The sequence below is a fragment of the Oryza sativa genome, chromosome 5, assembly GCF_034140825.1.
Source record: "Oryza sativa Japonica Group chromosome 5, ASM3414082v1".
NCBI classification, from domain to species: domain Eukaryota; kingdom Viridiplantae; phylum Streptophyta; class Magnoliopsida; order Poales; family Poaceae; genus Oryza; species Oryza sativa.
In genome coordinates, this window is record NC_089039.1 from 15,108,077 (window position 1) to 15,247,756 (window position 139,680).

Sequence of the window (139,680 nt, forward strand, 5' to 3'; positions counted from 1 at the left end):
TCATATGTGAATCGATCGGCAATCATGAATAAATAAGAAATAACTAAATCTATCGGCTGTAGATATTAACAATATATAATCTTTATGTCGATATATACTTAAATCAAGTGATTGGGATAGATCGGTCACCATGCTGAGACAGTATAAATCACTTAGATCGAAATATATATTAACAACAAGATTATATATGTTCATAGCATAGCCGATCAGATAGATCTAGCATGTATCGGCTAATACTCCGATACTACTCTATATTAAGATATTAAAGCAAGTAGAATATACTAAACAAAAGCCTAACACTGGTGGAGAAACCATCTTTGGTCGGTCGGCCCAATTCCACGATAGTCCCGGTTCCAATAAAAACCGGGACTAAAAAGAATCTTTAGTCCCGGTTTAAAAACTTAGGGGTATTTTTTGATCTTTAGTCCCGGTTGGTAACATTTTTACTCCCGGTTGAAGAGGTTGTCAGGTCGTGTCAGGCCCCAATTATTTTTAGTCCCGGTTGGTATAAACAACCGGGACTAAAGATCCATCTTTAGTCCCGGTTGTTTAGAACAACCGGGACTAAAAATCACCCCAAGCCGAGCGCGATGTTTATCTCTTCGTGTGTCCATTGTCTGACCCTGCTCCTCAGTCTTATCCTTAGCTTTTCTTCCCCTCCACTCATTCTCCTCCTCACTCCTTCTCCTCTTCCTCCTTCTCCTCCTCCCCTTCCTCTCTCCCCTGTCTTCCTGGCGGCAGCGGGCGGCGGCCGGCGTGGAGGGCCGGCGGCGGCAAGCGCCGGCCGGCGCGGAGGCAGGTGGTGGAGGCGCTGGCGGCCGGCAGCGGCGGCTGCCCCGCGCGGAGGGCCCGGCGGCGGCGGCTGCCCGTCCGGAGGGCCGCGCGGAGGCGGCCTGCGCGGCGGCGGCGGCGGCCGGCCGGCGCGGCGGCGCGGGAGGCCGCGTGGGGGCGGCGGCAGCGGTGCGCGGCCGGCGCGGCGGCGCCAGGGGCCGCGCGGAGGCGGCGGCTGCGGTGGGCGGCCGCTCGGCGGCGACCGGCGCGGCGCCGGCCGGCCGGCGCGGAGGGGAGGCGGCAGTGGCCGCCGGCCGGATTTTTTTTCTTTTTTTTTTAGATGTGAATCTGTGATGTATTTTTGTGTGAGATGTGAATCTGTGATGAATTTTTTAGAATCCTGTGATGTAATTTTTTTAAGAGTTTGTGATATATTTGGAGATGATTTGTTTGAGGATTTGGAGATGTTCTGTAATATGTGATGATTTGGATATGGGATGGGATTGTGTGAAATCAATATTCAATATTAAAAGCAGAAAAAAAAGAAAAAATATCTTTCGTCCCGGTTGGTGTTATCAACCGGGACTAAAGATGCTCCCATCTTTAGTCCCGGTTGGTAACACCAACCGGGACTAAAGATTGATTTTTAGTCCCGGTTATTTGAACCGGGACTAAAGATAGCGATCTTTAGTCCCGGATTCGTAGTCCCGGTTGGAAAACCGGGACTACAGGGGGGTTATGAACCGGGACTAGAAAGCATTTCTCCACCAGTGTAAATATACTTAAATGCAACAAGATCTTAATATAAAGGGCATATTTAACATGTCAATCAAGCATATAGGATAAAAGTAGTTAAATCAGGTAAGATCGGCTGAAACCCCGATTCTACACTAATCGACAACCAAAAGCAGGCTAGAGATTGAGATTCTAATCACGACTTATAAGATCAAACTCAACTGATGCAGCTACAAGTATGAAAAGAAGAACAATATCTAGACAATCAAGCCGCTGGTTATTTCATAGAGTGGTGGATATCCTATATAATTTAAGTCAACGTTGGTATTTAACCTGATCGGCTGCCTTCTAGTAGCAGACGTTAGCCGATTGGAGGTTAAATAATGATATTGCCAGAGATTATACAGAATATATGATAACTCGACAAATTACATAAACAAGATTAGAGTATCATAAAGATGGAAGCACTAATCCCGAGAACGCAAGTCGCCATAACAAGTTTTACCTCTTAGTTGAAGATCGAAACCGATGCAGCTCAACCCGAAAGCAAGAACTCGTCGAAACAAAACGAAAGTAAAAGGGTGGCGATGCGCCGAAATTGTATTGAATGTGTGTTATTGTATTACATGGGGCTCGGGGTCTATTTATACCCGAGATTACAAAATATGTCCGTGTCGGACACGACTCTTCTCTCTAACAAACTCCAAGATACCATAAGTCTTTGCGGCAGACTTTTGCCTAAACATATCTCTAAAGAAATTACATGAAATATCCTAATTAATAGATACAATTGCCTTCTCAGGACTCAATCCATGCACGGCAATATCCTCATGAAGCATATTAACTCAACCCGACAACATGTACCACGTCACATTGTCGGTATCGGCTGAATCGGCCAACCTAGTCCGACTCGAACTCTGCCGATCCTAGTCATAGCCGATTCGGACTTTAGCCGATCCTCGCTCTGTTTCCGGAACAATTTCCATCTTGAATTCTGCTTCGATCCTATCTTCATCTCTGATACTTGGATTACCAAATTTGGTCGTTAACAACCATCATGTGCGAACACCAGGGTTAGGAAAGCCCTGTCGACTAACAAGCTTGCTACCCAGCCCTAGAGAAAAACTCAAAGGGTAAGGTCCTACTTGAGTCATTGTTGCCAAGCACGCACCTGTTGGAAATTTAGTCATAATTAGGTATATTTTAATCCAATAATTCGGCATATTTGCCAAGCTCGCAAGCGAACCGTTTCCCATCTACAAGGAGGAACCTCTCCCGACCTGATAAGAAGAAAACAGGGAAATGTCAGCACACACATGAATATTAGCACCAGTATAAACCCACCAATCAAGTGAGTGAAAAACAGAGAAAACTGTAGGTAAAAATTTACCATACCCCAATGTTTCTCCGCCCTCGCTAATAACCATGTTTGCAGACTTCTTGTCCTTACGCTCAGGACAATTCTTGACCCAATGCCCAGGCTTACCGCACACAAAGCAGTCGCTCTTTGCCTTTCCCTTGCCTTTCTTCTTAAAATTAGTTGTAGCCTTGGGTTTGACGTCAGGTTTGACTTTCTTCTTGTTGTTGTAGGATGCATGAGGGTTCGTCTTTTGCACCAAATTGGCGGTAGAACCTCCCTCGATCACTTTGCCCCGATTGTCCTTTGCCCTCCCCTTCTCCTCAACACCCAAAAAGCCAATGAGGTCAGTAACACTGAACCCTTGTCTTTTATGTTTTAGAGAAGTAGCAAAGTCCGAACAAGAAGGTGGCAATTTGGCAATAATGCCTTCCGCCACAAACTTGTCCGGCAACTCGCAGTTGTTATTCTCAAGTTCCTTTGCCAGCATCTGAATCTCATGAGCCTATTCTACTACAGTATGGTCATCGACCATCTTGTAGTCATAGAACTGCTCCATGATATATAGCTCGCTGCCGGCATCGGAAAGTCCGAACTTGGCCTCAAGAGCATCCCACATGTTCTTCCCCAAAGGCATGTGCATATAGACGTCCACTATGTTATCGGTGAGCACACTGATCAATGCTCCACAGAACAAGCAATCCGCAGCCTCGAACTTAGCCTCCTCCTCAGGCGAGAGAGGCGGTTTGGGCATCTTGCCCCGTGAAACAAATAAGCATTGCATTGCCGTCAACCACAATAGTACACGTGCTTTCCATCTTTTATAATTTGAACCATCGAAAGCGTCTGGTTTTAGTGATGCAGCAAATCCAACTACTGAAAAAGACCTATCAAGTTTTTGGATTGTTGAAAATTTCATCATAATTCGGCATATTTTAATTCAAAATATTAAAACAATAAACATGACATTTGCAATATGAGTAGATCTAGTGACAGTGCTAGATGTAAAAAACTTGAGCATGCTTAATATAAAATAAGCATCAACATTTACAGAGTAACGCAATGCTACCATTGTGAAGAATATTAGCAAAGAAACATCTAATAGAATCGGGAGAATGAAAGTATACCCCGAGAACGTCCCACCGCTAGATTTTGAGACAGTATTGCCTCCATTGATGTCGTTCACCTCCTAGTATCCAATATCCGTCGACATGTTGGTGAAGGCACCGATGCAGCAGCAGTAGCCGCGAAGAACAGGAGCAGTCGTGCTTGAAGCGCTACCCAAAAACTTGATCGCCCGCCTACCCGTGCAGGTTCTCAAGCGGACGAAGTTCCGGAGGCACCTGCTCGTCCCGTACACCTATGCAAGCAGGTGAAGAGAACCGGGGAAGGATTCTGCAACACATGAACAGAGGAGGAGGAACTCGAAGTGCAAGAAACATCAGGAAGAACGGAGCTTCTATTCGTCTGTTGTCCGTCTGTGGAGTTTATATGCGAGCACGGGAGTAACGTGCAGATCATCAACCGCGGTGTTTAATTTGGTAACCGACGCGCTCGTTAATATGGAATCAATTCACGGCGTTTAATTCCGTAAACGACGGAATCAATTCATGACATTTAATTCTGTAACTGACGCATTCGTTAATACAGAATCAATTCTCCGTGTTTATTACCGTCTGCTACAAAACGAGAGAGAGCAGCAGCAGCAGCAGCCGCTTGCCTGCCTCGCCTCGCCCCGCCACGCCGCGCGCGTGGTTGTTCGCCCACCATCTCAACCGGTCAACAGAGACTCTTCATTAGCTCCGTATTTAAGTTGATACCTCTTCACTTAGATTTTCAAGATGATATTATTACCCATAACACTTAATGTGGGACAATAAAATTTATTAGGATTTAATTGGGTCTAGCCCATTAATCTCCTGCATGGCAGCTCCATTTTTACTCAAAGTAAAATTTTTACTCTACATATGTAAAATCTAAGAGTAAAAAGTGTACTAGGGGTAAGGTGAACGTAACCTAGAGGTCAATTTTTCGATCGTATGGTAGTTCCATGTTTACACTACATTATTATGTGGTTTACACTGTATTTTCAATAATAAAACAAGAAACTTATGACATCAGTAATACTACGGGGTGGAGCCTTTGGTCAGTAGATGCAGCGAATCGTTGCTAGAACAGTGCACAATTATGAATTTGGTCAATTAGAATTCTCAGCATGTGAAATGCATGCATATCAAGTGATACACTAATCAGTGCAGCGAGATATAAGGTACACCGATAATTGGGACTAACTGTTTGATTCACATCTAGACTGATCATCTACAGTGTTGTAGACAAGCCAGATCAAACTTAATTAGCTAGTAATATATATGTTCTGGGATATATTCACCCACTTCCATCTCTCAAATGCCACACATATGACATATCTGTAAGAACTAACAAAGTGACATATACACCTCTACAAAATTCAAATTCTAACTAGATTCTTTTCAGCGAAGTACGGGTCGAGTGTAGACTTCAATTTTTTCGGGTAGATAGACCATAAATAACATCATTTGTTTTTTTTCCTCCCTCCGTTCCTTTATACTTGTCACCAAATACTATTCACATTTAAACTCTAAACATTTATATTTTTTGCAGAAATTTTCTAAATATCTAAAAAGATTTCATATTATCAAAGAATACTTCCTCCCTCGCACATTACTTGTCATTCTGGGTTGTATAGCATTGATTAAGATTTGGGAAAAAAAAGATTATAGTGCCTTTTACTAAATAATTTACGGTTAGGAAAATTAGGATGGAAAGATGGTTGAGGGCATGATAGAGAGAAATTTACATGAAATGTGATTGATGAGATAAATAGTACTCCGGTAATTGAGTGTTCTAAAAGTTACAACTTACAAGTAATTTCCGATAACTTTTAAAATTTACGAAAACAACTATTTTAGAACTGAGAGAGCATTACATACTAAGGCTGAGTTCGTTTGAGTGAGTTCCCAACTCACTCCCCTCGTTTTCCGTGTGCACGATTTTTCAAATTGCTAAACGGTGTGTTTTTTAAAAAAAAAAATTCTATACGAAAGATGCTTAAAAATCATATTGATCTAATTAATCACGCTCTAATGGATTGATCTGTTTTCTGTGCGGGAGAGATTTGCTCCCAGCTATAAGTAACGAACACAGCCTAAACATATTAAATTTTCTTCATAAGTATGGGTCAAAGGTGACAATTACTTCCTCCACCTAATATAAAGAATTTTGGATTGATGTGACACTTCCTATTACTAAGAATCTGGACAAGAGCCTGTCCAGATTCACAATACTAAGAAGTGTTACATCTCTCTAAAATCTCTTATATTTTGGGATGGATAAAGTATCCAAGAACTGGGGTAGTTTTTTTAGCACGTTCTATATATTTGAGAAGTGAGAGTGAAACATTCAGCGTCCTTTTCCAACGGAGCGGCTGCACATCACGACAGGAGGATTGATGGACAGAGAGGACGGGAAGCAAGGTCTTTCCCACGAAAAAGATCTCTGGAAGAGGAGCTCAGGCTGCTCAGCCAATAAACCAATGTTGCGGTCATCACGTGTCCAAGTGTTGCTGTCGTACACATACCTTCTATGCGTGTATTTCTTTTCGTCCTTAGAACTGTTATTCTTCCATACATACTAGCAATAGGGCTAAAACTTCTAGTCGCCATATATTTGTATCCTGGTATATCCGTGAGTAATATCTTTACTCAGGGCGTCAGGTCTACCATGTATGAAAGGATATTTACTATTAAGCACTACCGTGTTTGCATTATATATATGTGATACAAAAGACAAAAAGTGAAACATGAGAATTTTGTCAGATTTATAGTGAAACAAAATCATTTCCTTTGAAAATAAAGGAATATACATACAAAAATCTCATCTTCCAAAGACCTAAAGGAGATATCACTTCCAAGGATAGATAAAGAAATATACATATATACCTGTTCCTTTGAAAAATCAAAATCCTGCAGTATTCATGTGAAAATTTCCCGTTACAAACGAGAAAATAGTATAAATGGTACTAGGTTGCAAGTTATGATGAGTAATTAGAAAATACAAAATATAAAACATATAGCTGTTAGAATAAATGGGCTAGGCCCAAATCTCAAGGGCCCATAATAAATGTTAAAGATAATAATACCACCTTGGAGATTAAAAGTGAAGCATCTCAACTTAAAGAGGGAGTTATTGGAGTCTCCCTGTTGACCAGTTGAGGTGGGGAGCCACATAGCCATGCACGCGCGCGCCGACAATCTCCCCTGTCTGATCTGTCCCTTCCCCTATGCTCTCTGTTTTCCCCGATTCTGATCGCTTGCGCCTCTGATTCTGATTGCCACCTGATTCTGATCTGTCCCTGTTCTTCCCCTATGCTGCTCTCTGTTCTCCTCGATGCTGCTCTCTGTTCTCCTCGATTCTATTCTGATCTGTCCCTTCCCCTATGCTCTCTGTTCTCCCCGATTCTGATCGCTTGCGCCTCTGTGCCACCTGATTCTGATCTTCCCCTATGCTGCTCTCTGTTCTCCTCGATGCTGCTCTCTGTTCTCCTCGATTCTATTCTGATCTGTCCCTTCCCCTATGCTCTCTGTTCTCCCCGATTCTGATCGCTTGCGCCTCTGTGCCACCTGATTCTGATCTGTCCCTGTTCTTCCCCTATGCTGCTCTCTGTTCTCCTCGATTCTATTCTGATCTGTCCCTTCCCCTATGCTCTCTGTTCTCCCCGATTCTGATCGCTTGCGCCTCTGTGCCACCCGATTCTGATCTGTCCCTGTTCTTCCCCTATGTTGCTCTCTGTTCTCCTCGATTCTATGATTCTGATCGCTTGCGCCTGTTCTTCCCCTATGCTCTCTGTTCTCCCCGATTCTGATCGCTTGCGCCTCTGTGCCACCCGATTCTGATCTGTCCCTGTTCTTCCCCTATGCTGCTCTCTGTTCTCCTCGATTCTATGATTCTGATCGCTTGAGCCTCTGTGCTGCTCTCTGTTCTCCCCGATTCTGATCGCTAGTGCTGTCCCTGTTCTTCCCCTATGCTCTCTGTTCTCCCCGATTCTGATCGCTTGCGCCTCTGTGCCACCCGATTCTGATCTGTCCCTGTTCTTCCCCTATGCTGCTCTCTGTTCTCCTCGATTCTATGATTCTGATCGCTTGCGCCTCTGTGCTGCTCTCTGTTCTCCCCGATTCTGATCGCTTTCGCCTCTGTTCACCCCGATTCTGATCGCTTGCGCCTCTGTGCCACCCGATGATTCTGATCGCTTGCGCCTCTGTGCTGCTCTCTGTTCTCCCCGATTCTGATCGCTTTCGCCTCTGTTCACCCCGATTCTGATCGCTTGCGCCTCTGTGCCACCCGATTGTGCTGCTCTCTGTGTGCCACCCGATTGTGCTGCTCTCTGTTCTCCCCGATTCTGATCGCTTGCGCCTCTGTGCCACCCGATTCTGATCGCTTGCGCCTCTGTGCCAGACAATCTCCCCAGTGCTGTCTGATCGCTTGCGCCTCTGTGCCACCCGATTGTGCTGCTCTCTGTTCTCCCCGATTCTGATCGCTTGCGCCTCTGTGCCACCCGATGATTCTGATCGCTTGCTGCTCTCTGTTCTCCCTGATTCTGATCGCTTGCGCCTCTGTGCCACCCGATTCTTTTGATCGCTTGCGCCTCTGTGCCACCCCTGTGCTGCTCTCTGTTCTCCCCGATTCTGATCGCTTGCGCCTCTGTGCCACCCGATTCTTCTGATCGCTTGCGCCTCTGTGCCACCCGATTCTGATTGCTTGCGCCTCTGTGCCAGACAATCTCCCCAGTGCTGTCCCTATTCTTCCCCTGTGCTCTCTGTTCTCCCCAGTGTTGTCCCTGTTCTTCCCTTGTGTTCTCCCCAGTGCTGTCCCTGTTCTTCCCCTGTGCTGCTCTCTGTTCTCCCCGATTCTGATCGCTTGCGCCTCTGTTCTTCCCCTGTGCTGCTCTCTGTTCTCCCCGATTCTGATCGCTTGCGCCTCTGTGCCAGACAATCTCCCCTGTGCTGCTCTCTGTTCTCCCTAGTGCTGTCCTTGTTCTTCCCCTGTGTTGCTCTCTGTTCTCCCTGATTCTGATCGCTTGTCCCTGTTCTTCCCCTGTGCTGCTCTCTGTTCTCCCCGATTCTGATCGCTTGCGCCTCTGTGCCAGTGTTGTCCCTGTTCTTTCCCTGTGCTGCTCTCTGTTCTCCCCGATTCTGATCGCTTGTGCCTCTGTGCCAGTGCTGTCCCTGTTCTCCCCCTGTGCTGCTCTCTATTCTCCCCAGTGCTTATCGCTTGCGCCTCTGTGCCGTTCTCCCCCTGTGCTGCTCTCTGTTCTCCCCGATTCTGATCGCTTGCGCCTCTGTGCCAGTGCTGTCCCTGTTCTCCCCCTGTGCTGCTCTCTGTTCTGCCAGTGATGTCCCTGTTCTCCCCCTGTGCTGCTCTCTGTTCTCCCCGATTCTGATCGCTTGCGCCTCTGTGCTAGTGCTGCTCTCTGTTCTCCCCGGTTCTGATCGCTTGCGCGCACAAGTCATTGGGACGAGCAGGGCCTCTGAAACCACACCCTCAAACCACACCCTCGCCTGAGATCTGCACGGGATAGGCGGGGCGGGTGATTAGTTCTGATCGCTTGCGCGCACAAGTGTCCCTGGTTCTGATCGCTTGCGCCTCTGTGCCAGTGCTGCTCTCTGTTCTCCCCGGTTCTGATCGCTTGCACGCACAAGTCATTGGGACGAGCAGGGCCTTCGAAACCACACCCTCAAACCACACCCTTGCCTGAGATCTGCACGGGATAGGCGGGTGATCAGTTCTGATCGCTTGCGCGCACAAGTCATTGGGACGAGCAGGGCCTCCGAAACCACACCCTCGCCACCCTCGCCTGAGATCTGCACGGGATAGGCGGGTGATCAGGTTTTTCATTGGGATGAGCAGGGCCTCCAAAACCACACCCTCGCCTGAGATCTCCTACACGAACAATCTCCATTGCTGGTTAACCATCTCTCTGTGCCTGTGCTGCTCTCTGTTCTCCCCGGTTCTGATCGCTTGCGCGCACAAGTCATTGGGACGAGCAGGGCCTCCGAAACCACACCCTCAAACCACACCCTCGCCTGAGATCTGCACGGGATAGGCGGGTGATCAGGTTTTTCATTGGGACAAGCAGGGCCTCCGAGACCACACCCTCGCCTGAGATCTGCACGGGATAGGCGGGTGATCAGGTTTTTGGGGAGTGCTTTCGCATGACTGCTCTCTTCTCCGTCTTTGTCGTCGTTCGGTTCCATCTGCATCGCGCAATGTCTACTGGTGGCGGTTCTGATCGCTTGCGCGCACAAGTCATTGGGACGAGCAAGGCCTTCGAAACCACACCCTCGCCTGAGATCTGCACGGGATAGGCGGGTGATCAGGTTTTTGGGGAGTGCTTTCGCATGACTGCTCTCTTCTCCGTCTTTGTCGTCGTTCGGTTCCATCTGCATCGCGCAATGTCTACTGGTGGCGGTTCTGATCGCTTGCGCGCACAAGTCATTGGGACGAGCAAGGCCTTCGAAACCACACCCTCGCCTGAGATCTGCACGGGATAGGCGGGTGATCAGGTTATTGGGGAGTGCTTTCGCACGACTGCTCTCTTCTCCGTCTTCGTCGTCGTTCGGTTCCATCTGCATCGTGCAATGTCTACTGGTGGTGGTGATTCCGGAGACTGATCTCTTCTCCGTCTTCGTCGTCGTTCGGTTCCATCTGCATCGCGCAATGTCTACTGGTGGTGGTGCTTCCGGAGCGGCAGGAGGTGGTGCGCCAGGAACTGGAGGCGCACCAATCGACAACACCAACGGAGGCAATTCTGCCTCACAATCCAGCGGAGAGACTTTCACAGGGTATAACATCCTTCTGCTACCTTTCATTTTGTTAAATCTGTCAGTCGCAATGTTATTGCGTTGTCTCATTGATGATGCTTATTTTACCTTAAGCATGTCCATAACCATGGTTATGTTTAGTTTTATCACTAGATCATTTCACACTGTGTATGCCATGTTTATTGTCTTAATATTTTGGAATAAAAAATACCAATTTATGACCATATTTTCAACAATAGCTATAGTTTAAACCTTGTAAAGAACTGCATTTGTAATTATTGGAACTATAATTCATCAACGAGCATAGACGGATCCAACATGAGTATCAGCCTATCAGGGGCTCGAGGCCTTGCTGGATCCGCATGAAGCGCATGAAGAGATGGGGAGGGGGGAAGAGGTAGAGAAAAAAAGAGAGGTTGAGACTTGAGAAATGATGCTAAAATCTCAGAAATAATTATCCTACATTCAAATTATGCAGCAACCCTACATCCAAATGTCCCACGGTTTAGCCACGATAAATCATTACTCATTTCGGTCTCACAACACAGCCAAAAGCCTTGCAAATGGAAATAAAAAGGAATCCTTAATTATATTATGAATTATAGCACGGAAAATAAAAAAACTTGAGTTTGTATTAGGAGTTAAGCTTGTAATTAAGGGGCAATGTGGAACCTATGAATTTTTAGGAACGATCTTAATTTCCAAAACAATTGTTATATGTTAGATATTATTCTAAAGCGAAATTGTATTTACTATATTGTTCTTGTGTCTGTTTTCGAAAAAAAGGTATATTTTTCCCTTATAGAATGTATTAACCCTCAAAATATTCAATCAATTTGCATCGTTATAATCCGGACCCTCCAAGGTCAACATGACAACATGTAGTTGTTCTTGCTCTAATAATGTGCACAAAGTTTTGGACCTTCAGTGTGGGTACTTTTTTTTTCACTTTGTTGGGATAACCATAGATAGATATGATCCATCATCAATCCAAGAATTTGCTAAAATTTTTGGGTAAAATACAATTTTGGACGAATGGAAAAAAATATTCGGCTACCTTCAGAACATAAGATTTTTTTAAATTAGATTATAAAGAAACCAAACTTCTTCGTGTAATTTGTAAGATAACGCCATATTCGCACTTTTATCAAATTCAAACACTAAATTCCTATACGCCAATATCAAAATTGAAATCTTAAAACTTAGGGCACGTTCTTTTCAGCTTTTGATTTTGGCTTTTTAGCTGCACGCAAAATAAAAAAAACATAATTAGCATATGATTAACTGAGTGTTAATTATTAAAAACTAAAAAAACGATTTATTTAAATTTTAAAGCAAAATTTCTCACAAAATACAATGTTTAGAAGTTTAAAAAACATGTTAACGAAATATGAGAAATAGCTAAGCTCAATTAGCCTTTTTAGAATGTGTTCTTAATTTTGAACTTGATTTTTTTTTTCATCATAGTCTCTTTTTAACCGTTGATGTTTAAGTATCGAAAAACACGTGTTTTTAACCATAGATTATTCTCTTATTGCTAATATAATGTGCCTACACTGTTTGGGCGTATGATTAGCAAATTACCGTCTGATAGCAGACTATTTTCTTCGTCGCGAAAAAACCAAACTAGCTCGATGGGGGAAAACTTTTAGGTTTAGTTGTTAGATCAGATATATACATATATTTAAATATTAAATATGGCCTAATAATAAAAACAAATTACAGATTCCATGAGGAAATTGCGAGACAAATTTATAGCAAATATTTACTGTAGCACTACATTGTCAAATCATGACACAATTAGACTTAAAAGATTTATCTCGCAATTTACACGTAATATGCGTAATCGATTTTTTTTTCTACATTTAATACTCTATGTATATGTTTAAATATTTAATATGATAGCGTAAAAATTTTTATTTTGGGAAATAAACATGACCTAGCATTGCATGCTATATATTATAGTATCACGGGAATCTTAGTGTCACGTTAGTCTAGGTTTTTTTTTTTTTATGGAGGGAGAAATGTCAATTAACAGTAACCGTCAGTCAAATCACGAGTTCCCAAAGTCCTTGTGCCGCCTGCAGCAGCGAGTGCCGTGGACGCCGCCCCCTCCTCCCCTTCTTCCTGTGGCGCACATCAAATCCTCCCCAATAAACCAACCAACCCTCCACCCCCCCCAAAAAAAAATAAAAATGTAACAAGCGCCCCCGGCGCCCGCCGTCGACGACGCGCACGCCCCCGCGTCCGCACACACACCCGCACCCCAGCTCTCCGCGCTCCGCCATGGCGGCCACCGCCGCCGCCGCCGGCCCCGCCTCCCCGGCGGTCTCCTTCTCCCTCCCCTCCCCTCCCCTCCCGCGCCGCGCGGACTGCCGCCGCGGGCGCGGGCACGGGCACCGGCCCCGCCGCGGCCCGCCCCTCCTCCGCGCCGCCTCCACCGCCGCGCCACCCTCCTCCTCCCCGTCGTCCCAGTCTCCGGGGAGCCTCTCCATCCAGCTCTCCCCGCGCGCCTCCCCGCCCGCCGCGCCTACCCACGTGGCGTCGCTCGCCCGGGACCGCGCCGAGGACCTGCAGGCGGAGTCCCGCGCCATGACCCGCGCCGCGGCCGCCACCGTCTTCAGCCCCGAGCTGCTCTCCTCCCGCTACGGCTCCCGCCCCGTCAAGGCAAATCCCCCGATACTGACTGCTCCCCTATGTGCTCGACGACTGTTTGGCACTCGAATTCTGACAATTCTGGCTGCTGTTTGCTTCACCAGGTGGCGCTGCGAGCGGCGGAGGTGGTGTCCAAGATCGGCGCGTTTGGGCTGAAGGTGTTCCTGGACGAGCAGAGGGGGCAGTCGTCGTCGGCGGTGCGGCGCGCGAGGGCGGTGGAGCTGCGGACCATACTCACCAGGCTCGGCCCGACGTTCGTCAAGATTGGGCAGGGGCTGTCCACGCGGCCCGACCTCTGCCCACCCGAGTACCTCGAGGAGCTCTCCGAGCTGCAGGTGGCCGATCTTGCTTGCCCTTCTCTCGTTCGAAGCATACTCGTCTGATTCAAACTTAGTAGTAAGGCATTCAATTCTATTCCAGCATTTGGCCAATGTGGCATGCTCATGTTCAAAGATGGAGTGTCCCTGCAATTTCTTGCCTGTTTAGTGGACAGTAATTCGTTCAAGAACGTTTCACCTATAGATTCTTGCCACTAGTAGTGTAGTGCTTATTGTTTTGAAGTAAATGACGTCAGCTTGAGCTTACCATTTAAGATGTGTCCTGATAACTGGGGGATAGCTTCCATTTTTGGTTTATGTTATATCTCCAATTGGTTTACATGTAAACTGTCTTGCAGGATTCGCTTCCCACGTTTCCGGATGAAGAGGCATTTGCATGTATCGAGAGGGAGCTTGGCTTTCCTCTTGATTCAATCTACTCAACAATATCACCTTCCCCAATTGCTGCTGCAAGTTTAGGTCAAGTTTATAAGGCACGGTTAAAATACTCTGGGCAACTGGTAGCTGTCAAGGTGCAAAGGCCTGGTATTGAGGATATTATAGGGCTTGATTTTTATCTACTGAGGGGCCTTGGATATCTAATAAATAAATATGTCGACTTTATATCCAGTGATGTTGTTGCTCTCATGGATGAATTTGCTCGAAGAGTTTACCAAGAGCTTAATTATGTCCAGGTACAATTTTATTGTTCTTTTGAACCTTTTTGCACATAATCTGATCAATATCTGCAGTATACATGTATGCCACTACTTTTCCTACTGATGGATGTTACACTGTACCTGTGAATAACAGGGTTTGTACTTTCAGCATGAGTTCTATGGGGCATTGAAATTCCGAAATTTCGTAACATTTTTTTTGAACGAATCGGCACTTAGAGTGCGCCAATTTCATTGAATAAAGCAGGAGGAAAACTGTACAAAAGGGAAAATTAAGGTAAAATCTGTGCCAGGCGTTTAGCTTCTGCTAGGACCCAAGTCTGGAACACTCTCTGGTTCCTCTCTTTCCATATTTCCCAAGTCATTAGAAGTAGTTGGGTGTGAACTCCCTTCCTAGGCGTACCAGCGCATGTTGCTAGCGCTGTCCACCAAGAATGGATTGAAGTAGCGGGGTACCATTTCGTAACATTTTAAATTCAAACAAGAAAGATATCAAACTTACATTGCAAACTCTTCCAGTGAATGCTTCACTGAATTAGCTTACACGCTCAGTTGCTTAATCTGTAGAATTTTTGTTTTTTTGAACGGGATAGCTGGAGAGCTGCTTATTTTAATTAAGAGGAAAGGAAATAATATAAAGTTTTTACAGAGGTGTTGTACAAAGTACCAGAGCTTTGTAGAATTATTTCCTGTTGGTTCATCTACTTGATGGTAGTGAAAACTTTGAATGCAGGAAGGCCAAAATGCAAGAAGGTTTAAGAAGTTATATGCTGACAAGCAAGATGTGCTGGTCCCTGATATATTTTGGGACTACACAAGTGCAAAGGTTCTGACAATGGAGTGGATTGAGGGTGTAAAGTTAAACCAGCAAGCAGCTATTGAAAAACAAGGTTTGAAGGTTCTGGATTTGGTGAACATTGGTATTCAGTGCAGCTTAAGGCAACTATTGGAGTACGGTTACTTTCATGCTGATCCTCATCCTGGTAACATATTGGCAACACCTGAAGGGAAGCTTGCCTTTCTTGATTTTGGTATGATGAGTGAGACCCCAGAGGATGCAAGAGTAGCCATCATAGGCCATGTTGTTCACATGGTCAATAGGGACTATGAAGCGATGGCTCGTGATTATTATGCTCTCGATTTTTTGGAACCTGATGTAGATGTCTCCCCAATTGTCCCTGCTCTTAAGAGTTTCTTTGATGATGCTCTGAACTCAACAGTAAGTGAGCTAAACTTCAAAACCATAGTTGATGGCTTAGGCGCTGTTCTCTACCAGTACCCATTTAATGGTATGTTTTCCTGTTGTCAGATGCTAGTTCTCACTTGTATGCTAATTCTGCTCATGTAATGATACAACTTGTCTATTTATTCTTAACTAGTACCGGCATACTACGCATTGATACTGCGATCGCTCACTGTACTGGAAGGTTTAGCACTCTATGCTGATCCCAATTTTAAGGTGCTCGCTGCCTCGTACCCTTACTTTGCGAAAAGGCTACTCACTGATCCCAATCCATATCTCAGAGATGCTTTAATTGAGCTACTATTCAAGGATGGAAAATTCAGGCAAGTTTATGTCCTCATGAAGTAGTTAATGAGGAGTTTTGACTACTCTTGTCAGTAATTGCATCTTGTACTGATTATTCTACTGCTATTTAACCCTAGTATTGCTTCTATACAGATGGAATAGGCTTGAAAATCTTCTTGTTCAAGGGAGCCAAGATAGAGAGTTTGCAGCAAAAGATGCTTTGCAACCAGTTCTAAAGCTTCTACTTGGTCCTGATGGGGAGGAATTGCGAGTCCTAGTTGTGAAAGAAGCGGTTCGTGTCACAGAAGCCATCACTTTTGGAACGCTGATTGATTCGTATAATGCAGCTCCAGAATTTCTTAAACCATTAATATCCAGTGGTAATCCAGCCGGACCGTTCAAGATAAGCGACACTGAAAGGGAACAAATGATTGAGCTGCGGGACAGGGTTTTCAGAATATGGGGCCTTCTGAGATCCTCGGATGGCTTTGACCCAACCATCTTGCAACCAATTGTGCAGGTATACTTCAGCTTCATTTCTCAGTACGTGTGAATGTGTGATTCAACCTCTATGAAGAAATATTTTAGCTGATACCATGGAGCAATTTTGATATTCATTCAGGTGCTACAAGAGCCAGAGGCCCGCGTTCTTGGCTCCCGGGTTGCAGGAGGTGTTACGCAGCGCCTCGCGGCCCGCCTGTTGCAGCAGCTGCTGAGAACTCCACCTGCTCCAGGATCTCCTTAGCAGATAAGACATGTAAATTCACACGGTACTTTCCACAGGAAAGAGAAAAGGAAATGTAATTCGGAAATCAAGTATAAAGTTGATTTCTTCATTCATGCCGGATAAAAAGATCCCCTAGATGTTTGTAGATTGTTCTCAAAGCCTGAAAAATTTTGGGTCTACGAAAATCAGGAACTCTTCTCCACTTGAAGCCACTAGGGTTTGCCAAACCGAGTTGGGAACCCACTCACTTCTTTTTCCGCGCGCACGCTTTTCAAACGGTTAAGCGGTGTATTTTTTGAAAAAAAATTCTATATGAAAGTTGCTTAAAAAATTATATTGATCTATTTTTCAAAAAAATAGCTAATACTTAATTAATTATGTGTTAATAGGCCGCTCCGTTTTTTGTGTAGGAGGGACAAGTTCTCAGCAATAGAAGATTAATAGTAAACCACTTCAATGGTATGTCTACATGGGTATCTATAGCTCTCTAATCCATTTTCTCGTTTTTCTCATTAGACTATCTCCAGGTTAGTAGATAGCTTTGCTCTCTTTCTCTTCATTTAATCTCTTCCAAGTAGGAAAATATGCTGACATGGATCTTTTGTAGAGAGGCTATAAATAACCGGGTGCCCTAAACGTGTTTCTCACTCTCCTGCATAGAATCAACGTGATTCTTTCTCTGCTGCACTGCTGTCCATTCACTAAAAGAGCTGCAGCTTGTGTACAGGTGTTTAGTAGAAGAGTAAATTTCAGAAAACTGCAACTTAATACAGTTTTTTTGAAATTTGCTCTTAGTAGTATTTCGTGTTATCGCATTTGTATGCATTTACAGGTACATGCCTCAGATTAGCTAACGCCCTTCTATGATGAGGAAAGGTAATTTTCGGCCTCTGAATCTACAGAAAAACAGCGATTAATCTCTCAAAAGAAGAGTATGTAAACGACAGCACGTTCCAACTTCCAAGCTCATTTCTGACGCAAGCTCTGAGCAAAATAAGAACCGGCGAAAGCAACATTGTTGGGCTGGTCGCCCATCGTTTCTGAACACCTCGCGATACAACTGCACGAGGCACACCAGTTTTCTCTTCCGTCTTTCCGACGGCGCCTCCATACTCCATAGGCTGCTGCCTGCTGCTGATCTGAATTCTGTCTGATGCACCGCACCCACCCTCCCGCAGCGGCATTATCTGAATCTGAGTAGTCAAGCTGCTCAACTGAAAAGTGGAAGCAGCCAAAGCAGGATAAGATTTCTGAGAGCAAGTTTAATAGTGTAGTCCACTACAGGCTCCAAATCATTTATAACCAATGTAATAGTCAATTCATACAATAGTTGTTTACTATACCATTAATATTTGGTCCCACCTGTCATACACACGTTATGTCTTGGAGTCCGTGTTGCAGCTGGCTACAGATCTGTAGCCCGCTGCTCTTCTCTCTCTTCTTTTATCTCTTTAAAATATGTTTATAGCTGGCTTAGGCCTCCTTTAATGGTTGAGCTAGTGCACTAGCTCATGCTTGTCCACCTCATACAAGAGATAGCAAAAAGTCTACCTCTCCAATAGATTATCTCATAGCATATTGTTTAAAATGCTTTGGGTTTCACAATTCCTCTCACATTTTCTTTAGGAGCTTAGCTCTTGAAGAAGATATAGTGCATTCTCTCTCCTTATCTTCTCTCTCTTCCACATCATATAAAAGCTGATATGGAGATTTATAAGCTAGCTGACTCATCCTTGTTGGAGGAGCCCTTATAGCCTGCTATTGTACCTGCTATGATTAATACTAGTACTGTCACTTACCTCTCCGTTAAAAGGGACAGATATAGGTTGGTATTTTTTTTCTTGACGGAGGAAGTACTCGAATCTCAAATCTCAGTTAGGCCCGGGTAATTCTGCTATAGAAAAGAAACAATTAACAAAATGCTGAGATGAATGAATGTTCAGGCGAAAATTAATCCACAATGTTCTCGCAAAAGAAATATAATTAATTCACAATGTAATAGGACGGACACGTCATGACAGAAGAAGCATCTGTTGAAGCGTTCACGAGACAGATGCCGCATAAACAAGTGAGACATGCCACCCACGCGTCCATCTAATCTAATCTAACCACCCTGCACGAATCGCGACGCACCCCCCTGCGAAGCATTCCGTTCCAAGCGGGCAAGCGCTATATATCGCCGCGGCGTCATCTCGACAAGGCACCTGCCACTCGCCCACTCCTCCTCCTCCCCCATCCTCCAGTGCTACGGTGTCACGCAGCCATGGCGCTCCGCACGCTGGCCTCGAGGAAAACCCTAGCCGCCGCGGCGCTGCCGCTGGCTGCGGCGGCGGCGGCGAGGGGTGTGACGACCGTCGCGCTCCCGGACCTCCCCTACGACTACGGCGCGCTGGAGCCGGCCATCTCCGGGGAGATCATGCGCCTGCACCACCAGAAGCACCACGCCACCTACGTCGCCAACTACAACAAGGCCCTCGAGCAGCTCGACGCCGCCGTCGCCAAGGGCGACGCCCCCGCCATCGTGCACCTCCAGAGCGCCATCAAGTTCAACGGCGGAGGTGAGGCCAAGTCCCGCCCCCCTTACCCCTTCCTCGCATACGGCTTTCTTTCTTTCTTTTTCTTCGTCCTGTTCATCGCGGGCGATGCGGGCGGCGGGGGATCTGAGGAATTGGGTGGGGTATTTGTGTGCTATTGTGGCTGATCTGGATTGGTCTGGACGGGAGAGGCAGTGTGCTCCCCCAAATGGAGAATCGGATTGGGTTGGGGGTTTTAGGATCCTCCCATTTCTAGGGGTTTAGGTGGTTCTGGTTTTATTATCGGCCGCGAATTTAGGTTTAATACTGTGTTGTAGTGGTCTGGTACATACACTATTTTTTAAAACAGTTGAGACATGTGTTAACTGCGTGGGTGTTTTGAGTATAAAATTTGAACAATTTTGGTGCTTGTTATCCACAGTTAGGCGTTAGCTGTCTTGATTGTCATTTGGTTCAGGTAGTGATTAGTTGGTGTGCCTTTGATTCCTGCAAAATTTGAGCTGTTTTATATTAATTTCCTGTGTTTGAGAGGGGCTCAGTCTAACTGGTCAGGTAGCGATCCATTGTTGTAATTTTGCTATCCAGTGCTTCTCTAATTTGATCAGGCAGTTGGATGAATGGGTGATCTGTTAAGCTTCATTTCTAGGTGAAAGTTCTGTATGCGGTAATGTACTTTGGGCTCGAATTTGAACAATTTTGATGCATGTTCTCTGCACTTAGCTATCCTGATTGTCAGTTGGTTGTGCTTTTAAGGATTTGTTCGCCTAAGATAGGATTTGAGTAGATTCAGCATTGGGTTCTTGGGCTTGTGCCATAGTTTATTTTAATCTAGCTTTCAACTTTTGAAGGCCCTCTTTGTTTTATGTTCTAGACATATCTAGTGTTTGATGGGGTGTATTGTCATCGCAGAAGTTCGAACTGCATTGAATTTTGTGCTTGTACACCCTTTAATTTAAAGGGTATGTTATGTTATCTCCCATCTCAATGCCAGAAATTTTCCTGTCTCCTGTAAAAATTTGAGTTGTTTTATGTTAATTTCCTGTCTTTGAGATGAACTCAGTCTGATTGGTCAGTTAGTGATCCATTATTGTAATTTTGAGATCCATCGCTTCTTTAATTTGATCATGCACTTGGAGAATGGTTGATGTATTAAGCTTCATTTCTATATGACCAGATGCGTTTCTACTAAATTAGACAGCACCATGATGCATCCATGAGCTGCTGATTTATTGAGCTCAGGTTGAGCTGCCTTTGAGTTGGTTCCACAGTTGCCAATTTCTCTAATAAAAATATATAGAGACAAATTAGTGGTCCCCTTTTACTATCTCTTCAGAAAATTTTATTTAACTTTGAAGAAATAGTTTGGTAGTTTCACTTATATTCATATGTTGGATGATAATATACATGATAAATTGGCGTAAGGTTCACAATTTCACATTACACCAAACTATCAGGGTGTGTTTGGATAATGGGAAATGGGGAGTGGGATTAGGATTGGGAAATCAATGAAGGGTTAGGATTAAATGGAACTGGAAGAATGAATGGTTAGGATTTAAAGATGCATTTTTGTGGGTGGGAAATCATTTCCCTATCCCATTAGCCAAACACTCCGTCAAAGGGAACAGCAGGTGGTATGGTAGTAAAGAGGTATCCTCAGGACAGGGCTACGTTGTTCCAGCTGGGACCCAAGCTGCCGCCCACTCCCAACGCTCCTGTAGGATGGAGCTGCTGTGTTTGTGTTATTGTGTGAGCGCGGAATTGAAGAGACTAGTGTTCCTTTCTTCTAGAGCCTCCAAAAAATCAGGATGGGTGTGACTTTTGCCAGCTCTTAGCTAAATTCTTGCACTTGGATAGACACCACTGCAAGAGGAACCAAAGCCAAATCTTCCGAGCATAGACACAAGAAATAAGCAAATGGTCGGCACACCCCTCCTGACCATGAAGCAGAAGGCTTAGTGGGTGTCCATTCACTGCCGGAGCATCTCATCTGTTGTCTAGATTCATTGATTTGCAATAAAAAAAATTCTAGAGTTAATTTATTGCGATTTCGTTGCTCTCAGATATCTACTCTATTCGTTACAACAAAGATATTTTCAGTAATGCCTTTGTATTAACTGTGCTGCAGGCCATGTCAATCATTCGATCTTCTGGAATAACCTCAAGCCTATCAGCGTAATTATCCAGTCCATACAACTTGCTCCATTTCTTTCTTCCTCCACTTACTTTTTTTCTACTGGATCTCCAATCACCGAATTAATGAAAATATTGGGTGTTTTACAGGAGGGTGGTGGTGATCCACCACATGCAAAACTTGGCTGGGCCATTGATGAGGATTTTGGTTCATTTGAGGCACTTGTAAAGAAGATGAGTGCAGAAGGTGCTGCTTTACAAGGATCTGGATGGGTGGTATGTACACCATGCATTGCTTTATCCATTGATGTGTCATCCTGTTCAGTCTGAAGAAATGTATTGTTCATTTATTATATTTATTTTCTCGTACAGTGGCTAGCTTTGGATAAAGAGGCAAAGAAGCTTTCAGTGGAAACAACTGCTAACCAGGTGAAAGTTCTTAACTCTTTGTAGATTATATTATTTGCGCATAATAACAGGATGTCCTATACCATGCAGTCTACTCTTGAACAACAACAGTTCAATTCAGTAGATTCTTATCATTTTTGTCATGTTTTCAATGTCTGTTGAGATAGTGATAAAAAACACTTCTGTAAGATCAAGGGATGGGGATTAGCAATATGGTACATCAATGGTTACTGCAGAAACACATCGTTAGAAACATATGCAATAATTTTGGTACATTGGGCAAGGAAACTGTTATTGGATGCATGTTCATTGTTCTGATAAAAAATGGTACCGATCAATATGCTAGTGGCTTGCTAAAATATGTTACTGCAGTTTAGTTAACATGTACTGTTGAAACAATACCTTGTTCAGCAGTCCTGCAATTGGATTTCAAGAGTTAAGAGCAAGGACACTATATTTTGTTTAATAAGTTGTTATGACATGGTACTTAAAATTAATGTGTTTTACCAGTATAAGATGTATTGTCTTCTGAACATACTATTTTCTAACATCCTGTAAACTTTTATGAAGTATCTATGAATTTTCATTGTTTAATGAATTCTGAATATGACTGTTCTAAGTACATGGCAAGAGTTTGCTGTTCTCATAGTTCAGTTTTTGCTTTGGCTAATGTGTTGAGCAATATGAAATTGTAGCCCTACTTTCTAAAGGAAAGAATACATTTTTTTTAGCATCCTACATGGTGATTTGATAATAGGGCACAGCTGACTTCTTGCAATTTGCAGGACCCTCTGGTAACGAAGGGGGCCAACTTGGTTCCTTTGTTGGGAATTGATGTCTGGGAGCATGCGTACTACCTGCAGGTAATCTCATGCTGTTGTGGGGGTCAGAGGCACACTCATTGTTTAGTTGCTCTTATTCTGCTGTTGGTTATTATTCCTAATGGCATGTTGTAATTTGCTTATGTTGTTAGTGTTGCTAGCGCCACATATGATGTGTTCATTGATCACAAATTCACACTTGAATGAGTTGGACAACTTATTCCCCTTGTAGCATTTGCACTACGAAGCTATTGCCTTTTTTTTTAAGATAATGGAAAGAATCCTGGGCTTTACTTCAAAGAAGCTACAACCACTTATTACATAATTCACTGAATGAAGCTACTGCTTGAAAATACGGTTCCCATTGTTTTCCACAAGACCTAACAGGAGCAGAGTAGAATGATATCACATTGTTTCATGGGTTATGTCTCAAAAGATCAGAGAAAATTTAGGAGTAGTAGGATGTGACTAGGCATCGAATACGCATGTGCATGAATACAAAATGTGAGTACCATTGAAGATTACTAGTATTGTACGTTCTGAACTTCTGATGTAGTACATAGTCTGACTATAGAAGGAATAGTTACCTCTGGCTGTTTAACAACTTACAACATCGTGCACACCCAACTTATTTGTGCTTCGAATTTCAACCTTTGCTATTGCTAAACAGTCTTCATTGATTTCCGTGGTTGCAGTACAAGAATGTCAGGCCAGACTACCTGAGCAACATCTGGAAGGTGATGAACTGGAAATACGCAGGGGAGGTGTACGAAAATGCGACTGCTTGATGTTGTCTGAAGGCAACGCTCATGGTTTTTTTTCACCTAGTACTGCCATGGATCTTTGTATGCAATAAAAATGGGCCTATTGCACTTCTGGACCTTGTGTACATTGCGTAGAGGTGGACTAATGCATAACATAATATGCCTGAGATTTTCTTCTTGTGCTGCTTTCCTGCATTTCTTTGCTCCTGGTGTTTCACTGCCCATGCATTTACTACTGCGCCGGTACTGCCTTTCTGTGCCAATTCCCGTTCTCAAAGCGAATGAATAATTCTGTGCTGATATACTACCTCCGTTTCAAAATATAGTGACTTTTAGCTATGAATCTGGACACATAATTGTTCAGATTCATAGTTAAAAATACTTATATTTTAGGATTGCTTATATTTTGGGACGGAGGGAGGGAGTAATGATGTAATTTAGGAAGAACACTCGTACATATGGAACGCATGCAGTTCTTTGTAAATTTACAAGAATAGTCTCGTGGAACGCAAGTAATGGATCAACCAAAATACTAATCCCCCTCGTACCTCAGCACAGTCCTCATCGCCTGGTGTACATGCGTGCATCTTTCATATAATCGCGGAAAAGCCACGACACTTGTTTTTAAGTGCTCAAGTTGTATAAAAGTTGGATGTGAGCGATATCTTTTGTAATATTTAGAATATTATCTAAAAACAATATGTTTAAATGTATGTTGGGGAATAATTTCATCAGATTATATTTTAACCATATTTAATAAATATATTCGAACATAAATTTTTATCGGTCAATTTTCTTGTTTCTGACTTTATTTGCTTGGGTGCGTGCTGAAGAATGTGGTGTTCTTATCTCCGATTCTCTTTCACAAATTTTAACCATCATTTTTTTTTATTTTACATAGATCAAGACGAATTGTATGATTGTTTCCGGTGTGTTTTTTCAAAAAAAAAGAGCAGTTTTTCTTTTCATTTCGTAAATTTCAGTCACTTTTTAAAAACAAAAAAGTACTCCATACAGCTTAATTTTGGAAAATTCAAAGTTCAGCATAATTACAAAAAAGCTTAGGACAAACGACTCGCCCTTGCGATTTTGCGAATGATAAACGAACGGTTTCATTTCACAGACGCTTCACTTCGCTCAGCTGTAGTAGACATCGAGTTTGAGTCGGACTCCGACTCCGAGTCCCATTCGGTACCCCTCCATCCATAAATCTCGTTTCGTCCTCGCCCGCCGCCTCCGCTTCCCATTCCCGCCGCCCGCTTCCTCCACCTGATCCTTCGCCCTCGATTCGCTGCACTTGATCCGCCGCTGCGCCGCCTCTCGATTCGATCCATCTCTGTGCCCTAGCTACCCTCGCAGCAGAGTCCACTCCACCCGAGGTGCGACATGGCCGTCGGGATGGCGCCTCCTCCTCCCACGGCCGCCGCGCTGCCGTCCCGCCGCCGCCTCAGGGAGCGGATCCAGTCGGAGCGCCAGGTGGTCGGCGGCCTCCTCAAGAAGGCGGAGGCCTTGGTGGCCCGCGCCAAGGAGGACGTCCATGGCGGGCGCGCCGCGGCGGCGCACTCCGAGGCCTGCGCTCTCCCTCGCCGCGGCCGTTTCTTGCGTCGTCCGGAGGCCCGACCGGAGGCGGAGGCCACCGCCGCGATGGACGGGGCTGCCTCTCCCCGCAAGAAGAGGCGGAAGGCGGCGACCTCCGCGAGCTCGATCGTGGAGGTGGAGGTGATCGAGCCGACCATGCCCAAGGCGCAGAGGGACCGCCTCTACGGCCTCCTCTCCTCGCTGTCGGCGGAGATGCCATTGCCGCCGCACATCGTGGCCTTGATGCAGAGCCAGTGCTGCTGCGTCGTGGACCCTAATGGCGAAGAGATGGATGTGGACCTTGGCTCCGCGAAGGATGCTGCCTTGTTCCAGTTGCTGAACCTGCTCGAGGAATTCGCTCAACAGCAGACCACCAAGATTCAGCCACGGCTGGCGGAGGAGCAAGAACCGCCCAAGATCGAGGCACCCGACGCCACCAGCCGCTCGTCGTCGATCTGCCAACTGATGGAGGACGGCGAGGTCGCCGATGAGGGCGCGGACATGGACATGGACATCTGCGGCGGCGTCTCTCCCCTGGTAGTGGACAAGGTTCAGTTCTCGCCGCTTCCGAAGCAAGAAGAGGATGATGAGTTGATCAACACCAGCGGCGGCGGCGGCTTCTCTCTCCAATCGCCGCCTGCCAAGCAACAAGAGGAAGAATTCGTCCGCGATGCCTCCCCTGTTGCAGTTGACAAGTTCCCTCAAACTGAATCTCCTAGCTCGAGCACTGGCTCCTCTTCTGGATCGTCATCATCTTCATCTTCGAGCGGTGGCTCATCTGGATCATCCTGCAGCGGTTGCTCCTCTTCAGGCAGCGACTCTAACGATGACGGAGACAGTGCGAGCAGCCGCCCTGATAACTCTGAACTTCCCACTGAAGCTGCAGCGAAGCCATTGGAGCAGCAGCAGGTCACAGTCTGCGGCGGCGTCTCTCCCCTGATCGATGAGTTCTCGCCGCTTCCGAAGCAACAAGAGGATGACGAGTTGATCGACGTCACTGGCGGCGTCTCCCCTGTATCAGTCAACAAGTTCCCAGATTCTCCTCGCTCGAGCAGCAGTGGCTCTTCCTCCTCTTCCAGCAGCGGTTCGTCCTCCTCCTCGTCGGAAAGTGACTCAGACGACGACGGCGACAGTGCGAGCAGCAAGCCAGACACCGCAGATCATCCCACTGAAGCTGAGGCGCCGAAGCTTCAGCCATTGGAGCAACATGAGGTCGCGGAGCAAGACAAGAAGCTGATCGCCGAGAGAGCAGCATCTCCGAACACCGAGATGCAGGAGCTGATCGCCAGGGCCCAGGAGAGGCAGAAACTCCGGCTTGAGCTCGAGAGGAAGACGGCGCGCGAGCTCGAGAGGAAGATGGCGCGCGAGCAGCTGCAGGAGATGGAGAGGACGGCACGGCCGGTCTACGACAGCATCGACCCCAGTGTCATGAAGCAGCTCGGGATCTCCGGCGATGCGCAGTACATCGTCAGCCCGGTGAAATCTCGGCACAGCCTGCATCGGCGCGGCGGCGGCGGCCTGCTACAGAAGCTCGGCTTCTTCCTCAAAGAATAGCATGATCCATCATCAATGGTGTCTGTAAAGCTCTGTAGGTTTCTTGTCACATTGGGATCATATGCTCTGAGCCTCTGACAATGATCTCATCAGTTGCTTGCTCTCAAGCCTTTGATGTACTTAAAACCATTGATTAGCTTGCAGCTAAGTTATGCTGTACATGTGTCTTGTATTATATCTGATTATATGAAATTATGAATCGTCTTAAACAACTGTACTGTTTCTGCCTTATTTCAAGTGTATGCTTAGTCTTCTGTTCATGAATGATAACAGTTGCACATGTTGTTAGTTTATCTGAAACAAGCAAAGCGACAGCATCAACGAAGTAGTCTTTTTTTTTTTTGGTGAGATTTACCTTTGGAAAAGGTAAGAGAAACTGATTTATAAGATATATCTGGTGCAAAATTGAAGATCAGGAACAATGTTTGTACATGGTAAGCACCCTTGAGTTTCCAAGAGTGATGCTACTAACCTCTTAACAAACAGAAAAACAAAGAGAAACAACTAATAGTGCTAAAATGCCTCAACAACACAGCTGACATTGCTGCCTCCCACTTGCAAAGTAACAAAGCAAAAATTGCTGCCTGTGTAGTGCAGGATAGATGGGTGAACCTATTTCAGATTACTTCTTGTGTGAGAGCTCTCCACTAGTTTTGGGAAGCAAATGCTCACAGGAAACCTTGATGGGCTGCTCATCCCAAATATACTTGTGTGCTCTTCAACTGCAACGATCTTGTCTGCTTCGTCAACCACATAGGCCATAGGTTGCTGTTATCGCAAATTCCGGATCTCCTGCGCGACGTCTAAGCAACACTCAATGGGACAGTTGGTCTTGATTGCATTGGCGCCTATATGTGATCTACAAGCAGCATACCCTTCCTGCTCACACATTCAGAGGGTGCTCAGATAGTCAGATTGCAAAGGTATACCAATATATGCTTATTAAAAAGTCAAAAGGTTAATTAAAGATGCTTCATTAGGTAAATACTTATTAAGAAGAACTGACTGATACATATCACATAAGAAGCAAAAATTAAGAAAAGATGGGTGCTGAGTTAGCTAGGAATTTGCATGTTAACTGAACATTGATATTACAGACAAGCGAAATACCTTTCGCAGCGAGTTTATGAGGGTGCCAAGTGGTGGAGAGTTTACTTTTGCACGGCTAGCAATCTAGAACCACATGCAACAAATTAGTTTTGCTGGAAGATTTCTGATAGTAAGCTTGAATGGTACATTACATATTTCTGAACAAGTTAATAAGGAACTGCAAAATATACCTCATCAAGTCTGATATATCCAGGGGGCAACCTTGAGTCGCTTTCCTCAATCATTGTGTCAAGAAGTTTTTCTAATGAGACACCATTCTCAATTGTGTTTGCCCATCCCCATTCTGTTGCCAAGCTTAACATTTCAGTTAGGAAGGTGGTATCATGGAGAGGACCTGTCCAAAGTGGTCCTACAACAGTGATCGAATCGGGATCCTGTAAAAGAAAATGTAACCACATAATAGCACAGTTCCTTACCCAAGTATTTAACAGTAAGAATGGCTTGATGAGATTTCTTGCGTATGGCATACAGTTCTCAACTTAGGTGATGAACTTATGTGATGGAGACATATTCATTAGTAGCATGTGGCATATGGTTCTCAACTTATTAAATGGGCATGTTTGTATGCTAGCAAAGTGATAATATTTGGTTTATTACCTTTGGGGTGTTCTATTGGAAACAAAGTAGTCAGATAACCTTTTGTATTGTGCTAACATACTCTAATAGCCCTTACTTAACCTTAAGAAGTATTGATCTACTTTTCAGACCTGCTAAAAATATTTAATATGGTCCAACACTTGCTAACTATATCATAGCAAAGCCTGGGTTGGCAGCTATGGCTGATCTGGGAGTATCCACTACCCAGTAAGCCTGACTCTAGAGTGAATCATGTATCCGGGAGCTTTACCACTCCAAGCGATCACACATGATTTGATTTCAACAAAGAAATCTTTCGCATCAATACAGTAAAAAAAATGGGACAAACTATGATTTGCTTATGATGCCTTTCACATTATTATACCACCACAGACTCGTGTACCTACAATTTTGTCTGCACAACCACAAGTAATCTGCCCCAACTCATCAAATCCAAAAGTCCGTGACTGGCCACAACTTTTGCAATGGCAAATGAAACCATAATTACTGCCAAAATAGAAATAGTTAGCAACTACCCATTGTATGGACTAACTGTTCATATCGTCATAGAATGACCAGTAACAAAAGAACAATGACTAACCTGATGCCATCTTGTTTTCCATTATGTAACTGTACCATGACTCGAAAAATAGGGCCATGATATGCATAGTATGAGAACAATGGAGTAATGTGAAATCCCAGAATAGCAGCTTCCCGTGCAGCACCACCTATAAGCATTCGCAAACCGACCTCATTCGGATATGGCACTGGACGTATATATGCTCCATATGATGACAAAGAGCTAAAGAAAACATAATGTTACAAGGTTCACATGAAAGAAGCATGGATGCTATAATGCCCACTACAAAACAAACCTGGTCAAGTTCAACACAGAAAAACTAATCTGTAGTGTAGCCTAGTGTGCATTACAAAAGGAATTGACTATTACAACAGGAGCATTGGCACACCACCAAAGAAATAGTGATATGCATGTACGAAGTGCACACTGTCATACTCAACAATCTAATTTGAATTCACTGTTTCTAATTATACTACAAACAGAATTACTGATTTGATGTTCATACTCATTCTAAAATCTGCTTTCTAACTTCGCTCACACCGTTTGTCCATCTGACATGGATTTTCCTAGGTAAACATATGTTTCATGCTCTCTAATAATTGACATTATTTGCCATACGTTATTTAGCAGTTTCTAGTACACCTACTGAACAACTAAAAGGCCAGCATTTGAACATGTAAAACTATGTACATTTTCAGAATACAAAGATTACAACCGTCAGTTGAGCTATAAGAAGCAATTCAATGCAGAAGTGTAGCAGACACTCCAGTTTCAATTGAGCAAATATTAATCAACATAATCTGAACACAATAAACAGAACAATTCTAATAATTGACAAAAGATAGAAATGCTTGATGAATTAGCACAAGCTTTAAGAAGCTAAGGCGAAGGCATTACAAATTGGATGATACTACCCGAGATGTGTCATGCCGAAATGGACCACGGACTCACCTTCTTGAGCCATACCCTCTCGCGGACCGCCAATCCGTAGATGTCAGATACAGTAGGCCCCCAATTCTGAGCGCCAGCAACGCCGCCCTGATGTACGCGGCGTCGCCGCCGAACGAGTCCACGTCGATGACGTCGAAGTACTCGCGGCGGAGGTAGCGCTCCGAGAGCAGCCGGGTGGCGTCGAGGTGCGACACCGCCCACCTCCTGTCCGGCGCCCGCTCGAAGCGGGAGAGGTTGCCGACGATGACGGGGCGGAGCGCCTCGGAGGCGTCGTTGGCCCAGACGAAGTCGGCGCCGACCTGCGCCAGGTAGCGGAGCGCGCGGACGCCGCAGCCGCACATGGCGTCGAGGCAGAGGAACGGGGCGGAGGGGCCGGCGGCGCGGCGGTGGAGGGTGGCCGCGAGGACGGCGAGGTCGCGGCCCGCGGCGCTGTCGCTGCGGTAGAATGCGGAGCCCGGGTCGAAGGTGACCCCGCGCTCGGAGTGCGCGCAGGCGGGTGGCTCCGCGCTGCGCCGGCGGTGGCGGTGGCGGCGAGGTTGGAGTGGAGAGGGGAGCGCTCTGGGGAACGAGAGCGCCGCTGCCGCTGCCGCGGCGGCGGAGATGGCCATGGCGACGGGAAGAGAACAGCAGAATGGTTTGGATTGGGGTACAGGGCGTACAGCCGTTCGGGTTCACTTCAGCGAGGCCGACATTTCGTGTGAATTGTTTTTTCCTGAGTTACGGGTGTAATTTTTGTAGCATTGCACGTCCTTAAAGAGGAAGTCATTAATAAGATAAGTCCTTAAAAATGAGAGAGTATATATACGAGGGATCTGTTTGACAGGATTTTAAGGACTTGTTTAACTTCTAAATTTAGTTTTAAGTGTTGAGTCTCGAGTGAAGTTGTGAAAGCGCTCTACCCAACTCCGTTCCTATTTTAAATTGAGCTAAAACTGTTTAGCTGAGCTTTAACTCCAAGAGAAGAGGAGCTGAAACTGGAGCCTGAGCCTGGAGCTGTACCTAACAGTCCATAACTTCTAAATTTAACTTTAAAAGCTACAGTGAAGTTGTAAAGCAGTTTCACCTCTTTAATTTATTTTGTGATAGCACTTCAACCAGCTTTACTCTTATTTTTTATGGAGAAAAATTGTTTGTCTAGAGTTTACCTCTAAGAGAGATGGAGCTGGAACTATGTAACATAGGTTCTAATTCTTTCACTAATCTTAACTTTATTAGGAGAGATAGAGCTGGAACTCTGTAAAAATAGGTTTTGATTCTTTCACTAATCTTAAGAGCATCACCAAGAGCATCCCGAAATTCTGTCCTCAACATTTCAGTTATGGGAATTCTAAACAAGATTTGAGGTGTTAAAATTTTTATTCCTCCAACAGATTAGCTATAATTGGTTTCCTAAAAACAAAAAAGTAGGCCCTTAGAAAACTTCCAACAGAAATCAGCTAGTTTCCACCCCTCGCTCTCACGAGATCACGCTTGCGCACGTGCCCCTTCGTCGCCCCTCTCACGCAGTACCATGCCGGCAGATCAACCCGACCGGTACACGTGCACCCCCAGTTTTCAACATGTACACCAGCAATTCCAGCAGGCAGGAAAGCACCAACTAGCAGCAAGCACGACTAGCAATTGCAGCAGGCAGCAAATCACCAAGTAAGCAGAACATCAGCAAGAAATCTGCAGCAGCAAGCAGCTCCCATAGAAAGTAGGAAGCAGCAACAGCAGCAAGAACCAGCTGCATCCATCAACTCCAGCATCAAGTTTGACAACAGCAACAAATCATATCCCTATATACTTCTGTAAACTATATTCTATACATACCCCTATATGCTTTTGTATATGAAATGCACAAATCATATCCCTGAATCCTTACATTAATTTCTGAATTGTCAGGATAACATATATCAGAAGTAGTTTGGATTTACAAAGTTCAGCCCAGAAAGTTAAAAGAGCATATTTTTTTCTTATTGCCTCCTATGCAGGCAGCAAGCAGCAAGCAGCCACAGCAATACATAGCACCAAATTCACTATGAATACATGCTCATTTCTGAAAACATGTCCAACTACTGTTATTTATGAAAATGCAAGCTCTAACAGATAGCACAGGTGGTTCATACAATTTCTGAATTGTATAAATTTGACACTACTGTCCAAATTCAAATATATACAGTTCATATCAGCCCTGACATCATAGTTTATGAATAACATATAACACAAGTGGGTTAGATAATTTCTGAATTATATAAATTTGACACTATAATTTTCTCTCTGTTCACAGTAAGAACAGAACACCTGAACATTGAGCTTTTTGCAGACTTATTACAAACTACAGATATAAAAAAGGGCAACTTTTCCATTTCATACACTTATCGCTATTGATTTGTAATAATTTATAATTGATTACTGCTAACTTGCTAAGCTAGCAAATTTCATTATTAATTGATTATCAATGTGGAGTTCAGATGTACCACTTAACCACAAACATCAGATTCGGCAGCAGGATAAGATAATGCACAATTACAATAGACTTGAGATGCAACAATGATCCAGAATCGGGGACAGGACTTATTGAAATTGCTTCCACGAAGGAACTCTTCTTCACCAACAAACCAAGCCATGGACAAAATGGCGCTGGAAGCGTTGTGGGAGATGGGATCCAGTGATTGCCTGGGCACCTGCTGGTACATGGCCTCTGTCGCCTGAACACCGGAAGTCGACGATTGGCCAGGAGGCAGAGCACGGGCCGATTCACAACGTATCATGGTTGCGCTCTAAATCGAGGCGGCGGTGGTGGTTGGGGGAGCGGCGATGGCTGTCCTCCTCCAGCCATCGGTGGAATGCGGTCGACGCGCGATACCATGCACCGCTCCCTGGAAGAAAGCCGACGCCCGGCAACCATGGGGAAGCACCTGCTGCATTCCGATCTGTTGCGAGGAAGAGGACGCCGTCGGTAGATGAGGTCGCCAAGAGGAGCTGCGTGGGAACGTTTCACCAAGCGCGCGCGAGATAGCCGCGGGCAAAGGATTGGGAGCGAAATCGATTTGCTAGAATTGGAGAACGAAAAACCAGGACTTGGGTACCAGAAGGATTGGGAGAGCTGGTAGGGAATCTGTTGGAAGCAATCTTTGATCAAAAATCCCCAAAATACCACATAGGGAATGATATCAAAATGCTGTTGGTGATGCTCTAACTTTATTACGAAGTAACAAAGGTACATAGCATAACTGTTACTCACTGGATCAATATTCATATTATCTTGATAAACTTAGCAAAAATTGCTACATGAATTTATGTAATTTACTGGTAGACATCATAAAAATATGTAACGGCTGAAAGACGTTTAAAAAACTGGTAATTTAATAGAGGACACTTTCAGCTCAATTGGCGAGAGAAATTCTTCAAAGATACATTTGTTTGGCAAGTGGGATTGGGAAATAATATCCCACCCTCCAAAGGACAATATTGCATCCTAACCATCCATTCTTCACACCTCATTTAATCCTAGCCATTCATCCATTTCCCTTTCTCAATCCCACCTCTCATATCCCATTTGCCAAACACAGTGTTAGGGTGAAAAGCTTTTCAGCTAAGACTGGAACGAGGATGGAATATAATGTATGCTAGGTGATGTACTTGGGGTGATAGTAAATTTAGATTTGCATAATTTCTAAATTTTTACTCTAACGTCATGTTTGAAATATGTGGCCTTAAGGGCATTCTCAACTTTCTTAAGAATTTATCAATCTAACTGAGCCGAAAGTGTTCTCTAGCAATTACCAGTTTTTTTAGGATGTCTTTCAACCGTGACACGTTTTTTTATGTATATCAGCAAATTACATAAATTTTAAGTATCTTGTAGCAAAATTTGCCTAAAAATTACTGTTATTAGAAGTCGTGCCTTATACAATTGCATGATTGCATAATATAACCGAGAATAAATTTTACAATGAAAACTCTCAATGACTTGCAAGCCTATCTTCAGTAAATTTAGATCAAATTTTAAAATCATGCTACATACATATAATTATGAAGTTATGCCTTATAGACTATGGTAAAGTAGTACTCCCTCCGTTTCATAATATAAGTTATTCTAGTATTTTCCATAATCATATTGATGCTAATGAATCTAGACATATATATCTATCTAGATTCATTAACATCAATATGAATGTGGAAAATACTAAAATAATTTACATTGTGAAACGGATGAAGTATTCATATATTAATGACTCAACTGCAAACTCCATAAAAGTTACTTTAAACACTCTCTTCAACCCACCACCTTCACGACAAAATGCCAAGCTTAAAGTCTAAGTTGGCCCAACTTCTAGAACAGCCCAAGCCTGCTCATCTTAATCCAATCCCTTCGGAGGAATTCATTCAAAAGCCTAGGCAAGCCATGTGATACACACGGAATAAATAATTAGGACTAAGGTTACGGTCTCAAATTCTCAATTCCACAGTTGTATATGACGGACGACACACTAGCCTGTGGTCAACTTTGTTCGTCGTTGTGCTCCTTCTGCTCCCATCCCGTCCAGAGACGACGGCCGGCCAGCCTGAGGTCGATTCGAACAGCTAAAGCACGAGCACTGCTATGGCCGGCCACGGGCGTCGGTGAGCGATGGCGGCATCGACGATTACTCTCATCTGCTGGTTTATATCCTGTAAGCTCCCTCTGCTCCTCTTTCTCAACTCCGGCCGTCTGCTCTCCGCCAATGTAGCCTACTCTTTCCTTATCATATCAGAATAAACAAAACTAGTAGTAGTACTCTGTCTAAATTTGTACTCCCATAATATTTTGAATATTGGACCACCTTTTATTACTAAGCTTTCACTTTGAACTACCCCTTTACCTATGTTTTCAGTTTGGACTAGTTAATATTTCCTTTTTGTTGCACTCTAGACCACCTTCTCTCTTCATCTCCTTCACCCTGTCTTCTCCCAAACTCCGATCACCAAACTCCTCCATCAGTTGTAGGCTTTATTTTGGCAATGGCTCTTAGCAGCAGTCGGGCTTGGTGAGTGAGGCACACTCATGTACTCAGTGGTCGATTAGAGGAAGCGAAGTAAGGCAAGGCAGTGGCTCTTGGTAATGATGAAGGCAGCAGAGAGCAAGAGGCCAATAAAATTATTCTTTTGTTGCCTCCCCTTGGTGTTACCTTCGCTTGATTCCTCTTCTATTTCCATTCGAATTATTTCTGCAAATTTTCCACCAGACCGATATCAGGCGCGCTGAGACAGGTGCCAAAATCAAGATCATTGGACGAGCTATCCGGCTTTACCTCCATCTTCACCAGCCCTTGGTCGTGCTAAGCTAGCCCATCACGATATCGGCAGCAATAAAGATAGAGCTCAAGCGTGTACAATGCCGGCAACGTGCTCAAGCATGACTTCTGCCGCTGCTGTCCGTAGTTGCAGGAGTGGGGAGGTCAGGATTCTCATGTGATCGATCTCCGGCAGTAGAGTGAAGAGAAAGAGGGAGGGAGCTAGAGGAACAAGAAGCCTAAATTGAAACATTTTGGGAAAAATACCTAGTCCAAGGTGAAAAGCTTAGTTTATCCCTAGTCCAAGATGCAAGACTGGTTAAAAAATGTGTCTCAAAGTGCAATTTACTCTAATATTTTTTTATGGAGGGAGAATCCCACCAATAATACTCTTTCAGAAAGTGTTCGGATTTATTTGAACTGATTGTGCTGAGTTATTTGTAGCAACTAGAACAATGCCTCTTTTTTTTTCAGTTGCAGCAGATCTCAAATAAACATTATACATACTAAATTCTAAAAGTAGCTATTATTGTTTGAATCCCCCAAATTCGAAATACTGCATGCAAAATGGAAAAGATTAAACAGCTATATCAATGAGGATTAATACACATAGTAGTTATATAGTTCAGTATTGTCGCTCCATTCCTATCAAGGCATCAACCCCGGAGTTGTTTCTCAAAATTGATACCTCCATGGACGACTAGAATGTCATGTTTGGCTGACCAATTTGAGTAACTCATAGGATGAAAATGGTTCCCAAAATAATGTAGAAGCATATATTTGCAATTAGGGATAAATAACTGTCGCTACCTCTGATTCCAACTGTAGATCATCTTAGAGAAGTACTCACAAGAATTAAGAAAGTGTAGAAATAAATAATGTTGCTGTCCAGCAATAACTACACAATAAACAAAGGGCATTTTTACCAAACTGGAAATTTCGTGGTGTTACAAAATAGGACATGAGGCATATCAAATTGAACAGCACCGATATGAGTAGCTGCAAACTATCAGTTTTCCATATGCTGATATACAAATGCTTCCAATTGGACAAATTAACTTCAAGTTATGCACTTATGCTATATTGTAGGTTCTTTTTGTCTACTCTTTCTGCATCATTTGAAGTACTTTCAGAATGTCCAGATTTCTAATGTTTCTGAGATATTATTTTAATATGAACAACACTAGTAGCATATTTCTAATGAAGAAACAAACTGGCTTTGAACACACAAATGCTTGTTACAGGCTAGCAGTGTTGGATGAAACAAATGATCTTCTTGCATAATATCTCTTGGATTGATTATCTTGAGTAAACACTGGTTTCATACAGGACTGCAGAAACTGAATTGAGCATTGTCGAAACTTGAAACGCATGTAAAGATGGCAGCGTTGATCCAACTATGGAATGATTGGGAGTTACAGGTGCTGGTGCTTTTAAGCTTCATGTTGCAAGTGTTCGTCTTCTTTTCCGGTGGTCTTCGACAGCGCAGCACCAACTCGTCATTGAGGATTCTGGTTTGGTTAGCATATTTGGTGGCTGATTTCATTGCAGTCTATGCCCTTGGGCAACTATCACGGCAAAAAACAGATGCAAGTGAAGCTGGGCAACCTCACAAGTTTGCATTCTTCTGGACGCCTTTCCTTCTCATTCATCTTGGTGGGCAGGACACAATCACTGCGTTCTCTGTCGAGGACAATGAACTGTGGCTCAGGCATCTGCTCAATCTTCTAGTCCAAGTTTGCTTGGCCTTGTATGTGTTTTGGAAATCAGCAGCAGGCAATCAGTTTGTAGTCTCAGCCATCTTTGCTTTTATTTCAGGAATCATCAAGTATGGGGAGAGAACATGGGCACTCAAGAGTGCGAGCCAGAAATCCCTTAGACGCTCAACCGATGGAGGAGTAGTAGGTCAATTTCCTGAACTAGAAGACTATCAAGAGTTGGGATACAAAACTATGGTCATGTTTGCTCTGTCTAGCTCACCAGTTGTGAGAAACCTACTTGTTGGACGCAAGATTGATCAAATGGAAGAAAGGGTACGTCATGCATTTTCAGGTCGACTGTATAGTCAAGTTTCAGAAAACGCGCAACTTGTGTTCAAGATTCTAGAGATCGAGCTGGGAATGATGTATGACAACCTCTACACTAAGGCGAGAGTGATTCGTACATGGACTGGCGCCATACTCCGATTCATCACCTGCATCTCCCTGATGGTTGCATTTGTGCTCTTTCTGACAGGGAACAAGAAGTGGCACCATAGCAGAGTTGATGTTGCCATAACCTATGCATTGTTCATTGGAGCACTCTGTTTGGAGGTCTGTGCGATCTTCTTCATGGTGATGATGTCGCCATGGACATGGGCATCCTTGCAATATTGGAAGTACCATAGGCTCGCAGATGCAGCTTGGTATGTTTTCAAGAGCCTACAGACGGAGTCTATGTCATGGTGGTCGAATTCCTTGGGGCAATACAATTTCCTCAGTTCCTGCTTCTCTGACAATGTGTTTGGGAAGGTGATGAGCCTTGTTGGAGCAAAGGAATTTTGGAGGAACTTTCGGTACTCTCAGCGTGTGGGCGTCAAAGCAGAGATGAAGAAGCTCGTCTTTGAAGCCAAGTGCCTTGCCGAGATCTTCGGTGCAAGCCAGACATCAAGTGTCGATGCGGATCCAAATTCAGGCGTCGGTTCAGCACTGGACATAATCCTGCGGGAACAGTTCGAGGTGGCCATCCTCTCGCTACACGTCTACACCGACATATTCTTGCACCGATGCATGAATCCCACAAGTGCTGATAGCTGCGACGCTACCAGGGAGAGACGGCATCTGATGGATGCGTGCAGGACAATATCTGAGTACATGTGCTACCTATTGGTCGTCCATCCTGAAATGCTTCCTGTCAGTGGCAGTGTGCGTGATGTTCTAGATAAGGCTTCAGAAACCGTTGCCAAGGTCAGCTCTGGAGCTGCTGCAAGCAAGGGCAGAGTCAGTGTCGTCCTGGAGAAACTGGCTACAGACCGTGACCTGAATGACTTGTCTGATCCCATCACCCTCGCTGGGTTTGTCTTCAGGGGCCACAAGGAAGAGGCTGTGCATTGTCATGAATCACTGCAAGTTCTTGCGCGCGCGTGGGTTGGGGTTCTCCTCTATGCAGCCGGCAAGTCCCGTGGCGAGAACCATGCAAGGCAGCTCAGCATGGGTGGGGAGTTTCTCAGTTTTGTGTGGCTGCACATGGCGCATTGTTCACTAGGAGACATGGGCACATTTGAGGTTGAGCTAGTTCGACCGAGCGCGGTGAATGAGGGCGGGCGTAAGATGTTTGTATGGGGCTATCAGCGTCCTCGGTGAACACACCACCCTCATTTCCCTCCTGGTTTTTTTGCTCAGGACACTTCACTCCTACTGGCCAATTATGGTCATGTCTACTATATATTTCATGAAAGTTTGTGTGAACTATATTCTACTTAAGACAGCATGATTTATCAAGTTTTTCATAACGGGAAATCAGTGCCATTCTATTCTGAAAACATGCTGGACAAGATTTTTCTATCTATAACATAAAGGGAAAAAAACAAGAGTTTGCTCAATTTTTTATTTAATAAAGAAAGGAGCTACTCCAGTTTTGTAGCCATGCATTTTTACATGGTCCATACATGATCGGAAAGCTTAAATGATCGAAAAGATGATTGGATAAGTTTCCTGCAAAGCCATTATCATACAGAGTTCTATCAGCAACAAGTTGTTGCTAAAAAAAACTAAGTTTCAGTTTTCTCTAATCTAAACTATATCAGTATATAACTTTAAAGTGCTAATTAGATGGATTTTTTTTCTCAGACACAAGTACTAATTAGATAGATGGACTTGCATTCTATAATTACACTATATAAATGAATCGAACAAGACAAAAAAAAAACAATCATGGTACATAATCCAAATTATATATATCCCATCCACATTTTTCATTCACCGATCTATTCAAGTTCTATTCAGCATGCTACATGCAACTATAATTCATATACGTTAAACACATCTAGTTTGAAATGTCCCCATATATCCAAGCGACCTTATGATTCAATCTTGTCTTCGGCTGTGGTTTTGGGATAAGTTCACTGACCTTAGCAGAAAAGGGAAAACACAGATGTTGAACTTCAGGGAGCTTTGTTGCTGTCGATGTTGGGGGGAAGCGCTGCAGGGTGGCGGCTGGTGAGGGAGCAGCGAGAGCGACTCCGGCGAGGAGATGCCGTCCGCGGCGAGGCTGTGGACTACGGAGGCCGGATCCAGCGGGACCAGATCTGCCGCTGGCCTAGAGTTGGGGCGCACGGCGAGATTCGGGCCGGAGATCCTCCCGCGGTGCCTCGTCCTTGTCGTTGGCGGTGACATTCCTGGCGAGGGGCGGTGGTCGGTGGCGCTGGGAGAAGGGGAGGAGGAACTGGCGTGGATTTTTCACCTTTTATCCAATTAGAAAACTAATTATTCCACGAATAGATACCTAAAAACTTATTCGAAGAAATTGATCATTTTGATGACGCTAATATTAACAGCGTCATGGTCCAACGTGACAACGCTAATGACGTTGCCACGGTTCCCCTTGCCCTCACTAAATGCTAAGTCACTTATTTGAAGGAGGACGACGCCAATGTTGTTAATGCGCCGTGAAAAGGGTTCATTCCTAAAATAAGTTTTTAAGGGGTTTATTTGTAGAATAAGTTTTTTAAAGCATCAAAAGTGAAAAATCTAGAGACTAGGTAGAGGCGTTGGGCGACACGTAGCTGGGTTCGGCAGTGGGACTCTTGCGAGACCAACGTCGCAGTTAAAGGAGGCTAAAATGGAAAATATAGGTGTTTGAATCTCCTGAAGATGAAGATAAAGATTAAGTGTTTTACGCAAAACGAGGTGATAATAACGTGTGATTAATTGAGTTTGAATTATTACAAACTTGAAAAATGGATTAATCTTATATTTTAGAATAACTTTCATATAGAAAGTTTTCGCACGAAATATATCGTTTAGCAGTTTGAAAAGCATGCCACGAGCATCCAAAAGTTTATCTAACTTTGTTGGAGAAAAGAACAGGCACAAATTTACCATTACAGGATCGAAAACGGAACGGATATTTCTTGACCACCCACCTGATCCAACTCTAAGGAAAATAATATAGAAGAGAAAGTAGGATATTCGTTATTATCCGAGTTTTAATCCGAATCCGTTAAGAAATATGGGTTAAAATACAATAAGAGTTTTATAGCCGGTATGTCCCATATTATGAAACATACTTAAAAATATATTATAAATTCACCAACAACCATAATAAAAGATTGATTAACTTGATAATATCGTATATTTTTTCCTTGATGAATCTCTTTTAACACTTTAATTGTTTGTCTATATTTAATATCTATCAATTGAAAATACAAATGGATATTCGTTCATGAATCCATTTTGAAGAAAATAATATAGAATATGTTACAGGATAAGTGATTTGTTATCTGACAATATCCATATCCAACTTAATATTTCGAGAGAATCCCTTATATGCCACTGAAAATTGGTCTGATCCTTTTATATGCCATTGAAAATTGGCTCTTCCCTTATATGCCATTAATCCAAATTTGCACACCCTCTCATGTCACTCCCGTCAGTTGACTGTGTATTGACCGTTAATTCTTAAGGAAAAAAGGCATATTTACCCTTTTGATTATAGGGCATGCCTAACAACTCAGAGAGGGCAAATATGTCTTTTTTACTTGAAAGCTAACGTTCAACACACGGTCAACTGACGGTAGTAGCATGAGAGGATGCGCAAATTTAGACCAATGGCATATAAGGGAAGAGCCAATTTTTAGTGACATATAAGGGATCAGACCAATTTTCAATGGCATATAAGGGATTATCTCTAATATTTCACCCCTCCTTACATAAAGCCAATGGCAAAGAACGTGTCCAGTACCGTGTTGGTTGATAAACCCATACCAAGCCGGTACCAATTGTACTTGGTTGTCCAATCAATCTAGTGTCAAAGACATACAGACTCATCTTTTTTACTTATGTTTATGTTTATGCTTATCAGCCAAAATTTAAATTTTTAACCTTAAACTTGAAGTTGATTTTAAGGTTTTTTTCATCGAAGTTTATTTTTCAGCCTTTTCTTTTAGATCGCTAAGAACACGTATATAAAAGTTTTATTTAAAAATTATTTTTTGTTTGTAAATATGCTGTTGCGCTTATATGCTTAAAATAAGTCAAACGATGGCTTCCATAGATATTTTGAAAACATGTATACTCATATATATACACGCATACACGCAGACTCATTTTTATAAACACACCCTATTTTAAGATTAACAAAGTCACCACAAACGTCTTACCTTACTAACGGATCCGTCCCGCATAGCTACGTAGCTACGTTGTTCTCACGAGTCACTGTTCACAAACAAATAATCATCAGCGACATGTATTCTTTGTGAATTTCCCAAGCTTATGATTATGCAGCTATTTGAAGAATTTGTTTGGAAAAAAAATTCGGTCGTTTAATTTGGCATGGCTAACTGTCAAAACTAAGCGTGAAGTCTAGAGTTTCCCTGCATAGCCCTTGAATACCTCGATTTAATTACAGGACAAAACATTGTACATATGCCAGCTTGATTCATTAACACCAAAAATTAACGGCACAATATATCCATTTACAGCTCAATCGATTCGATCAATCCAACTATACAAAAACAGAATCAATATAGCTCACAACCCAACGCAACAATCAGCATCAGCGACGATCTCAACCCAGACGCCCCTGAACGCCTCCATGATCACGCCGTGGTGCTCCCGCGCGTTGAGCGACAGGTAGCACTCGAGCAGCTCCAGCAAATCCTCCGGCGACCGCATCCCGTTCCCGACCACCATCTCCACCATGCTCTCCCGGAAGTCCCTCGCCGGCTCCGCCGACGCCTTCACCACCGCGAACCCACCGCCGCCGCTCCTCCGGCGACCACTACCAGCCCTACACTCGCAGCCGCCGAGAACGTGCAGCCTCCTGCTCCTCATCCTCGGCGAGCTCGGGCACGTGCCGCTCCCGCTCGCCGTCCTCCTCGGCTCGGCCGACGCCGCCGCCGCCGACGGTGGCCTCGTGCGTATAGGACGTAGCTGCAAGTCTTGAAACTCGCCGTCGTGGTGGTCTCCGGGAATGGCTGTGGCGGGGATTCTTTGGTGGAGAGGGGAGTGGGAGATGAGCTGAGATTCCTTCTCCATCAGTGGCATCTGCTTGGCTCGTTCCAGGTAGGGGTAGTAGGATCGTCGCGGCGGTGACAACGGGAGAGGCTTGGGAGTGGTGGTTCCATGTCCATGGAGGTAGTAGTGGTGGATGCTGCTTGACGACGACGACGATCTCCTGGAGCTTCTTGCTGCATGATCTGCTGCGGTGATCATCCGGCTTGATGTTGGCCTGGGCCTCTTCATGTCCCTCAGCTTGTAGAACCATGAGTTTGGCATGAGATGGGACAGCCTGAACCTCTCATGGCTGCTCATCTCTCAGTCTCTCACTCACACACTCTTTCTAAGCCTTGTGGTGTGCAGCTAGCTAGCTACCATGGAGCATTGCAATGGAGGAGTGCCTCTCTTTGTAAGGTGTTGGCAATGGCAAATTGGCAAGTGGGTGAGTATAGCAGAAGAATTTCTGAGCTGATGAACAATGATGAAATGGTGAGTTGCTCTGAAACACTCTGCAGATTGTGACACCAAGAAAGGACCCAATTAAGCCTGTACCGGCCTCAGCATCATCATCATAGCAATTGTACTAATGTAGTTGCGGTTGCAATGATCAGGGCAAATTTCTTTAGCATTTAAGAAATACAAATGGTACACACATGGAAAACAGCACAAAGGTTTTTTACTTGTCAAAGTTGCCCAGATAAATCAAGTTAATTTGGGCCAAATTGTATATGCATTGCCTTGATTGTTGTATGTACAAAGGGAAAGAAAGCGATATGATTGTTTAGACTTTAGAAACTTATGCATTGGTTGTGTTCTGGGCTCGCGAACTTGTACGGTGCTAAAGAATAGTGCCAGGTTTGCACTTTCGTTATGTTAAACCTATCTCTACTACTCTGTCCTACTCATTACCCTGCCTTTTTTAGAGCACCCTTATGATCTCATGGGTCTTTTCCTTTTAAAACCTAGCTACAACTTTACAGCAAAGTTGGGGAATATTCCGCTCCTTTCGAACTACCACGCATAGTGAAATTTCCCTTTATTGATAGGGAACATTGCTGATATCACTCCATGAAACTATGGGAATTAATATCATTAACTAATGTCATAGGCAGAGTGTGCATATTGTTCTCCCGCGAAAGAAAAAAAATGCGCTTGGTATACCTATATCCAACACCTGGATATTTTTAACTTTTTAGTATCTTTACTATTATAAAAGTTGAGTCGTCGTACTTCCATCTCTTCTCACTGCTCATGCAACCTGTTTGTATGCTGCTTCCCACATATATAGTGTGCGCAATAATTGCATGATCCAGTGCTTTATTCTCAATTCACCCTCCAGTCCATTCCTAATCGACTCAATTATATGGGTCTAGTCCGTTACAATGTATGGATATGTTAATAATATTTTAGAAAATGAACATAAATTTGATTTATGTCCGTAAATTTTTGCCTTTAATTAATTTTAGTCACTAGCACAGATATAAATGGAGGGGCGATGGTTTGTTAAAGATGTTCTCTCAGCTGTCTGTCTGGATGTCCCATCATCTGCCTCGCGTAACAAACAGTAAGGTGCATCCATCCGGGTATTTCGTTAAGTACAGGAAGGTGCATGAACTGGCTAGTGCAAGCTCTATTGCGCTAGCTCCAGGACTCCAGCAAAGATTATGCTATGCCTACCTGGATAGGGCTAGCTATATCTCCACTCTACTTTGCATCAGACTTTAATAGTGTTGCCTCTTTTGATGTTCAAAACAATAATTGGCAAGACAAGTTCTCAACTCAGGGAGTACTATGATCTGAAAAAAAGAGAAATTGCACCATGAAGCTGTTGTTGTGCAGCTGCATAAAGCTGGCAGTGTTGTCAATTTTGTGATGCCCAACATGCAAGGATTGAATGGGGGAACAAGGAAACGATACAATTTTTATTAGTCTTATAGAAACGGTTCTACATTTATGAATTTAACTATATATTTAGTAGCAACTTCAATATGACACATACAAACATTAGAAAACTAAATTTTACAGTCAGAAACAATCAAAAATGATATCGATTTTTTTTAATGAAAACGGCATCGGTATGGTCAAAAAAATTTCCGTACCATTTTCATCCATACACCTGGTCTAAAAATTAGAGGCAATAGAGCATCTTGAGCCCGTGGGCAGTTACAGGTTGTGAGTCAAAGGTGAGATCCAATATACAAGGGCATGTGTCATATATAAGACACCAATAACTTCTGCCTTGGCCCAAGTAGATAGTCCCACGAGTGACACCAACAAGTCTTTCCTTGTGACACTAGTCTATAAATTGCTTTACACTTTAGCTAGACAAGCTAGCCCATTTGGACATGGATAGCCCGACAACAGCTAACAAATTAGCTATTGGAAGTCTAAAACTCAAGCTATTTGATTCAAGTCTAGACTGACGTCGTCTTGTTTCAACATGTGATAAAGTGAAACACAGTCATGGAAGTAGCTAGGTTTGTATTTCCTTACACGTCGGAGCCCCCAATTCCATATCCAATTTGTATCTTTATTTTTTTTTATCTTTTTTAAGAAAGTTCACCGGGGGGAGAACTGCCTCACCTGTATTTTCATTGCAAGGGAGGTAAAGTTCAGGTTTCATTACAAATCAAGAGATCAAAGGGAGGAAGAGATGATTTCTTTCCAAGCTGAAAAAGCATTCATATCCTCCACGATTAGCCGCTCAGTCCAAAGAGTAGCGTCGTCGATGCACCTCACGATCAACCTGCGTAGATATGTTATTTTTCCACGGAGTACCACATCATGTCGATGGTTCCAAAGGCCCCAAAAGCATAGAAGGAAGAAGACCCAGTAGTGTTTGATCGGAATTTGCAGTGGGAGCAGCAAATCCGCCATGTTCTTGACAGTCAAAATGTTGATCTGAACACTGATCAGTCTACAGAGAGCAATTGTAAAGGGGCACTGGATACATAATGTGTTAAACTGTCTCATCTGCCCCATTGCAAAGGTCACATAGTGGCAATTGTACTATTTTCTTCTTGTTGAGGTTTAGCTTGGTAGGGAGTCTTTCCTTGGCTAGGAGCCATGCGAAGAGCTGCACTTTCGAAGGTGCTTTATTCTCCCAAATGAACTTCCAGTTGTTGCACAGCTGCACAGGTCTATGTCATCGCACACGGCGTAGTAAATTTGTTTGGTCTGCAGCAGACCTGTTGCTCCATTCATGTCCCTGATATCTAATTGTGATGTCAAGATCTGATCTTGGAGTAAAAGCCCTAGTTGGAGCAACTGATCTTCAGCCATCATCGAGAGCCTTGACACAAATTGATTTCTCAACTTCCTAGACATCGCCTGCTACACTGAAAGCATGTTTGTCCACAGAGTGCGAGTAGAGGGGCCATAATTTTCAGCCATGGTGTTCTCCCGGTACCAAAGATCATGCCAAAAAGAAGTGTGCCTAACATCTCCCACCTTAATTGTCGTAAGATTCTGCAGGTCAGGGAGAAATGCTACTAGGGAATCCCAGTGTACTCCGAGCTGACTGTCCCAGAAGAAGGATGCATTTTTGTGTTCATTCCAAATCCAGCGTGCCCAGAAAGATTTCAGTAGAATGGATAAGCGAGTATTTTAGTCCCACCTATCCGTTGAGTTGGGCACTTGATCAATTTCTCTAATATGAAGTACTTTGCTTTGGTTTGGCACTATTTCTATATATTTTGTGCCCTCGAGGGATGTTCTTTGTTATGGTGCATAGCAGGCTGGGTGCTGCTAACCATCAGAATACGTGGAGAAGGCTTCTAGTTCATTTATTGGAGTTACAACTTCTTGAGATCTTTTGATTCCAAAGAAGTTGCAGCTGCTAAAAGTTTCATCAAACAAGCCCCTAATCTCCTTCCACAGTGTAAGGTTCACCCTTAAAAAAATAGTGATGTTGCTATATACACATGTTTATGTAGCACTAATTTTAATGTAGTGCTTTACAATTTAATTTACCAATTAGACAAATGGTATTGATACGATGAAACGATTTTTTAAAAGAAAACTTAATTTCTCATTTATTTTTTTTACTGTCGATATGCATTAATGGTTCACTTGAAGACATGATTGTTGATGAGAGTTGACAGTGACACCATTGACCTAAAACTCTTCATCCGTCTCCTCCATCCTTAAATAAACAAATATATGCAATTTTAATTATACAGTACTAGGGAAGTGTGGTGATGCCAGTAGCCAGACGCACAGGGAGAGACGACAGCCAGGATCAACATCAGAGCAAAAGAGTGTGACAGAGGAGGATGGAAAGTGAGGCCCCGTTCGTTTCTTATGTAGAGGCAGGATGAAATTTTAGATTCTCGTGGCATGCTTTTCAAACTATTAAACGATACATTCCGTGCGAAAACTTTCTATATGAAAGTTGCTCTAAAATATCATATTAATCCATTTTTCAAGTTTGTAATAATTAAAACTCAATTAATCACACGTTATTACCACCTTGTTTTACGTGAAATACTTAATCTTTATCTTCATCTTCAGAAGATTTAAAGGGAATGCTAGGGATAACTTTGTCATTCGCCTCTAAAATGTAATCAATAAAAATGATTAATAATGGTAAATACTAAGGCGAAATAACAGATGTGGTATAGATGTGATAATTTGGGTGCTCCTTATGGTACAACAAGGAAGTGCTAACTTTTTATTTTGGCGTTAGTTGGAATAATAATAATTGATAGTTGTCCTGTCGGTTTAGTTTAATAAAATGGTTAGATTAATATAGGTGGACAGCACTGCAATTAGTATTGCCTCTAGGTTAGTAATAATTATCATTTTAGATAAGGATATGGTTTTAAAAAGACAACTTTGATAACTACTTTTTATAACATATATAGAAATATCAACAAATATATAATTGTATCAAAATATTTTAACACTAATTTATGTATATGGTTCCCATACTTTTATGACAAATATTTTAGAAATTATTTATAGTAAAAAAATTAAAATTTAACATCAATTTTGTCCAAAATACAAATATTATTAACATAAAGGGAGTACTCTATAATAAGATAAGTGCAAGTTAATTAATCACTCCTGTTGCAAATTGACCAAACAAGTAAGGTGGTGTTTGGATCCAGAGATTTAACTTTAATCTCTGTATTTAGACATTAATTTAGAGTGTTAAATATAGACTACTTACAAAACTAATTATATAAATGAAAGCTAATTTGCCAGACAAATTTTTTAAGCCTAATTAATCTATAATTAGAGAATGTTTACTGTAGCATCACATAGGCTAATCATGAATTAATTAGGCTCAATAGATTCGTCTCGTGAATTAGTCCAAGATTATGGATGGGTTTTATTAATAGTCTACGTTTAATATTTATAATTAGTGTCCAAACATCCGATGTGACCGGGACTTAAAAGTTTTAGTCCCATCTAAATAGGGTCTAAGACTACTTGATTGGAGGTTGCGAATGAAGTCAAGTTTTCCAAAAACATTTCAAATTTTGCTAATTGTACTCTTCCATTTTCAAAACAGAGGAGGGGACAGGGGAGGTAGGTGCGCTGCTAACATCTTGAGCGAGAGCACTCCCTGGTGCCGCCGGCAGAGCTTCCTAACGTCACATAGGGTGTGTTTAGTTCACGCTAAAATTAGTAGTTTGATTGAAATTGGAACGATGTGACGAAAAAGTTGGAAGTTTGCGTGTGTAGGAAAATTTTGATGTGATGAAAAAGTTGGAAGTTTAAAAAAAAAATGGGAACTAAACCAGGCCATACTTGCATCCTTTGTCTGCTGGGCTGCCTGCAGTGTTCCAGCGAAAAAGATTGAACCATGTAGAATTGATGACTCGACTGGCCCATCCGACGTACTCCCTCCTTTTCAAATTATTTATTGTTCTAACTACATTCAAACAAAATATAAAGCTTAAAAGCTATAGTAAATTACCGAGGTATCTCTATTAAGAACTGTTGAATGAGATTAAGTTATAGTAGCATGCAAAACAAAAAAAAAGTCATAAGTGCATGATTGATTGAGTTTTAATTATTACAACTTTAAAAATAAATTTATTTGATATTTTAAAGTAACTTCTAATAAAAGATTTTAGCACGAAACACACTGTTTAACAATTTAAAATATGTGTTAATGAAAATCAAGATAAAAATATGCATTTTACTTATAAAAGAACGCAGCCTAACTACATAAGTATAATAGTACTTTCTTCGGCTAAGGGTATGGATTATAGTGAGGTGTGGATATTTTGACAAAATGACAAGGGGTAGTGAGGAAAGATTTTAATCAAAAGTGTTTTGGAATGTGACAGTGATGATTATTTCAAAACAACATTAAACATTATAATAATAAGTATTTTAATATATAGAGAATAGTATTAGCTGTAGCTCCTCTTTAAAGAAAAAAGAGAGCTGTAGCTCCTATACAAGACAGGGCTTGAACTTATCCTCTCTCTGTCGGTGAGCGGTCACAGGCGAGGGGAAGGGAGGGGGGGGGGTTCCGGTGAGCCGTTGGGTTTATCCTGTACTTAGATTTATCATGTTGTAAATCGAGTATCTTGTACTAGGTTTTCTTCTTCCCATTTCTTGAATAGCTCAATGAAGATGCCAACATCCATCTTTTTCGTCTTGGCTGCCTGCTTCCATAGATGGCTTGAGCTCCAAATCGAGAGCTTGCTCTGGCTTGCGCCATCCAAAAGGACACTACCAGGTTCTTCACTGGTTTTGGGTCAACACATAGCATATATGTCCTTTGGTTGGAGGTCATCTTCCCCCACAGTGACGAGGTGTCGCTAGCCGTTCAAATCATCTTCGGTGAGTTTGCTATTGTCGATTTGGTGTACTTCCTTGTCTCTGGCGGTGCATTTTTCTAGGTTAGACTGATCTCTTTTTTATCGTGTTCACTTCAACCACCACTTGTGAGAGGCCCCTGTTGGGTTTGTGGCACGATGGTATCTTCTGCAGTCAACCTCCTCGTTGTCATCACCGTCAGCTTCATCGTCTTGGTCATCGGATTGGAAGAAGTGAAGCAAGGACTAGATTGCTTTTCGATTTTCTTTTGGAGTTCTTTCTTTGCTTATTTTCAGAACATCAGTGTAACTTGTTTATTTTTGAGGGGTCTTTCAACAATTATGTTGTATGTGAATCTACCTGTTCTAGTGTAGGCAAATTAAGATCTCTATCTTTGATATGTGACGTTCACTTATGTACGTTGTATGTAACCTCCTATATTAAATAAATGATGAGTTTTTTTAAAAATAAAAGAAGAAGCTCCCACACAGAAGGAGCCAAGGTCTAAAGGAGCCATCAACACTAGGCGAACAATTCAACGAACAGATGAGATCAAAGGCGAACAGCCTCCTTCCTTTTCATCTCTCCTCCCCAAATTCAACTCCATTTTAGTCTGAAATTAAATCTTCCGAATTCTTCCTCTCTGATCGCCTCCAATCCTCCATACGTACCCTCTCTCAACCTCTGCAAACTACATGATTCTCACCGGCATATGGCTCAAGCCCACACGATCGACTTGTGCTCTTGATAGTTGATACTGCTTGCCAGTTCGAGACATAAATAATGTACACAATTGGATATTTTAATAACAGATTCACAGGTACAGACAGAGACAAAAAATTCATGGCACGGTGAACACTGGCACGTACGTATATTTACTGTGATCTTCTCATTAAACGTAAACCCTCTTTTATATAACGGTGTCACAGCAAAATATACTATGACAATTGACAAACAAAAGAATATGTATAACAGTATATATATCGTATATATACACCCTGCCCTATGACTATGAGTATGTGTATTCTACCAATTTTCTATATATTTTGTACATCACGAAAAAAAAAATAAAGAAAGAAATTAAGAAAAAGGCTGGTATCCGTGGCATCTATGATTTATGAATTGAACCAGCAGATCTCCCTCTGCACCTCGATCTCCAATCGGGCGCTTTTCCATGGCTTCCATTCCTCAGTTGCCGTCGCCGTTGGTGCCGCCGCTGGGGCCGGACGGCGTCACGGGGCCCCTCGGCAGCATGGAGAGCAGAAGCGGCGCGTACTTGTCGACGACGCCGGACGCGTAGTGGCCCTCCCCGTCGATGCTAGGCGCGTTCCAGCCGGCCGGCCGGAGCGGCCGCGCCGCGGACGCCGGCTGCGGTCCGGCGACCAGGAAGACCACCATGAGCGCCACGAGCCACATGGCGACGGCACGGCTCCGGCTGCTGCTGCTCCGGGATGCCATAGTTTCGCCTGCGACGACGACGACGACGACGACGACCAAGAAAACGAAGACGATCGAGAGGAAGCTTGCGTGAGGAGGAGGAGGAGGAGGAGTTCGAGCAGATGGTTTGGTTGGGTGGAGATGGCGCGCGTTGGCTCATATATATATAGCGGTGGTGGTGGTGGCGAGTGTGGTGTGTGGAGTAGTGGAGAGGGTCAAAGGAGGAGGCTGAGGTGGAAGGGGGTCGGAATGTTCTCACGTATTGACTTGTTAACGATATCATCATCATGTGATCGATGGCTATCTCTGTGGACTTATGGACTATGGACTTGTGGACTGTAGACTTTGGTTGCTTGCTTGAGGATGTTGTAGTATACTGGAGGGAGTATTATATTTCTGCATGCATGAGTTCGTTGAGTCTGGGCCAATTGGGACATGTGTGGGGATTTTTGTAGCAGCCTCCTTCCATTTCGGGATTATTTGCTCAGAAAGAGCGTGCCTAACTTTCGGAGGAAAACAAGATAACCGTGCTGTCTCCCCCCACAAAAAAGAAGTTAATTGGAGGCTTTAACAGCAAAACACACTCGCGTCTTCTACTAGTGTTTGACTACCGGCCGGGGGTCCCACGTGTAGGAGTCGGTGGGCACGCAAGCAAAAAGGTCAAGGGAAGCAGGTGGACGACTGGACGTGCGAGACGAGAGAAGAGCCGCGCACACTGGAAGTCACCGGTGTACAAACGTATCGCGTTCCACGCGTTGGTCCAAATTAGCCGGTGGAAAAGGCGCGGGGCCGGCCGCCACACTCCGGCCGGCTGAGCCGCACCGCCCGCGCGCGCGCTCGCTGCGTACACGTCTCCGCTACCGCGCGGGGAGCTAGCGGCTGCCTGCCAATTGGCCGGCCCGCGCGCGCGCAGCCGCGCACGATCGTGCCCCGGGTGCGCGCACGCCGCACGGTTGGGAAATCGTGAAATCGTTGGCTCGATCGAACTGGAAAGGAGGGGAATGGGGCCGTGGCGTGTGTGTACGCGTGACCGTGTCCGTTTTTATCTGTGCAACTGAACAAAAGGAGGGAATGCGCGCGGCACCGGCAACCTCTGAATGGGCAGACACAGGCTACTATCTCTAGGTAGCTCGAAGGATTGACGCGGTATTTTCGCGGTTCGTTGACGATCGGGGTACGGCGAGCCGAAAGGGTGGTTCGGAGTTAACGCGGGCACCGGTCGATCACCTGTGGTGGCCAGGTAGGATAACAAAAGACGGTCAGCGACTCAGCGTGGTGTGAAGTGGTACGGAAGGAGACGACGTCGGACAGCTCGTGGGCAGCCTGGACCCACCGAGCGGGTTTGCCATTGACCTTTTGGCCCAAAAGAACAGCCCGATGGCTAAAAAAGGGCCCAATAACTACAATTAGTAAAATATTAAACAATTACATAGTTTTAAACTAAAATAACAGCAGAATTTAGTTCATTAACCGGTATATATCTAGTACTAAGTTTAATGAAGCAGCTGGAACGCGCGAGGCGAGACAGCGCACACTGGACGGCCGGCCCCGCCGAACGTACGCGTTCTACCGTCCAAAGCCGGTGGAAAAGGCAGCAGATCTTCGTGGGGTCCTCGGTTCGCGCGGCGGCCGATCGAGTACTCGCTGCGTGCGTCTCCGCTCGCGTGGCAGGGGGGCACTGGCTGACTGCCAATTGGGCAAAGGAATATGAACAAAATCTTCGACTTGCCCGACCTGTTCGTCTCTCATCCAGAGGAATATGAACAAGATCTTCACGAGTCATCTGGTGCAGCATCTGCGAATCGCCGGTGTTGTCTGATTTACAGAGGGAATTGATGAGGTGCTTAGCTGAATCGACTTCACCAAAGCCGGTAGGCTCGTGTCCTGAAGATAGCAAAAGATAAGCGTTGAAGATACCAACATGCGAGCACTAGCAGCTGCAAAACAGAGCTAGCAGTTCTCCATTACTCCTGTAATACTAGGATATTTACATTTGAAAACTAGAAAACACGCGGGTGGGTCGGGGCGAAACCCTAGCTATCCCCACCGCCACCCTCACCCTTCTCCCCACCTCGCCACCGCTAGAGCTCGTCGCCTAGAAAACTGAGTGGCAAGTCGGGATGGCAGTGGCAGGGCTAAAAACCGACGACCCTTTGTCTCTGGCGCGGGAGGGACGATGTGGAGCTTACGAAGCCGCCAGCGAGCTCCGGCATGGTGTCGGTGGATTTGGCACCGCCTCGATCAGATCCGATGCCCGTGCGGCTAGATCTGGCATCCCCGCCCGGATCTGATCGGGGTCGAGCATTCGGTGCAGCGTGAAAGCTCGTAGATGTCACCTAGTGAGAGGTGAATAGGCGTTTTTGAAAAATACTAAAAACAATCGTAGAAGTTAATTTCAATAGGGTCTGTAACTTACTGGCAGCTCAGGTAACCAGGAACTTCTAGGGTTATTGACAAAGAACTTCCGGTGTTCAAGCAAATTTGAATGACAACTTCAAATCTGATGGAATTTTAGGCCTATCCAATCAACATGATACATACTAAACCATGTAGGGTATTGAAAAGCACAAGGGCAAGCACATAACATTCACAAAGTAGGCAAGATAATTTTTTCCCGAAGTTCATATTACACGGAGAATAGGATCCGTGTAATCTAAGCAACGGCACGGCATGATCAAAGAAAAATAGTTGAGGGACCAAAAAATAGACTTAATGCAGCCTTATAAGACATTGTCCAAAGAAATGAGGGATACAAAATAGACTTGTTGCAGCCATATAAGACACGGAATAAGTCCACTTTGACTCCCTTAAAAGTGACGTGAATCTAATCCATAACCCTAAATCGTAAAACTAGATATCTTAACCTCTAAACTCTTAAAATCGGTACAATTTGACTCCCTCGGCGGTTTTGGTGAGCAGTTTTGCTGACGTGGCACGTTACATGGCGATGTTGACTTGGTCTTCGTCCTACATGGTGTTGACGTGACGCGGCGCGTGGTGTCATTAGAATTAAAAAAAATATGTTGAGCCCATTTGTCATTAAAAAAAAATTGTAGGACCCACTTCTTTCTCCCTTCTTCATCCTCCCCTTCTCTCTCCCTCCCCATTCGGCAAGCTGGGGTCGCCGGCGGCAGCGGCGGCGACAACGGCGGCGGCGTCCATAGTGGCGGCAGCGGGCGGCGATGGCTGCGGGAAAAGCATGAAGGTCACCGCCGCACCTAAGGGGCAGTGGGAGCGGCGGCTGCAGACGGACATCCACACGGCGCGGCAGGCGCTGCGCGACGCGCTCTCGCTCGACCTCGACCCCTCTCCGACGGCCAAAACGGAGCCCGCGTGCGCGGCGCCGGGGCGACGACATCAGGCTCGGCGGCGGCGTACGCGTCGAGCGCGGACAACATCACGCGTCTGCTGCAGGGCTTGATGCGGCCGGGCGGCGGCGACGGCGTCAAGGGCCCCGAGGCGTCGGGGTCGACCTCCACGATGGCGACGACGCAGCATCAGCCACAGTGCTCCGGCTAGGGCGCGGCGTCCGCGTCGGCGAGCCAGAGCGGTGGTGGCGCCGCCAGGCTGGGTGTTCTTGCTTACGGCAAGGCAGGTGCATTGCAATGTGGTCAAAGAGCGGGTTCAGTTCCAGTGCCTTCTGCGAAGCGGCGTTGGTGGACATGTATGCCAAATGTGGTGATGTGCCCAATGCTCGCAAGGTGCTTGATGGGATTACTTGCCCAGACACAATATGCTCATCAAGCATGGTTGCTTGCTATCATCGAGTTGGACGCTACCAGGAAGCGTTGGCTTTGTTTTCTAGGATGGATAAGATGGGCTCTGCTACGGATCAAGTGAGCAAGATGGCCACCGGCGGCGCCGGGCCCGCGCCGGCGTTCTCGATGCTGGAGAGCTGACTGCTCGACGACGACGGCATGGGGCACGGCGAGCTGGGGCTCATGAACAAAAAAGGGAGTGAGAGATAAGGGAGAGAGAGGGGGAGGTCGGGAGGATGAGGAAGTGATATACTGACATGTGGGGCCCCACCGGTTAGTGGGTCCCATAATTTTTTTTTGTGTGAATGACAAGTGGGCCCATATATTTTTTAAATTTTAATGACACGTAAATGCCACGTCAATGCCACGTAGGACGAAGACCAGGTCAACATCACCACGTGGTGCTCCACGTCAGCGAAACTGCTCACCAAAACCGCCGAGGGAGTTAAATTGTACCAGTTTTAACAGTTTAGGGGTCAAGATATCTGATTTTGTGGTTCAGGGTCATGCATTAGATTTGGGTCACTTTTAAGAGAGTTAAAGTGGACTTATTCCAAAGAGATAAGGGAGATGAATTAGACTTATTTATAGAGAAGCACAATGGGCTGTTGTGCCTTCGGGCCGGCCCGGCACGGCCCGATACTTATTGGGCCGTGCATGGACCATGGCTGCAGCCTGTGGGCAGACACAGCAGGAAAAAGTACACCGAAGGTCCCTCAACTTGTCATCGAGTTACGAAATCGTCCTTGAACCGCAAAACCGGATATATATCATCCCTCAATTTACAAAACCGGATCACTTTGGGTCCTTAGGCGGTTTTTACCCCGGTTTTGTCCGACGTGGCAGCTGAGTAAGCGTGGGCCTGCATGGGTCCCACATGTCAAGGTGACACGTCATCACCTCTCTTTTCCCCTCTTCTCTTTCTTCCTACTCTCTCTCAGTCTTCTCTAGACCGGCAAGGCGAGGCGTGGCGGGGCGCGTCGAGGCCGGCCGGAGCAGCAGGAGATGCCCGGGGTGCTCAGCGTCTTCAGGGAGCTCAACCCCAATGAGATGCTGGCCAGGAACACACCCAAAGTACATAGCTGCATCCATTAATTGTTGTTGCTGTTACTAGATAATGAGGAGGATGATGGGATTAATGGAGTTTGTGAGGTGCAGTTAGAGGTGGAAAGGAAGGAGGGGGGCAACACGCGGGTGGAGATCTACTGCGCGGGGAAGCTAGGGCTGCTGCTATCGACGGTGAGCACGCTGGAGACGTTGGGAAGTGGTATAGATGGCCAAAAGGCCCGAGGCCCGACGGCACGGCGTTTTGGCCCGGCCCAAGCACGGCACGGCCCGTCAGGGGTCGGGCCCGTACCGGCCCGGCCCGACCACCGGGCCGTGCCTGGGCCTCTCCACCGGCACGGCACGATGGGCCACAGGCCAGGCCCGAGACATAAACAATGAGGAGTAAAAATAGACATATTGTATGCCACGGTCGAAAGAATAGGGATGTAAAATAGACTTATTTTAGCTATATATATGTCAGCCCAAAGAGGAGGGATGGAAAATAGACTTATTTTCACTATATATATGTCACAGCCCAAAGAGGAGGGACAGAAAATAAACTTATTTTCGCTATATATATGTCACAGCCCAAAGAGGAGGGACAAAAAATAGACTTATTTAGAAAATGGCACGATGGGCCACTCGCGCCTTCGGGCCGGCCCGACACGGCCCGATGGCTGGTGGGCCGTGCTTGGGCGGGAGGCGCAGCCCATGGGCCGGCATGAAGTGCCGATCGGGCCGTGCTGGCCCGATGGCTGGTGGGCCGTGCCTGGGCCGGGCCGGGCCATGCGGGCCTTTTGGCCATCTATAGGAAGTGGTGGTAGCAGCAGCAGATCAAGCAGAAAGAGAGAGAGAGATTCAGAGTTCAGTGTTGTTGAGTAGGGCAGGAAAGGAAAAGTTCAGACCCGACGACGACGACGCGCTAGGGTGACCACCGGGAATTACTGGATGGGCTTCTTCCTCACCCTCGGCGTCGCCACTCTGTACGCACGGACTCATCCTATCGCTTGTCGAGCTCGCCTACAAGCACGCCGTCGGCGGCGGCCGCACCGTCACGTATGCGCTAGTGATGGAGATGTAGCTAGTCATGGGCTTCTTCGCCACCGCGTTCTGCACCGTTGGCATGGTCATGTGCTCGGAGAGGAGAAGGTCCGGCGGCTGGCTTGCCCGCCGCCGCTCTGCTCCACTTCACCTGCCGCCGCGCGCTCGCGGCCCTGCTCCAGCCGCTTGCTCACCGCCGCTCCGCTCCACTGGCCGCGCGCTCGCCTGCCGCTGCCGACACTCTGCTCCACCGCCCGCCCGCCCGCTGCACGCTCGCGGCCGCTCCGCTCCCCTTCGTCGGCCGTCGCGTGCTCACCCGCCTTCTCGGGTCGTCTTCATCGACCTCCTACGCCCCGTCACGGCGCAGGCGAAGGCGGCGCCGCCGCGGCCGGCCGTGGATGACGTCGTTGCTGCCCTTACCACTGCTGCTTTGCCCGTCGCCGCCCGCCGACGCCTGCGCAGAGAGGTGAGAGAGAGAGAGGGGGAAGGGAGAGAAGAGGGAAAGAGAGAGGGGGTGACATGGACACCCTGACATTGGGGCCAACATGGGTCCCACGCTAACTCAGCTGCCACGTCAGATAAAATCGAGATGAAAACCACCTAAGAATCTAAAGTGAACGGTTTTGTAAGTTGAGGGATATCATATATCCGGTTTTGCGGTTCGAGGACGATTTCGTAACTTGATCACAAGTTGAGGGACCTTCGGTGTACTTTTTCCGACACAGCACGCCCGACTGACCTCGGCCAGGCCCGGTCGTGCCTGGGTCGTGGCGGGCTGGGCGGCCCATTTGGGCATCTATAATGATACGTATAAAAGTACTGTATGCGCACGATCCTCCTTTCTTCTATCAAATCCTCCAGCCTGAAACCCCCTAATCCCCTCCCGCGCGCCAAACCCTAGCAATCTTGATCCGTCCCTTTCCGCGAGACCCTTCCGCCGCCATGGCCGCTGCAGACGCCGTGGCACCCGACAACGGCGATCACGCCGTCCTCCGCGACGACGAGCGCGGGATCCCTCGATCCCTTTCCCTCCTCGCCGCGCTCGTGGAGGCCGAAGCCCTCCGCCACGCCGCCGCCGCCGACGCCGACGCCGACTCCGACCTCATCCGCGCCTTCCGCGGCGGCACGACGCCCATCGTCCGGATCGGTGTGTTCCTGGAGCGCATCCACACCTTCATCCAGCGGGAGAGCGTCCGCCACGTGATCGAGATCCAGGACGCGTGCTACGTGCTCGCCGGGATCTACCTGTTCCGGTTCATACGCAGCGGCGCCGCGCGGGAGGCGGGGATCCTCGTCGATCCTTCCACCGCGCACCGCCTCGTCGCCGTCGCGATCTTCGTGGGCGCCAAGTTTGGTGGGCCCATCGACAGGCTCCCGACGAGGTGGACTGTGGTGTTCGAGACCAGCTCGGATGCGGCGATCCGCGCGAGGGAGATGGCCGGCCTCGAACGGCGCTTCCTCATTGCCATCGATTACCGCCTGTTCGTCCGTGCTGACGAGTTCGACTGGTTCTGCCGTGTCCTGGAGCGAGGGCCACGTCCAAGCGGGAGATGCGGCGGCGGCGGTGGTGGCAGGAAGAGGACGGCGGCGGAAGCTGTGGAGGGAGAAGCGGAGGACGACCACCGCCGCGTCCGGGCCTCCCTGCCGCCGCCATCTGTCGTCGCCAACTAGGTCCACGATTTATGCATCCACAGGTTCAATTATATTTACTTAATGTATTTTCTTTTGCTGCTTCTTGTCTATCAGTTGTTTGCAGGTGGCTAGGGTGGAGAAGATGCAGTTGGCGTTGGAAGAGTTCGATCAGACTAGGCAAGGGTGGAGAAGATGCAGCCGGCGTTGGAAGAGTTCGATCAGCGGCCATCGTCGGAGTAGAGTGAAAAAAAAAACCAGTTTTAATCGTAGGATGTTTAGCAACTGTTAACTCTTGTCAAATTCTATCAATCCTTGTGTCTTGGATTTCCATCTTATTGGAAGTAGATAAAGAAATGTTAATGAAGTCCCTTTTTCTACCTTTCTGGTGTATGAAATCTATATCAATCTGGAAGTTAATAAAGAAGTCTTTTTCTGCCTTTGTGGTGTATGAAATATGTATCAATCTGGATTCTGAAGTGGAAGCCTCTGGTGTATGAAATTTGTATCAATCTAGAATTGAAACGTCTCTTGCTGTGGCTTTGCTCTCTTGCTGTGGCTTTGCGATGTGATGTGTTTGATGGAGCCTCTTGAGAATGAAACTCTACTTCTGTCATCATAAAAAATTTCTGATGATGCTTATTCCTCTTACTGGTTGATGCCTGAAGCAATGAATGAATACGAACCAGAGGAATGTGAACGAATCTTCAGGGGCGCCGGCGTTATCTGGTTTTGAATTTCTAGACAACATTGATAATGCGCTGAGCTGCATCGACACAAGCTGTTTTGATCTGTCTGTCCGCAGGTTAAGTGTCCAGAAGATAGCAAGATATCAGCACTGAACATTGTGCTTTGCAGCAGTCTATAGTGGCAGACTAGCAGTGCACAAGCGAGATATGGTACTATACTTTTGTCCTGGAATGGCCGGTTGATTAGTTGAATTGATTGTAATTAAGCGTATGTAAAATATGTGATTTATTATCTGAGATTGCTGTTGATTGGTTAGATTCAATGTAACTAGCACTATTGTAAGCTTATGTTATCTGTACTGAAAGCTAATAAATACTGTTACACTGAAATCTTATATTCCTTGGAATGGCCGGTTGATTAGTTGAATTGCATGTAATTAAGCGTATGTAAAACATATGATTTATTATCTGAGATTACTGTTGATTGGTTGGATTGAATGCAACTGGCACTATTGTAAGCTTATATTATCTGTACCGAATGCTCATAAATACTGTTACACTGAAATCTTATATTCCTGTTCAACGAATACATTCCCTATTCGATTCATTGCTTTTGTCAAACTTCTTGAGTCGTACACATTCAATGAAAAATTTTCTTTCGTTCAATGAAGTGCTAACTCTCTATGATTGGAAAGTCACAAATATCCCAAAACTAATCGCAAGAGAACAGAGTACAGTTGTTAATACTGATATGGTACTAGTTAGTTCAGTGGCCCAGTGTCCTGATAGCACAACATTGCGCTATTTGAATTGAAAATGAGGGACTCTAGCATATTATGATCCTTCAGGTTTACTTAACATGGATATAATTCTTCAAGATTCAAGATTTGATAACAGGGTCCAATCAGAGCACTTTCAGACTTCCAGTGTTGCCATGAGCAATGCTTATAAGCGTGCACCCTTGTTACTGAATTATTCACTGAAGTGCTGACATACAACAGAAGGCTTATCATCAAATCATTTTAGACTTAATGGATGACACATCATATGAGCCCTGAAAATACAGAACAAAAATCACATCCTCTTACTTGCACTGAAGTTTCCAAATGCCACCTATAAGACGAATGCCACTTCACCCTGGCACTTTTTTTGCATCAAATTACAAAACAAACATGCTAACAGCTGAAAAACAGACCCGCAGTTTCCCCATTATTATGCAAGATAGTAGGATATGTACTGACAAGTACATCTTAGATTATATTTACATGTCTGTCCTGAAGACGAACAGAATGATTCCTTCAAAACTGATTCATTGCAAAAATGAAGTCAAGTGCACTTGCTGCTTGTTGCAACAGATATGAGCAGAAGTCCGGTGGTGGTGGATCCTAGGCAGGTGAACTCTCCAGTCTGCTTCTCTGGCCATAGTAGCTAAAAGAGTGGTGCTAAACTATTGGCAAGAGTGGAAACTGTTGCGGTTAAGAAATTGCCTCGTACCTCTTGCTACCAGCGCACTTGTTCCGTGTGACTTCCACCAAGTTTCATATCCCATTATGTATTACAAACTGAAGTAGTATTTACAATTGAACAAACATAAAAGCAAATTAAGAGTAAGCAAATCGACAGAAAAACGTTATTACTATATGAAAAAGCTGATCATCTCAAGCAGAAAAAAGTCATATCCTCACTGGCCATTAGTTCGATTCACTGACAAAACTGAGGTCATCGGATAGCTCATATAGAAAATATTTAAGCATTATAGCGCTTTCAGGTTCATGTCCACAGTTTAAAATTTTATTGTGAGAAAACAAAAAAATCCTAAGACTTCTTGGTTCATCAGATGTCCTTAAATCAAGAATTTTATTGTGAGAAAACAAAAAAAATCCTAAAACAAAAAAATTTAATGTTTCTCAGATTCCCCGCTATTTGTCAACATCAATAAAAATTTAAGAAAAAAATGTAATATGCCTGTTTGAGATTTCTTGGTTCGATTATGAATTGTAATCTCACGCATATACCATAAAATATATGATTAATGTATACAGTGATTACCGACAAGAACTACACACAATCTCTAGGCCATCTCTTCCTTGTCCTCTTGTTCATCAGATGTCCTAAAGTGAAATTGCTCAACCGGTACAGTGCTGGCAGCCTTCACTATGTTACGAAAATCTTTCTGAACTCTGAATTCTGATGAGTGTGAATGGTTTCAAATTTCTAAATTTTGTGTCCTACAGGTGCCTTCGGGCTTCACTCTATTACAAAAGTATTTCTGAACTTCTCTGAATTCTGATGGCTGAGTATTTCCATTTCAGAACAGGACGCGAGTAAAATCATTCAGAACTGTAGGGTAGCACTTCACTCTTGTTTATCTTCTCCGAACAGCCAGCACGGCACTCCAGGTCTGTCATGAAACGGCTGTTTTGCTTTGATCTGAGATATATAATTGAATTCTTTTTGGGACAATTCCGAGGGTAGGATAGGGCCTAATGGAGCCAAACGGTTGGATTCATCCCTTGTTGCTTCATTACAATAACCCTTATTTAAAGTGTTAACAGCATCATCACATTTAACAAGAAGTAAATTCTATTCATAATTTTAATCTTGCGCCTAAAAAGTAGAAGACAAATGATTAATAACAGTGATTACTGAAAAGAACTCCAGCAGCACGGTCTCTATGGCATGTCTTCCTTGTCCCCTCGGCAGTAAGATGTCCTACAAGTGAAATTACTCAACCAGTACAATGCCTGCAGACTTCACGGTGTTACAAAAAAATTTTCTGAACTTCTCTGAATCCTGATGAGTGATGACTCCTAATGTTTTCCATTTCTGAACTTTGGGGTCCTGACAAGTGTAAAACACCAGAAGGATGCTGACAATGTTGAGAAAAGGAAGCTATTTCCCCTAAGAACATCTTTGACATAATTTCGAAACTGAATGAACACACGATCAACATCAAATCTACATACTCTATTTTATTAAAACCATCTATTATACTATACTCTGTGTTGTATTTTTCACCATCAGTTACATGATTTTCAGAAGTAAACAATACTCATTTTCCATCCTTCAGTTACCCCAGTGTCCCCAGGCCTTAGGTTTATTCCCCTCCAAAACTTCAGAAGTTCAGCACATGTGTAAAATCTTTCAGAATTTCAGGAATTGGCACTTGGAGGCTGCGGAGAGCATTTTCAGATATCAGAATCATCATGGCCAAAGAATCATGAGCGATAATTCAATTTCTGCTCGAATTTCGAAATTAATCCGAACAAGTTCCAAAATCAAGTCATTTGCCGTTAAACCTGAACCATTGCTCGCGCGTGGTGGCAACGCAGTCTCACGCTGACGTCACCGCCTTCCATCAATTCAAATCCCGCCGCCTTACCAAGGGGATCCACGCGCACCGCTCTTTCTTTCGCTCCTCGTCTCCTCTCGCCCACGCTTCCTTCCCCCCAAAACCCTAGAAATCCTCAGGCGCCGCGCGCGATCCAGACAGCAATGGCGGCGGCGGATGGGCTCCTCCCGGGCCTCAAGTTCGATCCCAGCGACCACGACCTCGTCGGAAGGTACCTGCTCCGGCGCCTCCAGGGCCAGCCCCTCCCGCTCGACGGCGTCATCCTCGAGGCGGATCCCCTGAGCGCGCCGCCGTGGAAGCTTCTCGCGGATCACGGCCGCGGCGACGAGGCCTTCTTCTTCGCGGAGGCGCATGCCAAGAATGGGAAGGGGAAGCGGCAGAAGCGCACCGTTGAGGGCGGCGGATTCTGGCAGGGGCAGAACACGTGCGTCGACGGCGAGAGGCTTTGCGTCCCCGACGACGGCGACGGCAGCGGCGGCGGCGGCGGCGGCTTGGAGATCGCGTGGCGCAAGTACGTGCTCAGCTTCTTCGCGAACGGAGAGAGGGGCAGTTCGGGATGGGTGATGCACGAGTACGCGGTGACGGCGCCGGATGGCCTCGCCTCGTCCCAATTGCGGCTGTATCGCGTCCGATTCAGCGGCTACGGCAAGAAGCGCAAGAGGGAGCCCCAATGTCCGGGAGCCCACGGCGACGACGACGGCGAGCTACAATGCGCGCCGCCCCCGCGCTCCATGGCGGAGACGGCTCTGCTCGAGGAGCGTGGGCCACTGCCCCATCCCGTTCTTGGCCCTGCATCGGTGGTGGATCAGTGCACCGATCAGGGCTCATCCGGCGTGATCGACGATTCTTCGCTGGTGTTTCGTGATCTTCCCGACCTGATTGACCTGCCAGTTGCGGAGGAAGCAGATGCCAGCCATGGTGCAGAGACTGCTCTGCTCAACGAGCACCTGCCGCTGCCGCCGCCACAGTTGTTCGTTCCCCCTACTGCAGTGCCGCTGGACCTCGCCGATGACTCTAATGGCGCCGATCAGAACTCCTATGGCATGATGGGCGACGATCAGCTGCTGCTTCCTGACCTTCCCGGGACAATCAATGACGACATGCCAGACCTGTTCGTCTCCCAAGCAGAGGAAGCCAGTGCAGTGCCCGCGATCAGCTACCACTCGTCGGGCTTCATGGGCAACGAGGTTGCGGCATTGTCTGATTTTGAGTTGCCGGAGAGCTATTCCTCATCTGATGCCATGGACGGCGAGGCGCTGGCATTGTCGAATTACGAGTTTCCAGAGAGCTTCGAGGAGGATCTGAGCTGCATCGACTTCGCCACTGCCAACGCGAGCAGCCTCGGCTTCCCAATGGACGGATACCCCATGGACGAGCTGTTCGATGATATGCCTGACCAGGGCTCTTCCGGCGCGATGGACGATTCATCGGTGGTGTTCCGTGATCTTCCCGGCCTGATCAACCTGCCAGCCGCAGAGGAAGCAGATGCCATCGGCGATGCAGAGACTGCTCTGCTCAGGGATCTCGCCGATGACTCTAATGGCACCGATCGAAACTCCTATGGCGTGATGGGCGACGATCAGGATCGGCTGCTGCTTCCTGAAATTCCTCGGAGAATCGACATGCCCGACTTGTTCGTCTCTCAAGCAGAGGAAGCCGGTCTCGGTGGCGGTGCAGCGCTGGACTCCTCATCGGGCGCCATGGACGGCGAGGCGCTGGCATTGTCCGACTTTGAGTTTCCCGAGAGCGTCGAGGAGGTGCTGAGCTGCATGGACTTCAGCACGGTCGACATGAGCTTCTTGGACGTCCCCATTGACGAGCTGCTAGATGATCTGCCCGCAGACTGAGACTAGGCGTCATGGAGTTGGCAAGTGATCAACAGATATTGCCCTTGTAGTTGCAGGAAGAGATTTCTTCAGAGATTTTCTTCTCTAGTGCAGAGGCGAGATGTTCAGGAGTTTTGTCCAGGAACAACTTGTATTTATTACTAGTTGATTAGCTGATTGAATGTAATTAAGCATATGCGGAACATGTGATTTATTAGTTGAGGTATTTGTTGATTAGTTGAATTCAATGTAAGTAACATTATTGTAAGTAATATCACTATTCAATGAATATATAATCCTTATTCAATTCATTGCTTTGTCAAACTTTGGGTGGTGTATATTCAATAAAGTTGTTTCTTCCACATTTCATGATGTGGAAAGACAGAACAGAACAGAACAGAGTACAACATTGTGCTGTTTGAAATGAAAACAAGTATCTTCATCCTTCAGGTTTAATCAGCATTGGTATAATCCTTCAAGAATGGACAGCAGGCTCCAAAAACATCATTTTCAGATTTAACATGAGCAATGCTTATGACCATGCACCATTGTTACTGAATTATTGACTGAAAGTGATAACATGTAACAGCTCATCATCAGTTCATCACTCAACACAAAAGATTTTTTACCACAGTGGATGACACATGATATAAGCTCAGAGAACATAGAACAGCCATTTCAGATAACATGAGTGCCACTGGCACCCTGTCACTTTTCTTGCATCAATTTACAGAACATGCTAGCAGCTGCAAAACAGCGCTGCAGCTCCCTAATTCATGTCAAGTACCAGGATGTATACTTACAATTACATCTTACATTACATGAAAATGCATCCTGGCCCGAAGCTACCTGTCTGTGAGCGGTTGATCTTCATCACCAGGGATTGGAAAGTCAACATTAATCCAGCTCCTCATCAACCGCCAAACCGCGATTGTAAAATTACAGGCCACGAACAGGTGGTGGCAGTCCTCATTATCTCGCTGGCAGAGTGGACAGACTTCATCGTGGGGCCAGTTTCTCTTCGCCAGATTGTCTGCCGTTAGGCATCTTCCTTTCAGGGCTAGTCACATGAAAAAACAGACTCTCAATGGTGCTCTGGAGTCTGGAGTGCCTCAGCATCTCTCCATAAGGGCAGTCCTCTTTGGCCATGAAGAAAAGATCATATGCCGAGGCAGCCGAGAATTGCCCTATCTCCAGTCAGTTTCAATCTGATTGCATCTGCATTAGGCTGTAGAGCCACATCATGAACCTCGTCCCAAAGCTGAAAGAAGTCACCCAAGGCTTCATTGAACAAGGAACCCTGCAAATCTCGCACCCATCTATGATTAACCATGGCCTGGGCGACCGACAACCTGGAGTGTCCTACATAGGAGTACAGGATAGGCCACCTCCAGGCGAAGCAACCATTTCCCGTCCAATTTGTCGTCCAGTATCTGTTATCAGCTCCATCACCGATGATATATTCAGCCACTGATCTGAAAATGCCATCTACATCATCTCCCATCCGATATGCCACCATGGTCCAGGGCCTCTCCTTCTGTGCTCAACCGATTAACAGTATGATTCCTTTGAAACTGATTAACTGCAATCTAAAGCGAGCAGCAAAATACTACACTGCCACAATTTTCTAAAAACTCAGTTGGGTTATTGTCTACAAGCCAACTCCAGCAAGATGTGTCACCTCCACTTACGCAAACGGGTCATATATGTCCTAGAGTTTCGACGAGCCTAGCCAGCAGTTGTTTTACATTGTACTGGGGTACTCTCCAGTCCAGCCTTGTTTCTCTACTCTCTACTATCTTGCCAGCAGCACTTGTGCCGAGTGACTTACACCAAGTTTGATATGAACATCTTCTGCAAACTGAAGTACTATCTACAGAATACAATTAAAGAAACATTAAAGCAGATTGATGGTAACAATGTAAATTAAAAAAAAATATTAGTCTCTGAACAAACTGAGCATCTTAGGCAGAAGAAGCCATACCCTCAAAATTCAATTCACTGATAAAAATGAGGTTAACCTTCATGGGATGGCCATGTAATTCATCTTGCTCACTTGTGGATCATGGAGGATGAGACTACAATCCATTTAGCCAAAAAGTGTAAATTCTTCATTCATACATGGAAAATTGGTTGCTCATGATTTGGCCTTGATGGATAGATTCAACTGGCACAATCTGTCCAAAAAAGAAATGGCATTATACACTGGGAGGGGGGCAATCCAAGGAGATAGAAGACTAATCCATGGATACCTATAATTATGTCCTGATAAAATGTATCTAAGAAAATGAATCATAACTAGTTCTAGCAATTTTATTACTGTTAGTTGTGGCATCCATTTCATCCAAATTGTAACTGAGAACCTCTATGAGTGCTTCTTTCTATTCTTCTTAATTGAATAAGCAGAAATTCTTGACTGTAAATTTTATCTTTGGAGAAGATTACAGCCATGGTTTCCAAAATGATAAGTTGTTCAGTACTAACAGGCATCAGCAGAGTTAATTAATATTGAAGTAATTTGAACATCACCAAATTCAAGTATTCAACAGAGAGAAGAGGATCATGTATGAGATAATACTGAAGTCAACATGAGTAGTGCACAATCTAGGAAGGTAAGGTCTTCCCATGGTAAACTGAGATGGAAGGGAAGCTAACAGCCAGAAAGCTCCAGGATATTGGGGTCGGATTGCTCAACAAGCCATCGGAGACCTTGTAGAGGCCTGTGCCACTGGAGACCTGCTTCCAGTCAGTGCTGGCTCCTGGATCATATATGCAGAGCGGTTATACATATAATTCCAGCAGTGGCTGTACATCGTACTGGGTTACTCACCCTCCAATGTACCTCGCGCCCCTTGTTAGCATCATTTGTGCCAAGTGACTTCGACCAAGTTTAATCTTTTCATCTTTTGCAAAATGAAGTACTACCTAGAAATCTAAAATTAAACAAACATGAAAGCAAAGTTATCTGAAGAAACTAAACATCACATGCAGAAGATGCCCCACCCCATTAGTGATTAGTCCAATTCAATGATAAAACTGAGGCACTACATTTATGGTTTTCCAACATCGTCAGGACCTGCACCAATTAGCATCAGCAGATTCGTTAGACTCGTTAAAGTGAGGCCAAATTCAGCAGAGAGAAAAAGATCACGCATGGAGGAACTAGTGCACAATCGAGCAAGGCCTCCATGGTAATAAATAGGGGAGGTTACCTTGCTGTGACGCCGGGGTTGGGGGGCATTGCTCGTTCGCCCACGGGTTCCGCCATGGCTGTTCGAGCTCCAATTTCTCGGTCACAAATAGATCGAAGCGCTTGTCGCCCGAGACCTTGGAGACGACTGCGGCAATGGAGATCCGCTTCCAGGCCGTGCCCCCCCACGACGGCGACAAAGCACACCATTCCCGCCGCCGATATGTCGATGTGCCGCGGGTCGTGGCTCCTCGCCGGACCATGCTGGAGCCCTCCCAGCGACTCAGGGAGATCGGAGATGGAGTGGTGCGGCGGACGACGGCGCGGCGGCCACTGGCCGGTGGGGAGTAGTCCAAACAGAGAACAGACAGGCTGAGATTCTGTTTATGTGGGCTCGGCACGATTTGATTAGGAGAAAGTCCATTATTAGTCATTTAACTATAAAAAAACGTCCAAATATCCTCTGAACTTTAAATGAAAGCACATTCAGTATTCTAATGTTTCTTAAGGAAACATAGTACAAACATAGATACTCACAACACACGTACAATTACCCTTATAAATGTACACACATCATACCCCTTACGAGTATCTCCGAAAAACTATTAGGCCGACATATTGTCTCAAATCTAGATCCTGAATCTGGGTGGGCTAGGAACCAGAAGAAACAGTATACTAAATTTTAAAACCAGACACCCTAAACTTTATAATACCATTCATATGACCCCTAAAATGGTTTTTTATCTAATTTGTAAAACGTTAAATTATTAGACATATATGTTAAAAATCTTCACTTAAATACTTTTTTTTACCCTATGTTTGCTCTCACTTGAAAACGAATACCAACTAGTATGATATTTTTATGGAGCATAAATTAAGAACTAAAGATTGATGATATATATATATATATATATATATATATATATATATATATATATATATATATATATATATATATATATATATATATATATATATATATGTTATATTCTTTATTCAAAAACTGTCTGTTTAAGCATCAAAATATGCAAAACCACCGTCCAAAACCATCTTATGATGTAATTTAAACGGTATTGTAAAGTTCATAGGGTTGGGGATTATAAGTCTATTTAAAAGTAATATAAATAATAGAGAAAAATACAAATTACTCCTGAACAATTGCGACAGTATGAATTACCCCACCGAACCACAAAACCAGATATATCACACCCTCAACTATTAATACTGGACATATAACCCCCCTCAACATTGTTTTTGACCGGTTTTGACTTCAACTTGTACACGTGGCGCCAACGTGGCAATCCAGTTAGAAAATAAATAAATAACCCCTGGGCCCACCTGTCATAACCCTTTATCAACCCAACCCCCCCTCTCTCTCGCCGTCTCGCACACACGCTAGGACGACCGGCTGCGGAGGAGGCGCACACGCTCGGGCGGCCGGCGGCAGAGGCGGAGCTCGCCCGGGAGTCCGGCGGCGGAGGCGGAGATTGCCCAAGTGGTGGGCTGCTGAGGTGGAACTCGCCCGGGCGGCCGGTGGCGGAGGCGGAGGTGAGTGGTGGCGGAGGCGGTGGTGAGCAGTGGCGGTGTTGGTGCTGCGCACGATAGAGTACTCACGCTCTGAGGAAGCTGGAGGCCCTCCTCGCCGCGTCCACCGCCTGCCCTTCCCACCGCGCCCACCAGCCACCCTCCCCCGCCGAGACCTTGTCTGTCCAGACCACCGCCGACGTCGCCGCCTTCTCTGCCTGGACTGCTGCCGCTGCCTTCTCCGCCCCGACCACTGTCGCTGCACTGCAGGAAAGGGGAGGGAGTCGGAACAGAAGGAAAGGGGAAAGGGATGAGCGGCGGTCATCGGCACTCCTATGCAGCTCCATCTCGTGCATCGCCGTCGTGGACACGGCCATCGACACCCTCGCCACTTCGCTGCCCTCCTCACCCACCACGACGCCCTCAGCCTCCAGTGCGACTCCCTCAGCGGCGACGCCGTGCTCCCGTCGCGCCAGTCGCCCGCTCTCCGCCACGCCCGCCACCCGCCGCGCCCATCTCCGGCCACCTAGTCGTCGCTCCCAGCGACATCTGAAAGAGACAGACGTTGAGAGGAAGGGAAAGGGGAAAGAGAGAGGTGGGTCCCACCATGTTTTATTTGTTTTGGCTGACAAGTGGGTCCCATATCTTTTTTATTTGTTTTGCTGACTAGAGTGCCATGTATGCATCCACGTAGGATCAAAACTGCCCTGGATCGACCTAGGGGGTAATTCATCCGGTTTGTAAAGTTTAGGGTTAAAAATAAATGGTATTGGAGTTTAGGGGGGTAACTCAAACGACCGCGATTTTTCAGGGGGCAATTCATACTTTTTCCTAAATAATAACATCATATAGCCATACCATATCCATCTCAAATCACAGGTAGCACCAATTAACGAATATTTGAGCCCTACGTGGGTGCGGCTAGAGACACAATGGCAGATCTGGTATGTTTGAGGGAGATTTAGAACGAACGGTGTGTACACCCTTCCTAACCCTTGTGATTCAACCTTAAAATGCTCGGTTGCTTTAGAGTCTTCTCGCTTCATATCACCGTACCAAACGCCCACCTTGTTGGCTGCCGTCATACCTTACTCGCTTACAAGAGAGATCGACAAGAGCTCTAAGATTCGACCACCAAATCAATCTTCTATGGGGAGGAGGGGGGGAGAGTGAAGATGCACTTAAACCCCTAGTGGGTTTTGGTGATTAATGACAAGGTGGTTAAAGGGGACTAACGTGTTTATCAAGTTTATTCACAGGAGTTTAGTCCCAAAGCAAGTTGTGATGGCTAAGAATGCAAGGAGACCCCCCAATTTGAATGTTCCTAAGTGCGAAAAACATCGAAGGTGATTAGACTAGGTTTTTCTCTTTCGAAATTGAGTTTAGGAAAAACAGTACTATTAAGAGGGGTTTCAAGTGTGGTTCCAGGGTATACAAAGTGCTCTTAGTCATATCCATGAGTCTAAAGGTTTTTGGAACTTTCTTTTTTTTTCTTGGAAATGATTTTCCTCGGGACAGAGAGGGCTACTCGGAGGTTCTGGCCGGAACTTCCGGGCACCGAAGTTTAGCTAGATTTTTCCTAAGTGCTAACCGGAAGTTCCTGGCACTTTTGCCCGGAACCTCCTGGCAGGTTTCCAGTTCAATCTTGTGAGTAACGGCTAGATGACGTCACCTAGCCGTTATATATATGGATTTCGTCCCCAGGTCACCCTTTGGCCATTCCACTTCAGTTCTTTCATGTTCTAGGGTTTTCTAGCCACTCCCAAGCTTCCTTTGCTTCCTCCACTCAAATCTATAGCCTATCTTGTGAGATTGAGAGATTAGATTAGAGTGTAGGAGTGTTTTGGAGATGGCTTGAAGATTATGTTTGTTTGAGCACTTTGGATAACTTGTGGGCTGTCACTTGGGCTTATTACTCTTGGAGATCTTCTTCTAGATGGTTAGGTGTTGCCCGTGAGCTTCCAAAGATCTTGTGGATGTCCCGGGAAAGTTTGTGAAGGATTTCCTCACCTTCGCAAGGAAACGAGGTAAGTGAGTAAAGATTCTTGTGCTGAGTTTTCAGAGGTTGTCCTAGGTAGAGCAACTTACACTTGTGGTCTTTTCTAGAAGGAATTGTGAGTTGGATCTTGGTGGTCACTCAATTCTAGAAAATGACCTAGAAGTGTTGAGTTGAAGGCTGTGGACTTCTTCTGGGATCTTTGCATAAGTGAGGCGAGGGGTTAATCGAGACCCGGCTCTTTGAGCACCTCTACGGAGAGTAGGATCCGTGTGATCCGAACTTCGGGAAAAAATCGCCTTTGTCTCTCTCGTGCATGATCTGTGTTTGAATCTGCTGGTATCTTGTGATTTACATCTTGTGCAACCTTGTGCCTGATTGTCTATAGCTAGGACCTGTTTTGCTTCCCCAAATTTTGATTTTCTCTGTTGCCCGAAAGTTCCTGGCTCAAGAACTCCGGAAGTTCCGGGCTGCTCATCTCTGCCAGGAAGTTCCGGTGTTCTTCACCAGGAGGTTCCGGGCACTGTTAATTTAACCGCTGCGATTGTTGAGAAAATTTCAGGAAAGCCTATTCACCCCCCCTCTAGGCTACATCTCTACGCGTTCAATTGGTATCAAAGCAAGGTGCTCTTGATTCAAGCTTCACCGCTTTGAGCGATCCACGATGTTGGACTTAGGGGGAAAGGACGGGGAAATTGGAAATGAAGATGGAGCGAGCAGCAAGGGAACTCCATCTCCCAAGGGAGCCACTATACCTTTTGATTACAGGAAACTTACCATTCCCTCTCACAACTTTGTCTCCGTACCTTCCGGGCGTGCTCCTCAATTTGATGGGACACATTACGCCGCTTGGAAGCACAAGATGAAGTTGCATCTAATCTCTTTGCATCCAAGTATTTGGAAAGTTGTGTGTACAGGTATTGACGTACCTCATGAGGACATGGAGCTCACTTCGGAGAAAGAACAACTCATCCACCGCAATGCTCAAGCTTCCAATGCAATTCTCTCCGCCTTGAGTCCGGAGGAATTCGACAAGGTTGATGGACTAGAGGAGGCCAAGGAGATATGAGATACTTTGCAATTGGCTCATGAGGGATCACCCGCCGTTCGTGAGGCAAAGATTGAATTATTGGAAGGAAGGCTAGGAAGATTTGTGATGGATGACAACGAGACACCACAAGAGATGTATGATAGGATGATGATCCTTGTCAACAAGATTAAAGGACTTGGGAGTGAGGACATGACAAATCACTTTGTTGTCAAGAGACTTCTCCGTGCTTTTGGTCCAAGAAATCCCACTCTTGTTTCAATGATACAGGAAAGGAAAGACTTCAAGAGGCTCACCCCAAGTGACATTCTTGGAAGAATTGTGTCTCATAAGATGCAAGAAGAGGAAGCTCGTGAAGTGAGACAAATGGTGAAGAATGCCGCCATGATCAAAAATCAAGAAGTTGCTTTGAAGGCAAAACAAGAAGAAGAGTCAAGTGGTGAAGAAAGTGAAGATGAAGAAATGGCTTTTATTGTCAAGAGATTCAAGCACTTTCTTCGCAAGAGTGGCTATGGCAAAGGGAGGAAGGTTGATGACAAGGGAAAGAGGCAATCAAAGAGAGCGTGCTTCAATTGTGGCGAATTTGGCCATTTCATTGCCGATTGTCCCAAGTCAAATGAAGCTAAGGCTAAGGGAGGCAAGAAGAAGCTGGAACGTGCTCATGTGGCGGAGGCACACATGGCGGAAGTGTGGTACTCCGGAGATGAAGAAGATCCCGAAGTCAAGCCCAAGCCCAAGTCAAAAGACAAGGTTGAAGGAGAAGGTGGTGTTGCTACTGTCACCTTCAAGTCATCCTCTTCAAGCAAGGAGCGTCTCTTCAACAACTTGAGTGATGACGACGACGACTCCTACCACTACTCTTGCTTCATGGCCCAAGGCCGCAAGGTGATGACTCAAAAGCCCTCTCACACTTCTCTTGATGTTGAGTCTAGTGATGAGGAAAGTGATAATGAATTAGATGATGTGCTTAAGAGCTTTAGCAAACCCGCTATGCAACACTTGGCTAAGTTAATGAGAGCTTTGGATAGTACAGAACAATTACTCGTAAGACAAGAAGAATTGCTTATTCTTGAGAAGAAAAGAAATCTTGCCTTAGAGGAGAGCTTAGCTAAAGAAAGTGCTAAAAATAAACAACTAGCTAATGAGCTTAATTTTGCTAATGGTTCTTTAGCTAGCCTTAGAGATGTCAATGAGACTCTTCAAGAGAAATTTGCTTGTTTAGACAAAAGTCATAAAGTTCAAATTGACACTCTTTGGAATAGTACCTCTCAACCAAATGTGGTTTCTAATTCCTCTAACCCTTCTACTAGCAATGGTTGTGCTAGGTGTTACAATATTGATTTGAACTCTTATGCTACTAATATTGTTGCTATGCAAGCTCTTAAGAAAGAGAATGAAAGGTTGGGCACATTGGTGAAATATGGATGCATGAAGACATACCATTCAAAAGATGCCCTTTACAAGACCATCACCGCTCATCCTAACAAGGATGGACACGGGCTCGGGTTTTCGGGTGGAAGTCCTGTGTCTAAGCGTGTGATGGTAAATGGAAAAGAATGCTTGATGTTTGTGAGAGAAGGAAAAGCACCACAAGCAAGTGAGGTGACTAATCTTGTGAGCAGCCAGGGACCCGGAACATCCGGACAAACCGGCCAAAACCTCCGGGTGGGAGTTTCTGTCTCTCAAAAATTCCCACCAGGAAGTTCCGGCCAGTTTGCCAGGAAGTTCCGGGCCAATGGTCGTGCACAAGACATAACCGGAAGTTCCGAGCATAATGCTAGGAGGTTCTGGCCAGATGGTCTTTACTATGATTCATATGTAATTTTCAAAAATTCAGAGGGCAAAGTGGTTGCTTATTTTAATGGGAATTACAATGATGAATATCGCACTTGTGTGTGGGTGCCAAAGGCTTTGGTAACTAACATCAAGGGACCCAAACTTAGACAAATTTGGGTTCCTAAATCCCAAGCTTGATTTCTTTTGTAGGCATACTCCTCCGGTGGTTCAAGTTGGGTTGTGGACAGTGGTTGCACCAATCATATGACTGGAGAGAGGAGTATGTTTACAAGTCTTGATGAGGAGAACGGAACTCGTGAGAATATTGTGTTTGGAGATGATGGTAAAGGAAAGGTAATGAGTCTAGGTAAAATTGCCATCTCCAATAATCAATCTCTCTCTAATGTTCTTCTTGTCAATTCATTAAGCTACAATTTATTATCCGTTTCTCAATTATGTAAGTTGGGTTACAATTGCTTGTTTACCGATGAGGATGTGACCGTCTTTAGAAGGGATGACTCCTCCGTAGCATTCAAAGGCAAGTTAAAGGGTGATCTCTATCTTGTCGATTTCGATGTGGATAGAGTGAATCCGGAAGCTTGTTTGATTGCTAAATCCTCCATGGGTTGGCTATGGCATCGTAGACTAGCCCATGTTGGAATGCGGAATTTGGCAACTCTTCTAAAGGGGGAACACATCCTCAGGCTCACTAATGTCACATTTGAGAAAGATCGTGTGTGTAGTGCTTGCCAGGCCGGGAAACAAGTTGGGAATCCACATCCTATCAAGAACATCATGACTACAACACGTCCTCTTGAGCTTCTACATATGGATTTATTCGGGCCCATGGTGTACATAAGTATTGGAGGTAACAAGTATGATTTTTTCATTGTTGATGATTTTTCCCGCTTCACTTGGGTGTATTTTCTCCATGACAAGAGTGAGGCTCAAGATGTCTTCAAGCGCTTCGCCAAGCAAGCCCAAAACCTCTATGATCTCACCATCAAGAGGGTGCGAAGCGACAATGGAGGAGAATTCAAGAACACTCAAGTGGAGGAATTCCTTGATGAAGTGGGAATCAAGCATGAGTTCTCCGCCCCATATGATCCTCCTCAAAATGGCATTGTTGAGAGGAAGAACCGAACTCTTATTGAAGCCGCAAGATCAATGCTTGATGAGTACAAGACTTCGGATATTTTTTGGGCGGAGGCCGTGAGTACCGCATGTCATGCCATCAACCGCTTGTACCTCCACAAGATCTTAAAGAAAACTTCATATGAGCTCTTGAGTGGTAAGAAACCTAATGTTTCATATTTTCGTGTCTTTGGGAGCAAATGCTTTATTTTGAGTAAGAGACCTCGCTCATCTAAGTTTTCACCTAAGGTGGATGAGGGATTCTTACTTGGCTATGAATCAAATGCACATGCCTATCGTGTCTTCAACAAAACCTCCGGTATTGTTGAAGTCACTAGGGATGTGACATTTGATGAATCTAATGGCTTCCAAGGAGAGCAAGTTGTTGTACATGTTGTAAGTGACGTGGATCCAAGTCAAGCTATAGGTACTAAGGCTATTGGAGACATACGACCAGTCGAGACGCAGGATGACCAAGAAGACAGGGATCAACCTTCGTCATCGACATCCAATAGCCCTAAATTGAGTCAAGTGTCAGTCGACCCGGAAGTTCCGGGACCAGATGGTCGGAACCTCCGGACCTCTCCAGGCCAGGAAGTTCCGGGTCCATCTGCCAGGAAGTTCCGGGCAGAGGACAGTCAAGGCGTGCCTATGGCACAAGTGGATGGGATTGATGCCGAGGGCACTGTAGAGCATCCTGATCAGGCTCAGGTCCCCTCGGTGCACCATCCAAGAATACATCACACTGTCCAAAGAGATCATCCCGTCGACAACATACTTGGTGACATAAGAAAGGGGGTAACTACTCGTTCTCGTGTCGCTAGCTTTTGTCAACACTATTCGTTTGTCTCTTCTTTGGAATCAACCAGGGTTGAAGATGCACTTGGTGATCCGGATTGGGTGATGGCTATGTAAGAGGAATTGAATAACTTCACTCGCAATCAAGTATGGACGTTGGTGGAGAGATCCAACCAAAATGTCATCGGCACTAAGTGGATCTTCCGCAACAAGCAAGATGAACATGGAGTGGTTGTAAGGAACAAAGCCCGGTTAGTTGCGCAAGGGTTCACCCAAGTCGAGGGTCTCGATTTTGGTGAAACCTTCGCACCCGTTGCTCGCCTTGAGTCAATTCGAATCCTTTTAGCCTATGCCGCTCACCATAATTTCAGGTTATTCCAAATGGATGTCAAGAGTGCCTTTCTCAATGGACCTATCTCGGAGTTGGTCTTTGTGGAGCAACCACCGGGGTTCGAGGATCCAAAGTTGCCAAATCATGTGTACAAGCTCCACAAGGCGCTCTACGGGCTCAAACAAGCCCCTAGGGCTTGGTATGAATGTCTCCGAGATTTTCTTTTGAAAAATGGTTTTGAAATTGGAAAGGCGGATACTACTCTCTTCACTAAAAAATTTAAGAGTGATTTATTCATATGCCAAATTTATGTCGATGACATAATATTTGGTTCTACTAATGCCTCTTTTTGTGAAGAATTTAGTAGTATCATGACTAAAAGGTTCGAGATGTCTATGATGGGTGAGTTGACCTTCTTCCTTGGGCTACAAGTGAAACAAGCTCAAGAGGGTACTTTCATCTCTCAAACCAAGTACGTGAAGGACATTCTCAAGAAGTTTGGGATGGAAGATGCCAAACCCATCAAGACGCCCATGCCTACTAATGGCCACCTAGACCTCGACGATAATGGTAAATGTGTGGACCAAAAGGTATATCGCTCCATGATAGGATCCTTGCTTTACTTATGTGCATCTCGTCCCGATATCATGTTTAGTGTATGCATGTGTGCTCGCTTTCAAGCGGAGCCTAAAGAGTGCCATTTGATTGCCGTCAAGAGAATTCTAAGATATTTAGTCCATACTCCTAATCTTGGCTTGTGGTATCCTAAGGGTTGTGACTTTGAGCTTTTGGGCTATTCTGATTCGGATTACGCCGGGTGTAAGGTTGATAGAAAAAGCACAACCGGGACTTGCCAATTTCTTGGGCGGTCCCTTGTTTCTTGGTCCTCCAAGTAGCAAAATTCCATTGCTTTATCCACCGCCGAAGCCGAATATGTCGCCGCCGGTTCTTGTTGTGCCCAACTCCTTTGGATGAAACAAACCCTAAAAGACTTTGGCTACAACTTCACCAAGATCTCACTCCTATGTGACAATGAGAGTGCCATCAAAATAGCCAATAATCCCGTTCAACATTCTCGAACCAAACACATAGATATTCGCCACCACTTTTTGAGAGATCATGAGACCAAAGGAGACATATGCCTTACCCATGTGAGAACCGAGACCCAATTAGCCGACATTTTCACCAAGCCTTTAGATGAGAAAAGATTTTGCGAGCTTAGGAGTGAGCTCAATATCTTAGATTCTCGCATCATTAGGTGATGGGTGATTGGCTAATTTATAGTCAAACATATGTCACTAAAATGTAAATTAGAAAAAAATGAGCTTTTGTGTCTTGAGATCACTTCTTGTATAGAAGATGGTCTTGATACCAGGAATAAAGCTTAAACATTCCCCTTTTATCCAAAAACCCTTTTGTGAAAATTTTTGCAAAATCCTTTGTGTGCCTTTTATTGCGAAAATTTGGTTTTTATTTCCTTCTTGTGATGTATTGTGACCATAGTTATGTAATGTTATTTGTTGGCTGGTCATATACATCATAAGTCTCTTCATGTCCATAGTTCCTAATTTTCCTTCGTTGAATTCTCATCACCTCCTTGTTTTTGGGCCTGACTGCCCTTTATCTGTCTGGCCGGAAGTTCCGGGCCTCCCTGTCCAGAACCTCCGGGTGTCGGGGAGTTTTTACTCTCAGGGGGAGTTAGAAACCCTAGTCTCTCTCCTCATTTCTACTCCCTCCCCGACGCCAGCCCTAGCCGCCGCTACAGTGCCCCTAGTGGCGATTTCCTTTTCCACCCGTGAAAATTTGATTCTTCTTCGTGGAATCAACCACATTGGTGGCTAGGAGGATCTTCCCGCGATAGTTCTGCGATTTCCTCTCTCAAGGTAGCACTTTTTGATTCCCTCTCTCGGTTCATTGTGTTTTTATCCCGATCTCTAAATCTGTGAACCTAGGGAGAAAACCACTTGGATAGTCTTGTTTCTGCTACCTTGTAGATCACTGATCTATAGGATTTGTTCACATGCACTAGCTATTTTTGAGACCACTGTTCTTTATTTTTGCCGGCCGGAAGTTCCGGTGTTCTTACACCCGGAACCTCCGGGCGCTGTCCAGCCAGCCAGCCACTCTTGATTCTCTCATTTTTTTACCTAACTACTGCACTCCAATTTATTGATTCCTGTTGCAGTAAGCACTATAACTTGTGAGAAAAGATAGAAAGTTTCTCAGGATGTGTCCGGTGATGAGAGTCCTCCTATTCGTTTTCCTCGTGGTCGTTTGGGAAAAGAGAAAGTGGTTGAAGGTGGCAGTGGCAGCGGCACTCGTACCTCTCCCAGGTTTAGAAGGCAAACCAGCAATCGCCCAGTTCAAATTCGAGATGTTGACAGTGGTCAGGGTAGTGATGCTCCTTCTTCAAGAGGTCGTGGGAGAGGTGGTGGTCGCTCTTCTGGGGCTGGAAGGGCTTCTCATGATTTCCCTGTTGGGTCTCGTGAGAATCTCGTTCGGCTCTACAAGACTATTGGTTTTGACACCACTCCTATGCACCACATTGGGAGACCCAAGTCCAACTACCTTCATCAGCTTGCCAAGTGCCGAAGGGGCCGATTGATTGATCCAGAGACACAGCCTGAGGAGTCACAGGATCCACGTTTCAGAACCTTAACTCAGTTGGATTGGTACAACTCAGTGATTATGGCTAGAGACAATCTAGTGGTTGAGATGAAGTGGATTGATTGGACTTACATGAGGAAGAAAAACAATGAAGTGTTCAATCAAGCAATGCAAGTTTGCCACAACAAGAATCTTGGGGATATTCTTGCCTTGGAGTATGATTGGAATGAGGAGGTCATTGCACAGTTCTATGCGACAGCTTTCTTTGGTTCTACAAGGAAGGGAACTCCTTATGTAAAATGGATGACTGAGGGTGTTAGGCACAAGATTTCCATAGCACAGTTTGCTGAGATATTGGGCTTGGAGGATGAGGATCTCAATAGGCCTAATATTCATAGTGAAGCACCCCTCCCCTTGATCAAGACCAAGTTCATGTATACTAAGAATGCTCCTAGAACTTGTATGGGACCTACTCATGGTTTGCATCCAAACTACAAGGTGTTGTACTCCATCTTTCGTTGGTCTTTGCTTCCAAAGGTTGGAGATGCCACTGCTTTGCCTTCCAAACATGCTCATCTTCTCAGTCGCATGCGCTACAATCAGCCTCCTTTCAGTGTGAAGTTGATTTGGTATGAGATTGCCAACACCATTCTTGAGCCTAAGCGAGGTTGCATCTATGCTCCATTCATTATGAAGATGATTGAGTCAGTCACCGGGGTGTTCTACATCAAAGATGGGCGCCACAATCCTTTTCGTCCTCGTGTTCCACCATCCTCTTCTTCAGTGGCACCTAGATCCATCCCCTCTACCTCGGCTGGTCCTTCTTCTAGTGCTCCACCGCCATCCTCGAGCTCTTCTCCCATCAAGAAGGCACTTCAGGCAATCTTCTGTATGTGTGCTAAGACTGCAAAGAAAGTGAAGAAGATAGAAAGGCGTCAGAAGGAAGATAGAAGAGAGGCTGGGAAAGAAGTGTCAGATGATTCTGAAGATGAGGTCTATGTGGATCCTTTTGAGGCTTATGAGGCAGCCCGTAATGTTGCCGGTGAAGGTCCATCCACCTATTTCAATGAAGAGTCTTCCCAATCAGATGATGATGATGATGATGATGATGATGAGGATGACATTGACGCAGCTGCTGAGTATGTTCCTACTGATGTTGAGGAAGCTGTTGACACCGCTGCACAATCCGATGAGTCTCATCTCTCCGGCGATACCGAGATTGTTCCCTCAGATGGAGATGGAGATGAGTGATCCTCTTCTTCTCTTCATGGTTTCTTGCTTTTTGGTGCCTTGATGCCAAAGGGGGAGAAATTGTGAATTGAAGGGGGTCATTTAATCATTTTTTGCTGCCTTGACTGTTGTCTAGTCATTTGGCCGGAAGTTCCGGGTCCTGTGATCCGGAAGTTCCGGCCAGGCAGATTCCCTCCCTATTATCTATCTCTCTATGGACATGTAATCATATTCTCTATTGGTTGGAAGTAATGACTGTTAGATGCTTTATCATCCTTTATGTCAGCAAGTTAGACCATATGGATGTTGCATTTTGATGTGATGATGTAATCTTTTCATCTTTTTGAGTGATTGCCATGTCATCTAGTTTTTCAATTTGCATCACTCTTTATTTAAGCTCTCTCATCTGCATCTTATTTGTTTAAGGATAGTGTGAAGTTACCTTTGAGCTTTCCTTCGTTTTTATGCATATTGTATTTCATCTCATTTTATTATATGCATATCTTTAGGGGGAGCTTCATACTTCTCTCATCATTCCAAATTTAAATTCTATTATCTTTTTGTGTGCTTTAACCATGTTGTCATCAATCACCAAAAAGGGGGAGATTGAAGATGCACTTAAACCCCTAGTGGGTTTTGGTGATTAATGACAAGGTGGTTAAAGGGGACTAACGTGTTTATCAAGTTTATTCACAGGAGTTTAGTCCCAAAGCAAGTTGTGATGGCTAAGAATGCAAGGAGACCCCCCAATTTGAATGTTCCTAAGTGCGAAAAACATCGAAGGTGATTAGACTAGGTTTTTCTCTTTCGAAATTGAGTTTAGGAAAAACCGTACTATTAAGAGGGGTTTCAAGTGTGGTTCCAGGGTATACAAAGTGCTCTTAGTCATATCCATGAGTCTAAAGGTTTTTGGAACTTTCTTTTTTTTTCTTGGAAATGATTTTCCCCGGGACAGAGAGGCCTATCCGGAGGTTCTGGCCGGAACCTCTGGACACCAAAGTTTATTTTCTCCCCGGGACAGAGAGGGCTACCCGGAGGTTCTGGCCGGAACTTCCGGGCACCGAAGTTTAGCTAGATTTTTCCTAAGTGCTGCCCGGAAGTTCCTGGCACTTTTGCCCGGAACCTCCTAGCAGGTTTCCAGTTCAATCTTGTGAGTAACGGCTAGATGACGTCACCTAGCCATTATATATATGGATTTTGTCCCTAGGTCACCCTTTGGCCATTCCACTTCAGTTCTTTCATGTTCTAGGGTTTTCTAGCCACTCCCAAGCTTCCTTTGCTTCCTCCACTCAAATCTACAGCCTATCTTATAGATTGAGAGATTAGATTAGAGTGTAGGAGTGTTTTGGAGATGGCTTGAAGATTATGTTTGTTTGAGCACTTTGGATACTTTGTGGGCTGTCACTTGGGCTTATTACTCTTGGAGATCTTCTCCTAGACGGTTAGGTGTTGCCCGTGAGCTTCCAAAGATTTTGTGGATGTCCCGGGAAAGTTTGTGAAGGTTTTCCTCACCTCCGCAAGGAAACGAGGTAAGTGAGTAAAGATTCTTGTGCTGAGTTTTCAGAGGTTGTCCTAGGTAGAGCAACTTGCACTTGTGGTCTTTTCTAGAAGGAATTGTGAGTTGGATCTTGGTGGTCACTCAATTCTAGAAAATGACCTAGAAGTGTTGAGTTGAAGGCTGTGGACTTCTTCTGGGATCTTTGCATAAGTGAGGCAAGGGGTTAATCGAGACCCGGCTCTTTGAGCACCTCAACAGAGAGTAGGATCCGTGTGATCCGAACTTCGGGAAAAAATCGCCTTTGTCTCTCTTGTGCATGATCTGTGTTTGAATCTGCTGGTATCTTGTGATTTACATCTTGTGCAACCTTGTGCCTGATTGTCTATAGCTAGGACCTGTTTTGCTTCCCCAAATTTTGATTTTCTCTGTTGCCCGAAAGTTCCTGGCTCAAGAACTCCGGAAGTTCCGGGCTGCTCATCTCTGCCAGGAAGTTTCGGTGTTCTTCACCAGGAGGTTCCGGGCACTGTTAATTTAACCGCTGCGATTGTTGAGAAAATTTCAGGGAAGCCTATTCACCCCCCTCTAGGCTACATCTCTGCGCGTTCAGAGAGGAGAATTAACCATGTCTGATTTCTTCTTGGGCTGATCTTGGTGCCAGATTGATTTGCTGGGGATTGTTTTTTTTGGCAAAATCATGTAAGGATTTTATGTTCTTTTGGAATAATTAAGCATTTCCTTGTTTCATATGTGCTTGTTTGACATGGAGTTTATCTTAATAAGCATGTCAAGAGATTGAAGGTTCAACTAGATTTGTTTGGGATTTTAGTAGCAGAACGGAGCTTGAAAGTCCCCCTTTTTTTTTGACAAATTGGCCCTTATGAAAAACTTATTGCGAAACTAACCCGCACAAAAAACTTCAACCAAAAATAGGTCGCGGGCTCAGCGCCAAGCACCCTGGCGCTGAGGTTGGCCACATCCGCACCAACCGCTTCGGCGCTGAGCTGAGCACTGCCAGTGTGGCAGCCCAGCCGCTCCCCCACACGGACGTGGCAGCGACCTCAGCGCTAGGCCCGTTGGCGCTGAGCTAGCGGCATATATGTCGTGGCCGGGCCGCCCCAGCCCGACCCTACCTTTTTTTTCCCAGAGAAGCTAGGGTTCTTCGCCCCCCGCGTCGCCCTCTCTCCTCCCCTCCAAAAATACCCTCAAATCCACCTCAAATCGAGGCTATTTAGTGGGCATTGCTTTGGATATTGGTTTGCAAGGTAAATCCCCTCCAAAAACCCTAATTTCCCCAATGTTTCCCTCATTTTTTAGAGTATTTTGGTTGAAATCGTGGGTTGTTAAATATTGCTCGGGGTGTGGTGTTGATTAGGGAATATGGGTAAGGGTGCAACGTTATAGTTGTATATTGATGTTAGTATAGAGGATTCATATTGTTTTTGTAAGTTATGCACTATTTTGCTAAGGGTGAAGTTGAGATGGATGTGTAGAGCCGTTGTATTGTGAATATTTTGGGGATTCATATTGATTAATGTTGATATTGAATGGCATAGATCGTAGGAACATTGTGACCGGTGGTTAGTCGTTAGAATTTCAAAAATCTTTTCCTTAGGTCTGGGGTACCCATGTCATGTTTCTATTTTTATAGTGACATATATTGATTTACTTAAACGTCGTAGGAATGGCTGAGGATTAGCTCGTCAAGTCATCGAATTTTTCAGAAACACCACTCACCTCTAGATAATTAGGTATGCCACGTCATTTGTTTTTTTTCCAAAAAACCCCCCTGCACTTCCTATTAATTGTGCGCCCGTTCCCGCCGCTATCGTCTGTTCGATCACGCGCGAGGGACTATCTGGCTGTCCACGTGTCCCAGCGTGGCTGCTCTTCCACCATCGTGAGATCATTGGATCAGGAACGGATGCCCTGGATTTGCCAAGAACCCTAGCCACCTCAGCCTCCTTCCCTCGACCTCGCGCGGCTCTCTTCTCGCTCGCCCCGCCTCGCCCTCCTCTCCTCACGCGTGTCGCCTCCTCACTCTCCTCTCGCCGCCGGTGCATGTTGGTATTTCTTACGATCACAGACAAAATCTGCAAGCGCACGGATATACCGATGTAGCACTTCCCCTATGGAGTATTCCAAGGGTATCGAATCCAAGGGAACGTGTGTGGTCAGATCTTTCTCCGGTTCATCCAAGGACACCAAGCAAATGATAGGCCAGGATAGAGAGGATTTACTAGTGAGAAACAGTGTCTAGGGAAAGCTTAACTTTAATCCTAATGCAATACTTCAGGCACTGGCAACCCGTTGTTCCCAGATGTTGCTCTACTACGTACCCGGACAGGGAAGACTTAAGTAATCTCGAGGGCTGTCACTACCTCTACACCCACCTCAAACGTACTATGGGATACGCAGCAATTACTAGATAACAATTACCTAAACACCACGTCTAAGCAATTACTATCTACTTTAGTGTTTATAACTCACCAAAGTAATCACTATATTTTAGTTGATTATAGTGAACAATAATCCCGTATGCTATTTAGGAACTAACCAAGAGATAATTCCCACAAGATAAATCTAAATTACTCAAGAAGAATATTATATTAAATTCAGAGTAATAAACAGAATAAAAGAAATAGGAGAAGATTACCGACAACTCCGGAATTCTTCCGACTCCTTCTACTCTACTCTCGTCCTATTCTAGTATACAATATAGTACAATAGAGCCTCTTATAATTCAGCTCAAGCTTGGAAGTAAGTGATATGATGTCTTTATATAGGGGTAGGTATGACGGTTGGCGAAGGGGAAATGTCCGAAGTGCCCCACAACCGCCATCAGGGAGTGATCTGGGACGTCCATGCCAAACCCCAGGATCAACGGTGATCAGGGAGGTTCGGCCGAACCAGGCCGAACCTAGGCTGGGCCCTCCTGGCCTGGCCTTCGGTCAGTGGACTCCCTGAACCTTCCTCTATCCATTTCTCGGAATTTTGGGTTAATTCATTGATGTTTCGATGAAGTTCATAACTCATCCTTGTATGGATACATATTTCTCCTCACTTTAGTCTGATTTTCCTCCCAACTTCAAGGTTTATCACCTACATACAAATATACACCAATACTATGGAATATGTGAGATTAAGCACCTATCACTATGTTGGATGTTTTATTATCCAAACTTTATGCAAATGTTGGCGGTATAGAATCGATATTTAACAGCCGCCAACAGTGCACCGCCCCCTCTTTCCCCAGTCAGGCTGTCTCATCTGCCAGCGGGAAGGCCGGGGGTGTTGAATCCGGCGACCCCCTCCTCTTCGCAGGCGGATCCGGCTGCCCGGACGAAAGTGTCGTGAGCCACCGCTATCATCTTCTCCACCCCGCTTGGTGTAGTGCCAGATCCGCTGGGAGGCTGTCGATCCGGCGCTTGGTCTCCCCTCGATGGATCCGGCCGCTCAGTGCCTTGGAAGCGAGGGAGCAAGCCACTGCCACCACCATCTTCTCCTCTCCTTCTCCGCACGTCCAACTCCCCTCTCTCCCTCTCAGCCTACCTCCTCTGCTCGCGTGCGCCGTCGCCGCCGCATCTCCCTTCTCCTCTACCATGCTGCTACCACCGCTTCTTCTCAATGAGCCGCCGGATCTCCAAGAAAGGAGGCCAGGGCCGCCGGATTCGGTGACCCCAGTCTCCTCGCTGGCGGATCTGGCGTCCAGAGAAGTACAAGAGTCGTCGGCGCCTTTTCTCCTCTTTCATCCCTGCCACGCCATTGCCTCCTTCTCCGTTAACTTCTCCACCACGATCAGTGCGTTGCGCGCGGCCATGCCCTGTTCTCTTCATTCCTCGCGCACACCGTCACCGCCGTAACATCACCGTCCTTCTCGTCCCTCGCGCCCTCCTCCAGCCTAACATGACTTGGTTTGCCAGCGCATACGAGCGTAACAGGATTATCGATATAAGTCACAACCTAAAAAGGAGAGAGGACAACTAGACTTATTTAAAAAAAAAAAAGCACTACAGGCTGTCGTATTCCCGTGCCTTCGGGGTGGCCCAGCACGGCCCGACCGGCCGACCCTTATTGGGTTGCGCCTGAGCCGTAAGGGGAGCACGTGGGCTGGGCCCGACCGATCTCGGGTCGTGGCGGACTGGGCGGCCCATTAGAAAAGTACAGTATGCGCACGATTTTTTTTCGGTTTTAGATTTTTTTTTAATATTTACAGAAATAATCTATCGACCAAAAAAATTGCAGAAATAGCCCCTGCCGCCCACCTCTGGGGCGGCAAGCTGACGTGGCAAACGGGGGAGGAACGGGCGGTGACGGAGGGAGGGTTTTTTCAGGAAAACCCTTGCCGCCCTCTGATGGGGCGGCAAGGGGCCCGAATGCAAAAAAGCCAGTCGGGGCCGGCTATTTTGCAGGCGGCCCCTTGCCGCCCTCTGGCCGGGCGGCAGGCCTCGCTGCCTATAAAAGGCCTGCTGCCCAGCCCCCAGCCCTCATTCTTCTCTCCTCAATTCCAGTGAAAAAAAAAGAAGAGAGGGGAGGAGAAGAGAAGAAGGGGCGAAGCCCTGCCGGATTCAGACGCCGATTTCAGGTAATATTCATAGATCCTATATGTGACTATTGAGTTAAATAGTGTGTATTCTTTAAAAATTTGTTTGAATAAATACATTATATTTTTAGGGTTTTAGTTGTACTAATCTAGAAGTGCGTATTGTAGATATCGGTAACTACGTAGATCTGCTAGTTTGGAATTAATACATTACCGTTGCATTGGCTTACACAAAAAGATATTACGTTGTAGATGTTTATTGCATGAAAGAGTAATATGATCTAGTTATTTCGTTGACAGATATGTCGAACAAACAAATATTCCAAGTTTACCATGGATGTCACGTCCTGATAAATTCATCCCGAAATAAAAATCATTCTCTAAAAGGAATAATAGAATTAATTAAAATTCGAAAAGAAATTGGCAATCACTAAAATACATACAAGAAAAATTCGAATGTGGTTCGGAGAATTTTTGTTAAATTCTCCGTGGTCTAACAAGAGCCCTCAAATTTTACTTGAATTTTCAGAGCGCCGGAAATAATTATTAAGCAACAAAAACAATTATCAAAGTTTACTAAAAAGAAAAACTAAAAATAAATCCTCCTTCCTCCTTTGGGCCAAGCCCAGCCAAAGTCTCCCTCTCCTCCCTCTCTTTCCCTCCTCTCCCAGGCCTCTCCTCTCCCTCCCGGCCCACTCTTCCCCTCCCCCTCTCGGCCCACTCCCTCCTCCCACTCCCTCCTGGGCTGCCTCTCCCTCCTCTCCTCCTGGGCCGGCCGCCCGGCCCAAGCCGCGCCCAAGCCAGGCCGAGCCGAGCCAGCCGTGCACACGCGCGCCGCGCGTGCGCTGACTGCGCGCCCGACCGCGTGGGGCCCACGCGCCGGTCGTCTCCTTCCTCCCGCCCGGCTCCTCTCACTCCCGTGAAACCCTAGCTCGCTCCCTCCTCCAAATCCGCCTCATTCAAACCGGGGATTCCCAAATTAAGTGGGGGTTTTAATCCCCATTAATTCCTCTTCAATTCCCCCCAATTTTCCCCTTGAATGGCGCCCCCAATCGTCGGGAACGGACGCGTCTTTCCCGGCCGCCTTCCATGGCCGCCGGCCGTGTTTCCCGTCGCCGTTCCGCCCTCTCCCATGCCCGGCTTGCTTCCCTCCGCTATAAAATGGAACCCCCTCCGTGCGTTCTCTCGTTTTAGCCCCTTCCCGAGCTCCCCCGTGGCCGCACCACCTCTCCCTGCCTTCTCCTTCTCTCTCTCCGGTGCCGGCCGGCCTCCAGCCGCCTCTCCCTCCTCGCCCGAGCGCCGTCCGGTCGCGCCGTCACCGCCCTCGGCCTCGCAGCTGCCTCCTCTCCCCCTGTCAGCCCTCCGTTTCACGCGGAAATCACCGGAGACGTGTCCTCGCCGGCAAAACAGTGGCGTTGCCGCCACTGTACTGCCTCCAGCCACCCCTGCCGCGCCGCTCAGGTGCGGGCCGGCTGCGCCGTCTCCTCCCTCGGCGTCGCCGCGTCGACCTCCACCCCGGCCTGCCCTCGGTTTCACCGGAACGCCGTCGCCCACGTCGGTCTCGCCCTCCGCCTCGCCGGAGTTCCTCCGGCAGCCCCGTCCGCCGTGCCTGTGCGCCGGCCGACGTCGCCATCTCCACCTCCAGCATCGCAGCGGCAAGGTCGCCCTCGGCCTCGCCTCCCCTCCATCCGAACCCTGCCGGTGTTCGTTATCGTCGTCTCCGTTCGTCCTCGTCGACGACTCCTCCGGTCGGTCGTTCCTCCTCGCCGGCTCGTCGTCTCGCTGCGCCGCCTCCGTTGTCGGATTCGCAGCGGCGTGTTCCACGCCGTCCTCGTCTTCGTGCAGCCGCTGTAGGCTGCCCACGTCGCCTCCTCGCCGGCCCCGGTCGTCGTCGTCGTCGCCCTCTCGTCGTTCCCGGTCATCGTGGCGTTCGTCCCTCCGTCAAGCCGTTCTCGTTCGTCGTCCTCGCTTCGTCAAGTGCCGCAGCCCCATCATCGTCTTCGTCCTCGCCTCCGCGTTGTCAAGCCTCGTGCCGGCCGAGTCTCGCCTTCGTTCAAGGATCGCCGCCGAAGTCGTTCCCTCGCCGTCCGTCTCCGCCGCGCCCGTTCGTCGTTGTCTTTCCCATGCCTCGTCGCATGGTGGTAAGGATCTCTCCTCTCGCTGCCCCGTCCTCGTCCTTTCGGTGTCGCCCGTGCCCGTTGTGCGGTTGTCGACCCCGGTACCCGTGTACCGGTGTCGGTAGTCGTTCGCTTGTGCGTGTGGTGACCGTGTTAGTGTGCACGCTCGGTAGCCACGTGGTTTCCACGTGTGCAGCCCATGCGGTGTCTAGTGGAGTCCGTTTGTCGGCCACTCGCCTCGGTTCACACGCGGGATCCGCTTCCGTCGACCCGTGGACTGTCTCTGTGTACTCGGTCTACCGTGGTCCCTTAGGTTGACATGTGGGGTCCGCATGTCAACGGCGCAGCCTTCCTGTCTTTTCCAGGCTAGCGCTTACACATGTTTTATAGTTGCAAAGCTTAATTATAATAATCCGCAAATCTCCATATAACAGCATTAAACTTCGGATGATCATATCTTGGTCATACGAACTCTGAATCGACCCGTTCAAGTCTCCTAATGTTTGTTATAACCTAAAGAACCGTGTGCTTTCTTTTTATGTATTGTTATCGCTTCTTTATAGGCTTGTAGCTTTGCTTGTGTGCTTCGCGTAGCTTCTGTCGTTCCGGAGGTTCCAGAAGCGTGGTTCGCGGTCGTCGCCGAAGGTTCGGAAGGCCGTTCTCTCGGAGCAAGGCAAGTCACATCATCCTTGAGCATATTGAATCCCAGTTTATAAAATTATTTTGATTTAAATTAATGCATTATCGCTTTATTTAAATTCCTGCGTTATCACTGTTTTATTTAGCCATGCCTATTTACCTTTGTTATGACCTTATTATTATTGCTATTGTTATTATTACCTTGTTCACCCTAGAATAAACAAAACCCCAACTAGTGGACACTCTATTCATGGTTCCACTAGTATGAATTTAGGTAGATGCTTCGCTGTTTAATTAGGCAACATTAGGTGGTTTTATAACTTTAGACTTGGGGAATTCTCATATCACTTGGATACTATGGAATGGTTGGCTTATTGTGGAATTGGACATACCCCTCTCTTCCTCTTTCAAAGCCCCTAAAACCTGTTTTTCGGTGGGGTTTGGGTGCATGCTAGTTGTGGGAAGTAGCACCCCGGCCACTATAAGGATTAAGCTCGGGCCTCTGTTGCAAAGCACTACCGTACTTCCACATGTCTAGTGGGTAAGGCTTAGTTTGTGGCTCAGTCTGGTTATAAACAAAAGTACACGGATGGAGATGGACGAAGTCGGGGGTCGATGGACATCTCTAGGACAAATGAAGGCTACACGAGCTGCGGCCCGGTAGTCGAGATGTCATGGCACAGGGCCGGTGTCCTGCTGCTAGGGGGCTCAATCCTGCCTGCCTGTCCCGGGGGTTCCGGCCGTAGGTAGGGTTGGGTCGGTACTCTTGTTTATGGCTAGGATGGGTTGGGAACTATGTCACGTCTTCCGTCCGTATACCGTGGTGGTATGTGGCACGTGGTTACACGTGAGGAAGATGTGTCTTGTGGGTAAAGATGTACACCTCTGATCAGAGTATAATCTATTCGAATAGCCGCGCCCTCGGTTATGGGCAAGCCGAGCAATGTACCCAAGTCAGTGTTTTAATTCTTAAAATTTGCTTAACAACTAAAATGTGGAATAGTTGGCCTGGGTTGGCTTGGGACGAGCTGGGACCCAGGGTCGGGTTGCCAGTTCGGTCTGAATCATCGTAGGCCTTGGGTTAAGGCAGGTTCGTGCGGGTTCACGACCTTGATTAATAATACTGTGTAGCTTTAGGATCGTCTTTTTAAAATGGCTTTGGGCAACTAAGTGACTTTTAAATGCTGTTTACTGCAAAACTTAACCCCTATTATTAACCCCTTGTACCCCCTTGCATTAATCATGCATCTGCCGGTGTGACTTGCTGAGTACTGTGGTTGTACTCATTCTTGCTCAATCTTTCCCCCCCTTCAGTAAGAGAAGCTTCGGAGAAGATGTCTTAGGTGGAGTCCTGGCTTATACCCCAGTTGAGCACCTGTGAAGATGGAGCCGTAGGCCCGCAAGTCCGCTGCTGTTTATTTTTGTTTGTCAGGCCTGAAGTGCCTTTGTAATAATGTATATATTATCGATATATTAAAGATGTGCCTTTTGTATCATGTTTGTTTGGTGTACCCCGGCTTTTCCTGGGACGGGGATTAATACACTAGCGTTCGGGAAAAGGCAATTTTCTCGATCGCGACAATGGACCAGGAAACGTCCGTTACGGGCCAACTGGGGTAGATCTGTCAGATTTTATTGTATCAGAAAGGGGAATTGATAGACCGGCTGAGAGGAGTGTACCTTCTATAAAAGGATGGTTAATGAGGGGCTTGAGAGTTGATCCACAGACAAGTGACATAACAATCAATGTTATAGTAAGTCGGGCAACTGAGGGTTTTTATTGGGAACTAATGCCAGTTCAAAACTCTCGAGTGTGGAGATGGTATTTGGAAAATGCATTGCAACGCGGGTGGCCTCTAGCTTTGGTTCCGTTTGTTCACCCGAAGGATCCAGGTGTGCAGATGAACATGGATGATGGCGAGGGACCAAGTGCTGAAGTAAACGAGACTTCTGTGGAGGAGGTCAACGCACGAGAGGACGGGGGCGTAGTAGCTCCAGTGGGCATTCAACCAGGTGGAGTGGCCGACGAGGGGGAGACTGTCGGTGCCATTGTGGATGAAATGGAGAGGGAGGATTCTAACAACGAGCGTGTAGAGGAAGGTGATTCGTCAGATGATGAGATGGATATTAATCCAGCAGAATGGGCTAGTGAGGATTTTTCTGGACTGATCGTCTCTGAAGAGGATAGTGTGAGATGGGAGTACAAAGAAAATGAGGTTATTCAGGGAGCGATTTATAGTAGAGCAGAAGATATGAAGGAGGCGGTAAAACATTTTGCAGTGTCACTTCATAGAGAGTTTAGGGTTGCCAAGTCGAACCGGTCGCAATATGAAGTTCGGTGTGTTAAGGAAAAAGATGGTTGTCCCTGGAGAGTGCACGCGTATAAGGGGAAATGGAAGGATTATTGGACAGTGTCAGTTGTTACCAAGCATACATGTTTTCTACCTGGTGTTCAGAAATACCACAGGAACATTACATGTGCATTTGTTGCATCTGAGATGTATGCGCATGTCATCGATAATCTCACATATGAACCAAGGTCAATAATCCGACACATCGAAGAGACATACAAGTATACTATTAGCTATGCCAAGGCCTGGAGGGCCAAACAGAAAATAATAGAGATGAGATTTGGAACTTACGAAGCCTCGTATGACAATTTGCCACGCCTGCTTGGTGTTATCGAGGAAAGAAACCCTGGGAGCTCTTACGAAGTGAAGAAATTCCCCTCAATTGAACATCCTGGCAAGAGTGTGCTGCAAAGGGCATTCTTAGCTCTACATGCATGCAAGATGGCATTCGTGAACTGTCGTCCTGTTCTCTGCATTGATAGGACATTCTTGACAGGAAAGTATCGGGGCCAGATACTAACAGCAATAGGGGTAGATGGGAACAATCAGGTATTGCCCTTGGCATTTGCTTTTGTTGAGAGTGAGAATACCGACAGCTGGTACTGGTTCCTGAAATTGGTTAAAACAAAAGTTGTTGGTATGAGGCCAAATGTATGCCTGATACATGATAGGCACGCTGGCATTCTGCGAGCGATAGGAGAGTTGCAGTTTGGGAGTATGGAACGAGGATACCCCGGTGTTTGGGAAGATGTACAGAGTAGGTGGTGCATGAGACATATGGGAGCTAATTTCTTCAAGCAATTCAAGAACAAGGAGCTCATGAACATGTTCAAGAGGCTGTGCAATCAGAACCAGGAGAAAAAATTCAATGAGCTTTGGAAGAGATTAGATGAGTTGACAGCCAAATGCAGTGATCAGCGTGCAGCGGCTCCATCGACCGCCGTTGCTGACCCTCCTCAAGCTCTTGGACCTCTCCTAACGGATAGTCCAACATTGGTTAGAAGAACTGGATTGGAGATTCGGAAATTTTCTCAGTGGATTCTGCATGAACCAAAAGAGAAATGGGCCAAGGCGTATGACACAGGTGGTGCTAGATATGGAATAATGACAACAAATTTGGCAGAAGTTTACAACTGGGTGATGCGCGGTGTCTGTGGACTGCCACTAGTTGGCATAGTGGAGTTCATTTTACATGGGACATGCAGGTATTTTAGGGATCGGATCCAGGCAGTTCTTCCCTCTATGCCGAACAACAGCATTTTGTTTGGAGCTTTCAGGCAGAAAAAGCTAGAGGAGTTGCGTAAAAAGGCCATGAAACATCGAGCTCTAGTGCAAGGTACCCAACAGCACAGGTTTGAGATACTATGTCAAGATAAGGCAGGCAGGGGTATCTACCGCAAGAGAGTGAAGCAGGAGTATGTTCTCAAAGACGACGGCACATGTCATTGCTCTTGTGCAAAGCCGAAGCTGCTCCACAGGCCATGCACCCATGTCATTGCTGCCGCAGCGGAGTGTGGCATACCAGATACAGTATATGTGTCACAGTACTTCAGTAAGCAAGCAATATATCATACATGGAGCGGCGAGATTTATGGGTTCGGCATAGCTGGGGAGTTCACAGAGACTAACGATGAAGTACTCAATATTCCTGACCCATCGAAGCTCCGAGGCAAGGCTGGAAGGAGGAGGACTCGTCGCATCCGCAACGATATGGACGAGTCGGAGGCTGGCAGGGTGAAGCGTTGCAGCAAATGCGATGAACATGGGCACACCTACAAGCATTGTCCTAAAGACAAGGAGAAACCAAGTGCGGCGGAGGCAGGACTATCAGGATCAGCAGCAGATGGAGCTCGCCCTACGGGTGAAGGCACTACCTCCACTCGACCACGTCCTAGGCGTCGTCGTGCCACGTCTGGATACGTGGTGTAGTTCTTATGTTCTATGTCGGCATGTGGATTTGCTTGTAATTCGTTTCGAACTTATCGATGTGTTTATGTTTCGTCGTGTAATGTCAGACTTCGGCATGTCATGTCTTTAGGTCTCGTGATGTAACGTCGGACTAAGGCGCCTAACGTCTTTATGTATGCTGATGTATGTCGGACTTCGACACGTAATGTTATGTTATATTATTGAACTCTACATATATGTTAAATTGCACGTCATCGTTATGTACCATTAGTAACGTTTGCTATATTTAAATAGCCTGTACTCTTGTTGTACATAATTAACGCGTATGATTTTATTACTATTTCATAATTTTGCAAGTTATCTTTTGTTTTACATTACTATTTTTTGAATTGTTCTAACACGAAACACTATATTTTTCAGAGATAGCACGTCAGGATACACCTCAGTTGTTGGACCCGGCGATAGATCACCGACACCGGTCTCACCTTACTGCGGTGCAGGGGGCTCAGCTTGGGACGTTTCGGGCACGGACGTGCGGTGAGCTACTCACGGTTCACGACGCCGCGGTAGGCGAGGTGCCTCAGTGGAGCTGGGGTTCCGCGTTGTTGGCGGCTCTGTACCGTGCACTTTGTGAGTCTTGCACGAAGACGGATCCCAGCGCGACCTTTGGTGGGTGCCCTCTCTTTCTTTCTATCTGGGCAGCTGAGAGGATTGCGATCGGCCGCCCTGAGGTGGACCAGCACGCGTACGAGGAGTCACTGTACGAGGAGCGACCAGAGGTCGACTACCCTACGATGGGTACTCTGTGGTGCCGTCGTCAGGTACGTTGCATCGATCTTATCGTATTGTTAAGTTAATTGCTAAGTTCATTGTACATCACATCGATCGTCTCGTATTGCAGCGCCGATGGGCTCACGTCCAGGTTAGGCGGTCGTATCCTGAGTTTGTTATGGAGTTCGACCGCCTTCTGACGACTGACGTCGTGTGGGAGCCCTACAGTGCCGCGGCTACCCAGGCTCGTGCGCCGTTGGGTCTGTCCACACTCTGCACCAGGGACCAGGCGTACTGGATGACTACGGTTCCGATGGTCTTCGACATCTGCGTTGAGCCTCACGCCCCTTTCTGCGTGATGCGTCAGTTCGGCTTCCGTCAGCCCTTTCCAGTACCGTTTCCGACCACCGTCCCAGCTGCTGTTCACCGGTATGATCTTGCACTACGCTTTCCATTGTTGCATTAAAATCTGCCTGTTCACAATAATTTGTAACATCTGTCGTTTCACACTAATATTACACATTAATTCGCAGGTACTCGCGCAAGGGTCAGCAGTCAGCTGGCGACTGGCCCGCCAAGTTGGCGACTTTTGTTGAGGACTGGTTGCTCGCAACCGAGGAGGTCGTGGACCACGAGGGAGAGCCACACACTGAGGAGTCGTACCAGGCCTACCTACGCTGGTACCAGCCACGCACCCGTACTAGGGTCACCTTCGCTCCCTTGGAGCAGCAGCCCCACGTTGCGAGCACTAGAGACCTCTACGCCAGGCACCGCGACCAGGACTTCGCTTGTGTTGTGAGTACCCTGCATCGCACCATTCCTTTATGTTTTCATGTCTTTCTCTTCGTCAAATTTTACGAATATTTACGAACAAATTAACCATGCAGGTCGACGACATCAACCGGGTCGTCGTTGACGGTTCAACGACGATCCAACGTTTAGACGCGGGGATTCCGGTACCCGTATTGGAGCACCTGACGACGTACACGCGGATGGTGGAGTCGATGCGCTCGATTCTCCGAGTGCTCACCTGTCGTGCAGACGACGTTGCTCGGGCAGACGCAGCTGTACAGCGGCCACCCGTACCGACTGGTCTCCGTCCAGCTGCGCACGTTCCTAGGCCGACTCCCCTTCCGCACGGAGGTAAGTATTTTTATTACTACTTCTGTACATGCCTCGCACATATAAGTGAGCCGTTTCACTTGCCGATTGCTTCAGGGTTTCGTGCACCGTTCAGCACCCCGCCTTCCTCGGCTAGGCCTTCTGTTGTGCCCCCCACAGGTACTTAAAAAAACAACATTACTTCCACAATCAATTTACATACATTTTATATCTTAGCTTACAAGGGTCCCGTTGTCAATGTGTAGGTTTCGCCCAGTTCGCTATGACGCAGGCCACCCACTTCTCCCAGGCTGCAGGGTCAGCGTCACAGGCAGCCGGCACGTCCAGTCAGGGTCCACCACTGGACCATGCTGGGACCTCGTTGGACCCCTTCCTGTCTTCCACCGTGCTCTTCGACATCACTGACTTCGACTTCGCTTCAGGCTCGACAGAGGACGTCATCGGCTCTTCACAGCTGGGAGGCGCACCGCCGGTGCAGACGCAGGACCAGGCGCAGGCCACTCCTCTGCGGGACACTCGTGCTACCCGTGCTGTGCCACCGGATCGTTTCACCTACTCCCAGGACCACGTGCGAGCACAGGCCCGGAGGACCAAGCGTGGTCGCGGCGCGGGGCAGGGCCAGTAGAGCAGTCTTCTTTTTGTTTACTTGCTTCACTTTCCAGTACTGTATGCTTGTGTAATGACTACGTTGTTGTTATATGTGCACGATACCTTTCGGCGCATGCACGATACCTTTCGGCGCATGCACGACTACTTTCTGCCGCACCGATGCAGCCTCCTTTATTCGCGTGTGATACGAGTATTTGCCCGCCATTTGGCACATACGACCAATGTAACTTTCGGCGCCGATCATGCATGTATCTTTCGGCGCCAATCAGGCGTACCCACCATACCCCACCACGTTCACATGTCAAGGGTATCACTCGATTTTTTGCGTCTATATAAGTCGCCTTAACGAGTGAGGCCTCACAATCTTTCAGAACTCAGTCACATTCAGTACTCTCTTCCCCACTTGCTTCATTACAAATCCGACCAGCTTTCGTCAATGGCTAGACGCCGGGGTGTTGAGGATCCAAACTGGCGTAGCGATTCTTGTGTATACCTACTACCACCTTGGTGCCAGCGTCCTCTCTGCCTATGCGGTGATCGATGCTAACTAATGGCTTCGAGGAATCCTGATATTCGAGGAAGGCGCTTTTTTAGGTGCCCTAACTATGACCGTGAGGTATTTTATTATCTGCATATGCTTATTCATTCCGTATGGGCAATCGCTTTATTCTTCGTAACACTACTCTATTCGGCAGACCCGCACTACGGCTTGCGCATACATCGAGTGGGTCGATACAGAAAATCCCGTTCTTGACCTAACCACTTGTTTACAAGAAGGTCGCTGGTATTTCGCATCCGAAAGTACTGAGCAATACTTACAGAGAAAAGCGGCTTATGAACGACAATGTCGTGAACAACAGAGCGACTGGCGGGTGCTAACTACGGCACTCCCTCCATGGGATGCCCGTCCAAGATGCAGGTGTGGTGATCGTTGTCAGGTTCTTCGTTCCATAAATCCTACAACATTGGGTCGAAGGTTCTTTGTTTGTCCAAATATTCTTGACGACGATTTCATGGTAAGAATATTTTGATTACATGATTCCTTATTTTCTCACAACATTTACTAACTTTGCTTGCTTTACATCTATTCTTTCCTCCCAGGAACCACCAAGGAGATGTCAATACAGAGAATGGATAGACACCAGAAGGGTTCTAACTCCACCTAGCCGTGTTGTGCAGCTTGAACTACCAGAGCAATACAGGGTTACTAAAGCGCGGTTTGAGAGAGGAGAGGGATCCTCACGTAGGGGTTAGCTATTATCGGACAACTTGGCATATTGAAATTTCTACTGTCATGTTTCCTTGTCCCATTACTACATCGTCGTTGTGTTCAACTATTGCACTACCTCCCTCCTAGTTCGAATCTAATATCATCTATGTAACCGCAATGCAAATAGTTGTATCATGTTCAAATTGTACTACTATTTCTTCATGTTACATAATTCTCCTTGTTTAAGTCCATATAATGTTTCTACGACCTAGACTGCGATAGGCCTATATAAATTATCCGAGTACTAATACGTCGAATAAGGTACAAAATATTATCTCACTTAACATATGAAATTGCGCAACAACCAACTTCAATACATTTTTATAACAATATTAACAAGTTTTACCAATAAATACTTCTTTATTTATTATTAACATTACATAGAAAAATCTTTTGGCCGTACTTTTTCATCTGGGTCCCTTGCCGCCCTCTATTGGGGCGGCAAGGGACCCAGATGAAAAAGTACGGCCGCAAGCTCTGAATGGGCGGCCAAAATTGCAATTAGCCCCTTGCTCACATTTTGGCGGCAGGGGCTATTTCTGCAACTTTTTTGGTCGATAGATTATTTCTGTAAATATTAAAAAAAAAATCTAAAAACGAAAAAAATTCGTATGCGCACGATCCTCCTCTCTTCTATCAAATCCTCCAGCCTGAAACCCCCCTAATCCCCTCCCGCGCGCGAAAGCAAAACCCTAGCAATCTTGATCCGTCCCTTTCCGCGAGACCCTTCCGCCGCCATGGCCGCTGCCGACGCCGTGGCACCCGACGACGGCGATCACGCCGTCCTCCGCGACGACGAGCGCGGGATCCCTCGATCCCTATCCCTCCTCGCCGCGCTCGTGGAGGCCGAAGCCCTCCGCCACGCCGCCGCCGCCGCCGCCGACGCCGACGCCGACTCCGACCGCATCCGCGCCTTCCGCGGCGGCGCGACGCCCACCGTCCGGATCGGTGAGTTCCTGGAGCGCATCCACACCTTCATCCAGCGGGAGAGCGTCCGCCACGTGATCGAGCTCCAGGGCGCGTGCTACGTGCTCGCCGGGATCTACCTGTTCCGGTTCATACGCAGCGGCGCCGCGCGGGAGGCGGGGATCCTCGTCGATCCTTCCATCGCGCACCGCCTCGTCGCCGTCGCGATCTTCGTGGGCGCCAAGTTCGGTGGGCCCATCGACAGGCTCCCGACGAGGTGAACCGTGGTGTTCGAGACCAGCTCGGACGCCGCGATCTGTGCCAGGGAGATGGCCGGCCTCGAACGGCGCTTCCTCATTGTCGTCGATTACCGCCTGTTCGTCAGTGCTGACGAGTTCGACTGGTTCTGCCGTGTCCTGGAGCGAGGGCCGCGTCCAAGCGGGAGATGCGGCGGCGGCGGTGGTGGTAGGAAGAGGACGGCGGCAGAAGCTGTGGAGGGAGAAGCGGAGGACGACCGCCGCCGCGTCTGGGCCTCCTTGCCGCCGCCATCAGTTGTCGCCAACTAGGTCCACGATTTCTGCATCCACTGGTTCAATTATTTACATAATGTATTTTCTTTTGCTGCTTGTTGTCTACGAGTTGTTTGCAGGTGGCAAGGGTGGAGAAGATGCAGTTGGCGTTGGAAGAGTTCGATCAGACGAGGCAAGGGTGGAGAAGATGCAGCCGGCGTTGGAAGAGTTCGATCAGCGGCCATGAGTAGAGTGAAAAAAACACCAGTTTTACTCATAGGATGTTTAGCAACTGTTAGCTCTGTCAAATTATCAATCCCTGTCTTGAATTTCCATCTTATTGGAAGTAGATAAAGAAATGTTAATGATGTCCTTTTTTCTATCTTTCTGTTGTATGAAATCTATATCAATCTGGAAAATAATAAAGAAGTCTTTTCCAACCTTTGTGGTGTACGAAATCTGTATCAATCCGGAAGTTAATGAAGAAGTATTTTTCTGCCTTTCTGGTGTATGAAATATGTGTCGATCTGGATTCTGAAATGGAATCCTCTTGTGTATGAAATTTGTATCGATCTGACACTGGAATGGAAACCTCTCTTGCTGTGGCTTTGCGATGTGTTTGATGGAGCCTCTTGAGAATGAAACTCTTCTTTTGTCATCACAAAAAAGTTCTGATGATGCTTATTCCTCTTTACTGGTTGATGCCTGAAGCTATGATGAAGCACCGGCGTTGTCTAGTTTTGAATCTCCAGATAGCATTGATGAGGCTCTCAGCTGTTTGATCTATCTGTCGGCAGGCTAGTGTCCTGAAGATAGCAAGATATCAGCACTGAACATTGTGCTCTGTAGCAGTCTGTAGTGTTAGACTGGCAATGCAGAAGCGAGACATAGTATAGTTTTGTCCTGGAATGGCCGGTTGATTAGTTGAATTACATGTAATTAAGCGTATGTAAAACATGATTTATTATCTGAGATTGCTGTTGATTGGTTGGATTCAATGTAACTGACACTATTGTAAGCTTATATTATCTGTACCGACTGCTCATAAACACTGTTACACTGAAATCTTATATTCCTGTTCAACGAAATATATTCCCTATTTAATTCATTGCTTTGTCAAACTTCTTGAGTCGTACATATTCAATGAAAATTTTCCTTTCGTTCAATGAAGTGCTAACTCTATATGATTGGAAAGTCACAAATATCCTAAAACTAATCCCAAGAGAACAGAGTACAGTTGTTAATACTTACACTATTCTGAAGCAAACAGTTAGTTCAGTGGCCCATTGTCCTGACAGTGATAGCACAACATTGTGCTACTTGAATTGAAAATAAAGAACTCTAGCATGTTTTGCTCCTTCAGGTTTACTCAGCATGGATATAACTCTTCAAGAATTGACGACAGGCTCTAAACAGAACACTTTCAGGTTTACAACTACAATGTTCCCTCAACCCATACAAAATATTTCTGAACTTCTCTGAATTCTGAATTTCTGACGGATGAATATTTCCATTTCTGAACAATGGGTCCTCCTGACAAGGGTAAAACAAAGAAAACTGCTGACAATGTTGAGAACAAGAAAACCTATTCTCAAACACAACATCTGGAAATATTTTTGAAATTGAACGAACACACTCTCAACATCAAATCTGTATATTCTTGAAGAGATATTCCCAAAAAAAAAATCATCAAATATACTCTGTTATTTGTTCTTCCCCTTCAGTTCCCCTGTTTTTAGAAGTAAACAATACCCTGCTTTCCTCCATTTAGTTAACCCAATGTCCCTCAGGTAAATCCTTCAGAAGTCCAAGACATGGGGAAAATGCCAAAATCCTTCAAAAAATGAAAAATTCAGGGATTTGCACCTGGAGGCTGCACATAGTTTTAGAATCATCAATTCACCATGAGCAGTAAAAATACATAGCATGAGCAATAGAGCGATAGCTCAAATTTTTGGAATTTGGAACTAAATCGAAACAAGTGCCAAATTCGAAGTCAATAACGTTAAACGACCCTCAACCGTTGCTCCTGCGGGAGGAAGAGCGCGTGCAGACAACGCTGACTCGCGCTGACGTCACCGCCTTCTATAAGTTCAAATCCCGCCTCGCTCAGACGATCCACACGCACGCTTCCTCTCCTCATCTGATCATCTCCTCTCACCCACGCGCCCACGCTTTCTCTCCACCAAAACCCTAGAAATCCTCAGGCGATCCGGTGGCGATGGCGGCGGCTGCGGCTGGCGCGGATGGGCTCCTCCCGGGCCTCAAGCTCGATCCCAGCGACGACGAGCTCGTCGGCCGCTGCCTGCTCCGGCGCCTCCAGGGCCAGCCCCTCCCGCTCGGCGGCGACATCCTCGAGGCGGATCCCCTGAGCGCGCCGCCGCCGTGGAATCTTCTCGCGGATCACGGCCGCGGCGACGAGGCCTTCTTCTTGGCCAAGAAGGGGAACGGAAAGCGGCAGAGGAGCAGTGTCGAGGGGCAGAGGATGTGCGTGGACGGCGGGAGGCTCCGGGTCCCTGATGACGGTCGCGGCGGCGGCGGTGGTTTGGCTTTCTTGCCGTCGATCTTTCCTTCGCCACCACCGGTTCCCCGCTGCTCCACTCCGCTGTCCCCGTCCTCGCCGCCATTTAAGCCGAGCCGGGTGATCGTCAGATGGTGGGCGCCGCCGGGGGGGTGGTGCAAACTCAACTTTGATGGCAGCGTGTATGACGACGGATCCCGGCGAGCGAGCATCGGCGGCGTGATCCGCGGCTGCGACGGTGGCGTGGTGCTCGCCTTCGCGGAGATCACGGAGCACTGGACGGTTGGCGTGGTGGAGGCCCGTGCGATGATCCGGGGGCTGAGGCTCGCGCTGGCGTGCTTCGTCGAGCGGCTTGTCGTCGAGGGCGACGACCTGGTGCTGGTTCAGCTCATCCGCGGCGAGGAGACGCAGACGAGGATCCCGGCGGCGATGCACGAGGAAATCCTGGACCTGCTCCGCTGCTTCGCGGACGTCGAGGTGCGACACATATATCGGGAGGGCAACTCGATGGCCCACACCCTGTGTCGCCAGGCGTACGTGCATCCCGGGCTGTGGACAGATTGCGCCACGCTGCCGGCCGCCGTCTGGGAGAAGATCGACGATGATCTGCGCGGGGTGGTGCACGAGCGCCTCTGCAACAAGAAGAAGAAATCCAGCGCTTGAACAGCAACAAGCAACGGCATGGGAGTCCAAGTCTCTAATCAAAGTCGAAGACTTTTCCCATCTCTGTGATTTGTAGATAGATAATTAGATTTGTAGTTGTACGTTTAGTGTAGTACTGTAGTTGCAGCTGTAAAGCTAATTATTCATTGTAGAATAGAAATTAATCATTATTCATTAGTTACATTGTTGTATTTAATCATTGATTTTGCAATAATAAAATAATCAACTTTTTTTTATGTCTGATCTCTTCCTTGTTGTGTTGTGATTTGTGCGTGTGATTGCGAGCTTGTGGCCGTCGTCGATGCGGTGGTGTTGTCAGGTGAGAGCAATTGGGGGATTGGAGCAAAGATGCACGGTTGGAGAGGAAGCCAAGTGCTGGGCGGCTGGGCGCCATGGATGGCAAGGTTGCTGTTCAACTTCAATGAATATATTCCTTATTCAGTTCATTGATTTGTCACACTTCTTTAGTGGTGCACTTTTAATGAAGCTCATTGATTTGTCACACTACTTCAAGATTTGGCAACAGGCTCCAGACTGAGCAATTTCAGATTCACCATGAGCAATGCTTATGACAATGCACCATTGTTACTGAATTATTGACTGAAAGTGATAACATGCAACAGCTCATCATCAGTTATCACTCAACACAAAAGAACTTTGACCTCAGTGGATGGGATGGCACATGCATGATACAAGCTTAGAGAACATAGAACAACCCATTTCACATCATGTCCTGTTACTTGCACTGTATAACATGACTGCCACTGCCCACTGGCACCCTGGCACTTTTCTTGCATCAAATTACAGAAACCGACATGCCAGCTGATACAAAATAGCTGCTGTTCCCCTAATTTATGTCAGGTACCACCGTATCAGGATGTATACTGACAATTACATCTTACATATTTTACTGAAGGTTGTACAAAACAAAAAATGCTATCCCCAAGACTTTACAACCACCTTTTGCAGGCTCCAATATAACAAGAGACAGATTCCTGCACAGCCGATTAACAATATGATTCCTTTGCATCTGATTAAATGCAATCTGAAGCGAGCAGCAAAATATTACACCACGCCACAATTTTCTAAAAACTCAGTAGGCTTCTTGTGTACAGGCCATCTCCAGCAAGATGTGTCATCTCCACTTCTGCAAATGGATCATCTCCAGTCCAGCAAGATGTGTCATCTCCAGCGCCCAACGGTGGCTTTACACCGTACTGGAGTACACTCTCCCGTCTGGCCTGTTTCTTTACTCTCTACTTTCTTGTCAGCGGCACTTGTGTCGAGTAACTTACAACAAGTTTGATCTGATCATCTTCTGCAAACTGAAGTACTATCTACAATTAAACAAGCATAAACGCAAATTAAGGGTAACAAAGTAAACTAAAAAGATAATTATTAGTATCTGAACAACCTGAACATCTCAGGCAGAAGAACCGGTACCCACACTAATTCAATTCACTAATAAAACTGAGGCATTACCGTCATGGCCTCATCCCTCATGGGATGGCCATGTAACTCATCTTGCTCGCTTTGTGTATCATGGAGAATGAGACTATGACTCACTTAGCCAAACAGTGTCAATTCTTCATTCATACATGGCAAATTGTCTTCCACAATCTGTCCAAAAAAGATTGGTAGTATGCATTGTGAGAGGGACAGTGCAAAGAAGATAGAAGACTATTCCATGGATACCTAAATTGGGTCCTGATAGAATGTATCTAAGGAAAGTGATCATATATAGTTCTATGTATGCTTCTTTCTATTCTTCTTAATTGAATAGGAAGAGCTCCTGCCATTTTTTATCTTTGCAAAAAAAAAAAACAGTCATGGCTTCCAAAATGATCAGTAGTTCAGTACCAGTTGGCATCAGCAGAATAATCAATATTGAAGTAATTTAAACATTACCAAATTCAAGTATTCAGCAGAGAGAAAAAGGATTATGTTATATATGAGATATTACCGAATTTAACATTACGTGTGCACAATCTAGTAACGCCAGGTTCTCCCATTTTAAGCTGAAATGGAAGGGGAGTAACAGGGAGAGGGTTTCGGGATTGGGGGAGTTGCCCGACAACCAGCCAGAGACCTTGGAGAGGAGTGTACAATTGGAGGCCTGCTTCGATTCAGTGCTGGTTCCTGGATCATATATGTGCAGTATTGGAGTCCTGTAGATCCTAGCCAGATGAGATGACCATGCTTCCAACATCTAATTCCAGTAAAAAAAAATGGCTATACATTGTACTGGGCTGACTGCAGTGTTCCTCGTATCCCTTGCTTAGCAGCACTTGTGCCAAGTGACTTGCATCAAGTTTATTCTCCTCATCTTTTGCAAACTGAACTTCAGATGACATGATAGCTGCTACCTGAGGAAATTGAACATCAGATGCAGAAGATGCCACACACTAATAGCTTAATTCAATGACAAAACTAAGGCATTATTACAGCTATGGTATTCCAACATCGTCAGTAGCAGTACCAACTAGCACAAGCAGATCAGTCAGTACAATTTAGCGGAAAGAGAGAAAAGGGATTATGCATGGGAATATCTAAGGAGGTGCAGCACAATCGAGCAAGGCCCCAAGGGAAATAAGCTCAGGTCGAAGGAAAGGCTACCTTGCGGCCGGAGAGAGCCAGGGTTGGGGGCATTGCTCGACAGCGCCGCCATGGCTTTTCGAGCTCCTATTTCTCGGTCACAAATAGATCGAACTGCTCGTCGCCCGAGACCTCGGAGACGATTGCGCTAACAATGGAGGTCCGCTTCCACTCCCTGCTCGACCCCACGACGGCGACGAAACGCACCATCCCCCGCCGCTGCTAGGTCCATCGATGGCGGGGCGGCGCCGCCGACGACGGCGCCGCAAGGAGCGCAAGTGGGGAGTGGATGTGTGTTGGTGGATTCCTATTTTTTTTAATGGGCTTCCATGCATCGGAGGCAGGCTGAGATTTTGTTAGATGGGCGAAGATCAATCGGATTTATGCCGTCACTGTAAGGCCCATCGACTCCTCGGCGTTGGCGACCTCCACGTGCCGCGGCCTCGCCGACGGCAAAGCAATCGGCCAGTTTTTCAGTTCTGATACTTCCGGTTTTTCAGGTCCCTCGCTATTTGTCAACATCGACAAAAGTTTTCATGAAAAAATTGTAACCTGTCTATTTGAAATTTCGTGTTTGTCATACATAGTTGCTTCATTACATTAACATAATTTCAAGTGTTTACAGTATCATCACATTTAATCAGAAGTAAACTCTGTTCATAATTTTTTAATCTTGCGCCAAAAATGTAAGAGGCAAATGATTAATAGCAGTGATTACTGAAAAGAACTATTCCAGGCAGAACTCCAGCAGCACGATCTCTATCTCTATGGCATCTCTTCCTTGTCCTCTCGGACGTCAGATGTCTTTGAAGTTAAATTGCTGAACTGGTACAATGCTTGCAGACTTCACTCTGTTACAAGAATGTTGTGTACTTTTCTGAATTCTGGTGACTCTGAATGGTTTCCATTTCTGAACTTTGGGGCCTGACAATGCTATAACACCATAAGGCTGCTGACAAGGTTGAGAACAAGAGAAAATATTATTATCAAAACACAAAATCTTGAAACATTTCGAAATTGATTAAACACACGCTCAACATGACAACATCAAATCTATATGTTCTCGGAGAGGTACTCTGTTTCATTAAAATCGTGTTACTCTGTTTTTTCACCTTCATCTTCATGGTTTTCAGAAGTAAACAATACTCTGTTTTCCTTCCTTAGTTACCCCTGTGTTCCTCAGCTTTATTCCTCTTCTGAAGAATCAGAAGAACATGACATTTGTAAAATCCTTCAGAAGTTCAAGAATTGGCAATTGGAGGCTGCGGAGAGCATTTTTCACCTTTCAGAAATCAGAATCATCATTGCCAATAAGAATCATGAACGATAATTCAATTTTTGAAACTATTCTCGAAACACCATAAGGTTTCTACCTTAGTTTTGAAGTCCAATATTGATTTTGCCCCTACATTTTAGGGTTTTCGTTTTTGCCCCCACGTTTTTAAACCGAAAGAGCCGTTTGCCCCTGGTTTAGACGGAAGTGAGTGGGACTGGACTTATGGTATTAAATAAATAGAGAAAGAAAAGAAAATATCTAATAGGGGAAACTATTCCAGCCTCTCACGAAAACCCCATCCAGCGGCATCGGGTAGCGCAGCAGGCGGTGATGAGCGGGCGTCGGCGGGTGGCGGTGAGCAGGCATCAGCAGGTGGCGCCTCGGCGCAGACCCCTCCTGCCCTGCATGGGGAGAGGGCGTGGCGGCGTGGGTGAGGAGGCTTGGAGGCGACGATGGGGAGGGGGTTAGGTGGCGGCTGAGAGGAGGCTTGAAGGTGGTGGCGGGCAGGGAGCTTGGAGGCGGCAGCAGCGACTCTGCGAGAGTGAAGAGGCGACGACGACATCCCAGTCAGGCGGCAGTAGCTCAGCACGGAGAGGAGGCGACGGCGGCAGCCCAGCCAGCGGGTGACGACGGTGGCAGCTCGACGCTGGGAGGAGGCGGCGGTGGCGACTCGGCATGGGGAGGAGGTGACGGTGGCGGCCCGGCCAGGGGGCGACGGCGGCAGCTCAACGTGGGGAGGAGGCGGCGGTGGCAACTCAACTTGGAGAGGAATCGATGGCGGTGGCCCGGCCAGGGTTGACGGCAGCAACGGCCCACTGGCCCGGCCAGGAGGCAGCGACGACTTGTAGCTTGCTATATAACCCTTCTTTTTTTTCGCCAAATTTTGTCATTTTTTGTTCGACATTTATCTAGATTTATCACATTTGTGTGTCAAATTTTGAAACAATATTTTTTGATATTATTCAAAATTGTTATATTTGTAAAAGTTTTTGATTTACGAAAATTGCAAGATGCAGCTATAGGGTAAATATAGAACTAATGAAAAAAAGGGGGAACATGTGCAACAACACACTGATAGTATGGATGTCTTTTTTTCAAAGATTTAACACCGTTAACATGCCCATTTAAAGTAGGGGTAAAACTTAGTTTCGTTTCAAAACAAATAAACTGGGGCAAAAACGAAAACCCTAAAGAATAAGGGCAAAACCAATATTAGCCATAAAAGTAGAGGTAAGAACGAAATTGCCCCTATTTAAAGTGTTAACAGCATAATCACATTTAACAAGAAGTAAATTCTATTCATAATTATAATCTTGCGCCTAAAAAGTAAAAGACAAATGATTAATAACAGTGATTACTGAAAAGAACTCCAGCCGCACGATCTCTATGGTCTTCCTTGTCCCCTCGGCCGTAAGATGTCCTACAAGTGAAATTACTCAACCAATACAATGCCTGCAGACTTCACTCTGTTACAAAAAAAATTTCTGAACTTCTCTGAATCCTGATGACTCCTAATGTTTTCCATTTCTAAACTTTGGGTCCTGACAAGTGTAAAACACCAGAAGGATGCTGACAATGTTGAGAAAAGGAAGCTATTTCCACTAAACACATCTCGACATAATTTTGAAACTGAATGAACACACGATGAACATCAAACCTATATACTCTGTTTTATTAAAACAATATACTATTATACTATACTCTGTGTTGTATTTTTCACCATCAGTTACATGACTTTCAGAAGTAAACAATAATCTCTTATTCCCCTCCAGAACTTCAGAAGTTTAGAACATGTGTAAAATCTTTCAGAATTTCAGGAATTGGCACTTGGAGGCTGCTGAGAGCATTTTCGGATATCAGAATCATCATGGCCAATAAGAATCATGGGCGACAATTCAATTTTTTCTCGAATTTCGAAATTAGTACAAACGCAGATGCTCACAACACATGCACACTTACCCCTATGAACGTACACACACCATACCTTCTATGAGCACCTTCGGAAGATTGTTGGGCCGACATATCTATGCCAAGTCTAGAACCTGAACCTTGGTGGGCTGGTTCCACCAGAAGGAACCTAACCATGAGCTACTCTCACATCACAGTATCCTAAATTTTAAAACTGGACATCTAGCTCCTAAATTTTATAATACCATTTATATGACCATGTAAAATGGTTTTGCAAAATGGTTTTTTATCTAAATTTTATATATGTTAAATTATTAGACATATATATTAAAAATCTTCACTTAAATTCATATTTTTACCCTATGTTTGCTCTCAGTTAAAAACAAATACCAGCTAGTATGACATTTTTATGGAGCATAAATTAAGAACTAAAGATTGATGATATATACTCCCTCCGTTTCAAAATGTTTGATACCGTTGACTTTTTAGCACATGTTTGACTGTTCGTCTTATTCAAAAACTTTTGTGAAATATGTAAAATTATATGCCTACATAAAAATATATTTAACAATGAATCAAATGATAGGAAAAAAATTAATAACTATTTAAATTTTTTGAATAAGACGAACGGTCAAACATGTGCTTAAAAAGTCAACGGCGTCAAACATTTTGAAACGGAGGTAGTACATATGTATATTCTTTACTTAAAACTGTCTGTTTAAGCATCAAAATATGCAAAACCACCGTCCAAAACTATCTTATGATGTAATTTAAATGGTATTGTAAAGTTCATAGGGTTGGGGTTTATATGTCTAAATTAAAAGTAATACAAATAATGACATCATATAGCCATACCATATCCATCTCAAATCATAGGTAGCACCAATTAACGAATATTTGAGCCCTATGTGGATGCGGCTAGACACCTAATGGCAGATCTCGTATGTTTGATGGAGATTTAGAACGGACGGTGCGTACACCCTTCCTAACCCTTGTGATTCAACATTAAAATGTTCGGTTGCTTGAGAGTCTTCTCGTTTCAGATCACCATACCAAATGCCCACCATGTTGGCTGCCGTCATACCTTACTCGCTTATGAGAGAGATCGACAAGAGCTCTAAGATTCGACCACCAAATTGATCTTCTATGGGGAGGAGGGGGAAGGGGAAAATTAACCCGGTCTGATTTGCTCTTGGGCTGATCTTGGTGTCAGATTGCTTTGCTTGCTAGATTTGGGGTTTGTTTATTTGGCAGAATCATCTAAGGATTTTATCTTTTTTTGGAATAATTAAGCATTTCCTTGTTTCATATGTGCTTGTTTGACAGGGATCAGTTAATCCTAATTAGCATGCCAAGAGATTGAAGGTTCAACTAGGTTTGTTTGGGATTTTAGTAAAACGGAGCTTGAAAGTTCAAAATCTCCGGTGCTACGAACCTTCTACGTTCCTGAAACAAAATTTTCCAGGTGACTAATTAATTATTTCAGCTAATAGATTAGCGACACGTGTGTTAAAATCTTATCCTACGATTAGGGATGCAGGTGGATCGGGCCAGCCCACAGACCCAGCGACCTAACTAGGGATTCACGTGGGTCAGGCCGGGTGGACCCAAGGTCTTATCCAATATAACACAAATTACCACCTTGGATATATTGGGTAAGACCTCCGGTCAATCCGGCCCGACCCACATGCATCCCTATCTATGATAGAGCAGCTTGCACACGTATGAATTTCTCTAAAATCGGTTCCCCGTATTCGTCCTTGATAATGAAAGTTTTCATAGATATTCAATTTGGAGTAGCCCTTCTTCTTTCTTTGAACGAATCCGTACAGATTAATTAATTTCAAATTAACGCTTGTTCCTTTTGCTTGCTCTTGGCAAACTAATTAGCTTGCTTGCTAGGGCCATATACGGCTCAAATTAAATTCATCCCCATGGCTGACCACAAAGTAGGAGGTCTACCCGAGTTAGGTCGGATGGACATGATGACCACGCTGACCACGCTTGGCTTCGTCGGCAGCGACGTCGACGTCGACGAGGACAGCGGCAAGGCGATATGGGATGATCTCGCTTCTGAGATCGCGGCGGCGGCGCCGCCACCGTGGATCGATACTCCGGCGACCTTCTTGTATTCATGGTCATGCATGTATTTGCTTAGTGGTTAATTTTTGCTGGCTAGCTGGATGTGCTGTCAGATTTATTGTGCTGCGAGCTGTTTTTTAATCACTGTTTGGAAGCACCTATTATGCGATTAAACAGGTAGCCAGCTATAGCTTGGTAATGTACTACTGGAATGAATTAATGTGTGCTAGTTTTGTCCTTTTTTTCACCGTTGCATATGTGACTGTTGTCACATGTACGTCATGTATGGCATGTACTTCATTTTTTACTTTAATTCATTTATTTTCCTGTTTGGACCCGTATATTAAATATATACTTTAAATTAAAAAAAAATTATTTATTAAGGGATGCACTAAATTGCACCGGGAAAGGGTAATAACTAAATAATATTTATTATTCGCATAGTAATTTTTTACTATATGCTATATGTTTTCAATTACATGATAGTATTAATAGGGGAATTTGGAATTTGTGATTATTTCACTGCCAGTAAATAAATTACTAACATTGCGTGTGTTTTAACTATAACGTACCCAGGGTATACTATAGTATGCCTATATTTTTTAAATATTTTCTTCATAATAATAGAAATGTATTGGATGCATTGACCACTTTTTGAATGGGGAATATGTGGTGCAATTTGTGGACCATTTAGGCCATGTTTGGCACACTGGATTTTAAATTAAATTATAGTGTTTTATAATTTTATATTTTCTCTAAAATAGGAATAAATTAATTTATCCAAGATACAAATCTAAGGATTCTTGGATATCGAGCAGTAGCACAAGAGCCCAATAAATCTTCAAAGTAGACGAGTCTAAATTAAAATTCCACCGAACATTTAAAATGCTACTATTAGCCTTTGGGCCTCACTTTGTGGTTACAATTTGGTACAAAATGGTCCCAGAAAAAACTACGAGAGCCAAAAAGGGATAGAAGTTGGACTTAGTTGCTAAGCGTGCAGGGGTGGCAATGGCTACATGCCATAGCCCACCGGTCTCATGCCACAGTCGACACTCGTCACCAGAAAGGAGGATGGGGTGGACCACTCCCAATCATCTCCTCCGGCTACCACAACGGGATACCATATGGTTTGTTCCTTTTCAGTCCCAGTTCCCTTATTCACGCGATTTAATTGATTTAATTACATACTATCGAGTACTTTCTTTGTGGGTGCATAGATGGAATTGTTTTGTGTGGTCTGGCACAGGAAAGGCTCTAACCAATTTATCTTTCCATAATGTTGTGATAATTAGTATGACTAACTAAATATTTCATATCATAAATAAGAACTTTCTTAATATATTTCATCGTATATTTGTGTTTCCAAAGGTGTTTTATCTAATTTTGTATATCAACTAGTAATACCTATTAAAACATGTCTATAGTGGTTTGATATGTCTATAGTGGTTTACCGTTGTTTATATTGGTAAGACACTAGGCACTGCAAAAAAAGGATAAATTGCCCTTGATGAAGACAATAAAGGATAAATTGCCCTTGTCAAAGATAAGTTTGCACTGTCATCAATTTACTTTTCACTTTAGAAATAGGATATAGCTGGAGTGGAAGCTGGACACGTAAAAAGTTCCCAAAAGGCGAAAACCATGATTGTTCACGACTATACCACCTGTCCATGTCCACCTCTTTTGATATGCGAAATGACTTTTTTGCCCTCATTTTCCTATCAAGTATGTACTAAGCCCAAACCTCCAAAGTATTTTATTCAATAGGAAGCACATCTCCTTCTAGACTGAAAACCTTGCGGTGGGGCGGTGGCCAGGCTATGGCCACCGCCCCACCACGGGAGAGAAAGAGGGTCGTGGGCTAGTGGTGGGGAGGCTCGTTTTTGCCGTCAGGAGGGGGTGGCGGTGGCTGATCTGGTAACAGGAGCCGCTAAAGGTGAGGTAGGAGTGGTAGGATAGGGGATTCCTACCAGAGTTGAGAATGGCAATGAGACATCAGCAGTAGAAGTAGCGGGGGAGATGAAGGTTGGAGGTGGTGGAGAGGGCTTGGCCGGTGGATCTTGATGGTGCCTTTGTGGTGCCGGCGTGGCAAGGTCTTATCGTGGAAAGGAGTAGTGGCGGCGGGGTGGTTTTTGCGGAGATCAAGAGGAGAGAGAAAGGGCTAGGCTTTATATTTGTTGCATGAATCACAAAGAAATCCTTGATGTCTGTGATTTAACAACATATCAGGTGACAGATGATTACTCAATCCTTGTAAATTGTCTTGAGACAAGTAATTAGTAACTAGCATAGATATCGGCTCTGATATATGAGAATACATAGATCCTTGTTTTTCTGTTATGGTACTAGGATTTGTTGCTAATTTATTGTTGTTTTCATTATTATAACAACTACTTCCCCTTATTTGATTTCTTTCTTATGACTCTGTTGCACTATGATCAACAATTATTTTCATTGACAGTGTTGCTATTCAATTATATTCGTGGTATGTGTATTCCTTCTAGATAACTTTTTGAAGATACACCAATAACATTACCTTGTGACTAGTCATAACATTTATTACTTATTCTTGTTGTGCCAGATATCCTTACCTCTATCTAGAGGGGAAAATTATGGTCATAGTATATCCTTACCTCTATCAAGAGGGGAAAATTATGGTAATAGTATTGTTTATCGTTCTTAATATGTTTGTCTGACTTGATTTATATAATGTTCTTGTGTTCAACTACCGAATATGTTACGATTTCTTCCTTTTGTGAGAAATATTAATTCTAGTGTTTTCATCTATATCTAATCAAATGATATTCATACAATGCACTGTTTCATGATATGGCAACTACTCCAGCATCTCTACCGCAATCAAGAGTACAACAATGTGCAATATATTAAAATAACCATTTGAATCATGGGATTATTTAACATTAATATTTTGCATGTCATCTATGCAAAGAATTACATCATACCATTTCTATTAAAACATTTCTCCTTCCCTACTCAGGATGGCCCAGATGAACACACATCCACTTTAGATGAAAAGGTACCTATTGAGGTTGCTGACATGCACCTTTCTCGGGATATCCAGTCTAAAGCGGAGATCCCACCTGCTTGTAGGACTCTAAAAGAGCAATCATCCAAAGTTGTTTATGGAAGTTGCATTTCTGATCAAATGTTTGGACTACGGGGTTCACAATATACACTGGCCAAGCCATCCTCATCTGAAAGATTCTATACTGATAAATTCTCTGATGCCACTGGATCCAACCATCTGAAGCTTCATAGACAAATAAGTGATAATGGAAATGTTGAATCTAGGCCAGAACTGAACAAAGATGCTATTGGAGTTTTATTAAGTGAAAGGAGTCTATTAGCCAAATCAGGAAAGCAGGTTGAGCAATGTATGGTGAATGATCTTTCTGCTCATCCTTACAACCCTATGTGTCCTTTGTCTCAAGGTGTTAATTCTTACAGTTCATCTTCCCAACAAATTGGGAGTTCATCAGGAGAAGTCAAATATATTCAAAATTCAGGTCAAGAAATGCAAATTGCTTGTGAGATTGTAGAAGAACAATCACATATAGCTTTGTATGGAGGCAAGAACCCTTATGAATTGACTGGGCTCGGTGATCCTCGTGATAAATTCATTGCCCCATCTTTATTTGAAGGAGTTAATATTAGTAGCATCTCTAGCACTTCGTCAGGGATGAACTTATCAACCAATAGTGCTAAAGAAAATAATGAATACAACCAACTGAAGCTTCAGAAGCAAATTGATGGTTATCAGAGGTTTGAAATTGGCTCGGGACTGAATATGGATGATGTTGATGGCGATTTAACTACAACAGGGGCTCCATAAAAAGTGCAAGTTGGGAAAAACATGGTAAACACTCGTTTTGCTAAGCGTACCAACCCGTATTTACTATCTCACATGGTACTAGTTACAGTCCATCTTCACTACACAAAAATGAGGTGAACCAGTTGATAGAACATCCTGAGTACCATTCACGGTTACATCGCATCCAACCTTCACCGCAACCAATCATCGAAGATGTATCAACATCAATGACACTCTATGTTAAAGAACCATGCTGTCAATGAAATTTTTATTTGGCAGACAATTTTCCTAGTCTTCGGGGAATTGACAATGTTGCGGATAACAACCCTAGAATTTCCTTGCTTCACAACACTATTGTTTCCACCAGGAATGCAGGGAACCAATCTCCCACCATGAGTGGTATGGTGCATGCTGATGTTTTAGAAATCTACTCCTCTTTGGATCAGCAGACTTTAGCTAACAATATACAAATTCAGTATGCTCTTCAAGCTGCCAGGCAACCATCACAACAATCCCTGCATGCTGATGTTGCAGAAACAAACTCACCTTTTGGTCACCATTTTGCAGCCAACATTATACAGAGACAGCTTGCTCCTCAGGTCACAACACAACCATCAAACATATCCCTACATGGGAGCTACAACCACAACCTGCGGATTGGATCTGGTGGTGATTTCCAGATAGAGCTGTTCAGGCCATTCTCATCTCACATAACTAGTAGTGATGTCATTTCTGGTGCATTGCCAAAGATCAACATGCAGGCTGAGACAATGGTAGGAAAAGATGATTTAAAACATCAAAATCTTCATGGACAAATTGGTTTTCATGAAAATGTTGCACCTCACTATTTTGGCATGAACCCTGAGTTGCCAAGGATATCATATTTTCTACGCCATAAATGCTCTAAATTCTAACAGCTTAATAGTGATGCAATGAGATGTTTAACCATGGTAGAAAAACAAGTTGAGTAATATACCATAATTGGTCCTACTTTCCCTTCTGTGATAGTACCCAATCCTTTGTCAGGAAATCATCTTTCTTCCATCTCCAGGGGTTATTGTTTAGGCAGTAAGGATCCTAATAATAATCAAGGTATTGGTTTTTCTCCAATGTATGGATCAGGTGGATTCAATACTAATTACACCTTGCCCCCTGAGAATAGAAGCACATGCAAGGGAATCCTATGACATAGATACTGTATCTAAAGCCACTAGACAAAGCTGCCAAGTATACTTTGATTCTGCAGAACAGAGTTCTCAATGTGTTCAAGAAATGAGACTAGATGAAGCTACAAATTCGAACATGTTGACTGCTCAGCAACAACCTCAGAGGCAACTGTATAGACACCTTGAGAGACATCATAAGAAAATCGTTGCATCTGAAGCGCAGGCGTTGCATGGCAATGTTGAGACTCCTATCAGGATGAACAAAGCTAAGGAATTCCCTAAAATAGTAAGGGATCATGAAGCATGCTTACTTTCATTTTATCATCCTGCTCCTATTCCATCCCATGTTATGAATATGTTGCATTGGTGCTTCGGTATTGATATGGAAAGGAAAATGCCATTGCCAAAAAGGTATCCAACACAATGCTATGGTACACCAAGGATTGTTCATCAGAATGGTACATTAGGTTTCAGAAGATCTTATGTGGATTTTCCTCACAGAGATGATCTCAAAAGTTTGGACAATAAGGAGCTAAATGTCCTGCTATTCCAAAGGAAGTTTAGTGGTTTAAGCAAAGGGAATTATCTTCTTTTTTCACATACAACGCCATGTGTTTCAATGCAGGTTTGTCCTCTTTGATTGCAGGCGAGACCCTGCTAAGCATTCACATGCATGGAAGACTTTTCCCGATGGTCAAAGTTTGCTATTCTTTTCTATTTTGTTTTTCAGCATTGATCAGTGTGGGGGGCTGCTTCAGACAACAAAAGCTTCAAACTGCGACACCTGAAGAGAAATTCATGGTCTTTGAAGAAATCATGCCTCATGCTATTAAACTGGTGATGGATATCTATGGAAGTTATGTGCTACAAAAGGTTTTAATTGCAATTATTTTAATTTTGATGATTTAGGTAAACACTACTAAATTCACACACCTGTATGCTTTACATTTTCTACTAAGATGATCGAGCAGGGAACCCCGTTTTAAAGGAGGAAAATTACAGCATGGTTTTTTGGAAGTGTTTTAAGTATAAGCTATCAGATATATGGATCTAGAGTAATCCAAAGGGTAATGTGTGTTTTCCATATCTAATATCACTTCAACCTATTGCATATCTGATTTGCTTCATATACACAAGATCTAGATCAGAGTCTAATATTTTCTTCAGGGGGAGAGTTGGGAGGGGGGGGGGGGTCGGGGGGAAGGGGATCGGTCAAATTTGACACTTTGAATGGCAATGTCCACCCTTTCACTTGATGCATCCCCATCGATGTCAATTAGTTAGGACACAACTTTACCAGGTAAGAGTTGGCCTTCACCATAGCCACCTCAGCTAGAAAGTAGTGTGGGTGGGGGTGGCCACGTGGTGGATGGTGATGATTACTGTTGGGTGTCAATATGGTCGACTTGGCAGATCTAGCGGTAACCTGAGATGGATAGATGGCAGACATAGTGGAAGGGAGGTGGTGGAGGCATTATGCAGGAGAATGTAGGCAACTTTGGCATCAAATGTGTCTCCTACACAATAGGTGGCAACAGGAAAGAGTCTCACCGGTACCTGGAGTAGCTTCGATGTTGGTGAGGTAGTCCAGGGCAATGCAGGAGTGGTTGATGGTGGCGGTGGCTAGGGTATTATGGCTTGTAGGAAAGACTAGGTGGAAATATAGGGACTATAGGATGTTTAGGGAAGTTGAGTCTCCGCGAAAAAATTATTGGAAATAAGGGATAGTAAAGGTAGTGATATTTGTCGAAGGAACAAGACTCTCCATTGTTAGGACTAATTTTCATTATATACACGAAGCGTTGTGTTCCAAAATTTCTGCAACTACATATTATTTGAAATAAAGCTCTGCCATTATGTTCAACTCGTCCTTCATTCTATCTTGTACTTGTGTTTGTAAAACACATAATTAAGCTAATGCCCACAACTCATTAATTTTCTTGCGTCTTTGGCTATAGAACTTGGTGATCTAGACTAGAAGATTCAGATTGCCAAGGAGCTCAATAATGATATCATGAAATGTATATATGACCAAAATGCAAACCATGTTGACCAAAAATGCATTGAGCATGTGCCACCGCAATTCATAAAGTTCTTTCTAGAGGACATGTATGGCTGTGTTGTTGAGTTATCAGTTCATCCATATGGATGCCATGCTGTCCAGGTTTAATTCTTTGCTTTTTGGTTAATTAATTTACAATATTTATTTAGCATGGAGTCAACAAACGATATACTTTCTCCCTTGTCTTTTCATTTTCAGAGAGTTCCGAAGTACTTTGATGATCCAATACAGGAAATTTTTCTCGAAGAAATTATAGAGGATGTCTACTACATGACAAAAGAACAATACGCTAACAATGTTGTGCAGGTCAGCTACAGCTTATAGTATAATTACCCTATTGATGTTGTTCACTGTTCTTTACAACTATGCATAAATTCTACATTATTAGGAAAGCCCATTAATTCTATTTTTCTTTTCGTGCCAATTCTTCATTAATTCCCATTTAGTTATTGTTTGAATTTTCTCTTTGCAGCACATTTTGCAGCATGGGAAAGCCCTTGTGCGATCTTTAATTATAAAGAGATTTATTGGGAAAGTTGTGACCATGAGCAAGCAAAAGTACGCTTCTAATGTCTTTGAAAAGTGCTTGGTCTTCAGTAGCTATGATGAAACCCAGAAGATTATTAATGAGGTCCTAACCATAGCCAAGGTAATAAATAGTGGTGGTAGCGGCCGCTATAGCGGCCGCAATAGCGGTAGCGGTCCCCTCCCACTACCACTATGGGGTAGCGGCATGGATGTAGCGCCCTATAACATAGCAGCCGCAATAGCAGGTAGCGGGCCGCAAAATTGATATAGCGGGCCACTATAGCAGATGGGCCACATATATATATATATTTACCCTAAACCCTAGTCCACCTTTTCTCTCCACACATTTGCATCTAGCACGCCGCCACCAACACCGCAGGGCCTGCGTCGCGCGGCGGCGCTCCACGGATTCATCGGCCAGCCGGACGCCGGGCGGCGGGCGGCGGCTGCCGCTGAGTTGAAGAGCACCTCCCATCTTGCCTCTTCGATTCGATGGCCAAACATTAGTTGGTCAGTGGCTCAGCGCAGCACCGATGCCGACTCGCCCTGTCCATTGATTTGAGTTTGATTGCTATTCTGTGCAGGTTATCTTCTTCGTCGAGGTGATTGCTTGCTTTCTGCTACCGGTTAATGCTTAGTGGTTGGTGCTCATTGTTGTGTTGAAGGCCTAAAGCTCAAGCTCAACTGTAAGATCTGCATTCTACTTGTACACAAAACACTAAAACACATCAATTTCCGTTGGCATAAAGCATAATGGCATGTTAATATTGTAGCATATGTATATAGTATTTGCCTTTACAAGAGATTTACACGTAGGACTTAAGATTATCAATTTTTTTGTAGTTGCACAATGTCTTCGGCTGCATCAACTGCACGTTCAAGCCAATCAACATCAAGGAAAGATCCAGCTTGGGAGTTTGCTTTACCGTTAACTGGAAATGAAACTAAGAATCAAGTTGGTTGCTTATACTGTAAGAATTACTTCAAGGGTGGAATAACTAGGCTTAAGAGGCACTTGGCTGGAGTTAGAGGGCAGAGTGTTTATTGCACACAAGTTCCTGATGATGTTAAGGAGAAGGTTAAAGCAATGCTGGATGCACATGGTGAAAAGAAGAGTGCAAAATTGGATAGCCAGCTTCGATTGAGGCAACAGGTTAATATCAATGGAAATGATGATGAGGAAATGGAAGAAGTAGGAGAAGTTGAAGTTCAAGAAGCTCCATCAGCTGCAGGAAGCACACTAGTCCGTAAGAAGCCCCGAAACAAGGGACCATTGGACAGCTATTGCATGCGCCCTGAGGAACCTCGTGCTAAGGGAAAGCATATACAAACTACAATGAGTAAACACTGTAAGGTCAAAGAGAGGGAAAAGCTCATGAGTATATTGCAGATTGGTTTTATGAGGCAGCAATTCCTCATAACACAGTTTTTTCTCGAATCTTTTGATCTAATGTTAGAGGCTATTGGACAATTTGGCGCATGATTGAAGCTTTATATGCTTGGCACTCCTTTATTAAACAAACATATCAGTTTGTTGCAGGAATATTTGGAAGTGCAAAAGGAGTCATGGTCTTCTACTGGATGTTCTATTATCGCAAATGCTTGGACAGATCGGCGTGGAAGAAGCTTAATGAATTTGGTTGCTCACTGTGCTAGAGGTATGTGTTTCATTGATGCCATTGATGCTTCCTTGGAGGTTCACGATGGGAAGTACATCTACAGCTTGGTAAGCTCTTGTATTGATGAAATTGGTCCTAAAAAGGTTGTGCAGGTGGTCACTGACAATGCTTCAAATAATATGTCTGCATCAAAGATGCTTCAAGTGAAACATCCTCACATATTCTGGACCTCATGTGCTGCCCACTATATTGATCTCATGCTAGAGGATATTGGTAAGATAACTATGGTACATAACATTATTCGAGATGGAAAGTCTATCACAAATTTACTCTATGCACAAGTTAGATTGCTGGCCATTATGCGTCAATTTACGAAAGGTGACTTAGTTCGAGCTGGTACTACTCGATTTGCCACTAGTTACTTGAACTTGAAAAGTCTTTATGATAAAAGAAATGAATTGAAGCAATTGTTTGCATCACAAGATTGGGCTAAAAGTTCCTGGGCTAAAAAGATTAAAGGACAGAATGCACACAACTTGGTCATGAACAACAAGTTCTGGTCACAAATGCTAGAGGTTATAAATTATTTTGAGCCACTTGCATATGTACTTAGGAGGGTGGATGGTGATGTTCCAGCAATGGGATACATTTATGGTGATCTTATCAAAGCAAAGAAGGACGTTGCAGCATGCCTAAATGGAAATGAGAAGAAATATAGTCATATTTGGAAAATCATAGATGCAAGATGGGACAGCAAGCTCAAGACTACATTGCACAAAGCTGGGTATTTCTTGAATCCGTGCTTCTTCTATGAGAATAAGAGAGAAATCAAGGAAGATTTCCTGATGCAAGCAGTTGTAGAATGTGCAACCTGCATGTATCGTGATGATATTACAGTGCAAGATATTTGTGTAGCTCAGCTTAGCCTGTACACTGAAGCCATGGATTCTTTTGGAACAACAATGGCTATTAGACAAAGAAATAGTCCAACAATCACCCCAGGTAACTTGATTCTTAATTTCTACCATTAAATGAAAATATCTTCAAGTTTGTTAATCTACTTTTTGTTGTCATTGTAGCAAATTGGTGGTCTGTACATGGAACTAGTGCTAAGGATTTGAGGAAGATGGCTATCAGGATTTTAAGTTTGACTTGTAGTTTCATTTGCATGCGAAAGAAATTGGAGTGCATTTGAGAGAGTAAGTTCTCCAAATAATTCTGCAATTCATTATTCACTGTTAATATATCTTGAAGAATCTGAAATGCTTGGATATTATATACATGTAGGTCCATTCTAAGAAAAGAACTAGATTAGGCCACCGAAAATTGAATGCTCTGGTCTTTGTCATGTTCAACAAGAGGCTGAAATCAAAATATTCTCAAAAGGATAGGGATCCATTAGTTGCTAAATTTATAGATGATGATCCACCAAATGAATGGATTATAGATGATGATGCACCTGCACAACAACCAGAAGTTGATGCTCAGAGTGCAGCTGTCAGTCGAAAGAGAAGATTAATACATAAAAAATCATCAAGTAAAGCAAAGAAAGCATGCGTTGTGGTCGAAGAGGAGGAGGAAGAATTTCAATCTTCTAACAGTGAACATGAAGAGGAGGAAAATATTCCTTATGCAGATGGTTCAAGTGACCATGAGCTTGATGACGTTGGTGAGAATGACAACGAATGACATGTTCCTCAGTTGTTTTATGGCTCCCATGATCTTGTATTCTCGTTTGTTGTGAACTTGTGATTCCTGTTGGCTGGCTTGTGCATGCACTGAGACTTGAGACCATGTTTGTGTCTTAAATTTAAGTTATGTTGGAATGACATAAACTCTTTGAGGGCAAGTATACAAATAAATGTCTATTTTCTCAAATTTACATGTGATTATTTAATGCCGCTATTGGAACTTAGCGTCCGCTATCTGCGATCCGCTACCAAGACCCCAATCCGCTACCAATCTGCTATCTGCTATTTTTGAACCTATAGTGCCAATACCTCATCAAAAGTGGTGAAACTGAAGCTCTTATGGTATGTATCCACATCCTCCCAATTATGTGATTCTTAGGTGACTACATGAATATATACATAGAAATGAAAAAAACTTAAAGTTAACATAAAAGAGTTAAGTCAAAAGAGAAAAAAACGTAAAACCCATTATGTTTATTACACTGGTCTTGAAATTAATGTTTACAACAGTAGTCAAATTATGTCTATTACACAAATGCTCCATTGAACTGATTCACAACCTTTGTTCTAGCTTATGAACCTGGTCTTAAGTATGTGTTTCTTAATTAATTTCTAGGCAATTAATTAATGCAGGTTATGGTGAATGACCAATATGCCAATTACGTTGTGCAAAAGGTGATTGAGACATGTGACGAGTGCCTGAGGATGCGCCACAGGCAGCTCCGCAACTGCACCTATGCAAAGCATGTCGTTGCACGGATAGAGAGGCTCATTGAAGCTGGAGGTAGGCCATCAATCTGTTTTCCCTCCCTAATATATCACTCAAAACAGTCATGACATACATACATACATACATACATACATACATACACATATGTATGTATGTATGTATATGTATGTATATATATGTATGTATGTATATGTATGTATATATATGTATGTATGTGTATGTATGTATATGTATGTATGTGTGTATATGTATGTATGTGTGTATATATATACATATATATATATATATATATACATATGTATATACGTATACATACATATATATCCATATATACGTATATATACGTATATATGTATATAACACGTAGACCATACGAACAGTTGGATGGCTATGATGTGTAAGGGAACACAAGAGTCGTATCTAATTTGATTTTTTATGTCGGTGTTTACTCACATAACTTCGTCTAAATGAAAAACTTAAAATAAAGAAGGCTATAATACAAATAACTAATATTCGAAAAAAAGTTTGTTTTTCGGCCATAATCTAGGACCTATATGTCTGTTACATGTGTCGGATCTAGATAAAAACAATACATATAGTATTGGCACTATAGGTTCAAAAACCAGCACCCGAGCCGAACTGATCGAACCAGCGCCTTTATCCAATATCTTCATTAACCCAGCCTTATACATCCGCCTCCCCCCATCCTCCATCCGAGCTAACGCCTCTCTCTCTCTCTCTCTCTCTCTCTCTCTCTCTCTCTCCATACTCCAATCCCCATCCTCCTCCCCCCATTATTCTCCCCCACCTCCTCCAAATCTGCCTCCCCACGTCTCTGTTGCGAGGTGGCGGCCGGCATCGGTAGCGGTGGTGATGGCGGAGGTGGTTGCGGTGTTGCTTCCTCCTCCACCGCCCTCTCCTCCAGCCGTTTTCTTCTCCTGGCCCAGTCTTAACTATGTGTTTCTTAATTATTTTCTGGGCAGTTAATTAATGTAGGTTCTGGTGAATTACCAATATGCCAATTACTTTATGCAAAAGGTGATTGAGACATGTGATGAGTGGCAACACAAGATAATACTTGAGTGCCTAAGGATGCGCCATAGGCAGCTCCGCAATTGCACCTATGCAAAGCATGAGGTTGCACGAATAGAGAGGCACATTGAAGCCGGAGGTAGGCTATCAATTTGTTTTCCCTCCCTAATATATCACTCAAAACAGTCATGATATATATATAGCAGAAAATGCATAAAAACACATATTCGTTTTGTAAAAATGTGTTTGGCATTTTATTTGTGTCTAAACCCCGGCCTCTTGCTGATGTTACATCTTCTCTAGAGCGCATAATGATGATGCAGCCCAGGCACTCCAGTCGACATGGAAAGGAGCTGAGATACCCTAAAGATCTGGAAATGAGCTGAAGAGATGGAAACCCTTGCTCGTTCAGCATTGTCACTGACAGGTGGGTCCTTTAATCGGTTGTGACAGTTAAGGCGGTTTCCGGACGGTTACACCTGACATGTGGGCCCTACTTATCCTCTAGCTTGCTTTGGAGTGAGGTTTCTTCACTTTCTCTTTATTTTATTTGCTAAATTCCTGCAACACATTATTCTCCAAGTACAAGTGGAACTATTTTATTCTAAACAATTATGCATTATAAGCATAGCTAATTCTCCTTTATTATAGTTATATTGAAGGTCAAAATTGGTCTATAACGACCGTCAACACCCCTCCAGTCGAAAAAGTTTTTTTTAAGTCTTAGGTGGAGTCCTAGCTTATACCCAAGTTGAGCGCCTGTGAAGAACTCTTAGCTAGTCTGCTGCTATTTTCCTTTTGTTGTTAGTCGTAATGTGCCTTTGTAATAATGTAAATACTATCATTATAAATAATAAAGATGTGTCGGTGTACCCCCAACTTTTCATGGGATGGGGAATAATACACTAGTGTTTGGGAATGGTATTTCTGGGTGTGACACCTTTATCCTAAAAACTCATAGAGATGACAATAACATGTGATATATGTTGGAGCTCTTTTTATTATATCTCTATTCTCTATTTATATATAATAATAATATGCATGTGCTAAATGTTGCGGTGCAATTCTATTTATCTTTAATAATTTTTAAAATTTCATGTTAGACAAAAATATTTTTATATGATTTGTGCATTTGATCTTTAATGCAATTCATGTCGTACATTAAATATATTTCATGTAAAGTACAATAATATGATATTGAGTGGGCACAACAAATCTCTATAAGAATTAATTATATATAATCACATAAAATATACGAGGGCAATAATACTTAAAATATGTTAAAAAAAGTAGAGTTATTACATTATTTGTTGCAGGCATAATATAAAGTATTTGATACATATATAGAATATACCATGTAGGTAAATAACTATCCTAATTCTGAGCATTTATGATACACTTCAGAAATTCTCATGTGTCACATGGAATGTTGCTTTCTCACTCATTTTGCTGGTACATCACTAGATGTGGCACAAATTGTTGCCTTAGCTCGTCACCATTCTGCAAATGTATTTGTTTATAAAATAAACAATTGTATTATAAAATATAATATAATATTTTGAATGATCAATGTTAGTCGGGAATGACCATAAAGCCAACAAATGTAGTGCTCCACATTTCCAGGTTCGCATGAAGAGATGTACGTGACAACCCGACAAGCTCCTAAGAAATTTGAATAGTTAGCTACCTTGGGAGAGACAAATAAATTTATTGGTTACCTGTCAAGAACCGGATTTGACAATTATTTGACGTGACAAGTTAATATCCTCGGTCCACCTTGAGACAGGACATGCCACAAGCATGGCTATGCTAAAGTAGTCAGCAATGGTTAACAATGTTTTGCTATATCTCATATTTGGTTTATTCTTATAGGTTGGAATTAATGGATTAGGGTCTAGTACATAGAGTGTTATGCTTTCTTGGTCTAGTATGACCAGGATATAGCTTCCAACGACACGTACTAGTTCAAGAATCTAAAAAAAGTAGTCCATTAAGATAATATTAAAAAACACAACGATATAAAAACAAAGGATAGCCAACTTACCGATTTGCATTGTGCAACTTTATAATGAATTTTCAACCAGCTACCTACAACCCTGCAAGGTCTATTTTTTTATGGAACTTCAATCCAGTAGCAATCTATATGATGTATAATAATTGTTTAAAACAAGAGCCAAAGAAGTCAATATTGGCTATATTATAAAAAATTACCTTGTAAGTCTAGGAAATGTTTTGTTATTAATTCGTTAGTTTTCTGGACCGTCTGGATGTTTTCATACATGAACTTATGCACGGACATGTTGAAGCAGTGACGGTCCAGTGGTTCATACTTGTTTAGTACTGACTGAAGTTTTCTGACACTCAATTTAATGGTGTGTGTCCATGAACTTTGCACCCATATGTTCCTATCAATCAAAAAGAAAATAGGTTGCTGCATGTTTAAACTATAGGGTGGATACACCATACAGAAGTCGCCTGCACAAGGGTTTCAGTAAATTTATTTGTTGGATGTAGCGGAAAAGGCCGCCTATCAACTCTTGTAAACTCATCGCAAAAACCACGGAAAGGAGGGAACTATATTTGTGTTAATCCATTTCATCTACCCATAAAAGTTCAGTAGTGAACAAACAATTACTTTTTACAAATGAATGAGTTAAGGCATTCATCTTTTATGGAAAAACATATACCCCGTGTTCAGGAGGGTGACCTCTCTATAGAGGCGATTATAAACGCGTTGAAGTGGACCCAAGACCCAAATACACAATTACACCAGCAATGTCTGCAAAAAAAAAAAAGGTCAGCCAGTATGACTGACAACACAATTCATTTTTTTTCCAGCAATATAAGATGCTATTATTAAAAACATACCCACGAACGTCTTATTACGATTTTCTAGCAATGCCAGGTCACTAAAATTTTCGAGTTGTTTGGGGGTACAGACGAAACTACGGCGTGGCATTAGATTATATGAGTCGACTATAGTATCTCTAGTGAAAAAACAGTCATAATTCCTTTTTATTGTTCAGAAATTGAGTTCCCATGAATCAGGCTAGAAATAAACACCATATATGTTATTTTCGTCTTTTGATCAAAATATTGTTAAACCTTGTGTCATATTTTCTACTTATAATTGCTTCTATTTTCGAGCCCTACATATGTACCAATCATATTGTATATTTAGTCGATGGTAGTACATAATCATATGCACAACTTGTGCATGCAAGACCTGTTGTGCGTGCAAGACCCGTTGTGCATGTGAGACCCATTGAGAATGCAAGACCCGATGAGCATAGGTAAGTTCAGTTTATTGAATTGGTTGAACTGAAAGTAATAATTTTTTCTGTTATATGATTGACTGCTTGTTTGTTTCAAAAGTTTGAAGTACTTTGACGATGTTGAGTTTGATGATTCCAAGGTAAAGAGAACATTTAGTGTTATTGTCATGGTAGATGTCATGCTTCGTATGCTTCATATTGATGGATACTACTGTAAGTTCCATTTCCTTTTTCAATATGAAAAAAGTAGATAAAAACTGAAATACTATCATTAACTAAATATGCAATATGGTTGGTACACTTGTAGGGCTCGAAAATGGAAGCAATTGTAACTTGTAAGTGGAGAATATGCAACAAGGCTTAACAATATTTTGTTCAAAGGACGGAAATATACCATACATGGTATTTATTTCCAACCTAATTCATGGGAACTCAATTACTAAGCAATAAAAAGGGATTATGACTACTTTTTCGCTAGAGATACTATAGCTGAGTCATCTAATCTACCGCTGCAGTTTCCTCTGTACCCCAAACAACTCACAAAATTTAGTGACTTGGCATTGTCATAACATCGTCATAAGACGTTCGTGGGTAAGTTTTCAATAGTTGTAGCTTATATTGCTGGAAAAATGTTGAATTGTGTTGTTGGTAATATGCTGGCTGACATTTTGTTTGCAGACATTGTTGGTCTAATTGTTTATTTGGGCCTTCATCCGGAGCCGACTGAGAAAGGAAGCCATTACTTGAGTCTAGCGAGCTACACCCCGAGCAAGGAAAAAAAGGAGAGTATGTTTGAATGCCTGGAGAGCATCAAGGTACCGTTCGGATACTCCTCGGATATAAAGAGAATAATAAGCACGAAGGATAAGAAGTTCACAAACATAAAGTCTCATGACGGTCACTTGCTGATGACACAGCTGCTTCCTATTATAATTCATCGTATCCTTCCTGAGCAACTCATGTGCTCTGCCTCGTTAAGGCTCGTGAGCAGCTCGCGAGCTAGCTCGTTATCTCCAACGAGCTTTGAAGCCAGCTCGGCTCATTATGAAATTCAAACGACGAGCTGAGCCAAGCTTGTCACGAGCCGAGCGAGCTAACGAGCCACGAGCTTCCTGTCCACCCTACTCACGCAGGAGCACTCTGAAAGGCCAAGAACCATTACTCCTATACTATCTCTGAGTACTGGCATGTGGGATCCTAGCTACTAGCTAGTGGACGAGCACGTCTGCCCGCGCCGCCGTTGTGCGGCCATCCGACCTACACCGCCACCTCATCGACCTTCTCTGGAGCAAGGAAGGCACCGACGTTGTCATCGAGCTAGGCAACGACGGTGAGACGACAGAAGGACAGCCTAACGGGCGACGAGGAGAAGGGCGGTGGCCAGTGGGAAGGAGTGGTGCGCGACGGACGATAGGAGAAGAGTTGGCAGATGGCATAGATGGAGGTGACGGCAAGGGTGGAATGCGGGATGGAGCGATCGAGGTAGTACTGGTAGGCCCACGAGTCCTTGGTCCGCCACTTGGCCACCACCGCCACGGTGCCTGTCGTGCTGGAGTCGGCTACGCCTTTCATGAATCCTGGACAAACAGATGAGTAGTGAAGGAGGCGGCGGCGGAGGAGGGAGCGATGACCTTGCTGCGAATCCTTCCATCGATGCCGATGTAATGCAATGTGGGTCGATCTTTTCTATGTTTCATTGGTGTTGGTAGTGTGTGCAGCGGAGGAGGCGGAGGTAGGCGCGACGGACGACATAAGCGCCACATTAGATGAAGACCAAATCAAATAAGCCACATAAGCGCCATATCAGCCGAAACAGCTCTAAATACTGCCAAGGGACTAAATTTGCACTGGTTTTAGAAGTTGGAGGACGTTCAATACCCGGTTTTGCAGCTGAAGGATGTGAATGAAACTCGACTTATAGTGGAGGGACGTAAAGTGGACTTTTCCCTATTCTACTCCAAACCTAGTAGACAAAAACTCGGCCCGTCTCCACCATCCACGAAATACCAAGGAGAAGCCATTCCATTCCCCCCCACCGACCAGTGGCCGCCGCACCACGCCGTCTCCGATCATCTCCCTGAGCCGGCGAAGCCGCTGAGCTAGGGGAGGGCGCCACCGGGAGGCGGCATGACCATCCTGGTCTGGATTCTGAGGGAGAATGGGTATAATATTCCACCTCAGTCCTCAGTCCCGCCCGGAGCCACGGCCCGCGGCACATGGACGACCTAGCCGGCGGCGAGGGATGGTGCCGTTTTGTCGCCGTCGTTGGGGGCGACCACGAACCTGGAAGCGGGAGTGGCGCAGTCGTCTCCGAGGTCTCGAGTTCGATCTATTTGTCACCGAGAAAATTGGAGCTCGAGCAGCCATGGTGGAGCTCGCGCCTGGTGGGCTGTCGGCCAACGCCCGCCGCCAACCCCGGCGCTCTCCGCAAGGTAGCCTTCCTTATGATTTCAGCTTAGTTATTTAGTTATTGTACCATGGGGTCGAGTGTGCACTAGCCTCATTAAATATTCCAATGCATAATCCAGTTTCTCTCTCTGTTTGAATTTAGTCTCACCTCAATACTGACGAATCTGCTGGTGCTAATTGGGACTAATGTTGGAGAGCCATAGCTGTAATAATAATGCCTCAGCCCTGAGAAAATGCCTGGAAGAAATCAATTTCTGGGCTGTGCGATTGAATAGTAAAGACAGAGACATAATCCCTGCGTGGAAAAAGTAATTTCTTCCTCCCATCAATCTCCCCAATTGTTGTAATCTCTATGCTATGTCACCCCCAACAGTTGTTTCTGTGACTTGGAATGAAATTCAGGTGGGGAAGCTCTCCCCCCGGTGACTTGGTCTAAAGAAAAAACTTGGTGGAAGTCACTTGGCACAAGTGGTGCTGGCAAGGGACACGAGCCTGACTGGAGAGTGAGTACCCTGCTTGAATTAGATGTTGGAAGGATGATCATCGGGCTAGGATCTGCAGGAACTCCTGCGCATATATGATCCAGGAACCAGCACTGAGTGTAAGCAGGCCTCCAGTGGCGCAGGTCTCCGTCTCTCCAAGGTTTCCAGCAGGTTGTCGAGCAATGGCAGCCCTAATCCAGGCACTCTCTGATGGTTAGCCTCCCCTTCCATCTCAGCTCACCATGGGTCCCATTTCTCTGTTGAATCCTTGAATTTGAAAATAGTTTAATTACTGCAATATTAATTACTTTGCTGGTGCCAATTGGTAGTTTGGTACTGTACTACTGATTATTTTGGAACCATCACTGTAATTTTTTTTTATATATGAAAAAGGCAGAAGCTCTGCCTAGTCAATTAAGAAGAACAGAAAGAAACATACATAGAGGTTCTCAGTTACAATTTGGAAGAAACTAATTAAAAAACTAAGGACAGAATGTGCATACCACCAATCTTTTTTGTACAGAATGTGCCAGTTGGATCTTTCCATCAAGGCTAAATCATGAGCAAACAATTTTCCATGAATTGACCCTCTTTGATCATAGTCCCATCCTAGCAAGATGGATTGGCCATCCGATGATGATAATGCCTCAGTGTTTTCAGTGAATTGAATTAATGGGGGTATGGCTTCTTCTGCTTGAGACATTCAGTTTGTTCAGATACTAATAACTATTGCTTTTAGTTTACTTTCTTACCCTCAATTTGCTTTTATGATTGTTTAGTTGTGAATAGTACTTCAGTTTGCAGACAATATGATCAGATCAAACTTGATGGAAGTCACTCGGCATTACTGCTGCTGGCAAGAGAGTAGAGAGTAGAGAAAAGGGAAACAGGTCAGACTAGAGAGTACCCTAGTTTATTGTAAAGTCACTGCTGGCCAGGATCGTAGGACTGCAGCAGATATGTGATCCATTTGCAGAAGTGGAGATGACACGTCTTGCTGTAGTTGTCCTGTGACAATAAGCCTAAGGAGTTTTTACAAAATTGTGGCATGGTGCTCTCTTCAGATTGTAGTTAAACAGTTTCCAAGGAATCATACTATTAATCTGATCTTCAGTTTCTTCAGATAACTTTGCTTTCATGTTTGTTTGGTTGTAGATTAATGTCTTAGTTTGCAAAAACTGAGCAGATTAAACTTGGTGGAAGTCACTTGGCACAAGTGCTGCTAGCAAGGGAAACGAGGAACACTAGAGATTTGAGTACCCGCCCAGTACAATTTATAGCCACTGCTGGAACTAGATGTTGGAAGGGTAGTCTTTTGGGTAGGATCCAAAAGACCCCTGCACATATATGATCCTGGAATATGCACGTATAAGCCTCTAGTGGTGCAGTCCTCTCCAAGGTCTCTGGCGTGTTGTCGGGCAATGCCTACGATCCCGAAGTTCTCTGCCTGTTAGTCTCCCTTTCCATCTCGGCTTACCATGGGAGAACCTGGCCTTTAGATTGTGCACTCATAATGTTGAATTCGGTAATATCCTAAACAAAATCAATTTTCTCTCTGTTGAATACGTCAATTCGGTCATGTTTAGATTACTTCAATATTAATTAGTGTACTGATGCCAAATAGTTCTGAACTACTGATCATTTTGGAAGCCACGACTGTTTTTTTCGAAGATAAAAAATGGTAGGTGCTCTACCTTTCCATCAAGGCCAAATCATGAGCAAACAATTTGCCATGTATGAATGAAGAATTGACACTATTTGGCTAAATGGATTGTAGTCTCATCCTCCATGATCCACAAAGCAGGCAAGTTAAATTTCATAGCCATCCCATGAGGCCATGATGGTAATGCCTTAGTTTTATCAGTGAGATGTTCTTCTGCCTCAGATGTTCAGTTTGCTCAGATACTAATAGCTCTTTTTTTAGTTTACTTACTCACCCTCAATTTGCTTTTATGTTTGTTTAATTATAGATAGTACTTCAGTTTGCAGAAGATGATCAGATCAAACTTGGTGGAAATCACTCAGCACAAGTGCTGCTGACAAGAGAGTAGACAGTAGAAAAACAGGCCAGGCACATATTCCAGAAGTACCCCAGTACAATGTAAAGCAACTGCTGGCTAGGATCAGTAGGACTGCAGCACATATATGATACATCTGCAGAAGTGGAGTTCACACATCTTGCTGGAGTTGGCCTGTACACAAGACGCCTACTAAGTTTTTAGAAAATTGTGATTAATCTGTTTCGAAGGAATCATACTGTTAATGGGTGTGCAGGAATCGTTCTCTTGTTGTATTGGAGCCTGCAAATAGTTGTACATTCTTAGAGATGCCAGCTGTTTTTTTTTTTTTGTACAGTCTTAAGTAATTGTAAATGTAATGTAAGATGTAATTGTCAATATGCATCCTGGTGCCTGGTGACATGAATTAGGGGAGCTGCAGCACTGTAAATTGATGCAAGAGAAGTGCCAGGGTTCCAGTGGCACTCATGTTATCTGAAGTGGCTGTTCTATGTTCTCTGAGCTTATATCATGTGTCATCCATTGAGGTCAAAATTCTTTTGTGTTGAGTGATGAACTGATGATGAGTTGTTGCATGTTATCACTTTCAGTCAATAATTCAGTAACAATGGTGCATGGTCATAAGCATTGCTCATGGTGAATCTGAAATTGCTCTATCTGGAGCCTGTCGTCAATTCTTGAAGTAGTGTGACAAATCATTGACCTTCATTAAATGTGCACCATTCAAGAAGTTTTACAAATCAATGAACTGAATAGTAAGGAATATAATCATTGAAGTTGAACAGGTTACAATAATGTTACTTACATTGATTTCAACCAATCGACAGCAATCTCAACTAATAAATCACATGTTTTGCATATGCTTAATTACAATCAGTTATTAGTATCAACTAATGAACGGATAAATACAGGCCGTTCCAGGAGACCAGGACACAACAAGGAAGAGATCAGACATAAAAAAAAGTTGATTATTTTATTATTGCAAAATCAATGATTAAATACAACAATGTAACTAATGAATAATGATTAATTTCTATTCTACAATGAATAATTAGCTTTACAGCTGCAACTACAGTACTACACTAAACGTACAACTACAAATCTAATTATCTATCTACAAATCACAGAGATGGGAAAAGTCTTCGACTTTGATTAGAGACTTGGACTCCCATGCCGTTGCTTGTTGCTGTTCAAGCGCTGGATTTCTTCTTCTTGTTGCAGAGGCGCTCGTGCACCACCCCGCGCAGATCATCGTCGATCTTCTCCCAGACGGCGGCCGGCAGCGTGGCGCAATCTGTCCACAGCCCGGGATGCACGTACGCCTGGCGACACAGGGTGTGGGCCATCGAGTTGCCCTCCCGATATATGTGTCGCACCTCGACGTCCGCGAAGCAGCGGAGCAGGTCCAGGATTTCCTCGTGCATCGCCGCCGGGATCCTCGTCTGCGTCTCCTCGCCGCGGATGAGCTGAACCAGCACCAGGTCGTCGCCCTCGACGACAAGCCGCTCGACGAAGCACGCCAGCGCGAGCCTCAGCCCCCGGATCATCGCACGGGCCTCCACCACGCCAACCGTCCAGTGCTCCGTGATCTCCGCGAAGGCGAGCACCACGCCACCGTCGCAGCCGCGGATCACGCCGCCGATGCTCGCTCGCCGGGATCCGTCGTCATACACGCTGCCATCAAAGTTGAGTTTGCACCACCCCCCCGGCGGCGCCCACCATCTGACGATCACCCGGCTCGGCTTAAATGGCGGCGAGGACGGGGACAGCGGAGTGGAGCAGCGGGGAACCGGTGGTGGCGAAGGAAAGATCGACGGCAAGAAAGCCAAACCACCGCCGCCGCCGCGACCGTCATCAGGGACCCGGAGCCTCCCGCCGTCCACGCACATCCTCTGCCCCTCGACACTGCTCCTCTGCCGCTTTCCGTTCCCCTTCTTGGCCAAGAAGAAGGCCTCGTCGCCGCGGCCGTGATCCGCGAGAAGATTCCACGGCGGCGGCGCGCTCAGGGGATCCGCCTCGAGGATGTCGCCGCCGAGCGGGAGGGGCTGGCCCTGGAGGCGCCGGAGCAGGCAGCGGCCGACGAGCTCGTCGTCGCTGGGATCGAGCTTGAGGCCCGGGAGGAGCCCATCCGCGCCAGCCGCAGCCGCCGCCATCGCCACCGGATCGCCTGAGGATTTCTAGGGTTTTGGTGGAGAGAAAGCGTGGGCGCGTGGGTGAGAGGAGATGATCAGATGAGGAGAGGAAGCGTGCGTGTGGATCGTCTGAGCGAGGCGGGATTTGAACTTATAGAAGGCGGTGACGTCAGCGCGAGTCAGCGTTGTCTGCACGCGCTCTTCCTCCCGCAGGAGCAACGGTTGAGGGTTTAACGCCTTAACGGTATTGACTTCGAATTTGGCATTTGTTTCGATTTAGTCCCAAATTCCAAGATTTTGAACTATCGCTGATCGTTCACGCTATATAATTTTACTGCTCATGGTGAATTGATGATTCTAAAAATGCTATCTGCAGCCTCCAGGTGCAAATCCCTGATTTTTTTTTTATTTTCTGAAGGATTTTGGCATTTTGCCCATGTCTTGGACTTCTGGAGGATTTACCTGAGGGACATTGGGTTAACTGAATTGAGGAAAGCAGAGTATTGTTTACTTCTGAAAACAGGGGAACTGAAGGGGAAACACAGATAACAGAGAATAGATGATGATTTTCATTTTTAATGGAATATCTCTTCAAGAGTATATAGATTTGATGTTCAGAGTGTGTTCATTTAGTTTAAAAAATATGTCCAGATGTTATATTTGAGAATAGGTTTTCTTGTTCTCAACATTGTCAGCAGTCTTTCTGTTGTTTTACCCTTGCCAATGCCAGGACCCAATGTTCAGAAACGGAGATATTCAGACATCAGAATTCAGAGAAGTTCAGAAATATTTTTGTAACACAGTGAAAACTGCAGGCATTGTAGTTGTATCGGTTGAGTGATTTCACTTCAAGGACATTCTAGTTGTTGTTATGGCTGGAGTTATTGTCAGTAATCACTGCTTACACTAATCATTTTTTAATAGTTTAGGCGTGAGATGGCCATGTGCATCCACGTTAGGATACAGAGGATGGGCGTTACCCATTATCTAAAAAAAGGAGTGAGATTACAATTCTGAGCGGAGTTTACTTTTGATTTAATGTGATGACGCTGTAAAACACTTATAGGGTTCAATGTAATGAAGCAACTACTTATGGAAAACAAGAAATTTCAAATAGGTAGGTTACAAAATTTCCTGAAAGTTTTATTGACGTTGAGAAATAATGGGGGACCCAAAACCTGAAGTCTCAGGATTTTTTATTTTTCTCACAATAAAATTGTGAACTGTGGTATGTGGATATGAATGTGAAAGTGCTATAATGCTTGAATGTTCATCTGTATAAGCTATCCAATGACTTGGACCCTAAAATCAGTTCACAATGTAATACAAACGTTGAATTATGCATTAGTTTCACATAATAACTGAAGAGGGAGGGGGGACAGAGCATTGCTTACTTCTGAAGACAATGAAACTGAAGGGCCAAAGTTCAGAAATTTGAAGCCATTCACAGTCATCAGAATTCAGAGTTCAGAAAGATTTTTGTAATAGAGTGAAGTCTGCCGGCATTGTACCTGTCTACCTGTTGAGCACTTTCACTTTAATGACATCTGATGAACAAGAAGACAAGGAAGAGATGGCCTAGAGATTATGTGTCTGAAGCTCTTGTCGATAATCACTGTTTATATTAATCATATATTTAATGGTATAGGCGTGAGATTACAATTCATAATAGAACCAATAAATTTCTTCTTAAATTTTTATTGATGTTGACAAATAGCAGGGAATCTGAGCAACCTGAAGTCTTAGGATTTTTTGTTTTCTCACAATAAAATTTTGAATTGTGGACATGAATGTGAAAGTTCTATAATGCTTAAATATTTTCTATATGAGGTATCCGATGACCTCAGTTTTGTCAGTGAATTGAACTAGTGTCCAGTGAGGATATGGCTTTTTTCTGCTTGGGATGTACAGATTTTTCATATAGTAATAACTTTTTTCTGTCGATTTGCTTACTCTTAATTTGCTTTTATGTTTGTTCAATTGCTTACTCTGCACGCCCGACGATGCTGTGGTGTTCTTCAGGCCTTCGGCTGTGGAAGCTCATGCCATCAAAGGGATTCTGAATGTGTTTGGGGAAGCGACGGGCCTGAAGACAAACTTCTCCAAAAGCGCAATCACGCCGATACAATGCAGCGAGCAACAGCCAACAGCGTGAACTGGTGGAGTCCATCCTTCTGTGTCGTATAGGAGATTTCCCCTATAACATATCTTGGTCTTCCTCTTGCGATCAGGAAGCCAATGAAAGCTGAAATCCAGCCGATCCTCGATAGATTGGCCAAGAAGGTCTGCTCACCAATAGAAAAAGGCGGTCTAGGACTGAAGGATCTGAATCTCTTTGGTCAGGCTCTGAGATTACAGTGGCACGCAAAATCGCTGGAGCAGAAGGAGAGACCATGGACAATGGCAAGTTTTCGACCAGGAAATGATGTTGACACAATCTTTCGATCGGCGGCAGAGTATATCGTCGGTGACGGCACTGATACAGAGTTCTGGACAAGTAATTGGACCAGGAAAGGATGCTTTGCTTGGCGGTGGCCAATCCTGTTCTCATATGTGGGGCGAACCAAATTATCGGTCGCCAACGCCGGTTAGAGGGCTGCAAGGTTCACTGACGAATGAAGCACTGGGTGAATTCTTCCAATTATGGGATGAAGTACAGAATGTCTCTCTGCAGGCGGCGGCTGATGGAATCAAATGGATTGCCCTTACGGCAGCCTCGGCATATGATCTTTTCTTCATGGCAACAGAGGATTGCCCTTATGGCGAGCTGCTGTGGCACTCCAGGGCACCGTCACGCGTCAGATTCTTCATGTGGATTGCGCTGAAAGGCCGGTGCCTCACTGCTGATAATTTGGCCAAGCGAAACTGGCCGCATGATGTTCTATGTCCTTTGTGTCAACGAGAAGATGAAGACTGTCACCACCTGTTCGTGTCCTGCGATTACACGGCTGCAGTCTGGAGGAAAATGAGAGCATGGTGCAACGCAAACTTCACCATACCGGCAGACAAGAACAGATCGTTGGCTGAATGGTGGCTGACTGAGAGACGGCGTTTTCGGACGAGCTACAGGACGGATTTCGATAGCGCTTTCATGCTAATCTGCTGGGTGATTTGGAAAGAGCGCAATGCCAGGATTTTTCAGAACGTCTCTAGGACACATGAGTCGCTAGAGGATGACATCACAGAAGAGACAGCTGTTTGGAGAGTAGCCGGGGATTTTCTCCCAATTTGGCGAGTAATCACGTTTGTTGCTGCAGAGGGTTACTCCCTCCCTTCGTACTCTTTCATTTCAGTGTTTAAGCTGGTCTCAATCTTTTGAGACTGGCACCACATCCTTGTGTTGTTGTAACAACATTTTTCTCGCCCAAATCTTAATGAAATTGGTCAGCCAACCATTGGCCGACCCGGCAAAATAAATACTACTTCAGTTTGTAATACATAATGAGATATAAAACTTGGTGGAAGTCACACGGAACAAGTGCTGGTAGCAAGAGACACGTGGCAGTAGTTTAGCACACTCTTGGTATTTGATGTAAATCCACTTCTAGTATTTGATGATGGGAGCATAGTCACCTACCTAGGATGCACCAGATTTCTGCTCATATCTGTTTCAACAAGCAGCAAGTGCGCATGACTTCATTTTTGCAATGAATCAGTTTTGAAGGAATCATTCTGTTAGTCTTCAGGACAGACATGTAAATATCATCTAAGATGTACTTGTCAGTACATATCCTACTATCTTGCATAATAATGGGGAAACTGCGGGTCTGTTTTTCAGTTGTTAGCATGTTTGTTCTGTAATTTGATGCAAGAAAAGTGCCAGGGTGAAGTGGCATTCGTCTTATAGGTGGCATTTGGAAACTTCAGTGCAAGTAAGGGGATGTGATTTTTGTTCTATATTTTCAGGGCTCATATCACGTGTCATCCATTAAGTCTAAAATGATTTTGTGATAGGTGATTATAAGCCTTCTGTTGTATGTCAGCACTTCAGTGAATAATTCAGTAACAAGGGTGCATGCTTATAAGCATGGCTCATGGCAACGCTGGAAATTTGAAAGTGCTCTGTTTGGACCCTGTTATCAAATCTTGAATCTTGAAGAATTATATCCATGTTAAGTAAACCTGAAAGATCATAATATGCTAGAGTTCCTCATTTTCAATTCAAATAGCACAATGTTGTGCTATCAGGACACTGGGCCACTGAACTAACTAGTACCATATCAGTATTAACAACTGTACTCTGTTCTCTTGCGATTAGCTTAATTATATGCAATTCAACTAATCAACCGGCCATTCCAAGGAATATAAGATTTCAGTGTAACAGTATTTATTAGCATTCAGATAACATAAGCCTACAATAGTGTCAGTTACATTGAATCAACCAATCAACAGCAATCTCAGATAATAAATCACATGTTTTACATACGCTTAATTGCATTCAATTCAACTAATCAACAGGCCATTCCAGGACAAAAGTATAGTACTATATCTCGCTTCTGCTGCAAAGCACAATGTTCAGTGCTGATATCTTCTGGAACTTAACCTGCGGACAGACAGATCAAACAGCTTGTGTCGATGCAGCTGAGCGCATTATCAATGCTATCTGGAAATTCAAAACCAGACAACGCCGGCGCCCCTGAAGATTCGTTCACATTCCTCTGGTTCATATTCATTCATTGCTTCAGGCATCAACCAGTAAGAGGAATAAGAATCATCAGAAATTTTTTATGATGACAAAAGTAGAGTTTCATTCTCGAGAGGCTCCATCAAACACATCTCAAAACCACACCAAGAGAGGTTTCCATTCCAGTGTCCAAGATTGATACAAATTCCATACACCAAAGGCTTCCATTTCAGAACCCAGATTGAAACATACTTCATTTCATACACCAGAAAAGCAGAAAAATACTTCTTCATTAACTTCCAGATTGATACAAATATCATACACCACAAAGGCAAAAAAAGACTTCTTTATTAACTTCCAGATTGATATCTTTCATACACCAGAAAGGTAGAAAAAACGACTTCATTAACATTTCTTCAGAGGCGAATCTAGAGCACGGAGGACCCGAGTGCACACTTAATTTACGCATGTAATAGAAATGTAAATGTAACATATACAATGACAAAAAATGCTTACCAAAATGAAAAATCCGGTAGTACATGTCTACATGGCAATGGGCAAAATACATAATTAAGAATAACCTTGATGAGACGATAATAACCTGTAAAAAAGTGCTAATTAGATGGGGAAAAAATTGATGACTTACTTGACATGATTTCAGTACTAAAACTCCTGGTCCTCAAGTCCCGCCAAATTCTTTAGACCTTCTTTTCAATAAGCAAAACTATAGCCCCAATTGCAAACCCTAACAATATAATTCAATTCAATATAGGGGAATCGGTAATCAATCAATTGAAACACTATCTTATTGCTTCAAAAGAAATTAATTTGCACCAAAATTGGTCAAGAAATATTTTCATACCATCACAATGCAGACGTGGAGGGCTTGATGCCTTGATGCCGCAACCTGCAATCAGCGATTCCTGCTCGATGAGGCGTGCTACCCTGCCGTGCTGAGCGCCTGAGCGGTTAGCCGGTGGCCAGCGATCATGGCAAGTGGGTGCGCCGTGCAGTGCCTCCGCTCCGCTGCTTCCGGCTTCCGCCGTTCTGCGATTTGGGGGCGTCGGTCTGGGCATTTTGCGCGAGGCGGCGAGGGACGTGTCGCGGCTTTTCATTTTCCCTCTTTCTTGGGCCTTCATGGGCTGCCTGCAGCCTGCTAGGCAGCTGAAGGTGGTGCACATATTTTTTTTTCTAGGGAGTACACAAAAGGTGGAGATTAGATGCTAATAACTAAAAGCTAAATTTTTCCCTGGTGCCTGTGCACTCGGCAAGCTCAACATGGCGTTGCCCCTGCATTTCTTTATCTACTTCCAATAAGATGGAAATCTAAGACACAGGGATTGATAGAATTTGACAGAGTTAACAGTTTCTAAACATCCTACGATTAAAACTGGTTTTTTTACACTCTACTCCGACGATGGCCGCTGATCGAACTCTTCCAACGCCGGCTGCATTTTCTCCACCCTTGCCTCGTCTGATCAAACTCTTCCAACGCCAACTGCATCTTCTCCACCCTTGCCACCTGCAAACAACTGATAGACAAGAAGCAGCAAAAGAAAATACATTATGTAAATATAATTGAACCTGTGGATGCAGATATCGTGGTCCTAGTTGGCGACGACAGATGGCGGCGGCAGGGAGGCCCGGACGCGGCGGCGGCCATCCTCCGCTTCTCCCTCCACAGCTTCCGCCGCCGTCCTCTTCCTGCCAGCACCGCCGCCGCCGCATCTCCCGCTTGGCCGCGGCCCTCGCTCCAGGACACGACAGAACCAGTCGAACTGGTCGGCACGGACGAACAGGCGGTAATCGACGGCAATAAGGAAGCGCCGTTCGAGGCCGGCCATCTCCCTCGCGCGGATCGCGGCGTCCGAGCTGGTCTCGAACACCACGGTCCACCTCGTCGGGAGCCTGTAGATGGGCCCGCCGAACTTGGCGCCCACGAAGATCGCGACGGCGACGAGTCGGTGCGCGGTGGACGGGTCGATGAGGATCCCCGCCTCCCGCGCGGCGCCGCTGCGTATGAACCGGATCAGGTAGATCCCGGCGAGAACGTAGCACGCGCCCTGGATCTCGATCACATGGCGGACGCTCTCCTGCTGGATGAAGGTGTGGATGCGCTCAAGGAACTCACCGATCCGGACGGTGGGCGTCGCGCCGCCGCGGAAGGCGCGGATGAGGTCGGAGTCGGCGTCGGCGTCGGCGGCGGTGGCGTGGCAGAGGGCTTCGGCCTCCACGAGCGCGGCGAGGAGGGAAAGGGATCGAGGGATCCCGCGCTCGTCGTCGCGGAGAACGGCGTGATCGCCGTCGTCGGGTGCCACGGCGTCTGCAGCGGCCATGGCGGCAGAAGGGTCTCGCGGAAAGGGACGGATCAAGATTGCTAGGGTTTGGCGCGCGGGAGGGGATTAGGGTTTCAAGCTGGAGGATTTGATAGAAGAGAGGACGATCGTGCGCATACAATACTTTTATAATGGGCCTCCCGGTCCGGCACGACCCGAGATCGGTATGGCCCAGGCACAACCCAATAAGTCGGCCGGTCGGCCCATGCCGGGTTGGCCCGAAGGCACGGGAATATGGCAGCCTATCGTGCTTTTTTTTTGAAATAAGTCTATTTTACGTCCTCTTTTAGGTTGTGACTGATCGACTCATCGCCTGTTCGTCCGCTTCGTCTTGGTACCCCGCTGGCCGCCTACGCGGCTATGCCCTAACCTACGACTGCAAGCTAGAGAGGCAGAGAGACTGCGCGAGGCTACTGGCTACGCGTCATGCTCGGCGAGTCGGCGGCAGCCGGCAGCCGGTTGCAACCAGCGACTCAGCGAGGCAGTCAGCTGCGAGCGGCCGGATGACGCCCTCTCCGTGAATCCGTTCAGTTCAGTACTGCGACTGTGAGGTACCCAATTGCTCCTCTTCGAATCTCTGATGTATGCCAAGTATATATGTTTAAATTTTGGGATTTAAATTCTACTCCCCAATTGCTCCTCTTCTGAAATTACTTATTAATTTCTAAATTCACAGTGAAATCATGTTGCCTAAAAAACACGCATCTGGAAGTGAGAAAAGAAAAAGAAGAAAAGAATAGAGGAATTGATAAAATCACAAAGTGGAGCTATTACCGTAATGTCTCAAGAAAGATTAAATGGTTTGGTAACTTTATGCATATAGAAGAATTTATTAGATGAAATTGATATAGATGCCATTGTCAATGACTTCACATCATTAAATGTTAGAAGAAAATTTTAAGGTAAGATATATAACTTGTTTGATAATAATGTTTTTTTATGCATTGCATTTATTTGAAACATTGTTATATTATTAGTGTTGTATTAAAGGGCCCATCCTTTTAGCTTTGCTCCAGGCCAGTAAACTGACAGGACTGGGCCTAGACGCCAATCCGTGTGCTGCCGAGCTCCATTACTGCCGCCGTTCTCGGCCTCCGAGCCCTCAAGCCCCATCTCCTCGTCGCCGGCCGGGAGAGGAGTGGCACTGGCGAGCTCTCGCGCCGCCACCGAGCTCGCTGGC

The 139,680-nt window shown here is 45.0% G+C and overlaps 14 protein-coding genes and 5 long non-coding RNA genes across 44 annotated transcripts; 12 read left to right on the forward strand and 7 right to left on the reverse strand.

Moving 5' to 3' along the window:
• The first annotated feature begins 12,941 nt into the window (after positions 1–12,941).
• On the forward strand, positions 12,942–16,749 carry LOC4338416 (protein ACTIVITY OF BC1 COMPLEX KINASE 3, chloroplastic). The gene is made up of 7 exons (XM_015784717.3): positions 12,942–13,386; positions 13,479–13,709; positions 14,051–14,386; positions 15,102–15,657; positions 15,748–15,934; positions 16,050–16,416; positions 16,519–16,749. The coding sequence occupies exons 1-7, from the start codon at positions 13,006–13,008 to the stop codon at positions 16,639–16,641; spliced, it is 2,181 nt and encodes a 726-aa protein (XP_015640203.1). The 5' UTR covers positions 12,942–13,005; the 3' UTR covers positions 16,642–16,749.
• A 283-nt stretch (positions 16,750–17,032) lies between these two features.
• LOC136356451 (uncharacterized) lies at positions 17,033–17,997 on the forward strand. Its single transcript, XR_010741276.1, has 3 exons — positions 17,033–17,150; positions 17,231–17,350; positions 17,456–17,997. It is a non-coding gene; the product is annotated as an uncharacterized lncRNA (long non-coding RNA).
• An 828-nt stretch (positions 17,998–18,825) lies between these two features.
• Positions 18,826–23,582, forward strand: LOC4338417 (superoxide dismutase [Mn], mitochondrial-like). Its single transcript, NM_001402510.1, has 6 exons — positions 18,826–19,181; positions 21,283–21,329; positions 21,438–21,563; positions 21,660–21,716; positions 22,481–22,558; positions 23,212–23,582. The coding sequence occupies exons 1-6, from the start codon at positions 18,887–18,889 to the stop codon at positions 23,302–23,304; spliced, it is 696 nt and encodes a 231-aa protein (NP_001389439.1). The 5' UTR covers positions 18,826–18,886; the 3' UTR covers positions 23,305–23,582.
• A 936-nt stretch (positions 23,583–24,518) lies between these two features.
• On the forward strand, positions 24,519–26,624 carry LOC4338418 (transcription factor GTE10). The gene has a single exon (XM_015782816.3). It carries the CDS (start codon positions 24,667–24,669, stop codon positions 26,410–26,412), a length of 1,746 nt encoding a protein of 581 aa, XP_015638302.1. The 5' UTR covers positions 24,519–24,666; the 3' UTR covers positions 26,413–26,624.
• A 155-nt stretch (positions 26,625–26,779) lies between these two features.
• On the reverse strand, positions 26,780–30,272 carry LOC4338419 (uncharacterized). Its single transcript, XM_015782616.3, has 6 exons — positions 29,630–30,272; positions 28,700–28,900; positions 28,506–28,605; positions 27,693–27,896; positions 27,523–27,585; positions 26,780–27,291 (listed from the first exon to the last, which is right to left on the reverse strand). Exons 1-6 carry the CDS (start codon positions 30,235–30,237, stop codon positions 27,184–27,186), a joined length of 1,284 nt encoding a protein of 427 aa, XP_015638102.1. The 5' UTR covers positions 30,238–30,272; the 3' UTR covers positions 26,780–27,183.
• A 3,851-nt stretch (positions 30,273–34,123) lies between these two features.
• Positions 34,124–38,384, forward strand: LOC112939058 (uncharacterized). Its single transcript, XM_026025747.2, has 2 exons — positions 34,124–34,287; positions 36,217–38,384. Exon 2 carries the CDS (start codon positions 36,267–36,269, stop codon positions 38,226–38,228), a length of 1,962 nt encoding a protein of 653 aa, XP_025881532.1. The 5' UTR covers positions 34,124–34,287; positions 36,217–36,266; the 3' UTR covers positions 38,229–38,384.
• A 54-nt stretch (positions 38,385–38,438) lies between these two features.
• LOC136356767 (uncharacterized) lies at positions 38,439–39,303 on the reverse strand. The gene is made up of 2 exons (XR_010741722.1): positions 38,995–39,303; positions 38,439–38,579 (listed from the first exon to the last, which is right to left on the reverse strand). It is a non-coding gene; the product is annotated as an uncharacterized lncRNA (long non-coding RNA).
• A 2,202-nt stretch (positions 39,304–41,505) lies between these two features.
• LOC4338423 (transcription repressor OFP1) lies at positions 41,506–42,661 on the reverse strand. Its single transcript, XM_015783362.3, has one exon. It carries the CDS (start codon positions 42,396–42,398, stop codon positions 41,616–41,618), a length of 783 nt encoding a protein of 260 aa, XP_015638848.1. The 5' UTR covers positions 42,399–42,661; the 3' UTR covers positions 41,506–41,615.
• Positions 42,662–49,755: 7,094 nt separating this feature from the next.
• On the reverse strand, positions 49,756–50,433 carry LOC4338424 (uncharacterized). The gene has a single exon (XM_015782890.3). The coding sequence runs from the start codon at positions 50,319–50,321 to the stop codon at positions 50,052–50,054; it is 270 nt and encodes an 89-aa protein (XP_015638376.1). The 5' UTR covers positions 50,322–50,433; the 3' UTR covers positions 49,756–50,051.
• Positions 50,434–53,499: 3,066 nt separating this feature from the next.
• On the forward strand, positions 53,500–54,199 carry LOC107280954 (pentatricopeptide repeat-containing protein At3g21470-like). The gene is made up of 2 exons (XM_015783102.1): positions 53,500–53,661; positions 53,918–54,199. Exons 1-2 carry the CDS (start codon positions 53,500–53,502, stop codon positions 54,197–54,199), a joined length of 444 nt encoding a protein of 147 aa, XP_015638588.1.
• A 2,794-nt stretch (positions 54,200–56,993) lies between these two features.
• LOC4338425 (cyclin-P4-1-like) lies at positions 56,994–58,215 on the forward strand. The gene has a single exon (XM_015782715.3). It carries the CDS (start codon positions 57,089–57,091, stop codon positions 57,815–57,817), a length of 729 nt encoding a protein of 242 aa, XP_015638201.1. The 5' UTR covers positions 56,994–57,088; the 3' UTR covers positions 57,818–58,215.
• Positions 58,216–61,873: 3,658 nt separating this feature from the next.
• On the forward strand, positions 61,874–63,839 carry LOC107275325 (uncharacterized). The gene has a single exon (XM_015783104.3). The coding sequence runs from the start codon at positions 61,960–61,962 to the stop codon at positions 63,661–63,663; it is 1,704 nt and encodes a 567-aa protein (XP_015638590.1). The 5' UTR covers positions 61,874–61,959; the 3' UTR covers positions 63,664–63,839.
• Positions 63,840–64,292: 453 nt separating this feature from the next.
• On the reverse strand, positions 64,293–67,190 carry LOC9267788 (uncharacterized). Its single transcript, XR_010741672.1, has 6 exons — positions 66,855–67,190; positions 66,646–66,718; positions 66,473–66,575; positions 66,298–66,401; positions 65,627–65,819; positions 64,293–65,515 (listed from the first exon to the last, which is right to left on the reverse strand). It is a non-coding gene; the product is annotated as an uncharacterized lncRNA (long non-coding RNA).
• Positions 67,191–86,169: 18,979 nt separating this feature from the next.
• On the forward strand, positions 86,170–94,987 carry LOC136356443 (uncharacterized). The gene is made up of 7 exons (XM_066310339.1): positions 86,170–87,455; positions 92,750–93,150; positions 93,231–93,529; positions 93,634–93,895; positions 93,988–94,243; positions 94,319–94,381; positions 94,468–94,987. The coding sequence occupies exons 1-7, from the start codon at positions 86,354–86,356 to the stop codon at positions 94,845–94,847; spliced, it is 2,763 nt and encodes a 920-aa protein (XP_066166436.1). The 5' UTR covers positions 86,170–86,353; the 3' UTR covers positions 94,848–94,987.
• A 1,777-nt stretch (positions 94,988–96,764) lies between these two features.
• Positions 96,765–97,958, forward strand: LOC9269449 (cyclin-P4-1-like). The gene has a single exon (XM_015782857.3). The coding sequence runs from the start codon at positions 96,839–96,841 to the stop codon at positions 97,286–97,288; it is 450 nt and encodes a 149-aa protein (XP_015638343.1). The 5' UTR covers positions 96,765–96,838; the 3' UTR covers positions 97,289–97,958.
• Positions 97,959–101,419: 3,461 nt separating this feature from the next.
• Positions 101,420–105,397, reverse strand: LOC107280891 (uncharacterized). Of its 5 annotated transcripts, none has more exons than XR_010741225.1 (7): positions 104,669–105,397; positions 104,408–104,577; positions 103,317–104,244; positions 102,939–103,066; positions 102,790–102,868; positions 102,183–102,320; positions 101,420–102,037 (listed from the first exon to the last, which is right to left on the reverse strand). It is a non-coding gene; the product is annotated as an uncharacterized lncRNA (long non-coding RNA). The 5 variants fall into 5 exon arrangements; XR_010741224.1 differs by having other exon boundaries at positions 102,664–102,868; XR_010741223.1 differs by having other exon boundaries at positions 102,664–103,066; positions 104,408–104,557.
• Positions 105,398–110,381: 4,984 nt separating this feature from the next.
• On the forward strand, positions 110,382–122,125 carry LOC9267833 (pumilio homolog 3). Of its 19 annotated transcripts, XR_010741559.1 has the most exons (14): positions 110,390–110,793; positions 111,146–111,221; positions 111,563–111,601; positions 111,676–114,187; positions 114,293–114,629; positions 115,521–115,726; positions 115,823–115,930; positions 116,097–116,662; positions 116,737–116,838; positions 116,996–118,773; positions 118,851–118,970; positions 119,059–119,804; positions 120,096–120,246; positions 121,528–122,125. XR_010741559.1 is itself a non-coding variant. In XM_066310759.1 (12 exons), exons 1-2 carry the CDS (start codon positions 110,746–110,748, stop codon positions 112,415–112,417), a joined length of 903 nt encoding a protein of 300 aa, XP_066166856.1. In that variant the 5' UTR covers positions 110,382–110,745; the 3' UTR covers positions 112,418–114,187; positions 114,293–114,629; positions 115,521–115,726; positions 115,823–115,930; positions 116,097–116,662; positions 116,737–116,838; positions 116,996–117,810; positions 117,915–118,044; positions 118,385–118,773; positions 118,851–118,970; positions 119,059–119,649. The 19 variants fall into 19 exon arrangements, 8 of the variants coding, with proteins under 8 accessions (XP_066166856.1, XP_066166855.1, XP_066166854.1 ...); XR_010741556.1 differs by having other exon boundaries at positions 111,563–114,187; XR_010741554.1 differs by lacking the exon at positions 111,146–111,221 and adding an exon at positions 121,176–121,363 and having other exon boundaries at positions 111,563–114,187.
• Positions 122,126–126,499: 4,374 nt separating this feature from the next.
• On the forward strand, positions 126,500–127,818 carry LOC136351274 (uncharacterized). Its single transcript, XR_010741565.1, has 3 exons — positions 126,500–126,931; positions 127,051–127,216; positions 127,311–127,818. It is a non-coding gene; the product is annotated as an uncharacterized lncRNA (long non-coding RNA).
• Positions 127,819–136,483: 8,665 nt separating this feature from the next.
• On the reverse strand, positions 136,484–138,593 carry LOC4338430 (cyclin-P4-1-like). 4 transcript variants are annotated; one of them, XM_066311092.1, is made up of 4 exons: positions 138,296–138,593; positions 137,027–138,177; positions 136,811–136,909; positions 136,484–136,707 (listed from the first exon to the last, which is right to left on the reverse strand). In XM_066311092.1, exons 1-2 carry the CDS (start codon positions 138,498–138,500, stop codon positions 137,729–137,731), a joined length of 654 nt encoding a protein of 217 aa, XP_066167189.1. In that variant the 5' UTR covers positions 138,501–138,593; the 3' UTR covers positions 136,484–136,707; positions 136,811–136,909; positions 137,027–137,728. The 4 variants fall into 4 exon arrangements, with proteins under 4 accessions (XP_066167189.1, XP_015639524.1, XP_015639523.1 ...); XM_015784038.3 differs by having other exon boundaries at positions 136,484–136,909; XM_015784037.3 differs by having other exon boundaries at positions 137,027–138,593.
• Positions 138,594–139,680: the final 1,087 nt, after the last annotated feature.

What these genes read in the sequence shown, in the direction of transcription:
- LOC4338416 (XM_015784717.3), top strand. Translation starts at nt 13,006, where the DNA reads ATGGCGGCCACCGCCGCCGCCGCCGGCCCCGCCTCCCCGGCGGTCTCC. An exon ending in ACGGCTCCCGCCCCGTCAAG is followed by an intron (nt 13,387 to 13,478) that starts GCAAATCCCCCG and finishes TTGCTTCACCAG; the next exon opens with GTGGCGCTGCGAGCGGCGGA. An exon ending in AAGAGCTTAATTATGTCCAG is followed by an intron (nt 14,387 to 15,101) that starts GTACAATTTTAT and finishes CTTTGAATGCAG; the next exon opens with GAAGGCCAAAATGCAAGAAG.
- LOC4338417 (NM_001402510.1), top strand. Translation starts at nt 18,887, where the DNA reads ATGGCGCTCCGCACGCTGGCCTCGAGGAAAACCCTAGCCGCCGCGGCG. An exon ending in CATCAAGTTCAACGGCGGAG is followed by an intron (nt 19,182 to 21,282) that starts GTGAGGCCAAGT and finishes ACTGTGCTGCAG; the next exon opens with GCCATGTCAATCATTCGATC. An exon ending in TACAAGGATCTGGATGGGTG is followed by an intron (nt 21,564 to 21,659) that starts GTATGTACACCA and finishes TTTCTCGTACAG; the next exon opens with TGGCTAGCTTTGGATAAAGA.
- LOC4338418 (XM_015782816.3), top strand. Translation starts at nt 24,667, where the DNA reads ATGGCCGTCGGGATGGCGCCTCCTCCTCCCACGGCCGCCGCGCTGCCG.
- LOC4338419 (XM_015782616.3), bottom strand. Translation starts at nt 30,237, where the DNA reads ATGGCCATCTCCGCCGCCGCGGCAGCGGCAGCGGCGCTCTCGTTCCCC. An exon ending in GGAAAACAAGATGGCATCAG is followed by an intron (nt 28,606 to 28,699) that starts GTTAGTCATTGT and finishes CTATTTTGGCAG; the next exon opens with TAATTATGGTTTCATTTGCC. An exon ending in GTGGTTGTGCAGACAAAATT is followed by an intron (nt 27,897 to 28,505) that starts GTAGGTACACGA and finishes TTTCTTTTACAG; the next exon opens with GATCCCGATTCGATCACTGT.
- LOC112939058 (XM_026025747.2), top strand. Translation starts at nt 36,267, where the DNA reads ATGGCAGCGTTGATCCAACTATGGAATGATTGGGAGTTACAGGTGCTG.
- LOC4338423 (XM_015783362.3), bottom strand. Translation starts at nt 42,398, where the DNA reads ATGAGCAGCCATGAGAGGTTCAGGCTGTCCCATCTCATGCCAAACTCA.
- LOC4338424 (XM_015782890.3), bottom strand. Translation starts at nt 50,321, where the DNA reads ATGGCATCCCGGAGCAGCAGCAGCCGGAGCCGTGCCGTCGCCATGTGG.
- LOC107280954 (XM_015783102.1), top strand. Translation starts at nt 53,500, where the DNA reads ATGAAGGTCACCGCCGCACCTAAGGGGCAGTGGGAGCGGCGGCTGCAG. An exon ending in CGCCGGGGCGACGACATCAG is followed by an intron (nt 53,662 to 53,917) that starts GCTCGGCGGCGG and finishes ATGTGGTCAAAG; the next exon opens with AGCGGGTTCAGTTCCAGTGC.
- LOC4338425 (XM_015782715.3), top strand. Translation starts at nt 57,089, where the DNA reads ATGGCCGCTGCAGACGCCGTGGCACCCGACAACGGCGATCACGCCGTC.
- LOC107275325 (XM_015783104.3), top strand. Translation starts at nt 61,960, where the DNA reads ATGGCGGCGGCGGATGGGCTCCTCCCGGGCCTCAAGTTCGATCCCAGC.
- LOC136356443 (XM_066310339.1), top strand. Translation starts at nt 86,354, where the DNA reads ATGGCGCCCCCAATCGTCGGGAACGGACGCGTCTTTCCCGGCCGCCTT. An exon ending in GTCCCAGCTGCTGTTCACCG is followed by an intron (nt 93,530 to 93,633) that starts GTATGATCTTGC and finishes ATTAATTCGCAG; the next exon opens with GTACTCGCGCAAGGGTCAGC. An exon ending in GACTCCCCTTCCGCACGGAG is followed by an intron (nt 94,244 to 94,318) that starts GTAAGTATTTTT and finishes CGATTGCTTCAG; the next exon opens with GGTTTCGTGCACCGTTCAGC.
- LOC9269449 (XM_015782857.3), top strand. Translation starts at nt 96,839, where the DNA reads ATGGCCGCTGCCGACGCCGTGGCACCCGACGACGGCGATCACGCCGTC.
- LOC9267833 (XM_066310756.1), top strand. Translation starts at nt 110,746, where the DNA reads ATGAATCACAAAGAAATCCTTGATGTCTGTGATTTAACAACATATCAG. An exon ending in GTGATTTAACAACATATCAG is followed by an intron (nt 110,794 to 111,562) that starts GTGACAGATGAT and finishes TTCCCTACTCAG; the next exon opens with GATGGCCCAGATGAACACAC.
- LOC4338430 (XM_015784037.3), bottom strand. Translation starts at nt 138,500, where the DNA reads ATGGCCGCTGCAGACGCCGTGGCACCCGACGACGGCGATCACGCCGTT.